The sequence below is a fragment of the Notolabrus celidotus genome, chromosome 7 (genome assembly GCF_009762535.1).
Source record: "Notolabrus celidotus isolate fNotCel1 chromosome 7, fNotCel1.pri, whole genome shotgun sequence".
NCBI lineage: Eukaryota > Metazoa > Chordata > Actinopteri > Labriformes > Labridae > Notolabrus > Notolabrus celidotus.
In genome coordinates, this window is record NC_048278.1 from 13,734,899 (window position 1) to 13,879,077 (window position 144,179).

The window sequence follows — 144,179 nt, forward strand, 5'->3', positions numbered from 1 at the left end:
TGACCTTCATTTCTGGGGGGCCTCATAAATAAATATAAGTATGTAGTACCAAAAGCCTCTAAAAGTAGTATGGGAAGTAGAACCTTCAGTTATCAGGCCCCTGTTCTTTGGAATCATCTACCAGTCAGGGTCCGGGAGGCAGACACCCTCTCTACTTTTAAGATTAGGCTTAAAACTTTCCTTTTTGATAAAGCTTTGGAGCTGACTCAGGCTTTGACCAGCTCTTAGCTTAATGCTGCTATAGGCTTAGATTGTAACTTAGAGGTGTAACTAGCACACTGACACACTGGGATCCTATATCTTATAATAATTTTATCCCAGACTTCTGAAAGTCTTTTCAAATTCTAGAGAGCAAAAATCAATCTGTCTGTCTAATTTCTGTTATCACTGTAACAATATTTAAAATTTCACAGTATGTCTTTTATTAAACTTCTTCCAAGTATTTTACAAAACATATAAATACAGCAGTGACAAAATTTGAACATTTGTGGCATGGTTTGGACTCTTGTGTTTATTTGTTAGGATGAGTATTTGTAATTGTTTCTTGTAGTTCTTTTGTCAGTAGTTTGTACAGGTTTTTTTGGGGTCTTCTGTGGGCAGCATTTGTGTTTGTTTCTATGCTGCAGTGGCTGGTAGAGATGTGGTGTGTGGAGGTGTTTACTCTAATATCGTGCAGCTGTCCCTCACCAGTGGCAATCAGCGGCTGCTCGTCAGCTCGAGCTCTGGCTCCTGCAAGCTGCCTGTTTATGCTAGCTTCACTGAGTGCCTGAACGCTACCCTCCACACCTCTACCACCACCTTACAACTACTGATGGCTTACCATTACTTACCAGCACTGTAACCAAACATGAATGCGGTGTGTCCTTTTTAAAAAACATTAATTTCCAAATGTTTGATATTGATTTTGGCATCTGGCCCCCACATTAACTCAAATAAAAGCTTACAGTGGAATAAAAGAGTCAAACCGACCTGGAGCGAGAGGCCTTTTCTTGTGTCTGTCCATGATGAGCCCATTCACAGGAGCAAAGAACACACTGCACAGCTGGGTGATAGCAAATGCATTGGTGTAGTGACTCACTGGAGAAGAGGGAAATACAGGGGGGGGGGGGGGGGGGTTAGGTATGATAAATTAATTCTGATAAACATTTACAAATAAACACAGATAAAATAATGTGTCTGAAGGCAGTGAAGCTCAATTTTTTTTTTTTAGTTCATATTTTTTGCCAATGAAGATTTACACCCAAAGATCTGAGAAATAGCTTAAATATGCAGGTAACGCTCCCTTCTGCTGCTTAATATTTGGAAAACATGCTTGCTAAGACTCTGTCACTTCTCTGTAGACCAGTGCTTATTGTTTTTGCTCAACTGAACTCAATATGTTCATTAATTTCCCTAAAAAGAGCTCATGCCCTGTATACCTGGTAGAATTTGGAGAGATTTCAAATCCATTATTCAATTTGACTCCTAATTTTAAGGTTATGATTTAATTTGATCTAAAATCACAGCTTTTTTGGGAGATAGTGAATACATCGAATTAGTTATTTTTGAATCTTTAAGAGGAATTTAAAAAATATTCTAAATTTCAGATGTGTGTATAATTCAGTTAAAATGTGATGGTCACATTAAACACAGTCAAAAAGCTGTGGCCCCATCCAGGTGTTGCAGCCTTCAGAGGATCCAGCCTTTGCAACAAGGTATGAAAGGTCAGCCCAAACTGAATTGAGACAGACTGGTCCACGAAGGATTCTCTTGACATCTCTAACAGTTCCTGTCTGTATGCCAGTGTCACCTAGTGCCAACCCTGTTGATAAGCAATGGGTAGTTGGCTAATGTGGTTAACTACCTGACACAGCTAGCATCACAAATACTATAATTTAGCAGTGTAGTACCACTATGTTTGAATTGGCGCCAAGCGGCAACCTCTGGACTAAAATATGAGTCCGGACTAAAATATGAGTCCGATGCAATGACAATTGGCCCCAAAACATACTACGTCCATATTTTATACAGTCTATGATTGGCACTCAAAGAATTATGGGATATGTTGGGCCATGATAGATGCTAACGTTGCATCCTCAGCAGCCAAGGAAAAGTAGAACACATTTGTTGGCTACATTTGGAGTTGCCTTCAAAATGGGACAGCCTTAAACAACCCGTAGTGACACATTCAGTCTACAAATGCAGCCTTCAAGGGCCCTTGAATTGAGACACGGCTATTAGCTTAATTCTTAGTACTGCTGCTATGCTTATATATGTCAGACCGTGCTTACTTTTCTAAACTTTCAAGATTCCTATTACTCAGTTTGTGTTAACATATTTTTTAGAAGGTAGTATTATACTCAAAGCCATTGCAGCATTACCATGCAACACTGGCCACACATAAGTCACCCTGCTATAATAAGTACAAGCAGTGAGCAACACAGAAAAAACTCTTAAATTCAATTATTTTAACCTCACCTATAGTTTGGTCGTTATTGGCCAGCCGGGAGAGCATGGCGTTGACATTGGATAAGAACATGAACTGACAAAAGAGGATAATGACCACCCACACCAGGTGCCACAGGAAGAGCCATGACATGACACAGCTCCAGAAAGTAGCCACTGTATATAGAAAGATGGAGAGCAAAAAAAGAGAGAATATAAATGAGAAAAGCTAGCTTTGGTTACTCCTAGACAATTACAAACTTTGGACATGTAAGATTTAAAACCTACTTTGAGGACTTTGTAACCTGCTGAAACAGTCTGTGGACATTCCATCACTAATATTGCTTCACATTGCACAGTCAGAATGATGTATAAAAATGCAAATGCTGTTGAATTCAACTCAATTTCAAAACCAATGCACATTCAGATCTTCATGACACAAGGCGTGCTGTTTCTGCCTTATGATCTCAAACGTTGTAAAAGAGTCTTTGGATGCCTGAATGTGTGACAGGTGTTTTGGAGGAGGGTGAAACTGTACTGCAATGACAAAAGGCTCCCGCACACTGTCTGGCTTTATGCTGACATATCTATTGAGTTTTACTACTACTACTACTACTACTACTACTATCAGCTATGGTTAGTCACCTGCATACCTGATGAAAGTCTGTTAGACCGTGATGCTGTATGACCCCATTATTATGTCAGCATAAGGTAAGAGTGTGCGGGAGCCTTTTCTCATTGCCTATCTATATTCTATGTATCTGCTTTAGCGCTCCCTTATCTCCAGGACGGTAATCATACTTTATAGCAGCAATCCAAAAAGCAGCGACAGCAATTTTGTGCTACTTATCCATTTTGATGTTGTAAAACACTTTTGGGATGCCAATTTTTTTTTTTTTTTTTCTTTTTTTTTTACAACCGACCCTTTAACCTGTTTCTCACTCTGCAGTCCAAATGAACAAAGTGATGAGGTGATAACTAGAGTTTTTATAGCTCCCCTGAGGCCTTTGTATGATCTTCAAAAGCAAATGAGACTTTCAGCAACAAGACTGACAATTTCTAAATTGTAATTTTTGATGCCTGTAACCACAGCCAGGCAGGTGTCAGACCAGATAACTGACATTCAGGTTGATTGATGGAACTGTCAGTCAAAAAGTTAAGATTTTCGTAACAGAAAACAACACTAACACATGCACAGGACAAGACCACAGGAGGCGTCAAAATGGACTCAAACATAAAGTTCCTCATAGGAGCTCTAAATCAAATGTATGCTTTGTAATTCATGTTAAGGAAATGATACAAATCACCACCTTCTTCTTGATTGGATTCATCCCCTGTTTTTTCCCCATCTCCTTGCTGGTCATTTTGATTCTTTTTCGTGTCTTCCTCTTTAATTTCCTCTGTCACCTTATTTCCCTCTTCTCCTCTTTGGCAGCATCTTACTCTGTCAAAGCAGAAAAGGGGAGTTAGAACAATTTCACTGCCCCAACAAGAAAACATATAAATGTGTCAATCAATCAATTATTCTTCAGTAAAATAACAAGACTCATCTCTTGGCACACATATCGAAAAGACATAGACTGAGCCCTTGCTGCTGTTATTATGTACAGACACCCACGTTTCCATTGTGAGTGAGCACTTGGCCACAGTGGCACAGGAAAAAAAAACGGGTCGAAACTTTGAGAAGTGACAGACTCTGGGCCATTCATCTGGATAATCTAGTTTGTTTTTACCCATATGTGTATGTTTCAGGCAGTGGGTATGGAATATGTCCCCTGGGCATTAGAAAGAAGGTGCGTAGAAGGGGCATGATGCTACATGAGGTAAGAATGAGAAAAATCAAATGAAGAGACACTCCTCTTTCATGCAGCAACTGGAGACAGAAAGACAAAAGGAGACAATGTTAAATTAAATTAATGATAGTGAATTGAAGAGCAATGATGTCTTGTTCTTTTTTTTTTCCAAATAAAATATCCATTACCTTTATGACAAGAAACACTACAGCAGAGGAGTCAAAGGCTCCGTTGTAGATGGTTATGATGGTGGAGCGATAGAAATGAAACAGGTTCCCCACCTTAACAGAAAATAGTTTAGTATAATCCTTCATCTAATGCATTGGTCTTCATTCTCAATTATTCTTAATTCTCATTTAAACACACAAACACTGTGTTTTTACCAATGAATGAAAAAGTACCTGAACATTAGTGTTGTGGAGGATCATACCAGAAATAATGATACATGACATCGCAGGGTACAGCAACAGTGCTGTTCCTGCATGAAAGACAGAACAGAGAAAGGTCAAAGGAGACACAGAGATAACACCTAACCCAATGTACAAGTGTACTTTATGCTTTGGTTACTTTGGTTAATGTTATTCACAATGTACTAAACTACATACCTTCTGTTAGCAGTGCGATAAACAGTGTTCCAGTGATGTATAAGGATCTGCAGGATGTACAAAATAAATACTTGTGACATTGTTCTGTTAGAGTAAAGATCAAATCCTACTACATGAAGTATCTACTTCAATGAGAATAAACTGAATACACAAGCCTTTGTCTGACCTGTCTGCTTTTATGTAATTTTGTACTTTAATGTTCTTGCTGTGTTTTGCTAGTTAGCCAGTCTGCATTTTTTCCCCACTTTTTTAACAAAATGTGTTTAGTTAGCTTAAAGTTGATAAGCAATCAAGCTAACATGATGGCAAATGAATCCTCCCACAAACATATTTTAGATTGGAGATTAGAAAAAATTAAGTTTGATGACTAGAGGTAAGAAGCATGCTATTGTGTACATGTGACCAAAATTGACAAACTGTAGTTTGAAACATTGGAAGAACTGTTGCAGGTAAATCTGCCAAATTATCACTCTGAGCAGCATTATGATTTCAAAGGATTATGTATGACTTTTTCAAATTTAGCACAAGGTTTAGAGACTTCAAGATGACTTAAAGCCTTAGCTAATGTACGAGAAGAGTTTCTGTTGGTTTTTCAGGTAGTAGCTGAATGCCTGAGAGTAATTTGGACTGAAGCCTTTTACATTTCTAAATTTTGAAAGCCAATGTTAGCTTGCTGGTTTGAAAAAATATAGCAACATGTTCACACATATTGACCTAACCAAGGTTTTTCTATACTACCCATAGATTCTATACAGCCTATAGTACTGCCTCATTGGAGTGAAAATGAGATCAAGAAGTGGCCAACAACATGCCACATAACAGTTTATCACTATGCACCAGCAGCATGTGGTGGAGGCTAGATTGGTGTACCCATTCCCCTCAGTGGTAAGCCACCAGTATGCCATTACAAATGTTTTGTCTTTGTTGACAATGTAAGTGCAATGTAGTGTTGCATAATCAGGAATGTATAAAATATGATGGTTGTTTGGTACCTCCCTGATGGTGTAAAAGTAATTAAGGCTTAGCTGGTGGATAGCCTCTTAGCTTAGCCACTGTAGAGTAATCAGATGAGACCCCACATTACATCATCACAACATCTTTGCCAGTCATAAATATGGCAGTAAAAACGTCTGACTGATAGCAACAGTTAAGACAATCTAGGATATATCACTGACAGGCCAACTATAGTCCACTTGTGTAAAGCGTGCTGCAGCGTAATAACGCTGACGAAGTGTATAAAAAGGCTGCTGCTTGTTAATGACAATGTATACGTTTTTGAAATTAGATGCACTTGCATTGGTGATTAAAAAACGTGTGTGTTATTAAAAACTCTACAGTCTCTCTTTGTAAGAACATGATGAGCAGTGGCGAGTCAGAGGAGGGAAACCAGCAGGAACACAGCCTCTGGTCGTTACAAGAAGTTACACTTATTGACTGCGCTTTCAAGAACGTAACATTTTGAACTTGATTTAATTCAGCAACAACAGCAGCTTTATCGTTGAACACCACCAGACTCTGACGTGCTGGCTTTAGCTTCTGTTTCAGTGGCTCTGCTGGTTGACACTGGGTGAGGGCTCCAAGGCTTCTCACACGCACACACACGCAGACACACAGCTCTACACGTGTGAACGTGTGTAAACGATCGCATAACTTTCCTACAACTTATGGCAGGCGTATGCCGGACGTATGATCCATACGTTGCATGAACTTAGTCACCGTACTACGACGTATACCAGCGTGCTTCAGCGTGCTCTTAACTTACACCAGCATACTCGCCAATTTTTTAAACGCCGGCATACGCTGGCTAAATCTTCAAGGTGTGACCGGGCCATTAGCCACTTTGTGTCATGTTGTTGTGCAACTTGGTTTGTGAACTGATGTGTTGATAGTTTAGAAATACAAACATATCTTTACAAAAATGTATATGATTGCACAGACTCTCAATGTACTCACATTGCTATTAGCCGTGTTGCTGTAGTTCCAAAGCGATCAAATATACATCCAATTGGGAAACGTATGATTGTGTTGGTGATAAAAGCAACACACATGACGAGAGAAAACTGCTCATCCTGACGTGTGCAATCTGTGACAGAATAAGAAAGACATATAAATTAGGCAATGAGTTACTGGAAACATGTCAACTGTGAATGATGTCAGTTGTGTATACTCTATAGTGTGAATCAGACTGAACCAGCTTTATAAAGCTCTCATTCAATCCAAGTAGTAGATGTTAAAGTATTTCACCACATATGTCTCACTGTTATTGCCACCTGTTTGATGCTATCTGGCCCAACAAAGAGATATTCTCAGAGATATTTTAAAGAGTGCTCTTTTCTGGAAATCACACAAATGTAAATAACTCAGGGGGCTGATTAAATCATTTCTGGAAGTTTTCGTTCTCCTCCCTTGACACGTGACCTAGTCTGTGAGTTTGCTGGCACTTGTGAGACTTCATGCAGTTGTGTAATTTAGAAGCTGAAAGGGATGCAACACCAAAAGCTGTAATCAATTTGTCTTTCTACATCCATGGTGTAGACCTAAATCAGCCCGATCAAACTGAAGTGCCCTGTAATACAGGGTTAATTGTAATGTTAGTTAGAGGAAGCAGAGCGGGAAAATGTATCCTCATGGAACGTTATTTGATTCATATATCAAAATGACAAGCACTTGTGCAACGTTTTCGTTTAGTTGACCTCTTAGTTGAACTTGACACATGATTACAGGGTTATTTTCTTTCCCACAACACCAAATTCGAATCGGTTACAAGCATGGGTTAAGCATAAGAACATAAGTCTAAATCTTGCTTCTGAGAGGAATGAACATTTTTGTACAGATTTAGCAAACGTGTGTGTGTGTGTGTGTGCATACACATACCAAGTACTTTACCTGTATACACAGCCTGGTCATTATCGCTGGTTGTGTTGACGCAGTGTCCAGAAAAGTATCCATCAACTTTCAGGACATACACCAGAGAAGCCCAGCCGTAGGCCATCCCTGAGAAGAACAAACTCTCTCCAAGTCCTGACAGGAGGGTTAAATAGAAGTGCAGTCTGTGTCTTTCTTGGAATGCAAACATGTTGTCAGTGCCTCTGCTCCTGCAGCTGAGTGAGGTGGGGTGATGGTAACCGCAGGATCCCAGAGGTTACTTGGAAATGAACAGATGTTATAGATTAATGTATGACGGAGCCCAGTCCACACACAATGACCTTTGTATGTATTCTCTAAAATGTGTGTACTGTGGGAACGGTTCATCATTACATCAGAAAGCACATCAACACAGCCTTTGTGTTATCTGCCCCTTTTGATCACACACACACACACACACACACACACACACACACACACACACACACACACACACAAACACACACACACACACACATGCGCACACACACACACGCGCACACACACACACACACACACACACACACACACACACACACACACACACACACACACACACACACACACAAACAAACAAACACACAGAGGCAATTCTATGTAACAATTCACACTTCTCTGATACATCATCTGAAAGAATTCAACATTACAAAGGAAGTCTGTACAACTTGCAGTATTGCCACCATCTAATCTTTAAAAGACTTACCCGTCCCACTGCTCGCTGTTGGAAGACTGATTGCTCTCTATCCCAAATTTTGCCACACCTTCCAATTCTGCTCATCAGCTGGCGTACTTTGAACTGAGATCTCTTGACATAACTACCTCGCATGTGGTGTCAAAAGTGGGAGGGAGAGTTTACCAAGAGTTACAGCCTGAAAGTCTGGATTATGCAAGGTTGTTCAGTTATGCTTATGACCTATAAACTGTCATGAGCAACAAGATGCATTACGGGGCTACATCAGGACAGAAAACTGTCCAAGCAGAATTACTTCCACACTTATTCAGATGATAAAAGTGTCCTGAAACTCAGTTAAGAGTAGGTAGACTGCGTCCGGACAACAACAGAACAGATACTTCAAAATGGGAGACAAATTCAAAACCATAAGCCAGTCACACTGACTTTGTCACAGTGGCCTAAACAACAACAATTACTTATTTCTTTCCATTAATAATGACTGATTAGGATTATATTTCTGCTAAATGATGCCCAAGAAGTCTTCTACCTACTGTTACAGTGGGGCATAGTTGGATAAATATAATAAAGTCTACCTTGTTATTTTGGAATAATAACCCAAAGTGAGTTCATCAAAATTTGCTCTGAGGATGGCACCAAAGGAGAGGTCCTGTTGTTTTTAATACCAAGAGGATATGCAACTTATATTGCGGCAATTTGATGTGTTTTTTTAGCTTTAAAGTGAACGCCTGTAAGGTACACGCAAATGTTTGATGCATCTGAATTGCGTAACAAGAGTTTCAAGGCAGCACAATTGGGTTTTTTTTTCAATCAAGGTAGAATAAGTTGGGCACCATGTATGGACCATGTGTAACAAGAGTTTCAACGCAGCACAATAGTTTTTTTTCGACAAGGTAATTTAGTTGTGTCACACAGGGTGGAATGTCTCAATAGCCTTCGGTACTTATTAGCCTGTTTTTCAGCCCCCTGACGTGAGATGACAAGCATCTTGTCTATGTGTTTCAAAAGGGTACATTTTGGCTTGTTGTGTGGTGGCACTACTTGCACTATAGTATAAGGAGATTTTGGGGGATTTGGCATCTAAAGACATTTTAAATAATTGAGTTGTGAGTTGTGTCACTGTGGATATAAGTAGACCAAAAGAATGACCAAACTAAGGCTGTGAAAAAATCATAAATCAACACGGCTATAATATTACTGTGTTCCCCTGATTCAGACCAGTACTGGGCACTTGAAATGCATCCTCTCATGCATCTATTTATGTATAACCTTATGTACCCCCAAGCATGTTCTTAAAGTAAATGCATACTGTTTATTAGTTGGGGAATGTATGGTTGGTTACCTATGAACACACACTGCTCATTCATCTTGTTGCATTCAGAAACATGAGGTTGAAAGCTCAGTTCTGAGTCATCCAACAATATAAAAGTTCTCAAAAGGCTTCCTGTTAGTGCTCTGAGTGTGTCTTTATAAACTTCAGAAAAACAGTCCAGGTCTGTATTGTCCAGGAAGAGATTAACTTTAGAGTATACCCATAAAAATATCATGACGGGGCTGGATCAGAACAGAAAAGCTATCCAGGCATGATTACTTCCGCACTTATTCAGATGATAAAAGTGTTCTGAAACGTGTCCAAACAGCGTTTGGACACACTGCACAAGAACAATACAGTGAAAAAGGAAATGATGTCATCACAGCGACAAAAATTAACTAACATTATTGCAGAACTAAAAGTCAACACATTGAGAGTGAGATAACATAAGGTGTCAAATAATGAAGTGCATGTGCATCTCAATAAATTAGAATATTGTAGTTAACATCTTCCACCAGTTATTTAAGAAGGTGAAAATGATATATATTCTAGACTCATTACAAAAACACATTGCAAATATACTTAGAGCTTGGGTAAATAACTTCATGCACAATAAATACCTTCAGGAGAGAGGCTACAACTGTCACATCTCCAGTATCAAGACACTCCTGAGCAAGATACAATATAAGAAGAGTCTCACCTGGGCTCAGGAGAAAAATAACTGAACTGTTGCTCAGTGGTCCAAAGTCCTATTTTTAGATGGAGTCAATTTTGCCATCTCACAGAAGATTTGAGAGCACTTCATGCTTCTATCTGCTGACAAGCTTTAGGGAGATGCTGATGTCCTTTTCCTTTAGAACAAATAGCACAACTGGCCTAACCTGATCCCCTTACCACTATCAAAGCAACCTGGGCGACTATATTTATTTTGTATTTTTTGTTTGTAATTTGAAATAGTGTGAACACATTATACATGTCAATTACCAGGTGAAAGATAGACATTTAGCTCACAAGACAAACAAGACAGAGATGGGAAAAAATATCAATTTTATGTAATTAATTATTAGAGTATTACCGTTATTACAGTATGCTCTTATAAACAGTATATAAGAAAGAACATAATAGAAAGAAGGAATACAATAGGATATAAATATGAATAAAACAAAATAGAATAGTAATAATAAATTACAGAAGCACAGAAAAGTTAGAATTATCTATGTACAAAAGCGCTGGGAATGAAGGTGATAGATACAAGGATCTTAAAGTGTTATTGATATTGCTCAGAGTATAGGTTATTGTTCAGTGATCAGAGGGAGGAGTTGTACAGTCTGATGGCCACAGGTACTGATTTCCTGTGGCATTCTGTGGTGCATTTAGGAGGAATGAGTCTCTCACTGAATGTGCTCCATCAAAAATAAGACAAAAAACAGCCTTGAAATAATTTGTTTTACATGTCAAGAATATAAAAAGATTCATATTCAGATTAAGATTCAGATTCAGATTCAGATTCAGAATACTGTATTGGTCCCAGAAGGGCAATTCAGTTTTACAGTCAACCCTTTCCATAGTATAAAATATATAGTAAAGGAAATAAATATCATGTCCTGACATCAGCAACTACCACAACCAGTGACCACACAGCAGAGCGGGATGCTTGGTAGTTCATGATTTATTCTGCCTTTTGTGCATTTAGCAGCCTTATGGCAGAAGGAATAAAATAATTTGCATAGCGGTTTGTTTGAAAATTCACTGCCAAGTATGTGTTCCAGTTGGGTCAAAATTCGGTTCGCTTTCTGGACCACCCGCACTGTCCAAAGGAGTCCAAAGCTGGACTCCAGTGATTTTGGAGCACAGCCTGATGAAGTCATTCAGACATTTCTTGTCTTTCACAGAAAGACAACCAAACCAGCATATAAAGGAATACGTTGGGAGACTTTCAATGATGCTTTGATAAAAGGAACATAAAATATTTTTGCTGACACCGAAAGACTTCAGTTTCCCCAGCAAGTAGATCCTCTGGTTTGCCCGCTTAACAATGCTGTCAGTATTTTCACTGAATTTCAGGTTGGAGTCAAACAAGGTGCCCAATACCATTGCACTATTTGTATCTCTTCGCCATGGATAGTGCTAGTTGTGGGGTCAACACTAGTTTTTCTAAAATCTATGATCATTTCCTTGGTTATTGACGTGTTTAGGTTGAGGAAACTATCATCACACCATTAAACAAATTCAGGGAGGGCACAGCCTTGGTTTGATTGGTGGCCCTGGAGAAGAGATGACTGTGTCATTTGAAAATGTAACAATATGGCTGTATTCTTGAGAGGATCTGCAGCTGTCTGTAAGAATAAAAAGCATGGGAGAAAGGACACAGCCCTTGGTAGAGCCTGTGTTTGCAGATATAACAAGAGTCTACTTATCTAAATCAAATTACAAAACAAAACTTTCCACCATATTCTAATTTTGAGCTGTACTTCTATATTTTGTAAGAGCTTTTTTTCATAAAGAAACTTTGAAGTCGCAATCAAACAAAGTCAAAGCTTTGAGTCCCTGGTGTTTGATTGGTTTACTGACCTTGCTCCTAATAGTTTGTTCTGTAGGTAGTATTTTATACACACAAAAAAGAGATGATGTTCCTTTTAAATGGTTCTCAACAAAATACATTACCTTAGTTTGACAAGTAACATCAGAAGTCAATCGAGTTACCACAGATCCCGAATCTCGAGGCATTGCAGTGCAGTCAACCCTGTCCTCCCTCCATCCTCTAAACCACCACTGGTCTCGTCTGTATTCCAAAACCGATTAAGACATCAATGTCACTCAGACACAAGATAACTATTGCAGAACAGAATGCACAATGCTTTGTTACTTAGGTTATAAGAATGGAAATGGCATGTCCCCACTTCCTCTCTGTCAGTCAGTCCAACCAACCCAGAATACATGGTTCAATGAACTGATGAATTCCTGCAACAAAACCCAGAGTCCACAAAACCCAGAGAAAAAAACAAACCCTTGGACTTTATCTATTGTTCTAAAAATCCCGTGACAACTCTTGCATTTGGAAACAAACTCTCGAACTTTTTCATCTACTGTATACCTGCTCTTCTTCGCTGTTTATAACAACAAGATCTGACCATTTGGCTTTGCAGTCACATCTGCTATCCTTCTGTCAAGAAGAAATTTGAAAAAGCTGGTGCTGAATGATTACATCCATCCCAACAGAAATGATCTATGTTTGTGGACAATTCAGAAAGTAAAACAGTCAATTGACAATTGTAAACACACACAGGAACAGGCTCATACACACACAAACCGAATGCCAAACTCACTAAGTTCAACCAAAGTCCAATGTCTCTTTTCAGCCCAGGTCTTGTTGTGGCCTGGCTGTTCAATGCAATACCTGCAAAGGACAAAGTGATAACACATTTGCTTTCTACCACTAGTGTTTAGTGCTTTCCTCTAGAAAAAATATTTACACTTCTTACAGTAGAGTCCAGAAGTTATAATGCCAGCCAGGGGGAGACCACATACCAGCATCAGACACACAGTCAGATCATATCCACTGTTTGTTCTCCAGAATTATTGTCATGAATGAACTCAGACATCTCTTTCTCTGTCTAGCTAATATCTTTAAATTGTTGTTTGCACACTGTGTTTTGTTACAGTAATGCGTCCAATAGGTACTGTACATTGATTCTCTGATAATCAGTTGTGTTATGTTGCTCAGTATCACAGTTAACTGTGTAATGTGGCACAGCTTCTTCTTCTTCTTAGAGAGAGTTGCAATTCAATTTACACTATTAAGAGCATCATTATTGGATTTTGGTGATGTGATTATGTGTTATTTTCATTCAGCTTTAAATGTACAGTATTGATTACAAAGAAAAAGTAAATTCCTTGCATCATGGTATAGTTGTTAGTTTTAATGAAAATTCTTGAAAACATAGCAAGTGTGCTGATAACAGCAGAACACTGTAGAATTAAGTTACAGCATAGCTCCACTTACTGGTCATTTGTGGTACTAGAAACATAATAAAACAATTTAATGCCCCCTCAGATTGTATATGTCATATAAAGTACAATGTGATGAGCTTAGATCATTTCATTAGATTTGTAGTATCTTAATAAAATATTCTTTGTGGTGCTGTGGATAAATGTAAAAATGAATAATGTTTAGTGGGAGAAGTACAACAATACTTTCCTATGTACATTTTACATTGTTGGCTAAAAAGAAAAAAAGTATGTTATTCTAAATTTAAATATAGGGGAAACTACAGAAGTTTATGTATTTTTGCACTCTACATAAACACAAGGATTCTGAAGTTCATGTTTCATTTTGTCTATTATAATGCGCTTCTACTCAAAAATACATGGTACATGTCTGCACAGGTAGAAAAGTGAAGGGTCAACACTTCCTTATCATATGCCGTGCTTAGACTTATTCAATTTAAAGTTGTCCACAGGATGTACTTCAGTAAATGCCGGTTAGCTAAAACGTTTCCTGATTATGTGAAACCATTGGAGTTACCCACAAGCAGGTTTACTACACTCAATTTTAGAATTTAGGTGTTGTTTTTTTTTTGTATATACTTTTCGAAAGTACTTCAGATCACTATAGCAGGGGTTCCCAAACTTTTCAGCCTGCGAGCCCCAAAGTATATATGCCAAAGACTCGCGACCCCAACTGTCCCTCAAAGTGATGTAATGTGTCTTCATTTAGCCAGTCTGCAGCAAATTACCCTGCCTATATGAGCATGTGTCTCTGTTTCCTGTGCCGTTATGAATTAACCCACTGCTACTGATGCTTTTGATAATCAACTGTTCACCAACCCTAAACTTAGGAGTCATCTGGCAAAAAGAAAGGCTGAAAACTCATTACACTTTCTATTTTCAAGGTTTTATTTAAAGTTCAGCTACTATTTTTGTCGATATTTTTACTATAATGGGTAAAATGTACTATTTTTAGATAGATAAAAGACATCTCTCGACCCCGTTTTTTTCTCTCACGACCCCCTGGGGGGTCTTTGGGAATCCCTGCACTATGCAACCAGGCCCTCTTCTGGTATTTTTGGGAGTTCTGGTCAAACCCAGTGTATATGGTGCGAAGGAAAAATATATCATTGCCTTTACCACCCTTTTGTCACGTCAAAGAATCCTTACTGACTGGAAATCATCAATCCCACCACCTTGGGCTATCTGGTTAAAAGATCTGATGTTTTTCTTGTGACTTGAAAAAAATCAAGTTTATCCTTCAAGGATGGAATGAAGAGTTTTAGCTGAAATGGCAATCTTTTATTTCTTTCTTTAAAAAATGGTCTGTTTTACCCCTGAATGAGACATGCCAAATGGACAAACTTTACTATTCAAATCATCCACATCCTCTCACATGTCTGTCCTACTGTTAATCCTTAATTACTTTACATTATGTGTGTTGTAACATAGAAATGTGTCTTGTTGATCATAAAGGCTACCTGGGTGAGTGGGTTTACTACATTTTGGGTAATATTATGTTTGTTTTATTGTCATATCATTGCCATTCCTCTTTTTTTCCCTACATTTTTGTAAGGTCACCAGGTTTTGCTTTGCCAATTTTTGTTATGCCTGACTGTCCATTTCTGTATGATACACTACAAACAGATAACAATTCAAAAAAAGAAAAAGTGAAGTTACATTCATTTAAAATGTATCATCATTTCTCTATATGAGTAATCATTGTAGTCATAAGTAGTACATTCTAGATTTACTCCTTGAAGCTCTTCTGCTGATGTATTCACAAGTTGGTGCCTTAAGATTGCAATAATCTTAAGCAGGGGTTCCCAGAGTGGGGGTCGCGAGAAGTCTCCCAGATTTTTTTTTTTTTTTAAGTAATCTAAAATTGCATATATTACTCATTGTTGTAAATATACAGTTGTGCTCATAAGTTTACATACCCTGGCAGTATTTGGGATTTTTTGGGCATTTTTCAGAGAATATGAATGATAAGAGAAAAACTTTTGGAACTCAGCCGGGATACGCTCCAGCCCCCAGTGACCCCTAATGGGATAAGCGGTCAAGATAATGGATGGATGATGTAAAGGGTATTGATGTGTTAAAGGTTTCATTTTGGAGCTGAACAGAAGATCAGTTGCGAATGAAAATGATCAGCAACAATTTTGATAATTCACTGTTAAGTAATTCTTTGACCAAAGATACCCAGTACTCATTTGTTTCAGTAACATAAATGTGAAGATTAAATAACAGAACTAAGTAAGACTTAGGTAGAAAATTAACAAAATCAGCAATGTGCATCATATGTTTCACAGTCCCATTGAAATAAAAACAAGTTCAGCTCAGTTGAATTGATGAACCTGCTCTGTAACCTGATCTGTGACCACATGAGGGCAATCTTGGAACTTTCTAATTTTACAGGGTATGTCTGTCACGAAAACTTAATGTGAGGCCTCTGGAGGTTGAGAAAATGTCATCCTTGATCCTTCAGAAGCAAATGAGAGACGGTTAGCTCAGTTTATTGAGCTGTAAATTGAGCCGTCTCAATCTTTGGTTGTTTTTTATATATTTTTTCTTAAGAATCTCCCTTTTTTTGTTGTCTGCTGGTTCACAATACAAGACACAAGCAGTCTGAATAGTAGTCCATAAAATATGTCCTAATATAGTTGTTGTGAAACAGAGAGATCCTCTTTCTTTTTACAGCTGGCAGATCAGATTCTCTGTGAAAAAAAAAAAAAGGCTGACGACATTTGAGCTTCATCTCCTGGAGATGTTCTTTACCTGCTTGTAAAACAAATAGCTTTTACAATCGCATCACTCAACATGGCTACTCTAGAGGTTTTAATACTTTCCATTGGACATTTAAATCCTTTACTAATACTGATCCTTGTATAATTTTATGAGGGAGATATTTAATTGTTTTGTTCAGTGTGTTTATTCTTCTATTTGCCTATAAGTATTATTTTATATTTTATGTTACTCTTAAGTAGGCCTTTAATTTGTCGATTTTTGTTTGTTTCTGCCTTTGTCGCCTATTTGTCTGGTTACAAGCTACTTTCAAACTATTGCCCCTAGTTGGATTGCGATTTGAATTGAATTGACAAGTTCATATAGCTTTAATCATACTGTTTCAAATATGTATGATTAACACATAGGTTGATATATGACAACTATTGAAGAGGATTAGGGCAACTGAAAAAAAAAAACGAAGGGCCAATATATATTTTTTATTATTATTGTTAAAAAGTCAGAATTCTGAGATTAAAGTCAGAAATCTGAGATTAAAGTCAGAAATCTGAGAAAAAGTCCGAATTCTGAGATTAAAGCCAGAATTCTGAGATTAAAGTCCAAATTCTGAGAAAAAAGTCAGAATTCTCAGGAAAAGTCAGAAATTTGAGATTTAAGCCAGAAAGTAAATTCACAGAAAAAAGTCAGAATTCCGAGATTAAAGTCAGAATTCTGTGACAAAGTCAGAATTCTGACTTATTTCTCAGAATAATAACAATACTACAAAAAATTTGACCTTTATTATTTTTTCGGTGGAAAAGTCAGAATCCTGTTTTCTGGAAACATATGTAACAATGTCAATAAATATAAAACAAGCAAGCAGACAGTCAGAGGCAGACAGAAAATAATCTTTATTCAATGTGGTTGCTCTGGTGTAACTGAAGTGAAAGAGAAATATAGTCGCTGGTAAAAGATAAATAATGCCTTCATGCGTTTGAAAACGCCCCCGTATTATTCAGCTATGCTCTCCTCGTATGCTGCTCGCCCCCTCCTCTTCCCCCCAGCGGAGAGGAAGAGCAGAGACAAGTGAACAACAAGCCAGGGCAAGGAAGATAGGAAATTGCATAGGTGGGTGTTTTCTCTTTCTTCATTGTGAGTACTCTCTCCCTGCGGTGGACAGTGTACTTGTCCAGCTGTGTTTTGTGGACCACACTGAGTTGTTGCTTTGTGTCTGTTCATCCCTGCTCTCTCCTTGTTAAACGATCTGCTGCGGGCTGAGCTTTGGATCGTGTCGGCGCAGCAGCAGTCGGCTAGGCTAGGCCCTGAAACCGCCTCACAAACACTTATGGACTTTTAGAGACACGCGTAACAGTTTGGAGAACCGGTAATGCTCTGCCTTTTTGTATCATTTCATCACTGTAGCTGGTTTGGAGTAGTTCCAGGTGTGCGGATGAGTGTGGGGAACTTGCCTTCAGTAGACGCAGCGTTAGCAAGCTAGCTACCAGTGCACGAGCTAACTTCGCTAGCATTACTTCATTCGTCGGCTTGATGATTTACTTGCTCAGATCAGGACTTGGGGGAAGTTTTATGAAACAAATATATACAATTAAAGCTTTTTGCTATTGGGACCTATACAACCATCACTCTGGTGTGGGGTTAATTGACAAACACTATAGTGTGTTACACAGGTCGACTTGTTTGTTGGTGACTTGGTGTGTATAACGTTTTAACATCACATCCTTATTTTCGGATCTCTTCCTTTTCACCGTCAAAGCTGCAATGTTCGACCACAGTTGTGCGACACTTTTCTGGAACTGAAGGCTTGAAGAGGACAGGTGAGGTTACACGGAAGTAGCTGGTTCGCCCCCCGCGTCCGTGCTAGTCTGAAGTTAAGAGCCAAAGTCCAGTCTCGGTTTACTCATCTATTATATTATACAGTGTACCTGCGACACCCACTCTCTGCGGACACTGGATCTGCGTGATGCTGTTCAGGTGACTGGCCTTGCATGGTGTGTGTCTTTTTTGGCAGATCGACTTTTGTTCATTTTTTCTGTGTTGAAAGTCTAGAGTAAAAACACACAGGGTTTAATGTTGCAGCAGCTGTCTATTGATGTGGTCTGCAAGGTAAGAGGAGGGAGACAGGGCTGGTGGAGCTGCAGCTACATAAGCTAAAACCTGTTATGTGGGTCTGGTTTGTGTGGGGTGTGGTAAGGTGGCAGGCGTGTTTGTTTCTTCATTATTCAGTCCCCTTGTGTGAAGGCTTGCAACTACAGACACCTTCTCACCTTACAGGTGTTTAGTATGAATTGATGCTGGATTACTGTGAGAAAGAAGACTTGTAGTGGATCACTTCTGGAGTGAGCTTTCTATTTACAATCTGTTATGGGCCTCTAAAGCTTCAAGCAAAATCTATCCCATAAAAACACAGAAACCAGCCTGAGTAATGTTTGATGATGTGTGTAAAATTACTGTGAGTTACTAGTTTGAGTGGATGCAGTCAGCTGATTGGGGAGTTTCAGTGCAGCATGGACATGCTTGTCATATTCCCTAAATACCCTGCAGGCATGTCTGCTTTGACCTGCTGAAACAGAGATGGAAATGATTGTGAACAAGCTGGGGCATGCTGTCTGTGAGATATGTTCTCTCCCTAAGATGTGAAGAAGAACTAAGTTGGACATTTCTTCTGCTGCCCAGATTTGACTCCTCGCCATGTTGTCTGTTGGGGCTTCAGTTTTGCTGCTCAGCCAGTTGTTTTAGCCAGGGCTATCATTTGAGAGCCTCAGTAATGACGGGCTTTCAGAGCGCACCACGGGTGTGTCCCTTTGACACACAGAAGCTGGGGTTTCTTACATTTGCTCCTCCCAGTCAGCTTACCCTCTCTCTCTCTGTCTCTCCCCCTCTCTTTTTATATCCCTGTGCTTCCAACAGTTACACCTGCGGTCTGTGTTTTTATTTGAATAGTGAGCATGTCAACTCCCTCTCCATGTAGGGGAGGACGCGTGAGCTGGTAGAAACGGAGTGAAATCAAAGTGCAGGTTCCAAAAGCTGTCTTAACTGTTGCACATTAACCTCGTAGTGCTGGTGCTTCATTTCACGGAAGTGTTGTTTGCCATTTTGCACTTTTATGGTGCTCACTGCGGCGAGTAAGCCACCTTCCTCGTTAAGTGGTTGAAACAGTGTTATTGAATTCACTTTACCAAATGCTGAATGTTGCTTTTTTTCTTGCTTTACCACTTTTAGAGCTTGATCGATAAGCCTGATATATGTCCTTGTTTATCTTTTGTATGTTCACAGAATATTCCTGAATTGTTCGACTGAAATTTTATAATTGCTATAACATTATTTACTGAAGTTGCATTGAAAATAATGACAGAGTCTTTGTCTATGTTTAGAGTTTATATTGAAGGTAAACAGCTGTATGAGAAAGAAGAATCATCTTGTAACAGGCACATGGCTAATATGATGAAAATATGACATTATTTTTCACTGAAATTTATTTTGAACCGTTTACTTTGATTTTTCAGAGCTGGATGCACAATTTCTAAATTACTTACCAACTATATAATTAATAAAGAAAATAAATACATAAAAAAGAAATAAATAAACATACATATATATATTAAAAAATAATAAAATAATAATAAAATAATAAAAATAATACAACCTAATGACAGATATTATCAGCAGAGGTCAGGGCTCGCCGTACAACCACGCTCTATGTCGAGCTCAGCTACGTCTAAAAAAGTCCATCTTCAGTTGTAGATTTGCAGTCATCTGTTCCGTTGTGTAGACCTGCTTTAGTCTCTGTTTCCACTGAGCAGTTGTTGGTGGCTTTGTGTCCTTCCAGTTAATAGTTATCATATTTTTGGCTATCAACAAAAGTATCTGCATTATGTACCTCTGATCTCTGTCATATAAACCTTTGGGTAAAACTCCCAACAAAAATATCAGGGGACAAGTCAAATATTATCAGTTTTTTACAGTCTGAAATTTGTTTTAAAAAGTATTAATTCACCAGGAGTATTGAGTTTTTATTGTAAATTTATGTGCACAGTGTATCCTATTTTATCACCTCCATGTGTTTGCTCATCAGAGTATTTTTTCAAAGCTGGTTGTTGGTAAACTGATGTACCAGTGTATTTATATGAAAAAATATCATGGTACTCACTGTACTGTTTTATAAATACAGGAAGCCTCTTTAGGTTTAGATAGCTTTGATAGCTAATGGTATGTTATTGCCAGGCAGGCAGCAGCAGTTTTAGCCACAAAATGCCCAACATTTGCTGGTTTTAGCTTCTCAAAGCCATGATTGGTTGCCTTAATTAATTTGTATCATTGTAGATCTGATGTTTTCAACTGTTTGTTGTGCAGAACAGGTCATCTATGCTTGAGGGAAATATGAATGTCATTTTTTTATTTATCAGTTACCATGAAAACTTTGTATGAGATAATTTTAATACATTTTTGGCTGTGTCTTCTATACGGGTGCTATCAATTTACCAGTTTGAAATCTAGAAATTGAGGGATTACATTGTGTTTTAGTATTTTATGCTGATAAAGACGCAAGTGACTGCTCCAAAGCACCAAGCATGCTGGGTACATAGTGAGGTGTACAAGTCTTGTAAGGATGGGCAATGATTTACGAATCTTCAAATATTTGTTCACATTGTAAAAATAGATGAGTTACTTTGAATATTTTCTCATTTTAAAAGTTCAATTTTTCATTGTTTTCCCCGATGCCTGGTTGTAATACGGTATTCCCACCAGAAGGTTGTACCTTGTACCAGGCTGTAAACATGTTTATTTCTGCTGCAAAGATCGTCTTTTCCCCATTCATGTGTATGTGACTTCCGGTACTTCCGGAGCCAGCCTCAAGCTGATCCTTGATGAACTGCAGCTTTTAACACCTCCGCATTGACTCATATTTTTGGACCGGAGGTTGCCGCTTGGGTGGCACAGAACTGGGGAAGTTTAATACGACTGACCTCAATGCGCATTGAAGCAGCATCACAGCATGAGAATTTTCGCAAGCTACCGCTGAGTCCACTATTGAACGTAAGAACAATCCTTTACATTACTGGTGAGCAGGCTGAGTTATTATCTGAGGGGCTCAGTGTTAGCTTGGTCCCTACCTGCAGCAGGTGTGCTTTATTAACCAGCTCTCCCCGCCTCCATGCCTATGCTCCATGCATGTCTCATCTTCATTGATGAATTTTACCCCCAGGGTGTGCGTTAGTGACAGAGACACAACCGGGGGACGTCTGTTTAATATTTGCTGTTTGCCGCTTTTGCCACTCTCACGGTAAAAAGCTCCGCATCTAAAGCTTGATTTAATCCAGTTTGGTGATACATCAGACACATTAAGTAAGTTTGAATCAACTCCTTGTTATCAAAGATACAGATGCATTTCAGAGTGCCGTGAACTGACTGTCCAGCGCCTCTGTCACTGCGAGGTGCATTTTATATTGTGTCCATGGCATTTTTATTTGAATCAAGAGAATCAAAATATCTTCATAGTGGTCACATTAAGAATGTTTTTAGAGTTACCAGCGCTGATGATGTAGTACACAAAGGGTATTTGTAGCCCGATAGAAGTGGGCTGAATAGATCTGCCCCATTGATCGGCCATCTGTCACAATATCCAATATAACTTTTTGAGTCAGTACCTGACCAACACAAGATATCACGATTACATCGGTGCATCCCTAGGTGCAACCTCTATTCCAGATTTTACAATAATATGCCGTTATTTCAGAAATAAAGTAGAGAGTAACGTCAGATTATAATATCAACACCTGTAGCTCTCATTAGAGCTGGGCCATATTGAAAATGTTATCCAATATAATATTTCATATCAGTCGATATTAATAATTTCCATGATAACATTTTATAATTAAATTTTTTTTTTATCAAACATTTGTTACTTAACACGATAATTATTGCCCAGCCCTAATCTGATGTCGTCATCACTTAACTGTAATGTTGCTTTATCCAGAAGACAGCCACAGTTTGATCTATATATTGTGCCAACACTAACCATAGTTAGTTTTACTGACATGAAATGGTTTGGTCTTTTGCTCCTTTCCTGCACCGAGTTACTGTTTCCTCCCTCACTGAGAACAGTCGGTTGGTGTCCTGTATAGTAGACAGCTGGCCTTGCACGGGTCCTGAAAAGTCTGGAGTGAGTGTGAGTGGGTGTGTGTTCATCTGCACACTACTCTACCACAGCATTGGAATCATGGGGGCAGGAGACTAGTTCATGGTTTCAGGTCAGGATGGCAAAGGCAGTAGTAGTTGGACGTGGGCCAGGGTTAACACGCAAAACACACACATATATATGCACACACATACACGCACACACACACACACACACACACACACACACACACACACACACACACACACACACACACACACACACACACACACACACACACACACACACAGTGGCCAAATCTCTGTGTGACCATTCAAATGAGGCTGAGTCAGCGAAGCACTTGGCCAAGCCACAACAGCATTTTACCATAGCTTCACCTCAATTTTTTGTGGGTGTGGGTGTGGGTATGTGTGCAGACTGGAGCAGAATGAATGTTGGCCTTCCACAGCCACCAGTGACTAAGTGGCTGAAATAGCAATGATAGCATATGAAAATGAGGGAATACTCTGCAGACACAATACTCAGTGCGAGCTGGGTGATAGACAAACAAACTGGCTGTGTGTGCTTCAGAGTCTGATATTGTGTGTGTTTCTTCAATAGACTTGTGTGGCTAAGTGTGCTAAGTGGCTTAGCACTGTAAATCCAAGGCTAGCCCATTAGCAGATAGATTTAGCGCTGCTGCTAATGGCCTTACAATAGATTAACAGCTAATGCTTGGGCTTTAAGTGGCTAAAACCATTTTAAAACTCTCACAAGCAATTGCTCACTGCCACAAGAATGCTAGTGGTGGGACTGGAACTGCTTTAGGGTCTGTGTGGGTCTGTGTGTGCGTTGCATTGAGGCACAGGGGACCGCCTCTCCCTACGCTCTCAAAAAGGTGTCGACGTTTTGACAGAGCTACAAACGACAAACGGCGGCATGTTGACTTGTCTGATGTATGATGTCAGTTTTGCATTGCTAAGTTGAAATCCTGGTCCCTAATGTAAAGCTTGACAGCTGCTATAGGCTCCCTTTAAGAGACAAACATTTATTTGTACCTTGGTGACACACTTTCTTTTCGTTGTTTGGATCCGTCAGTTTTAATTTTGATGCACTCTTAGCTTCGGTTACATATACCCACTTGAAATCGCTTCAAACCATCTTTCCATCTGAGCCTATCATCAACTGCAGAAGCACATTATCAGCGTGTGGTCCAAAGCCCTGATTGGATCAGAGAAAGTACCGACTCTTTCTTTCCAGGAATGAAGGATTTGGTTGGGAGAAGGCTGGTGTGAGTGACAGATGAGAGCAGCACAGTAAAAGAGTGAAGGGCTCCCTTATTAGGCGCCAGCTGAGACAGGATGTGACATGCACAATCTCCCTGTGGAATGTATAACAATAGTGGTGCGTGTGTTTTTGTGAGGCTCGTGTGTATTTGCTTCCACAAATGTATGTTTTTCTTTCCCCACATAGATGGAAAAAAACAAGGCGGCATTAACTTCACCAAAACTCACCACGGATCTGTTTGAGTGTTCAAGGATAAAACCAACGTCATGCACACTCATTTGCCATCTTTATTTAGTCTCTGACCCTCGTATAACCACTCGACCTCATGCAGATGTGCTTTCACACACGGCTGGCAAAAGTGCACACTCAAACCCGATACAGGAGCCTTTGTTCGCTCAGACAGTCCAGTGTACGCTGACACAGAGCAGATTCGAACTGCATGAGTCAGTGTACTTTGATGTAGAAAATGTTTTTTGCCTGGCTTTGGAGATGAGCCACACTCGTGTCATCCAGTTATTAGACAGACATGGTTCAAGGAATCTTCCCTAGATTCCTCATTCCTGTCTCACCAGCTTCCCTGTGGGGGAAGTCAGTGAAAAAGGGCTTTGTCATTGTCCTGATATGAATTCAGGAGTGATCATTGTGTATTTCTATGTGTTGGTTATTTAGATTTACCTCAAGGTGGGGTGTGTTTTAAGGTTGAACTATTATCCAAAGTCATTGTTTTCAGTGAAATAGCAAACAGCCTTTCTTCCTCCTCCTGTGTCTCTCAGAATTATAATTCCCTGAAAACCTCTTCCTCTTTGCTCCTTTTGTAAATCATTGGCATTTTTCACTGTTCTTTGATTTTCAGCTGTTAATTTGAAATGCACCTTCCACAATGCTACCTTGAAAGCTCTGGATGTTCTGAAGTGTAGTGAATGATTTCCTTGTTGTCTAAACCTCAATCTTAATTCTATCTAACAAACTAATCTATTGGTATGGAGGCACTCAGAATACACGCAAAATTGATCACAATTTATTTCACACAGCCGAACACTTGAATGCTGAGTTTGTGGCATAGACTGTAAATAATGGACAGTCACCCATCTATTTCTGAAGCGCTGTTTTGAAGCCAATAGTTGGCAGGAGCCATATTGGAAATGCTGCACATAACCTAATTTCTGTCAAGCTAGTGTGAGGTGAAGAGGCGGGCTTTGTGCCTCCTCACTAGGGTTGCAAAATTCCGGGAAATTCAAAGATGGAAACTTTCCATAAGAATTAATGGGAATTTATGGGAATTAACAGGAATTAACGGGAATAAACCAGAAATGTACTAAATTGAAGGTTGGCTCTTAATAGGGAACTTAAATATAGTTGGGGAAAATATATTTTAGCATAGTCCTGACTAAAACAACCAGATTTCATGCAAGTAAAGTTGAATATCTATGCTATTCCTCAATCACCTGCACATAGCACACTGCTTACTACAGGGCTATTTAGACCACGCCCCCTACATGCACTGTGCATTCCGCCATGCTCCATCAAATGCACATGATGATGATTTCTATTTTGGATGGATGTCTGCTTATAACAAAACAAATATTTATGCTTTGATATGATACCTTTCCATTAAATTACCCCCAATTCCCAGTTAATTCCCATAAATTCCCACAATTCCCATGGAAAGTTTCCAATTTGGAATATTCCCAACCCTACTCCTCACCAACAGCTACAGTGTTCCTGCCTGTCAATCAAGTCAGTCATGCCCTTATTTGGGCAAAACTTGTAATCTTAATATCTACTGAACTGTCGTGTTATAGAAAAATTCAACTCTGTACAGTGTGTGCAGAGAGAGAAATTAGCTCTTCAAACTGAAGCCATTTTTTGAAACCAGGCTGTAAACGTGTATTATTGCTGTAAAGATCGTCTTCCTTGAATGGGTGTGTTTTCGGTTTCCTGTGTTACTGCAGTCAACCTCAAGCGAGATAGACTGCAGTTTATAACGCTTCCGCATGGGCTTCATATTTTTGGTCTGCGGGGTAAACATGTCAAATGTAGCTAGCGTTATCAAGCTAGCACCACCAGCCTTTAACATAAACATACCTGTGTGGCTAATCTGCTCTGGTTCAGTGGTTGTATGAGTGTTTCAAAAGCACAGCCTACATACAACTTTATCTCCATATTTTTTAGATCGAGGTACTGCCAAACCGGCCCAACTATGAGATTCCATCTGTCATCTGTGCTTGTTTACATCAGGGTAGTAGAGCATTAAAGCATAATGGCATTCCCCACTTACGGAAGCTACAGCCTTGGCTCGTGTCAGGTGGTTGTGCAGTTAGAAAAATGTTAATAATTCACTGAACTGACTAGAAATTCTGGTGTTTGTTGACTAAACGCATTCATCCCTAGTCTAGTGTCAAGATAGTTAAATTATCCAAGAAACATTCAACTTAAGATGTTAGGGAGAAAAGCGTGCAGAAGTACTATTAGTTTGATCGTCTGAAATCACTGGAGTTTGATGTGTAGAAGAGTTGGAGGTATTACAATTTCAGGATATGATAACACATCAATAACAAATCCCTAGTATGAAATGTATTGTGATGTTTAAAAAAGAGGCAATTGAAGACATGGGGGAAAAAGGCCATTTATTCTTACTCTAGCTCCAGTGTTTACTAACCTTCTGAATCCTTCGTTGTTGACCACAGAAAAGGGCCATTGGTCTTTGGCGGTAAATTCAGCGATAAATCATGTAATCATTGTGCTGTTATTGGGAAATGAGGCTGTAAACACTTCCTTTAGTCTTCTGACCTGGCTGGATTTTGTTCTTAACATCGCCTCAACTGTTTTTACGATGCCGAATTGCTAAGTGGCTTCTTACATTACTCAGATTCCTGATGTGTAGGTCACTGCAGTCTGGCAGTATCTGCATATTCTCTGTGTTTGTCCGTCACCTTTTCTCCTCCTCTCATTTCTTGAAACCAAAATGCTTCCACAGGAGCAGCCGGAGCATCCACATTTTAAAAATCTCCCCTCTTTTCTCCTGCCCATGTCTGCCATTTTGACCAAACTCGATCTGAGGTAGCGAGCGCAGTGCAAAGAATGATGGGCATGCCTGGGATGATGGTCTCTGTAGTTCCCACTTCGCTCTGCTCTGCTCCAGCACTGTTTAAACAAAAATACGCTTATGTACTCTGTGTGGAAGATCAACAGTTTCTCACCCTCCCAGGTCCATGATGGTGTGGAGACACTTTTGTTCTTGGGATCACTGATGCTAATGACACTGTTACATCTCTGGTGTCTCACAGTAAAAAGTTGAGCTCATACTTCAGAGAGAATTGGAAACTAGTTTTCAAGAGTCACAGGAACACCAAACGTGTACACATTGCTGAAAATACAAAAATAGCTGCATGGGTGCAATTAAGGCTGGGTGATAATTCTGACCTGGGGGGGGGGGGATGTAAACTAATGTGCTTTAAATGCTAGTTGCCAACCAACATTAGACAGAAAAAGAAGATGGCATTGAACAGCCAATCATGTCGCAGGGTAAGAGGTAGGCAGGCTTAAAGGTGTTTGGAACAGAATGTAAACACATCTGAAACGAGCAACAGCGACACTGAGTAAAGCTCAAAACCTACCAGCTCAAAGCAGAGTCGTTAGTCTAACACTGTGCTGACTACCTTAACTATTAACTTAATACACTTCATTAAATATACTTTCAGGATGTGTGTTAAGGAAGAGCATGGAGACAACTTCTGCTGTGCATCTCATACACGTTTAATGTCCACTGCACTATGGGAAACAACATCACTCCGTCTGTAACCCTTAGTATAAACTGATACACAGTATACAATTTGATATATCTTTGTTTTAAATTTAAATGAAATCATGCAAATTACCTTAACCTGAGAAAAATAAGAATCCACAAACTAAAACTTAACAAAAATGTCACCACAAAAGACCTGCTTCCTGTTAGCATCGTCAGAAATGGGGTCTCAAGAAGTTAATCAGAAAACTAAATCCAGATACAAGCAAACACATTGTCTGGTTTCTTCCTCAGGACCAAAAATCTGCCTTTGAATTTAAATGAAATTGATTTGATATTTATCGTGATAATTATCAACTTTGACTGAAATGAAAAATGTTATCGTGATATCATCTTTTTCAATATCGCCCAGCTCTAGGTGCAATAATACAACTGTTTTATTTTATTACATGAAACTGAACCAGTTATAGTGATTGATACCTGTGATGATATCCTTCATCACTGAGCAGAGTTATGCAGCCTTAATACTCATACTCACTTATTACTGTAAGATATCATCCTAATTTAGAACAGCGTCTTATTGAATGTAAAATGTGATTCATATCACACATGACAGCAGTGAAAGGAGAGAGAGAACATAGACTCTGAGATGTTGAAGTTTAAAATAGTGAAAAAGAAATGGCAAATAAGTGCAAAGACATACAAAGACATTAGATTGTGTATGATATAGATAACTAATGTAAAAGAGGAAGATTTTTGGGGCACTGGAAGTAGGGATGGGTACCTTTCACATTTGAACCAATACGGTACTAATGCCCGGTACCTGGGAATCAGTATCGGTACTCAACGGTACCAATTTTCGGTACTTTTGTGTGTTTATGTGGTAATACATTTTAATTTGTTTATAACAAAATCTAAAAAAATGTAAAGTTAACATGTTTATTTCTCAATACATAAAAACAACATCCAACTGTTTGTATATATAAATTTCTTCAACATGAAATGAACAGAAACAGGATTATATAGGTGATTAGATATATTAGCTGACACGTGCTCGTGGCGTCTAATTACTCTTTCGGGAGTTTATCAATGAACACACGTGAATGCATGCGGACGTGAAAAAGTCAGTTCTCCGTCTCTTTATAATAACAGGACACACAACTTACTTGTTGGGCATTCACGCACACAGGAACGGTTATAAACAGGGCAGGTAGTCGGAGCGAGAGAGTCCGTCTCAACCATGGCTTCAACTTAATCATCCTGCAGCTCTGCCTCGCGGTGAGTGCACGCGCCTGTCAGCTGCAGGCTCCGTTTGGCGCGCTCCCGCGCATATGCAGAGAGCAGAGAGCAGAGAGCAGAGAGCAGAGAGCAGAGAGCAGAGAGCAGAGAGCAGAGACATCCACCCGATCAGTCTCAAACTTTATTACAGGGTGAAAGTACGGAAAATCGCCTACTCTTCCACTCCCTCACAGTCACAAGGATGCGTTCAGGTACCGAAACATGGTACCATTTGATTTTACATGAATCGGTACTCAGTGGTACTGACGGCTTTCGGTCGGTACCTATAAAAGTACCAAATTCGGTACCCATCCCTAACTGGAAGGATGCCAGTCAGTGCTTTGGCCTCTGCGCATATGCTGTGTTAAGTGGTTAGTAGCTTTCCACAGCTGAAAAACCAGCCTCATTTGACACAGTGAACAAGCTCTGGGCTTTATCAGTACAGCATGAGGTCTCGGCTTAATCCCAGGGAATGTAATGCATTTCCTTCATATTAGGAAAAGCTTGTTGTAATGTTTTGCTAAACTCTTGTCAAACTGAGCCCTTAGTCTGAAAGCACATTGTCATATCTGGCATGCAAATATCAAAATGTTATATCTTAGAAAGGGTATAAAGTAGAGCTGGGCGATATAAAAAAAAACAACTGTTATCACGATAACATTTTTCAAATAAGTCAATATAGATAATTATCACGATAATTATCCAATCATTATTTCATGGCAGATTATTGAAGAAACCAGATGGTTTGTTAGCTTGTACCGTGCTCTTCCTGTACCCACAATCTGAAAGTATATTTAATGAAATGTATTAGGTTAATAGTTAACGCTGAGTCGACACAATGTTAGACTAACGGCTCTGCTTTGAGCTAGTAGGTTTTGAGTTTTTTTCAGTGTCCATGTCGCTTGTTTCAGCTGTGTTTACATTTCGCTCCAAACATCTTTAAGCCTGCCTACCTCTCACCCTGCGACATGATTGGCTGTTCAGTGCAGTCTTCTTCTCCTGTTTAATGTTCGGCGGCAACAAGTGTTAAAGGCACATTATCAGCCTCTCCCTTTTTAGTGGGTATAATTACAGGTTTCAATATATCAAATTTGTATTTGACATTTGTTATATTTAATTTGAGAAAAATTATATCACAATACTAATCATTATTGATTTCTCGCCCAGCCCTAATATAGAGTATAGTAATCAGAAGAGAAAGCATCGCCAGCTACCTCTGCTCAGGAGAGAACAGCCTCTTAATTCCAAACACCTCCTGCTTTCTAACTTTAGTGTGACCTGATGAAGTGATGCTGTCGCTCAGTAGCACCTCTGAATACTCTCACACTTTCCTGCATCCTCTGAGCAAGGATGTGCTAACAAGCTCGACACACTGCAGCTGAAAACTTGCTGAAATCATCTCCTGTCACAAATCTCACTTTCTATTTTTAACACTGCAAAGCAGAAGGTGAAATGCAATAGAAAAGTGCATCCTGGCTCTCCTAATGCTGGTCCCACCTTTTATTCTAACAGAATAATATTTTTTTCTGTCTGAGTTCTTGAGTTTTTGTGTCCTTTTTTAACACTACTCTTCTTTCTGCTAGCTCTAGTTTGGCCTGTTCTCACGGTGTACCTGCTTCTTCTTCACTCTCGATGTTCTCTCTTTATCATCACTTCCTGCCCCTGCTACTGCCTAACCTTAAAATATCAACTTCATTAGCACTTCAGTGTACGTGTGTTCCCGAATGTGACACTGTGCCACATCCCCCTCCGACTTTATATCTGTATTCCGGGTGATTCAGCACGGCTCTATGTCTCTTCTTTAAGCAAATCTGGGTGTTGGTTGAATCTCTGCTCTCTGGTGTTGACCCTGTCCTGTCCTGTCCTGTCCTGTGCTCTGCTCTCAGCGTGTGAATGGAGCAGTGTGCGAGTACGGCCTCTCTGCTGGCCTCGGTGCGGGAGCAGGAGAGGCAGTTTGAGATGCTGAGCCGAGCTCTGGAGGAGGAGCGGAGGTCATGTGCCGGCACCCTGCCCCGCCCCCTCCCCAACATGCAGGTAACATGGAATGATCCCAGCCCAATCCACCACTTTCAACCCACCTCTGCACTTTTTCCATCATACAATCCCTTGGATTCTCCCTTGATCTGAGGAAGTTCATCCACTGTCGTGTCTACGGTCACCCTCATCCCATCTGTATGGACATGCATGATGGCTGCAAAGCTAAAGCACACTTGGGGAGTGGGTGGGGTGGGTGGATTCCTCCCATGTTAAGGTGAGGTTGGGCTTTTCCGGAGTGCTTGAATTAGCCTTAAAAAAGCTACCAAAAAGTTGATTCAAATTAAGCAACTCAGGCAAACAAAGTTGCTAAAGCGATGTTCGTTTTATATTAAAATTAAAATATCTATGCAGTCGATCATGGTATTGACTTTTTATTAGATTTTGAAATGAATGCGATACGACATGTTTGTCTGCAGCAAACACCAGACATCTCCCACCTAAGTCACACTCTCACTTTTCTAAGATCTTGATCCTTTTAAAGTTTATAACTTAATTGGATGAAGGACTTTAGTCGGCTAGTTAGCTAAAGGTAGCTAAGCAGCTTGGCTTACAGCCCCTTGGAGCTGTCACAAGAACTTCAAAGAGGAACCAATTAGAACCTGGCCGGACATCAGTTCAACTGCAGATCATCTGAGAGACATTGATCTTTGACATCAAACAGCTGTTTGTTGCATTTTATCGCTCTAAATCCCACGGCTCAGTTGTTTTGGCGAGAAGGAGACCCCCTGCTGATGATGTCACTCCTGGTAGAAACTTTGTGAACATTGATCAGAAAGGAATCCCAACCACTAAACAGAACTAATTATGCCAGTGGCCGCTCGTCTTGCAGCCCCTCCCTCTGGCTGATTTGATACTTGTTGTTAATTAACTGATTTGAATGAGCTTTGCTTTCAAGAAAGAATAAAAAGCCTTTGAAATGTGTGAGAGACACCCTGAGCACATGCTAATGAACCATGTTTAAAACTATAACCATAATCAGGAAACTCTACAATCGGATTCTAACAGATTAAAAATCGATTTAATATATTAATATTGATTATTGATAAAAAAGAATCATATAGATGTTTCTTTTGCCACATTGCCCAGACTGAAGCACCTTCATGTAAAGTCTTCCTGACAAGTTATTCAACTCTCTGTTGCAGCCCACAGCTTTCCACCATGCATTTTTGTTCATCCTTCATTGATTCAGTAACAGTCAAACAAAAATCCCCCCATCTCCATCTTCATTTCCCTCCACTAATGAAGCTTATTAACCCACTGTAAGCCATCATCATTTGTCCTGACTTGCCCACAGGAGTTTGCATGCAGTGATGTCGTGCTTGACGTTTTGTTTCTGATAATATGTACCTTTTTGTGGAACATCGTCACAAGTTGAACATTGAAGCTACAGAAGACCAGCCAGCTCTTTAATCTCTTACTGTGTTTATCTCTGGTGTAAAGAAGAGACACTCCTCAGATGATGATTTTTCGACTGATCAAAGATTTCAAATATCAAGAAGCACTGTCCCGCCAGACTTGTTTTTATCTGCTGCAAATTCTTGGACAACATCCTTGATGCAGACTCCGATCACAGCTCAAGTTTGCTTATGCGTCCTCTCTATCACGCGTGAATCAGTAACCAGGTTCAGAGACTGAAGAGGGACTTCATGGTCTGAATCTACCTCACAGACAGGCTTGCTGGCAGTCACACCCACATTCAGTCATTCTTTCGCTTCCGCACAGACACTCAATAATGGGCTTGCAAGGATAATACCAGCACACATGTGTGCACACACACACACACTGACTCATACACATCGGGCCCTCAGGCAACCTTTGAAACGCACACTCATAAACAACTAAGATGTTCTGCGTGATTACTTTCCCTCTCTTATTTCCCGCTCTTGCATGTAGGCAGCACTTACCAGGACACGTCCAAGTCCCAGGTAATACCAGTGACCGATACCAAGCAGAAATGTAGGTGGAGTGTGTGTTACAGTGAGCGCAGGACAGAAGTGTAGCCTGTACTGCCTCTTATCTGTTCTGTGTGTTTACATAGCCCAAAGGCTTCAGCATGCCTCTGCCACTCTCCCAGGCAGCACAACACGACCTCACTTCTTCCTGACAGGTTCCCACACGCTCGCATCTCCCAGGCACTTTACACTATTCTCTCTAGCTGAGTCCTTAACTGAACCAAAGAGTCCGTTCTTTTGCAGAGTCTATATGTTGCTTATTTGCTCCGGGCAGACTGGCACTTTTAATAGCTAGTCACTGCTTCTCACTCTGGTGTCATCTCCAGATTTTTCAGCAAGATGTTTCTGTTTTCAAGATTCAAAAGAACAACATATCTGCCTTTCCAACACTAGCTCTGATTCAATGTTGAGCATTTTCCCCTCCTGGCAGTTCCCTTTCACCTCCGTAGCAATGGAGATGAAACTGCAGGGCTTCAGTAGAGTTGTGTAAAGCTCCCCCTGTGGCTGGAATGGAAATTGCACCACACCCATCACAACTCCTGGGCAAGCACTGCTGGTTTTGTTGACTTTGTGTTTGTTTCTCTCATTTGGCAATTCATCACTGACTAATTGCTTAATCCATTACCTCCATTATCAAAGTCATTCATACATTTGTTGGATTAATGTGATGAAAGTGCATGAAAGCCTCTTTGTGTTTGTGCTGATGTTCATGATGTTCAAGACTCACTTACCCTGACTTGATTTTTAGAAAACACCTTTTGTCTGTTGTGGCTGTAGTAAGTGTAAAACAATGTATACAAGAAGTAAGTGTTCTTTTTTTCAGCTGCAATGTAACTTGAACAGCTCTAGTTTCACAGTTGTGTCAGATTATGATGATGATGTTTGCTCCTTTCACTTTTTTTGGCTCATTGCCATTAATTATTTACTATTGATCAGGGTGGCTTGAGTCTGGTGCTCTTTGGGCAAGGTTTGGATATATCCTTAAATGCATGCTTATAGTTTTATCCCACGTAGTCAGTGTAAGTGTGTGTGTTACATCACCTCATGTGTGTTTCTTCCTCACTGCAGAACGGCCGCCTTCCTTGTGATGCAGACATAGAGAGGCTGACTCTGAACGAGGGCTACATCAACGGGACACATCACGTAAGCATGTTTCAGAGCCCCTCAGCATTCAATGTTTGAGTCTGGACATTATTATGAAGTGAAACTACATTTGAGTGCTACTCTGAAACGTGTTTGTACACCTCTTGTGCTTGTAGTTCAGGATGGAGCCTGGTCAGATGGTGCAGGAGACATACACGGTGGAGGAGGACCCACAGGAGTTGCCTCCTGTTGTCTCTGTGGAGACCAGTGATGATGGAACCACAAAACGTACAGAAACCACAGTGAGTGGAATGACAGTAGAATTCTACTTGTTAAAGTGTGCTGTTTGCACTTACATGATCATGGAAAAAAATAATTGTTTTGTTATACAGAAGTTCCTACCTGGTGGCAATAAAGATTATTTGAAAGATGTCCATTCTGGTCACAAACACTCACATGCTTTTATTTTGAAATTAATTTCTTATCCTACATTCACGCCCAGTGTTCACATTTTTTGTCATTGGTAGACCCCTTGCATTTCGCATTTAAGTATGGAATTACAAGACTACAAAGAGGAGTCCTGAAACAGTTTCAATTTGTATGACATACACAATAAACCCTCCAAACCCTCAAGTCCTATCCGCTCATCCTCCCAGTCCAAATCCCACCCCATGATCCTACACTCAGTCCCACCCAAGCGGCAACCTCCGGTAGTGAGAATTGAAGCCAATGCGGAAGTGTTAAAAACTGCAGTTCGCTTAAGGCTGGCTCTGCCGGAAACCACATACACACAAATTCAAAACAGCTGATCTTTACAGCAGAACATGTTTAAGGCCTGGAACAAAAAAAAGAGTATAGTCTGGAAAGCTCATTTGTCGATCGGCACACACTGTACGGGGGTTGAATTTTTACATAACGCAGCAATTTTGAAGATTTTAACATTACCAGTTTTCCTTTATGAGAGGCACAGCTGACTTGATTGACAGGCGGGAACACTGCAGCTGTTGGCTAGGAGGCTCAAAGCCCGCCTCTTTACCTCACACTATCTCAACAGAAGTTAGGTTGACTTCAGAATTTCCAATATGGTTCCTGTTGACAATTGGCTTCAAAACAGCGCTTCAAACACAGATTGGTGACGTCACGGATACTATGTCCATTATTTATACAGTCTATGGTCCCACCCCAACAAGCTATTACTGTCTACAACTGACAAGCAATAATATACAGAATACATCAGTCAAGATCAAACAACTATCCCTGTTAAACCACTCAGTCATATGAGTGCTATGAGTTTGTTATCCCAGTTAAATGCAACATTTCAAGTTGTAAACTCTTAATTTCCTCTTGAAGGTAAAGAAAGTTATAAAGACTACGACCACCCGCACAGTCATCCCCTCCGTGTCGGACACACTTTCCCTGGATGGTGGCGGTTCAATGACCGGGATGGGGGGCTACACAACACCCATGGACCGGGTCTATAGGCAGGCACCTGCAGCTGGTGTGCCCATGGACTACCCCACCCACACTGTGCCACGCAACTACCAATACGGACCTCCAGGGGGCTATGAAGACTACCGCACGGGACCCCCATCTGAGGCCTACACAAGCCTCAGCAGGGGAACTCGCATGGATGATCGCTACAGGTATCAGTCTGTTGAAATAAATCTCAGGAGAGATCAGTTGGATAAACTTAGTGCCAACAATTGCATACTCAGGTTGCTTGTCTTTCTCTCCTACCAAGACCGGTCCATCCTGATGGTTACAGAACTCTGGATCAAAACTACAGAGCCCAAAGCAGGAACCAGCTGGATCCCTATGCTGCTCAGCCACAGGTATGTTCAACAACCTCTGGATCATTTGTTATAATACATCCCTTTTCCTAGTATTTCTTTCATGTAGTCTTCGGACTCTTAAAGATTATCTTGGTGATTTTTTTCTTTTGCTTCATGCTGTTTACAAAAACAAAGGAGCATTTCAAAGTAATTAGACACTTAAGTTTCTCCCTGCACTGATGCATGCTTTCACTTAGTTTTGACCATATCCCCTGTGCAGGTTGGGCGTATGGGAAGTGCCATGGAGCTCTCCTCCATCCCAAGATTTGTACCAGAGCCGTATGGGCTGGAGGATGATCAGCGCAGCATGGGTTATGATGACCCAGACTATGGCATGGGACCCGCAATGCACTACAGCACTGTGCCACGCAACTATCAAGGGTTTCCCCATGGACCCCCACGCAGGACAGGGTAGGTTGTGTGTTATTGTAGTGATCCCAACTTTAAAAGAAGAACATGGGGAATAGTTTTCAGATTTTTCTGAAGCTGGTATGTCATTCATGTACGCTGTTCCTCTCTTTCTTACCCAGGAGTTACGAAGGTACCTTGGATGGAGACATGAGTGGTCCAGGGGACATGTACTATTGGGGAGGAGGAGCACCCCTGGCTCAGGGTGAAAGAGGTAGTATGGCGTCATTGGACAGCACTCTAAGGAAAGGTCCCGGCCCTGGGGGCTGGCGTCAGCCGGAGCTGCCAGAGGTCATCGCCATGCTAAACTACAGACTGGACCCGGTTAAGAGCAACGCAGCTGCATACTTACAGCATCTCACTTATAAGAATGATAAAGTAAGAGCTCCACCTGTCCAAGTGTTTGACTTCATGTCACTAACCTGTTACTTGATTGAACTTTAAATTAAGGCAATTAGTTGAGGTGTGCAAATGTTAAAGCTGCATCTGTAAGGTCTGAAGGTAATTAGTCATACATGTTTTCTATGAATGTGACCAAGACAAACCCTAACAAGAGAGGATGTTATGTTTCCCACAGCTTGGGGAGTGAGATAAGGATGAGTCAGATAGGTTTAAAAGTTTTAAATTCCCGTTTTCACAGCCAGAATATGCTGTTTTGATCATCTTGCGGTATGGGTAATTTGATCAAATAGGATGTGCTTGCTCCAATAGGATGAAATCAACTGCAGGTTCCTTGCCTATGTTCAGTGATAATAAAAATCAAGTAAAGTCAAACAGGCTTTTTCCTTGAATCAAACATAGCTCTTCAAACTGCAAGTCAAACAACCAGTGATCTGGCAGGGAATCAGCTGGAACTCATCCGTGCCTAAAAATGATTGGCTTAAGATTGCAAATTATCAACGTTCAACCGTTCTTGATTTGACGTTATGAGAAAAGAAGAACGACTAACTCTTCATGTGAAAAGCAGATTTGTGTTTTTGTTTGATGATACCTTAAGCACACTTGGCCCACATGGTGTGACTTCTGGTATGAGTTTGCACAGCCCAGGAATGTTTTCTTTTTCAGTGATTATCATTAAATAACTTATGTGGCCAGAATATCTCTTTTAACATCTTCTTCATTTTCTTAACCTGACGTGTCCTTTTTCTCTTCAGGTGAAGTCTGATGTGCGCCGTCTGAAAGGCATCCCTGCGCTGGTCTCTATGCTGGACAACCCAAACAAAGAGGTCTGTTTGATGGTGTCTGTTAATTGTTTTACTTTGAAAGTGTGTTTTGATTGACCTGGGGAGGGTAAAAGTCAGGCTTAAAGGGATGTAGTGTATTTCTTATGTAATACTGATACACTTCATCTGCCTGTGAAGAGGTGAACTTGAGACTCTCCTCTAATACCAACTGAAAGGGAAATAGAAATAAGCATGACGTACTTGCCTTCTTCTCAAATCCTGTAGGTCAACATTTGTGCTAAATACGGCTTATGCCACAATATTCAGCGGTTTTCTGTGATTCCTTTTCATTTAGCACAAGCAGTTGCAACGTTTTGCTGATGTTTGTATGGGATTTACCAGACAAACCACATCATGCATTCATCCCTCGAGGCAGACAGTTTCACATTTCATGCTCTACGGCCAATGACAGGTCTGAAATCTTGGTGGCTGGAGAAATGGGTCAAACAGAGTCTGAGCCTTCAAAGTTTTTTTAAGTGGAGACTCAGCACACTTGATTTTTTTGTGTGTGCAAAAAGTGCTATCATGAAACCAGGACTAATAGTTAAATATGCTGTTATTGTGTCTTTGTTGTAGGTTCATTATGCAGCCTGTGGAGCACTGAAGAACATCTCATTCGGCAAAGATCATGACAACAAGATCGCCATAAAGAACTGTGATGGAGTGCCAGCTCTTGTCAGGCTGCTGAGAAAGACCCGCGACCAGGACCTCACTGACACCATCACAGGTTAGAACACGCCAAACAAACAGGAAGCATCTGTGCTCTGACTGCGGTCTGAGTGTTTGGTTGAACTTTTGGTTAAAAGATAAAAGTGACGATCATCTAAAACAGAAGATGGCTTTGATGTTCAGATGTAACATTTTTACCTACTTTCATCTCCCAGGAACGCTATGGAACCTGTCATCCCATGACTCTGTGAAAATGGAGATTGTTGACCATGCACTGCACGCCCTTTCCGATGAAGTGATGGTGCCTCATTCGGGCTGGGAGCGAGGGAGCAACGGAGCAGGAGGAGGGGAGGAGAACTGCAAGCCTAGACATCTTGAGTGGGAGACGGCCCTCACCAACACAGCAGGCTGCTTGAGGTATGGAAGGAAGGACGGAACTGTTGAACTGTTGCTGATGATGTAGAAGAGACGGACAGATTGAGGGAGGGTTGATGAAGACTAGGGAAGGAAATGAAACTAATGCCAGCTTAACAGACTGACAGAGCAGGAGTAGGAAAAAGCATCATGGGGCTGCATCATTCAGATGTAGAGAGGCTGTGTTCATATTTAACCCTTTAATACAACAAAGATCATAATGAGAGTACAATCAAACAATAATATTTCTCATTCAGAATATTAAATATGATATTGGAATTAAACTCTTCGGATAACTTATAATGGGTAACATGTCAATCAATCAATCTTTATTTGTAGAGCGCCAAATCACAACAAACGTTATCTCAACACGCTTTTACAAACATAGCAGGTCTAGGTCTAGAGCATTGCACCTAGCAGTATTTAGATAGTTACAGCGGTAAGGAAAAACGTCCTTTAACAGGCAGAAACCTCGAGCAGAACCAGACTCGTTCTAGACAGCCATCTGCCTCAAGTTGTGGTTGGAAAGAGGGAAAGAGTAGACTAAGGGAGAGAGCAATTAAAGTTATGATAAGGAAGTAGTAGTAGTAGTAGTAGTAGTAGTAGTAGCTGTTGACACTCCAGTCCAGCACATCCGACGACTCAGAGGAACCTACGAGAGACACGAGACAATGGAGCATAGGGATATGTGTGATGGTCTTTGGTCTGGTTACTCTTCTGTCTTGTGCACATTAGACGCCTTTATTCTAAAACTAACTTACATTGATAGGATACTCTGTTTTTAATCAGTTTAAACATGTAAGTAAGAGATACGACTTTCGGTTTAAGTGTTGGATAATGGTGAATGAAACCACAGTCTGTCACACGGTAAACTTTTGGAGATCAGGTGACGATGAGAAGAGAATTTCAGAGTGCACAGGGAGAGGGCAAACAGGACACTGGGGGCTTTGACCTACACAGTGTAAACAGTATATTCAAGACTGCGGTCTGTTATCTATGCATTCTCCTTGACCACATGGTTAATTACAGTGTTCATTCCCGGGTCTGCAGGCATTCGTGTGAATAACTGAAAGGTTTGGGATTTACTGAAATGGTCTGTGTAATGTCATCTGTGCACAACAGAGGTATCAACACAGGAAAATCCTTACAATGAATTACACAACATGCTACTTGTGAGTAACTGGCCACTCTTAGCAGTTTAACATACAGATGTTATTACTCATATGTCAAACTAATGTAGATATAATTAACTGTTGCAGTTTTTTTTTCCCCTTTCAATATTTTTCGAACTGCTATAAATGATTTCAAAGCTGATATGGTCTCAGATGAACTTTCAGTTGAGGCTTTTGCCTGGATCTCAATGTAACACTACATCCTTTCTGTACTGCGTTATTGTAAACACTGAGACACTGCTCAACAGTCACACCTTCAGCTTGTGCCATTGCAAGTTTGTGCATTATAGTATAAATATAGTGGGAAATACATTTATATAATGCACATTTGCCAAAGACAGAACATGAAAAACAGATGGCCATGTGATCTGCACGTCCACCAGCTGCTTTTGTGGTTCCTATTAATATAAATTATCATAAACTACTTGTTTATCACTTGTTCTACTTGTGCCCTTACCTCCTACTCTTCCCTCGTCAGTAGGGGAGTGTGCAAAAATGTAAAAATCAGAAGTAGCCGTATTACTGATAGACACTAGATATCAATCAACCAATCAACCAACCAATCCATCAATCTTTATTTGTATAGCGACAAATCACAACAAACATTATCTCAAGACGCTTTTACAAACATAGCAGGTCTAGACCGTACTCTATGTAAAATATTAACAGAGACCAAACACCATTTGCATTGCACCCTGCAGTATTTAGCAAGTTACAAAGGCGAGGGAAAACTTACTTTTAACAGGCAGAAATCTCGAGCAGAACCAGACTCATGTTAGACAGCAATCTGCCTTGACCGAATTGGGGTTGGAAAGAGGGATAGAGGAGAATGACAGAGAGCGAGAGAGCTATGATAGTGATGAGACGAGTAGTAGTAGTAGTGGTAGCTGTTGCAGCTGTTGCAGCTGTTGCAGCTGGAGTCCAGCACTGTGGAACGTCCACAGCAGATATCTGTATTATAATTTTTATTTTTTAAGTAATTTTTTTAGGCATTTTCACCTTAATGGATAGGACAGCTGAAGAGAAACAGGGAATGTTGGGAGCAGAGAGCGGGGGAGAACGTGCAGCTGGAATCGAACCTGCGGCCTCTGCGATGAGGGCTATAACCTCTGTATATGGGGCGCGCACTTAAACTGCTAGGCCAACGGCGCCCTGAGAAGTCTGTATTTTTTGTGTACACCTGGGTTGCATGCATGAAGTATGTGTTCACTTGTGGGAATGATGCAAGAAAAAGAAAAAAAAGATTTTCTGAACCAGGTGAAAGTGTTGACAGACACTCTTCTTGCCCTGCATGCGACTTTGATTCTCTTACACAGATGTGACAGAGGGTGTATCAGAAAGTTTCTGTATTTTCTCCTTAAAGAATCCTAAGCAGCTCTGTATGAAAGTCAACAGGCTCTGTGACACATCAGGTGTTTCAAATATTACACACCCTTGTTGATTTTTTGAGGACTGAAACTGATTAATCCATCTTCCACATCTGATCTGAAGTGTTCATGTTCTGTGTAGAAGTTCAGCTTTTATTTCACTTTCTTCCCCTGAGAGGATTTGCACCCGTTGACCACACCTGACTCAAGAATCTCACGAATACAATGAGCTTAACTTAAAGCTTATCTGTTGTGAGATCTTCGTCCTGTTCTGCAGCCTCAATCTGATGTAGTTAGCATTTTACATTCCGAGAGTTTAGCTGCTGCAGAGAATAAATAAAGTCCCTGAACCGTGTTGTGAGGGGAGATCAGTGCCCCCTGCTGAGAGAGGGAATGTCCTGCTATTGTGTCAGAGGGCGTGTCCTGTCACTGGGAAAAACAGGCCAGCACAAAAGGCTGAATATCATTCCACAGAGTTTTCTCCCTCTTGTTTTTTGTCTTTAAAAGCTTTCTACATCAATGGGCGAAGAACTAAGTGGGTCTCAGTTTCCACTTGTTTCCATCCATCAAGTCCTGTTGGATCTCTAAGTAGGACTGAGTCAGAGAGCGGTTGAAAGAATTGGTCCAGAGCAGTAACTTGATCTCATCGAACTGTACTCTCTTTGTAATCCAGAAGTTTTAACAGAAGTTTCATTCAAACAACTCATGGGGGTGTTTAAGCTTTGTGCGCTGGAATCCTTTTCTCTACTCCCTTAAATTGACTCTTTTCTTTCTTCGTTCTCCTTCAACTGCTGAACTCACACGTTTATTCTTATACCTATTCATGGTGCTAATCCTCTGTTTTGTTGTGCATTCTTTTTTCTCTTCTTCTCCACTTTGTGAAAGAAATGTGAGTTCAGAGAGGAGCGAAGCAAGGAGGAAGCTAAGGGAGTGCACAGGATTGGTTGATTCCCTCATGTACATTGTCCAATCCCAGATCGACTGTAAAGATGTCGACAACAAGGTACGTGGACCTTTGACAGACAGAACACAAGAGCAGCGCAATGCTAAAATGTTTGAATACTTCAAGTAAATTTGGCGCATCAGTTCGCATTCTTTCATTCTAACTTGTATCCCCTTGCATCTCCTCTCTCCACCCCCCCTGCTGTTCCTCTACCTCATCCTCAGTTGATAGAGAACAGCGTGTGTCTGCTGAGGAACTTGTCCTATCAGGTGCATAGAGAAATCCCAGGCTGCGAGCGCTACCAGGAGGCTGCACCCCTCAACCAGGGCCCTGCCCCTTCCAGCCAGAAGGGTGGCTGCTTCAGCTCTCGCAAAGGCAAAGGTCTGTGTCGTAGAGAGAGAGAGAGAGAAAGAGAGACGTGCTGTATCTGATCAGTCAGTAGGAGGATCATTGGTTATGATGTCACTGTTGACAGCAGTGTCTCACTAGACTGATACACAGACACACACTTGCACAAACAAAACCACTCGCTTGCACAGGAATGTGAACAATTTGCCCATCCTCCCTCCTACAGCTCCGTGTTTCACTGAGAGTATTGATCTGTGTGTCTCATCTAAAGAACCCCTCTTCATTGTTCAGTAGTTTTGTCTGTGCTATAAATATATTTAGCTTTATTTGAACAAATCAGACATTTGTTTACCTCACTGCTAGTTTTTTCTATATCTTCTTTTTACTCTCAAAGCTGTGGTTGGTAGTCCTGGAATAAACATCAGTTCAGGGAGAGATTTCGAATGTCACCACTACCCCTCCACATCAGATTTCCCTCGCACTACACCCTTCTCCACCCTCTCACTACACCCCTCTCCACCCAGATCGTATTGCTCGCTCAATCAGGACGATGTGGGAGGACCAATCAGGAGCATGGCTCTTATTTGACAGAGCTGACGGGAGCGATTGGAATTTGTAGATTGCTGGACTTAGAAGCACAGGAAAACACAGAGATCTCAACATAATCTCAAATTACCTCATTTATTGATGGCTGTTGATGGGTGTTATGACTTTTTTGCCAAACACGGCACAACATAAGTACAGCTTTATTACCCAAATACTACCAACTGCAGCTTTAATTTAAAAAGTGAGAAACAATGCAATGTTTCAAGAAACAACTTGACTCCATTAATGATGATCACATTAAAGCACAGCTATGTCATAATGTTATCTAAAATTAAAACTCTATGTATGATTTCTACTTTGAACACGTTCTGCGCCCTCAGAAAACTGCTCTGGTTATGAATAATAGAATGATACCAGATCAAATTTGAAACTGACTGCACTTCAGATAATGTTTGAAACAGAGGACTCAAGACTAGAATGTGACACACATTGGGGGAGTTTTTCTCAGTACTTATCAAACGCTGCTCACTGCTCAGGTTAACACTTTCCTGTGGATTCATAATGTTGTGGGCTGTTCAGAGGTGAATATTAAAGTAACGCTCAGATAAATGACAGTGTGTGTGTATAACGGTTATATGAGCTGCTCTGTGCTTTCATTATCTTTATGAAGCCTTTTATACTTGGCATGTCACATTGCTGATTCCTACGTGGTGGCAGTGCTGTTGGGATAAAGGCAGGTGTTAACTGGGTGGCTCAAACCTGGCTGCTTTCCTTTTTACTCACTGTACATACTCTCTCTTCCCCCTTGCTCTTGTTTTCCCTTCTTGCCCATTCCTTCCTTCTCTCCTCGCTGGGCTACAGATGAGTGGTTTTCCAAAGGTAAGCTCTGAAACTCTGGTATGACTATGCTTCTGCTGCCTGTCGTTGTTTTAATAGTCATAGATTAGCAAAGCAAAGATGTCCATGTGACTGTCTGTGTACTAACATGCACGCCTTCTTGTCAACTTTAAAATAGGGAATAACCGATGTGCACCTCAGACTTTGGTCATAGAATATGTCTAACAAAGCTAGAACAAATGCACTAACATTAGAACTAATTCTCTGAAATAGCATTAAGTTATATTTAGATTCTGCTGCTAAGGCTTTTTCTTCATGTTTGATTTCAGGGAAGAAAGATGAGGATGCAGCTGCAGATATAATAGACATTCCAAAGAGGACCACACCTGCTAAAGGTAACCAAAGTTTACTAAAGTCAAATTCCTTGTGTGTTCAAGCATACTTGGCGAATAAAGCTGATTCTGATTCTGATTCTGATTCAAAGGCTCAGGTGATACTGTTTAAAATAAGAATAGAATGATGGGGTGACTCCGAGAAAATGTGCATCTCTTAATGACCTTTTTTTTGTCCTCCTAAAATAATTTGTAACCTCCTTTTGTCCCCCCTCCCCTTTTCCATTTCCCATTAATCATGTCATATCTCTCCCTCTCTCCTGTAGGCTATGAGCTTTTGTTCCAACCAGAAGTTGTCCGCATCTACACCTCTCTGCTAAAGGAGTCCAAGAACCCCACTGTGCTGGAAGCCTCAGCTGGAGCTGTTCAGAACCTGTGTGCTGGACGTTGGACTGTAAGACCTGCTAGTCATTAATTAAGTCTTAGATATCGCTGCATCAACTTAGGTTATCAAAAGTAATTATATTATTTTAAATACTACGGGTCAGATGATAAAATATTGCATTTTACATTTGATAGAATGAATAGAATGGAATAAAAAAAAGATAATTCGATTTTCGTCTCATCCCTTTCATCGCTCTCTCTCCCTCTTATTCTCCTCTATCCCTCTTTCCAACCCCAACTCGCTCGAGGCAGACGGCTGTCTAACATCAGTCTAGTTCTGCTCGAGGTTTCTGCCTGTTAAAAGGAAGTTTTTCCTTGCCGCTGTAACTAACTAAATACTGCGAGGTGCAATGCTCATGGTGGATTAAGACAGGATAAGACTGAGTCTTATGATTTGCTTGTGATTTGGCGTGATACAAATAAAGATTTATTGATTGTTGGATTGATTGATTGATTGATTGATTGATAGATTTTCATCTAACAGCTGATTCGCACTCTTTGCAGATGTCATGATTAGCATTACACAGTGTATGTTTTCAGGCTGGGCTTTTACACTGCCTGTGTAAGCAGAGCGAAACTTGAGAAAAGGAGGCCCTATAGACTCTGAGAATGAGTCTATAGTCATTTTGACAAGATTTTAAATGTGCCACTTTAATCATGCGTTGTCGGATGCACAGTAGCAAGACCCCCTCATTAATGGATCGAACTGTTGTCTTTTTTTAGTATGGGCGGTACATCCGTGCCTTGCTGCGACAGGAGAAGGGTTTACCAATGATGACAGAGCTGCTGGCTCACGGCAACGACCGCGTAGTCCGCGCTATGTCAGGCGCCCTTCGTAACCTGGCCATTGATGCACGCAACAGAGATCTACTAGGTGAGACTCGGAGGGGTTTGCAACAGGGCTGCTCAATCTGTGCTCCAGCATTACCGACATTCCATTCACCATTCTGTCTTCATGTTCAGCACTTCTCTCAATGCCTTTCTCCTGTCAGGTAAACATGCGGTGCCTCACCTGGTGGCCAACCTTCCCGGTGGAGGTCAGAGTCAGCCCGTGCGAGCGCTGTCAGAAGAGACAGTAGTGTCGGTATTGAGCACGCTCCATGAGGTGCTGGGCTCAAGCCTGGAGGCAGCCAAGACCCTCAGGGCCTCACAGGGAATCGAGAGACTGGTGCTCATTAACAAGGATGGGTGAGGGTTTAAGTTTTCTCTCTTTAATTCTGAAGACTGCTGACACTTTATACCTTTCTTTCAAACTCTTAATTCTCTCTCTCTGTCTTGGTGTCATCAGAAATCGATCTGAGCGGGAGGTGCGTGGGGCCGGCTTGGTACTCCAAACAGTGTGGGGCTACAAGGAGCTGCGGCGCACTTTGGAAAAAGATGGCTGGAAGAAGACGGACTTCATGGTCAACCTCAACCCTCCGAGCAACAACACCAGGGCCAACGGAGGATACGAGGACAGCACTCTGCCACTCATAGACAAAGGTCATAACACTTAACATGATCTAATGAAGGTCAAATGTGTAATGAAAGTTGGTGCCAAATAGTTTTCCTGTATGAAATATGGAGTGTGCCTTGCAACAACTTCTCATGTTGGACTTACAGAAGCTCTAATTTGAGTGTTTTCAGCAACACAAGTGGTGTGTTTGACTTAAGCTCCACAGAGCTTACAGACATAACTGTGGCAGTGTTTCGTAGAATCAGCACTTCCCACACATTCTTTGTGTGTTATGATAAGTTGTTGGCTGTTTGTGGACTTGTAGTATAAAATCAGGGCTGCAGTTAATTCCATGTTTATATTGTGCTTTCGTTTTAAAACCTTACGCTGATGTTGAAGTTTCAAAAGTACATCTGTTACAGAGCAAAGAAACCTAAAATATATAGTCACAGAAACGAGCTGGCTCATGTCTCACACTTGAAACGCTTACAAAATACTCAAACACCTACACACAGTTCTATCTTTAGCAGAAGATTGCACGGCCAAACACTGCCTCTGTGAGGGAACAGAAATATTTGCCTGTACACGTTGATGCTCATTGTTTTTGTGCTGTTAATCCACAGGAGGAAAGGGGGGGCGTGAAATGATTCCAATGAATGACATGGGACCAGGTAAGTGTGACGACAGAAAAATCACGCACAACTTGATTTTTGATTCTTGATTTTTTTGTTGTTGTTGTAAGATTGTTGCGTAATGTACACCTTGAGTACCTGAGTTAACGCTGGTTCCTCCCTCTCAGATGCCTACTCCACACTGGACCAGAGAGGGAGAAGGAACACTCTGGATAACACTTTAGAACCTGCTGACAAAGATCCAGTACAGGTAAACCACATGCACACCTCATCTTTTCCTATACACATTATCCGGCATGACTGAACTCAATGAGCAATACTAAACATCTCAATGTTTAAAAAATACCCTGTTACAAACTCCCTGCATCCCTGAGTATAACTTCAAATGCAGACAAATGAAGACTTCATTATTTAGAAGACATCAGCCGGGATTGAAACAGAATGATATTGTTGAGTAATGGTTGATGTCTAGATTACAAACTAAAAACTGCAGACTTACTTGTTGTTGTGGTGTTGAAATCATCATTTCAATATTTATTATAAACCTACATGAAATAAGTAACTCCTCCCATCCCAGCTGTCTTTTATTTCTCATACAAGATGACACTTTGCCATCATCGCCTGTCTGGAAAAGATGGAAATCTTAGGACAAAATCAAACTGCTTGATCATAAGCAACACCCACAGACCTTTTCAGGTTCCCGTTTCAGGATGAAACATAGACTGACATCCTCACTTCCTCCGAAAAATGTTACCGTGTGAACGGACATGGTTTCACACACGCCCACAGACAGCATGTTGGTGCATGTCTTGGTGCACTACAGTTGATGTGTCTTGCACAGAATTTCTCACAGGTGTTCTTTTTTTCCCCTGAAACATGACCTAACATTAAACTAACCTCTGTAACACCTTCTCTCCTCTCATCTAAGTATTTATTTGACTAAACTTTTCTCTCTCGCTCTTCCTTTTTTCCTTCTTTCCAATGGCTTGTGTCCTCTCACCTTCTCTTTGGATTTTTAACCCTCTTGTTTCTTTATTAACGCTTCCTCATGTCTCTAAATACCTACTTTCCTCTCTATCTCTCCCTTACTTTCCTCTATTGCTGTCTCTTCTTCTATGAACTCCACTCTCTCTATGTCTCTCACTCTTTCTCTCTCTCAGGGAGGGATGTATGGGGAGAGGCAGGCCTCTTTGCCTCTAATGGATTCTTACGATGGTTAGGCTACACCCACTGTCACACTGCATGTCAGCGCATGGTATGTGTGTCCCACCGGCTGCTTTCCACTCACCGCATGGCCTTCTATCTGACTTGTGTATAGAGAAGTGTTACTTTGTGTGTCCTTGAGTCCCAGTGCTGTCAGTGAGCATCCATTGTGATGAATTTGAATTGTTTTTTGCTCCCCCTGCTGGTGAAAAGTGTCACTTATTTTTGCTCTTCGTAAATGTGATTGTTTTCTGTCTCTGCACAGTTTGTGAACTTTGTGTCTAATGTGTGGGGACTGTTGCCAGCAGCCACTGTTTTGAATTGTATTTTCGATTTGATTTTGTTCAAGCCTCTGCTGTGAATCAGACTTTTTAAATGTGCGATTATTCCCACCCAGGCATGAGCGTCTCACATCAGCTGGTCTGCATGATCAATTCCCACACTTCTTCTTCTCTTGCAGAAAAACTGATCGTGTGCATCACAAGACGACAGCCTCCTCCCACCTACTGCCCCTGCTGAACTGACAATGAGGGACCACTACACTACAGATGGGACTATCCCTGACACTCACCCCCTCTGTCCCTCTTTACCCTTTTGCAGCTTCTCTCTTTTTGTCTCTCTTTGTGACATTCCTTCATTGCAGCTGACAAACTAATGAAACCCCATGGAAAAACTGAGGCGGATCCTCTCCTCCCGTGGACAAACCAGACAAGACACTATGACCACTTTGTGATCTGCGAGTCCCTGAACTCCGAAACACTAACCACTCAACCAGATACCACAGCTACACCACTACGACTCCATGTAGCAACACTACGACTCTTCTGAACACTACTCCTTTCTTCGACAAAAAGCAGAGACTGTGGACTCATCCGAGGACTTTTCTATATCTTGGAGATCTGAGCATAGACTGATGAAGCGAATTAGAAAGACCTGTTGGGATCAGAACAGGACACTTTTTGGTGAAATTTTACATAACTGGATTGACACTTTGGGAGAAATCGAGGGAATGTGTAATTTTCTTTCTCTCTCTTTGATTGTTATATACTACAAAAAAAAATTGTACCAACGAGAACCAATGTTAAATGATCTAATCAGATATGTGTAGAGCTTCTGCTTCTGTTTTGGTAGTGGTTGTTCTTCTTGCTTTGCTTTGTACCACAGTAATGCACATGTGCCAAATGACACTGCTACTGCTGCAACTGCCAATACTGAATGCAAGAACTTCATACACTCAGACTTTTTACAACAGCTACCATCATCTGCTTTGTTTTGTGCTCAGTCTGTGTTGGTGACAGTCCTTTGCCAAGATGCATGGGGATGCTGCATTTTCTGTATATGATTGTGATCTATGGATATAAGAGTTGAGATAATGGTATGGGTATTCCTACAGACAGAAATACAGGGACAATAAATGATTGTACATCTTGTTGAAATAGACAGTGTAGTCTGTTTCTGTCAAACGTAAGCCCCTTGACTCTGCTCTGTGATCTTATGAATGTGTACAAACGAGAGTGTCTCTGAAAGTATCTGCTTGAGCAAACTGGAGTGCCTCATTGGAGTGGGTCCAACATGACAAGGGTAACCAGTAGGATGTCTTTTTTTCCTAGTAGGTTGCTCTTGTTGGGATAACTGTTTATAGAACTCAGCAGTTTTCTATTCTGTCAGGTTATGGAACATGTGAACTTGTAAGTATGTAAGAGTTGATTCTTGTCATTTGGATTGTTTTTTATAAGATATAAAACTATTGAGTTCTGTATAAATTACTGCTCCACAACCCCATGGCCTACCTGGCTTAAAACAAACAGAAAAGTAAATGGGAGAAGACACAGTATTGTCAATTTTTGCCCACACAAGTACAGTGCTTGTTTTGTAGGAGAACGCATATTCTTAGTGCAGAGTGAGATGTAGATACTTAATGAGTGGATGATTAAAAAAGCACTAGGGGGGTATAATGTGTTTTTCCTTTTTCTCATTTTTAAAACCTTTTTCATGCTAATTAAAACACGACAGAGGATGCCTCATTTTCTCATAGAAACATGTTGCCTTTAAGAATGGACTGACTAAAAGAGGAGAAAACAGAGAGAGCAAGGGTTTGTTTGAAAATCTGTGTAAGGAGGCATAGACCAGAATTTGCTGTTAGATAAGCGGTGGAAAAATTAAAGCACATTTAAACTATATATACAAGAAAATATTTGTTAATTTGAATGGTTTTATGTATTTCTTTTTTTAATATGGATTTGGGTTTAATTGTTTTGGGTGCTCTGGGTGAACGCATATGCAATCAGTTTTTATGTTGATTAAAAACATTCAGTTTATGTCTTAATTAAATGCAAACAAGTTAGCTAAACAAAATCCTCCATCAGTCATCAGATACTGGAACACAAATGGAAAAATCTGATTATTGACTACACCATAATCTCTTTGCCTTGGCTCTTAAAGTTGCACATTCTCATTTATGAATGAATTATGTAACTAGCAATACTGTTTTTAATAAAAAAGAAAATGATTTCTAAAAGGTCTTTTTTTGTTGTTGTTTATGAAACTATTTAATAAGTAAATATCCAGGAGCAGCTCATTGTAAAGATAGTTGAAGATCCAAGTAGAAAGGCACTTAGTCGTATGTACGTACATTTCCTCATTGTCATGTGACATAGCGGCCAGTAGCTGACGCTGTCCGTGTGCTAATCCGTCCAATTGATTCAACAACAGAGGGAGACAGGCGATTAAATGATTCTTGGAGTTAAAGTTCAGGGTTGACACTTGTGTCACTGTTTGAAATCCACCTCAAGCATCCAAAACCTCTGCGCTCGTGCAATAGAAATACAGGTAAGTGCATATCGTCATGCTAATGCTCAATCACTTTGCTTTTGTGTAATGAAGTCCACTGTAGGGATAGCGGACTGCCTTAGCTTTTACCGTGGCTGGACCCTTCAAACAGCACTTTGCATACTTTTTAATGTCATTTTTTTGTTGATGCTTCATGGACTTTTAGCCACATGGCCATAAATTATTAATACAACACTTTTGTTCCTTGAAATCTTGGATGAACATTTTTGTCAACCAGTTCCCTGCTTAAGGTTGAATAGAATAGAAAACACACAAAGCTGTAAATTGCAAATAACCAGGTTCTGCTCCTCCACGTGCTGCCTGACCTGTGAGCTCGCTGCTACACGGTCACAACACAAGGCGCTATCTGAAGCTAGCAAGCACAGCAAGGTTATGAATTCATGTTGGCTGTGCTCACGTGGCCAAATACTTTGAGTTCGCAGTGCCGCACTACGATTTTTTTAACACGGACAAAATACACTTTTTAACAAATGTTTTTCAAGAATACAATAAACTTTAAAAATCTTGTAATTAACCAAAGACTAAAGACTAAATAGGCATTTCTTTTAGTGGCAGTTCACTGTTTAATTTAGAGTAAAAAAAAAAAAAATCATTAAAGCTCCTATGAGAGACTTTAGGTTGATTGGCACCCTGAGGACAGAAGGGTACCTCTGCCGATTTTATTTGATGTGTTTGTATCCTTTTTGAAAAAAATAATCTCTACCTGCTTTATTTTTGATCACTCATACCTCTTTTCGACCAACGCGAGCCGTGTACGGAGCTGGATGAACTTGCGAACCAGCGTAGCACCAGTTTGTTTTTTCGCCCGCTCGAGCCCGGGGAAGAGGCTCGTTATGATGTCAGATTTACGTGACCGCTTTTCCCAGCAGCACTAGCGCAAACTTTTCCCTCACAACAACAACGATGGCTGACAACGGCAAACACATTTGGTTTGTGTTTTTGAGCAACCCCGGCCTCGCCCCCGCCCCCACCCCTTGCCCCTGAAGTTCGCGATTAGTGGTTCTAGAACAGCAAAGAGTTGGAGCCACTCTGGAGCCGGTTTTCCCGGCCTGGAGCCTGTTCACTCGCACTCGAAACATGAAAAAACGGTTCTGAATTGAGCGCCGGCTCTGAACCGGCCCTGAAACTGCCTCGGTCGAAAAGGGGTATCAATGGACATCACTACCATGGGAAATGTAAAACAAGGGCTGTTTCAGTAGTTTAAAGTTACTTAATTTGCCCCACCTTAGGATTTAGACATCAAAAATAACTATATGATATAATCAATCTTGTTGCTGATTGTCTGGTTTGCACCTGTATGATCAATGTCAGTCTGTGCCGCAAACGGCTTAAAACCCAGCGGAAACCTCTGGCCGCGAGAATTGAAGCAAAGTGGAAGTGTTAAAAACTGCAGTTCATCAAGCATCCGCTTGAGGCTGGCTCCAGAATTACTGGAAATGTATTGTAACCATGATCAGTATCCCACTCTCTCCTTCCCTGCTCTCAGTGCCCGTATGGACATGCCGAGGTATCGGTGGCCAGGTTTCAAGATGCAGCTTCTGGCAGAACTGCAAAGACAACAAAATGAAACCCAGTTCTGTGATACATTTTTGCAAACTGAAGGTATATATAATAAGTATAACTTATAACTAATATACAAGTAAGCTGATCATAGTATTGATGTCAGTGTAGCACACTTAAATAAGAAATTGAAAAGGGATAAAATGTTAACCTGTTTTTTTTACCCTTCTACAATTTGTAAAGGTATCTCAGTCCCAGCCCACAGTTGCATCCTTGCAGCTCTCAGTCCCTACCTGTCGCGGAAACTGTTGTCATCCCCATCTCCTCCGTCAGGCCAGAAGCAGCAGCTCCAGCTGCAAGCTGTGAAGGCCCAGACCCTGCTGAAGCTCGTTGGTCTTCTCTACTCTGGAGAGCTAGAAGTAACAGGGAGCATGGAGCAGAATGATGTGCTATCTGCAGCCCGCCAGTTTGGGATCACAGAGCTTGTTGAAGGACAATTGAAGGAGATGAAGGGGGGAGACCCTCAGCAGAGGGTTTGTCAGAGTTGCAAAGATAAAGAAGTAGAAGGCAGAGAGAGAAATGAAAGGTGGGAAATGCAGAATGCAGGAGTACAGTCAGACATTGCTGAAGCGAGCGCTGCAGATTCTCTCACTGAAAAGAGAACCTCTGTATCTACAGGCACACAAACTGTTCTAACCTGTAAAAAGGCTGTGAGCAGTTCTTTTAATCACTCCAACCAAACCACAGCTTCAGATCAAGAGCCTACATCTTCTCTACCCCAGAGTACAATGCAAACTCAAAACACAACACCTGACCAACATTTTGGCTCGTCTTCTGTCCCACCCATCTCCAGCATACCTGGTGGGAGGTCAAGTGATGAAACATTTGCGTTGGATGGATCGTCTGACAGTCTAACAAACGCCATTTCGACCTCAGCTCTGTGTAGTGATGTCATAACTTTCCCGTTTTCACTTACCAGTGACTCAGATTCACTGACACTTCAGGAATACAGCTTACATCAGCATTCTTCTGAGGGAGAAACAACCGGCAATATGACTGACAGTAGAGACAATGAAGAGAACCAGAGCCCCCACACCCTAAGAGATGTGATGCTAGGAGTTGGAGGTGGACAAAGGCAAGATCGTGCAAATGCCAAGATGCGAGGAATGGCTCAGATGAAGCAGATGCGTCAGATGGTGGAGGCTACACAGATTTCTATCAAGGTGAAAATAAGTTAATTTACAAAGAGCATGGCCTTGATTTAGTTTTGCATTGTTATACGTTTAAAATCCAAGTAGATTTATTAACCAATGTTGACAGGATTGGCCCATACCCTTTCAGATGTTGAGACCTCAGGGTGGACATTTGGCATTGAAATAAGCAGAACTGAAGCAACCCCCTGGCTTGGTTGAAAAGATACCAAGCCGTGGTTATGAACCTTACCACGAGCACAGCTAAAGCTTTAAAAACTATCTTCCCTACTATCTATTATATAAACTATCACGGATATATTTCACAAAAAAATAGAAGAAAGGAAACAAAAACATAAAGGGTTTAGTTTCTTGACTTAAAGGTCCCATGATGTGCTTTTGATGTTTACAAACTGTCATAACAAATGTGTGTGAAACGAACTGATTGTTTTTACATGTGATTCATTCACTCTGTGCAGGTGAAGCTGAGGAGGAGGACCAAAGAAGAAGTGTGGGAGGTTGTAGACCGGCAAGGCAAAGATGAGACGTTGGCGACTCTTAGTTCTCTGCAACAGGTAAAAAAGCACAGCGGTTCCATAAAAGACAAGCTTGTAATCCAGTTAATTCACGAGTGTCTTATTGGATGTTTTTATGTGCATAGAAAATAGATGAGTTAGAATCAATTCATCTTCCAAGTTCAAATAAATACTGAATACTCGTTCTTGATAATTTCAAAGTAACTAACTACATATTCAGTAAAATACATCACTTTAGGACAGTATTTCATAAAAGGTGCTATTCGACCGCAGGAACATTCCCCAAGAACTAGAGACCTTTTTGAGGAACTCTGCACATTTTGTCAGCAGGAACCAGGGTCTAAATGTAGTTCTGGGGTAAAAAAAAAAACCCTTGCTTGGCCGGTAGTACTTTCCGAACTTTGGGTTTCTGAACATTTTGGATTGATTCTCACTTGGTTTGAAAACTCCTGAACACAGTACGTTCTCTCTAAAGGCTGATTTATACTTCTGCGTCGAATCAACGGTGTAGGCTATGCCGGTGGTCTGCGTAGCTCCCGTACCTACGCAGAGGCCTACCCACGTAGCTGACGTGCACCTCCTCCAAAATGTGACTACACGTCAAATCTATGCAGACCACAAGCCCTGTGATTGGTCCGCTCTGCGGCATTGTGTTTTAACAGCACTTCTGGGATCCCAGGCATCGGCTGCACATCGGCCGTGTATTTCATCTCCTCCTCTCTATTCTTCATGTAGTCATGTCTGTATGATAAACAGCAACATGTATCAGCTGTAGATTAACATAACGCGCTCTGAATCGATGTGGAAAAGTAAACAGAGATCGTAGCGGGGCCGCAAGGAGGCGACCGGCTACCAGAGAGGCCACACTGCCCTCAAGTGTTTTGGCAGAGAGTTGCTGCATGACACGGACACATCGACGCACAAGTATGTGGTGCTCATGTCCGCATCAGCCCCTGTTGCTAAGGGGCGAGGCAGAAGTATAAATCAGCCTTAAGCCTGATAGCAGTAATGCATCTCCATCAGCTCCCACTGTTCCAGTTTTAAGAGTGACCCTGTAAATTGGGGACCTTCAGCTGAATAACAAAACCTGTTTATAGTGCAAACAAAGGGTGAAATTCTATGTTGTAACTTTAGAGTATCAGTGGTACTAAAGCTGAGCTGGTGATTTTTTGATTTCATCACTATCAAACTAAACTGGATAAAACCATGTGACCTCTTCTGTCTTTCTGAAGGATGACTCCAACCAGAAACAGCAACAGACCACCCCTTCAAATGATGGGTCTCCACCCTCGTCTACTCAGCCAGGTTCAATTTCTACACTGAAAACCCAAGGTCTTCAACGTGCCTCCACTGAACCACGATCACCTCACTCCAGCACCACCTCTTACACGCAGCTTCTGTCCAGTGACTGCTTCACACCAAACCAAAATGATAGACTCGAGTCGATCCCATTTCCTCTGCCTCCAGGGCCTGTCGAGGAAAATGATGAGCAGATTGAGAAGCTGTTGGAGGACATCATGATGGGTCTGAATATACTACCTGATTTGGAAACAGAAACCAAGAAGTCCCATCACCCTCAACCAAGCAAACACCAAGCACCTACACCCTACTGGATCCAACATACAGAGAATGACGGAGTGCAGGGTCAGGTGCATGCTGGTGTTGGAGCAGCAGGGTATGGGTGCTACCAGGATTTTGGTACCCAACTGTGTCTTTCTTCAACAGATACAGGTATCGAGATTCTACTATTTTCTTCTTTAAAAAAAAGTATCATCCAACAAGATATGTAGATTTGGGTGCAGTCAGGCTACCACTAGATAGTTCCTTCTACTGAAACAAGCTGATAATAGGGGTAGGAATTAAAGTATCAATTAAAGCAGTTAAAGTGAAGCTGTTCTAAAATAAACATTTGCATTTTAGCAGTGATGATAATGGTGAGACTGATATTAATAGTTGTAGTAGCTGGAGTCAGGCAGGCTCATAGTAGCAGGCCATTTACAGCTATGATCAAGAGGAACCTATGGGACAAGGAGCTAGGGGACTCCCAGAAAGATCTATGGTTAATGACTTTTGTGGGACATGAATTTAGAATTAGTGACAGGCAGACAGATTCAGGAAGGAGAGGGAGAGACAGGATCCCAGTGTGCCAGTTCCTTCAACAGTCTAAGCCTATAGCAGCATAGCTAGGAGCTGGTCCAAGCCTTAGCCAGCTGTGCCTATAACGTTATCTAATGGAAAGTTTTTAGCTTACTCTTAAAAGTAGAGAGGGTGTCTGACTCCAGGACCCTGACTGGCAGATGATAATGAGGCTTTTTTTTAAGCAGTCTCCTGCTAGTTTATATTCAAGCTGGCCTCATTTGCCAGCCTCGGCTTCTGTTTCAAAAGAATGGCTTTGGAACATTTACTACGGTTGCAGACCTTGGTTTAAATGTTTAATTCCCAAACCCTCTGCTTTTCTATGTCTCATATAGGGTTGTATTGATTTTGGTGTTTCCACCTGTTCAGTTATTTGTTATTGCTTTTCAGATCAGAGCTTGCCAAGCTGCTCAAGCCTTTCATCTGTGCAGCCAGATGCAGTGTCAGTGCAGCAGCAGCAGCAGCAGTACTCTCCTCAGTGTCAATTATCCCTCACATCCATGGGGAAAAGTGGTGACCTGAGCCACCAGGGCATGATGACCTTGTCCACAAGTCAAATTCCGAATCATGAAGGAGCCACAACATCAGTCATTCCCCCGGCTTTCAACTCCAGTGTGCATAGACTACAAGACCCAGAGTGCAAGGACCAGTCCTCACAAGAGGATCAGAACATCCTCAAGTTTTTACCCCTGGCAAATGGAAATCAAGCAAAGCCCTCACATTCTTTTTCTCTACCTTGCATGGGTGATTTGCGGCTGCCTCGATGCCTCTCTCCATTGGAGTCACCTGGCTCAACATCAAAACATCAGCCTTTCTGTAGCGACTCAACAGACCATAATACTGAAATCCAGCCCCAGCCATCTCTCCATGGGCCACCATGGCTCACTGAAACCCCCACGTCACTACAATTTCCTTTCAGTGCCATCACTCACAAAGAAAGTACAAGTGGACCTACATCACAAGATACTAGCATCAATTGTTGGGCAAAGCGGCAGAAGAAAGACCTGAAGCTGATTTCACAAAGTGAAAAAACCTGGGGGGACTTATGTGATGTGAACAAGAAAGGAACAACATTGGCAAGTCCTCACAATGTGACCGACAGAAAGTCTGAAGCACCTAAAAAGAGGAACAGAAAGCGCACAAGACATCCACCAGAGGACAATGGTTCCCTTCCCTGTAAAGAATTGAAAGTCAGTGATGGAAAGGAAAGTCGGTTTAACCTAAGTGTTTGTTCTGTCAGTTTGTCAAGCAACAATGTGCTGGCCAAGGAAAGACAAATGGCGAATGGGTCAACATGCAAACCAGTCACATCTGCGGAAAAACCCAATGAACCATCGACTGTCAAAGAAGGTCAGCAGGAGAAAATCAGAGGACCTCTGGGTCGGATCAGAACTAGGAGCTCTCTGAAAGGGGCCCAAGAGACTCCAAATAACCCAAGCCCAGAATGCACTTCAGCATTGAGATCCCTGTCAATTCCCAAACGGAAGCGTGGAAGGCCGCCTAAAAGAAAGTATACAAAGAGGTCAGAGAGCTCTGCTGCAGTTACTGAGCAGAATAGTGACACTGTTGAAAGAGAGCCACAAACCAACAAGGATTTGTCAAAGGTCAAAGAGGATGAGGATAAAACACAGAGAATGTTTAAAAAACGGAAAAGGAATAGAGGTGAAGTGGAAGTAGATCCTCCTAAGATGACTTTAAATGCCAAGAGCGCTGGAACTACGGAGACAGACATTAACCAAAACATGAACCCAGCAGGGAGGAAACCCAAACCGCCTCGGACGGTCACTCTGAAGGAGTTTCAGAAGCTTATCAAACGACAGCACATCAAAGCAAAGATGTCAAAAGAAAGCCAGGACAAAGACACAAATGTAACTTCAAAAAAAGGTGAAGGTGAAGAAAAAGCACCTGGTAGTGAACGTGAGGGGTTAACCAGAGAGACAGAAATAGATAATATCCTACCTCACATCACTGAAGGGATTAAAGAGTCTCACAGCATGAACAATGGTACAGTCGACATAAATGATAATCAGATTTTTAACAAATCAGCAACTGAGCTGAGCGAGTCTCAGCGGGATGACCCGAGAAGCTCTACAGCTGAAGAGGCCAGCTGGTTTGATGAAGAGCAATGTTCAGTGTTTACCTTCGGTGACTTGGGAGAAGAGGTGGAAAAGTTAGCAGCCAAGAGGGAGCAGCCACTGAAGGATCTGTGTGGAGGTAAAGTGTTTGTTCCTGTAACTGATTTTTCAGCCATGTTTAAACTGTGACAATTTTTTTTATACGAAGGGAACAACAATGTACTCTTGCGCCATCTTGTGGCAATATATGTGACAGATGACAGTTGTTGTCATTGAAAATATATCAGTATAAAGGCTAGGCAAGGCAGGTTTTTTTTTATAAATCACCATTCATACAAAGAGCAATTCAGAGTGTTTTACAGAGTTTAAAACATAACAAAGACCAGAACAGTAACGGTCAACAAAAACACTTTTTTTATGCACATTTTATATGCATTAAACAAATTTTATACAGCCAGTAATGTTTGATCTACTCTCTCTCTCTCTCTTCCTGTGTACTTATGTAACTTAACGTAAATAGTAAATAGCGTTTGGTCTTATTATTTATTTAAATTAGGAGGGATTATTCTAAATGATCAGCCCACTTCACTGCTCTAAGGTCCTTAACTTGCAGAGTCTTACTGTCCCGCCGGACACAGAACCACAACTGATCTTGTCTTAACCGAAATGAACCCTTAAATTATTTGATTCTTCTCAAAACTGCACAGAAAAGACTCACAGATTGAATCTTTTCTGTGTCGAGTCGCTGTCCGAAGGAGGCTCAGACCTCTTGACACCCCTATATGCCCAACATCTAATAGATCGAATATCAGCTTAATTCCATAAGGCCATACCTTGTCAGAAAATAACCAAATCAAAATATGACATGAAACAAACACGAGCATTAAAACATACATTTTTTTATGTAAGATCAAGAAAGAAAGAAAGTAAAATTAATTAAAATATTTCATTAAAAATAAATTAAAAGAAAACACTTAAAGTTTATCAAAATTGTTAAAAGTTTGAGGTCAAAGAGATAAAAACTAAGGTTGAAAAATGGGTTTGCATCCATCAGTGAGTAGTGTAAGCAGAGTCAGGGCTTGTCTAATATTATCTGGTAGGTTATTCCTGGTCTGTGCTGGATAATATAAAGGGGGTATTTACTGTGCTGTATTTGCTAATGGTTCAGCGAATTTATACTGTTTGTGAATTTAACTACTTCATATATTGCAACTGCTACAACTACCACTACTACTCTTCTCGACACTATCATCGCTCTCTCTCTCTCTCTCTCTCTCTCTCTCTCTCTCTCTCTCTCTCTCTCTCTCTCTCTCTCTCTCTCTCTCTCTCTCTCTCTCTCTCTCTCTCTCTCTCTCTCTCTCTCATTCTCCTCTATCCCTCTTTCCAACCCCAACTCGGTCGAGGCAGATGGCTGTCTAACATGAGTCTGACTCTGCCCGAGGTTTCTGCCTGTTAAAAGGACGTTTTTCCTTGCCGCTGTAACTAGCTAAATACTGCAAGGTGCAATGCTCATGGTGGATTAAGATGTGGTAAGACTGAGTCTTATCCTGCCTTGATGTTGGGTCTTTGTTAATAATTTAACAAAGAGTATGGTCTAGACCTCCTATGTTTGTAAAAGCGTTATGAGATAACATTTGTTGTGATTTGGCGCTATACAAATAAAGATTGATTGATTGATTGATTTAGTATTAGGTGGATAAACAATATGTTTTCATTCATGGTCTCTCCAGGTATTTGCTTTTTGATAAAAAACAGTAATTTGAACAGTGTGGATTAAAAATGTAACTTGAAATGAGACCACCCAAATACTTTAGAAAGCAAATGTATATCCTATTTTGAAGAACTCACAACAACTTAACATGACAAGTACTGAAAACTACACACACTGCTTTTTTGTTAGGCCCCAGAAGCAAAAACAAACACTATTTATTTACTTGTATTTTTTTCTTAAAGGTAAAACCGACTTGATTATGTATACCTTACTTCTTTCTTGTGTGTGTTTTATTTTTTTAGCACAAGCCTGTGCTACAGCAGAGTCAGACGCAACACAGTGGATCAACGGTGATGGCTCTTCTCTAAATGATCCCAACCAGTGCAGCGAAGACACCATGCATTCAGACCACAGTCTGAACCCTCAGACCCCTCAGAGAACTGTACTGCCTCTGATGGATGCAGATGGCTGTAACAGGATATCCGGCTGTGCTCAAGTAGGGAAGGATGAAGAAGAGGATGAGGAAGCAGAGGTGGACATTCTGCTTTGCTCCCCTGACAAAGTGCCTCAGACCAGAGATCGTGAGAATGGACTGGAAAATGTGGACACAAGTCCAGAGGAGGATGAAGAGGAAGATGTGAAGGAGATTGATGTGACTGGAGATGAAACAGAGTAACCTTTTGGCCCATGGGTATTGTTTTTACTCTGACAAGTTCAGTATTTAGAGTGTGTAACATAACGCTCTGTTCTAGTTCATGGTTGTTCACAGAGATTCAATGGAGATGATTATGTCCCATCTCTGTTTTTTGACATCAGTCAGTGTCCGGTGATGAAAGGCTATTTACATGGAGAAATCACTAGCTGTGGGCTGGTTATGACCTTCATTTAGTTTTATTGAAAAGTTCAAATTGATGTTAGTTTGCCATTAATAATATAAAAAAAGAAACCTTATTTTGAGCTTATATTCATAAAGTTAATGTGTTTTGTCTAAAAAAAATAAATAATGTTAATTTTCACGACATTTGCCTTTACTTGCATGTCACCCATACATTTAATTTTGTCAACACGCACCTTTGTACTGGACAGTGCGGTGTCGGGGATATATATCAGGCCAGGAGGGGGCGCACTGCCTCTGCAATCGTTTTGAATCCAACTTTATTAGCACCGGAAGTCTAAGCGGAAATGCTACACACGTTTTTCTTGCAGGCTTGAAGGTTAAAGACTAAGCAACCGGTAGGTTTTTGGCAGACTGTCTGCAGGAGAGGGTCACCAGGACGGCGTGTTTGTTGTAAAAGTCTGGAGTGAGCAGCACTGAAGCGCAGACATGGATCCCATGAAGGCACAGCAACTGGCGGCGGAGCTGGAAGTGGAGATGATGGCTGACATGTATAACCGGTAAAGCCAAAATAAGCTAACCCTTAAGCTAGCTGTCTCTATGTCATGCTGCCTCTGTCATTAGTAATCTCGTGGCCTTAAACGTGGTATTGATTTGTAATTGTTTTCGTGCAGTGTTAAAGGGTAACGAACAGGTTAGCTACACTCATTGACGTTATGGTGTCATCTCTTAATCCCAGTTACACCTTATGACCGGTTATTACATTAGCGACATGTGACACTACAGCATTGATGCTCAGACTGTGCAGCTACCTTTACAGCAATACACAAACATCAAATGAGAGTGCGACATTATCAACTGTAGATTGTCTAATAGTCATACAGCTTATTTATTCGTAATTGTAACACGTAAAAACATGATACTGAGTCAGTTAAACTCACGTCAGCTAGCTAAATGTTGCATTGATGTCTTCCAATGACAGGCTGAGGGGCCGTGAAAGCTTGAATAAATATTGATGATAACTAGGGTTGCAAGTTCAAAGTTGGAACCTTTCCATGGAAATTAACGGGAATAAACCAAGAATGTACTAAATTGAAGGTTGGCTCTAAATAGGGAACTTAAATATAGTTATGGAATATATATTTTAGCATAATTCTTCTAAAACAACCAGATTTCATGCATGTACAGTTGAAATTTATGCTATCCCTCAATCACATGCACATAGCACACTGCTTACTGCAGGGCTATTGGGACCACGCCCCCTACATGCACTGTGCGTTCCTCCATCACATGCACAGGTGATTTCTATTTTGGATGGATGTCTGCTTATAACAAAACAAATATTTATGCTTGGATATGATACCTTTCCATTAAATTACCCTCAATTCCCAGTTAGTTCTCATTAATTCTCATAAATTCCCATAATTCCCATGGAAAGTTTCCAATTTGGAATATTTCCAAATATTTCCCCAGCTTAACTTCCCATGAACTTTTACTGGAAACCTTCCCAGAAATGTACCGGAAATATTTCACCCCTTTGCAACCCAAATAATAATATTTAAAAAAAAATGAAAAACACAGTGATGTTTCGATGTATTTTTCACAGATTATGTTACTAGGGATGTACGATAGGGTTTTTAACCAATTTCAAAAGGACACTAGGGAAAATATTCTAATACATATCCCCTTTTAGCTAGCTTTGATAATGCCATACATTACAAATACGTTGGTTATGCATTTAAAACAGAAAAATAAGATTCACTTTTTAAGCTTATTACCAGGGAGAAAATATGAATAAAACAGCCGAGCATTAAGTCATAGAAGGCTTTTAAACGTCTTCATTGTAAGTTGTTTTAACTTAGTGCCAGCCTCTTCTCGATATAATGCCATTTTTTGTGACATGTCATAATGTCTATAGTGGTCGTTGTGTATCTTGATAAAGACTCCAACTGAAACACTCATCTCTTCTGGGACCTGGCTGTGCTCCAAAATTCACAAATAACTACTGAGTACATTTTAATTTAGGTACCCAGATAAATGGTTTGTGCACACACGTTAGTCCATAGCTCAAAGTGGATATTTAGACTTAAAGAACACAGATATTATAATAATATTAAAAATGTCCATAATCTCTGTGGTTTGTCTTGTTCCAGGGCCCTAGTTCCTGTGATATGATTTGGCATGCAACAGAAAAAACCTAATTTAAAAATTAAAGATCGCTGAATTCCATTTAGCTGCATTACTTTCAGGTTCTCAGTATTATGCATGCTATCCGACTGTCAACTTGTCATTGCTTCCTGTGACAATTGAATGCAACAAAGCTTCTCCTCTATGACATGCTAGCAAGTCTACTGTCATAAGGGGTCTGTAATGAAGGTCAAAAAACACACTGAGAACACTGACAATAAATGGGTTCATAGAAACACATTTATTTTATTGGTTTCTCTCTTATGTCCTCTTTTTTTCCCTTTTCTTAACAGACCAAAAATAATGTTGGATGTAAGCTGCAATCAATTATTTATAACATAGTACTACAGCCACCTCATAGCAAATATTATTGCAGTTTTGAGATTTAAGTCATAAAATTATGAGAAAAATAATCATAATTAGCAAAAATGAGGGCTGTGGAGCATCTTGTGAAGTTATACTTCAATAATAAAAAGCAAATACTCAATCTTTTATCACACCACCCCCACCACAGTGTCATAAGAATCAGGATTCTCAATCAATTGAGTCTGTAATAAAGAAGGACAGCCTGTGGATGCTTCTGCAGCTGCTGTTTTCCTCAGAAATTTAGTTTAACTCACAGGCTGGTTATACAACTTCACAAGATGAATCATGCTCCTCATTTAAGTACAGGTGACTGGCTGCTCCCCTGCCCCTATATGTTATTTTAGCCTACCAAAGCCTGTAGCTAAGACTTCTTTGATGAAATTACAGCCCAAATCTCCTGAATGTATGAGTTTACACAAGTACATGTACAACTTTATTCCCCTATATTTAAGGCTTTATTCTTGAAATCTCAGCATTTTTTTAATTCCTTGATGCTGTTAACACAGAGAGAGATGCTGACGTCTATCTGAGTTTTAAAATCTAACTGTCTGCCATCCTCTCTCCCAGAATGACCAACGCTTGTCACAGGAAGTGTGTACCGCCTCATTATAAGGAAGCAGAGCTGACAAAGGGCGAGTCGGTGTGCCTGGACCGCTGTGTAGCCAAATACCTGGACCTCCACGAGAAGCTGGGACGCAAGCTGACGGAGCTCTCTGTCCAGGATGAGGAGATGATGAGGAAGGCAGCTGTTGGCAGCGGATAGAAACACTGATGAATTGAACAAAGTGAAGCACTGTGGGGATTTCAAGGTTAAGGGGTGGGTTATGTTTTTGGTCTCTCCCAGATGAGAGAGAGAGAGAGAGGGAGGGGTTTTTTTTTGGAATTGAAAAAAAATTCAAAGTAATGTTGAGGGTCACCTGAGACTAGAACCACTTCTACAGGAGAGGGCGAGACAGTGGATTCTGCTGGAGCAGCATGAGGACATGGATAAACTGTTCACAGAGGTCCACAGGCCACCCTGGATGTGTCAGATTACTCAACATTCATCATGGCCTGGTCCTCAAGAAGTAACAAGGACTGAACAGAGAGGAGAAAGGCCTGGGACTCATGATATCATATTAGAGTCATACTTTGTGCTTGTTTTTAGGTGCTCAACTACCTTATGGGGATATATCAACCATTTGGTACTTACAGCAGATGAAAATGAAACACTTTTGAATCATTGTCACCTAGTCTCTGTTCCTAAATCATTATTTGAACTCAAGTATTTTTTTAAAGGTTGCAACAGAGTATGACAATAATATAGAAATACCTAACTCATAATTACGCACAGTTTTAGCCTCAGTTTTGTACAAAACCATGAAATGCAGTGAATCAGATAAACAGACTGGGGCGAGGCCATGCACGGAGGGAAATAGTGTATGGCTGATGCCGAAATGTCTTTCTGTTGAAGACACTATGCAGAGTTTACACTCTTACAGACCCTGGAGGGTGCTGTATTGGCTCAGATTCAGACTGTAAATTATGCTGTTCTGGTTACATGGATGTGTATTGAAGAAGACCTGCTCATTTGTCATGCCTCTCTTGACTGTTATGTGATGTATGTCAGTGGACCATGTTTTTGACTGTGATTTTTTTTCTGTAACTACTCTTAGTGATGCAGCTTTTCATCTCCATATTGTTTGTATAAGCTGCATTTCGCTAATAAAACATGCCATCCTTTATCTCATCGAAACGTGTGGTGTTAATTATTATGTCAATAGGCTACTTTAAGTGCTGTCAGCTCTTTCAATGTTTACCTGAACTACAGACAGAGGGAGGAGTTTAAAGTGTGTCTGTACCTTTAAGACGAACAGTGAAGCAGATTGGAGGGAGGAAGTGAAAACAACTGACTTTCGTTTCCTTCGTGAAACATATTTATACCTGCAAGTTATACGTCGGAAAGGGGAAGTAAATATAGAGAGCAGGAGTGACAGAGGTGGGCTGAGAGTTTCTGTCTCACAGGTGGACGACTAGTCCAGTCTGGTGTCCACGAGGAGCAACGCGCGAGAAACATGGTAAGTGACATTGAAGTTTGTTGTACACAAAATGAGGTTTAAGTAGGTGTGTGTGTGAAAATGTAACTAATATTTGAATATTTGGTGTGACTCTCTATAACAGCAATAGAAAGTAGGAGTTCGTAAAGGTAGATCGTGTTAGTGACAGATTATACGATAATGTCAGTATTGTTTGGCCTAATGGGGACATTAAAGAGACTTTGAAAAGCACGCGAAAGACATATAAAGCACTTTAAGTGGCAACGACCTCATAATAAAGGGAATATGTAATGCCCCTATAAAAACGTGCATATATAAACATGCTTGGCATTTACCTTGGTAGAAATGTAGCTAAAGTGAACAGAGGCGAACGACTCGGTACAGTGCTGAAAGTGTGATCGTGTTGGGGCTCACATCCTCTTTTCATACTCTTGTAAGCTGAGATAAAAAGAAAGGGAACAAACTTTTCAGAAAGCCAGTAGGCCTATGAAAATCGTATAGATAAGTTGCTAGAAGGCTCAAAGCTTGCTGTTACATTGATGCAAAACAATACAAAGATCCAGTTTTGAAACGTATGAAGGACAATAGTTATTTTTCAGAAGACAGGAACATATCTTGTATCCCTCAGAGAACAGTATATGATATTTCAATTCATTGTAAGACTGTTTTTCATTTTATTTAAAAAATGTTAAAACAAGAATCAGACATGCAGGGGCGGACCCAGACTTTTTTTTTCTGGAGTGGTCCAACTGGAGCGTGGATTTATGCATGGATTTGATGATGTGTATGCACATACACAGGAATGAGGAGTTTTTCCTCAACCCTACTGTATACACTTATCACATCTACTTTAATTACTAACATGAAAGTATCATACAGATGTTTGCTCCTGTTTGACTTTGAAAACAAACAAAGGAAATTCTGCTTCTGACAAGGCAAATAGCCAATCCAAGCGGCATCTTCTGGCCAGGAGAATTGAAGCCAATGTGGAAGTGTTAAAAACTGCAGTTTCTTGAATGTCTGCTTGAGGCTGGCTCCAGAAGTACTGGAAACCACATACAGACCCATTCAAAAAGAGGATCTTTACAGCAGAAATAAACATGTTTACAGCCTGGTACAAAAAATGATTGTAGTCTAGCTCATTTCCCGATCAGCACACACTTAATTTTTTCATGACACTGCAGTTTCGAAGATATTAAGATCACAAGTTTTACATCATGAGAGGCACAGCTGACTGGTTGGAACACCGTAGATGTTGGCTAGGAGGCTCAAAGCCCGCCTCTTTACCTCCCACTAACTCGACAGAAGTTTGATTGATCTCAACATTTCCAATATGGCTCGTGCCGGCGATTGGTTTCAAAATAGCGCTTCAGAAACAGATGGGTGAAGTTATGGATAGTACTTCCATTAATTATACAGTCTATGTGCCAATCCTATATTGCATTCATGTGAAGTCTGACAAATCAGAAAAAACAAGTTCCTGAATTGGAAAATGCATATGAACGCCTGCTCAAGTCAGAACAACTGCTCAGAAATTCAGGCAAGAATTTGGTGCTCGACTCACCGACTTGATGTCATATTCGTCATCAACATGGTGGGTAAACAATATTTGGTCAGTATTAAGAAACTTTTTATTGTTTCACGTATTGCATCATCAATTTTTTTGTTTAAATATAATTTGTTATATGTTATCACCATTAGTTGTTGTGTGACCTAGAATCATTAAGAAAGTTATTTTTTAACATTAATATAATATTTAACCCTTGCAATAGATCGTTATTTCTTAGCATCCCACCTCCATTTAACTGTCAGATAACATTAAACCTGACTTTCTGAATTCAAAGCACATGAACGCACCGCAGTCAGAAAAACGACCTCTCAACTCTTAAACTGGGACCATGTGAGGAGCACATGAATGCAGCACTAGTTGGGGGTTTTGGGTTGGGTTCAGAGTCAATATAAATAACTCTAGCTTCTCTTAAGAATAGAGGCCTGTATAATATTTAACAACACTTGTCATCCTTTACATTTTGTACACTCAGCTACTAGGAAATGTATGTTCAAATATTATCATGTTATCCTGCAAATGCTCTTATGTTTTTAGCAATGCATAAAAATACTGATCATTTTACAACTATTTCATGCTAAAGGGTAAATTAACCAACTTGTAATCCAATTTTCTCTGTTTTGAACACTAGATGGAGGCAGATGATGATGAATTGTTGCTCACAGATGCAGAACAGCCAGCTGCACCCCCTAATGGGGGCCTGAATGAACTGCTGAATGTGGGGCAGGATGCTGACATGCAGGGCCAGGTGAGCTGCCTACTGTGCTGTGAAAAACCTTGCTGCTCAAGTGTCAGTGGTACAATTAACCTCTTTTGCTCTAATGAGCTGGTTGTCAATCTGACTCACATTTTTTCCACCTTAGGTAGAAGAGTTTCTGGCAGCCCCCCAGGCAGAGTACAATGAAGAGGAAGAGGAGAGGAAATACTACAGGAGGAAGAGACTGGGAGTGATTAAAAATGTTCTTGCAGCTAGTTTTGGAGCCATGATTGTGTACAGTGTGTACATTGGTGAGTCTTACAGGAGAAAAGTATCTGAATGGACAGAGAATAAAATGCTGTCACAGATGCTGTGATTTGTTCTTTAAGATGAATCTCTTAATGTGTGTAAAGTATGTGTTTTAACATCCTGCAGGCCTCCTACAGATGCAGCTGATCCTTCATTATGATATGACTTACCGGGAGGTGAAGTACAGCAATCTTGGGTTGGAGGACATCGATCGCAAGATGCTTATGGGCATCAACGTCACACCCATCATAGGCCTGCTATATACCCCCATACTTATCAGGTGGACACATGACTCAACACTGACTATTGAATGAAATAGTTATTTTTAATATAAGCATCCTTGGTCGATCTATTTACTCTTTATATGTGATGCTTCATGTTTTTCTCTCTGCCAGGTTTCTGGGTACAAAGTGGATGATGTTCCTCGCTTCAGGAATCTACGCACTCTTCGTCTCAACCAATTACTGGGAGCGTTACTATACATTGGTTCCATCAGCTGTAGCTATTGGTGTGGCCATTGTGCCCTTCTGGGCATCCTTGGGGAATTATATCACAAGGTAAGAAAGAAGGGTGGGGGCCTGGAGATGTTTCACCGAGAACGGAAGTTTGACCTTTCTTATGTCACAGCACACAGGTCAAACTGAAAGTGGAGCAGCGTAGTGAGCCGAGATCTCACAGGAAAACTATCCTACATCTTTGTAGTACCCTCACAGCATTAAAACATAATAATATATATATTTTTTAACATACACATACAAAATGCAGAAAAAGTTCTACTGTTACATTTGAAATATGTCTATCAGTGCTTATCAGAAACACAAAAATGGTGAGTTGTAATAGAGTTTGAAGCAGATTGGGGGTTGTAGAAAGTAGGAGAGATATAGTGAATAGGGAAGTGCTGAGGTGTAGGATGGGGAAACAGGAGCATGTCCCCCTGCTTTTGGTCATGAGTCATACAGACAAACAACAGTTGCTAACCAGAACTAACCTGTTCTTTTTCTCTCTTCTTCTTTAATTTCAATCGTTAATTTCTTCAACTGTACTCTTCATTGTCTCATTCTTCAGCTTTGTTTTTACCTTACTCTTCATTTACCCGTGCTCTGTCTTTTTTACTCTTCCTTACAGTCTTTTCTTTTTAATCTTTTATGCTCTTTTTTGGACCCCCCCCCCTTAATTTTCTCCATCTCCTCCTTTTTTTTCTCTTCCCAACTATTTGTTTCTCTTTCTATTATCCTTGCTCTTCATATGTTATTCTTTTTTTCTCTTCCTTATATTCTTCCTTTCTGTACTTTCCTTTTATTTTATCCAGGTGCTCCATGGCCTTCATGTTGTTGGTGAGCATCTGAAAAGAGCATACTATACGCTATACTGCACATTATAATACCTGTTCTGAAACAGTTTCAGAGCAGCTGTTAACATGTGACATGACGTTAACACTGAACTGACACAGCGTACATGCAGCTGGTTAGACTTACCAATGAGGCTTTTCTGCAGAGTATCAAATCCTCCTTATACCACTGCTCCCACTGCTCTTCAGCTCCTTCTCCTCCTCGGCCAGCAGGTCCAGATGGTCCACATGGCCCTGGTTCTGGCCTACATCTTTTCTACTTACCTTCTAAAGGAGGTTAGCTTTTTCTCTGACCTCCTATTGGAGCGGGCTCTCCTCCACCTGTTCGTGCTCTTGCAAAATAAAGGTGCCAGAGACTCATGCTAAAAGCCATGGGCAAACACTAACAGGCTAATCCAAAAAACAGACATTAGAGCAACACTATAAAACCCAACAGCCTAGAAACCACAGTATAATGATATATTAATAAAAGGCTTGAAAGGAATACAGGTAATCTTTCTGTTAGGCAGTGACAAGATTATTTGTTATGCACAAGCACAGGTGAGTCTGTGTGCGCATGTGTGTGCTTCATATTAGCTCAAAGATACTATTGATTTAGGTTGTCTGCAGAAAATTAGCTTTGTGCACATGTCACTGTGTTTTCTCTGCTGCTTTGAACTAAACTTCTTCTAATGATGCTTGTGTTAATTTGTGCTAATCACCCAAGGAGTCATCTGGCAACAAATAAAAGCAGAAAACTAATTAAATATTTTTTGCAAGGTTTTATTTCAAATGTAACTACTGTCAGTATCTGTATTTTTAAAGTAATGGAAAAAATATGTAATTTTAGATGATTTAAAAAATGGTTCTGAAAGGTCCCCCACAAACCCTCATTAGTGTCCTACGACCCCCCAGGGTGTCCCAACTCCCACTGTGCTGCTCTAGTAGACCAAATTTGTCCTTTAGAGTTTGTTTTTCTTTTCCAGAGATTTTAAGATAAGATATTACTTCAATTGATCCCCGGGAGGAAATTCGGTTGTTGCAGCAACCCAGACATAAGTACAATCAAAAAAACGTTTCAATAAGTAAAAAAAAAAAAAAAAAAAAAGATAAATAAATATAGAATACAAATTTAAGATATATACAAACTGTATTATTAGGGTGTATGTGGGGCCTCTAGTCTGTTTGGCAACACATCTATTTTCCAGTGCAGTTTCCATTTTCACACTCAGTGCTCATATTGTGTTTTTATGACCAGAGTACAGGTCATAAAAATGATTTGGTCAATGTTCGAGGCTACTTACAAAATGTTTCACTTTCAGTTTATGCTGCTTGGGATATTACTGCAACCAGGGTATCACAATATCTTCTATAGCCTATGTGTGCTTTGTGCTCTGCATACATGTGGGCACAAAAGACGCACAGATGTTAAATGTGCAAGCCTGAGCCCAGTCTATTTTTATTGAAAAGTGTTACAGTCTTATATGAGCAATACTCAGGGTGTGAGCAAACCTGATTGAAGCAGGAAATTAAAGGTTGTCTGCTTCATTCATATGTGGTTCAAGTAACACTTCTTCTTAGAGCCCTGCACCTCTCTTTGCACCTACAACAGAGGCCTCGGTACAAGAATAAACACAGCGAGGTTTGAGCACAGACAGACAGTGTATTCCTGCAGACGATTTAGATGGTAGTTTCACATTTAGAAAGCAATCATGGGAAGGATGCAATTACTTCAGTATGCTAAATTAAAATCCTTGAGTGAAATGAGAATCAGACGGTACTGATGAGACTCTATCGTCAAGGGTTATTACGCCTGTACAAAAATAGGTGTACAATGAAATAGTGTGACATTGTTCTGTTCAATGGAAGGCTCAGAGGACAGTTTATCATGCTCTTTTTTTGTGTAGCTGCCCGAGCTGTACAATGAAAGGCTTTTCAATCTGTGATGTTTCTCCTTGGCACAGTTTATATTTTTAAATCATGCAGAAACACCTCCCAGGAAACATTTTTTATCACTAAAACTACATGAATAAGTTACTGAATCCCAAATTGCTCTTAGGAGCACATACTGAGGGTTGGTGGTCGGGTGTCCAGCTCCTGCAGTCTGCATGCTGAAGTGTCCTTGGGCAAGACGCTGAACCCAGAATTGCAAAACCATAGCATGTGAATGTGTGAAATTGGGAATAAAAACAGCCTCTGTTAACAATGTGTGAATGTGTGTGTGTGTTGAACACAAACAGGATGGCCCAGCAATACTACGAATATGTCAACTACAGGGACGAGCACGTTCAGGAGCAGAGGAAGCTTCCTAAGGGAGTTTGCCACAGCTACATCATCATCTTCCATTCCATCTTCAACATCATCTTCCATGTGAGTCTTCGGCTGTCCTGTCTCCACGAATGCTTCAATTTATTTGATGTTGTGTGCAAATTGTGTGCAAACAAATAAGCATCAGTCCCTGTCTTTTCTCTCTTAATCATCAGCTGAGTTTCGTCTTTGCGGAGTTCCCCATGGTTTTTGTCCTGAACAGATATTTGCAGGAGGATGACCACATTCTCTCCCAGGTCACTACCTGCGGTAAAGTCACATGTCAATTTATCTCCACATACTAATCATACTGACACTGCATGCGTTAAGAATATGTCTGTTATATCCAGATCTTTACCTGACTATTAAATACTTAAAATGCCTCATGTCTAGTGACTGTGAAAATAGAAAAGTGGTTGCTGTCACTTTAAAAGGTGATAATTTGTCAGTTTGTTCTAAAGCTGCCAGCAAGCATCTAAAAAGCTTTAAAAGTTTGATTATTTTGATTTCAAAACATCAAACATTCTTACAAACTAGTCAAGTTATATCAGTATTTTATTTTCATAATACTAGTTTGATCAAAATCAAAAAATAGAAACAAGGTCTCTCATTCTTTTTACTGTCTTCCTCATGTCTTAAAGTTGTGGTTTCTCAGAAAACCGGACCATTCATAGGTTTGCATTAAGTAGAAGTACGTTTTTTGGCTTCTATACTTTAGTGGGCAGCAAGTTGCTACTGTGAAACTAGTGAGTGCAACACTCCTGCTAAAGCCGAAAATGTGTTTCCTGGCAATACTTCCTTTTAATATTAAACAAGAACAGTAGTAAACAAAGAAGGTTCACACCACCCCATGACCACAGACTGCTTCTTCAAAACACAAAACCACTCGTACAGTTTTATTTCAGCTCTGTTCATTATCCATTCAGCTTTTTTCTCTGTAAAATGTAGCCTCAAGCACAAAGATGCAGTCTCAGTGAGTCAATCAAACCGAATTGAACATGTTTTTTCTCCTGTCATCACACTCTTCCCTCATGGCTGAACCCTCTTCTTCCCTTTTCAGGAGCAAATATCAGCGGAGTGATCCCCGGCTTCAACACCACCGTGCTGAAAAACCTGCCTAGCTCCATGTTGCTTATCAAGGTGGAGAGTGTGCTTATGGGCTTTGCCTTCCTGGCAATGATCATCGTAAGACCACACACACACGCACAGACACAGACAAGAGTTAGCCCTTGAGCAACATTTAGACATCAATTTTAACCCTGCCCAAAAGTAGAACTTAACTGAAATTGTTATTTTCTTCATGTTTAAATCCTTCAACGTTCTGTTTCATATTTAAAAAATAGATGACAAAATGTTAGGAGCCACACACACAGAGGGGCAGTGGCTCATTCTTTAGCTTGAGAACTGAAAGGTCATTGGTTAAAGTGATGGTGATGATGTGATGATGATGATGTTACTTTATTGTCAGATAGAGTCAGCAGCTCAATTTACAAGAAGAGAAGATAAGAAGATACACATCATATTTAATTATTTAATTAATTATTTATTTAAAGGGACAGTGCATATTTATGAACATTTCAGCGTAGCTTCCCTATAAATATGCCAGAGTTAGCCAAACATCAAACAGCTTATTCAGAGGTTTTTAGTGTACTATCGATCTGGGAATCTGTTACATATTCTGTTAAACTAAAGATTGTTGCAGGAATTGCTACAAAATTGAGGGGTAGTGGTGTAGGTGAAATGAGTGATCGCTTATAAGAAATCCCTACTACAAAAAATATTTAAAAAACAACCAACTTTCAGATCATAAGAATGCCAGGGGGCAACTGTGGCTCAGTGGGTAGTTGTCTATCAATTGGAATGTTGGCGGTTCGATCCCAGCACCGGCAGTCACATGCTAAGTATCCCTTAGCAAGACACTGAACCCCAAATTGATCCCGTTGTTGTTCAGCTGTGAATGTGAACGAATGAAATTAGCTAATACTGATGGCCCCTTACTATAGCCACTACCATCAGTGAGTTAATGTGGTCTGAATGTGACATGAAGTGTAAAGGCGCTTTGAGTGGTCAGAAAGACTAGAAAAACTCTAAATATGTACAAGTCCATTTAACCCCCCAAACAATTCAGCCATTTTAGGTAAAAAAAGGAAGATATTTACACACAACTTGGACTCCATTAGGGACAGCTGTTAAACTGTTATGAAAATGAACTACTTCCACACAACCTACCTATGAATAATTGTTAAGACTGAAACGTTTTAAAGCAGCTTTGGAAAAATATATCAATAGACTGATAGAATGAGAACATTTTTTATGGCACAAGAAAGAAGCAGAGAAGAAGAAACACTCTGGGATCCACACCTTTGTGCATTTCAGAACAATTTAGAGGGCGCACTCGAGAAAAACATTGTTTGAATTGCATTTCTAAATTGACCTGAGTGTTCACCCAAGCTCTTTTTCAGCATTGTGTTTACAGCTGCTTATTTTTCCCACAGTGATATGAACACCTCACTGTTCTCACCAAAGCGCTCACAAACACCAGATTCATTCAAAATTGTTCACACTATATTGACTATGTTTTTTTCTCCTACCCACAGTTCCTTTTGCTGTGCAGTGCTGCGTACCGGCCAACAGAAGAGATTGATCTCCGCAGTATTGGCTGGGGAAACATCTTCCAGCTCCCTTTCAAACACCTGAGAGACTATCGGCTGAGACTGCTCTTCCCCTTTTTTGTCTACAGTGGATTTGAAGTGCTGTTCGCTATAACCGGATTCTCCTTGGTACTGTTCTGTCAATCAAATAAATAGAATAGGAAAGTAGCTTTTACTTGCATTGCTTCTTTCTGTAAGTGTTTTGTTAGTGATATGAAAAGCTTTTTTTCCATGTGATTTCTGTCTTCTCCCTACAGTCATATGGAGTGTGCGCTTTGGGCCTGAAAAAACTGTGGCTACTCGTACTCGTCTACGGCCTCTCCTGCTCCATATTCTCCTCCCTCTCCCTTTGCCTCCTCCGTCTGCCGCGCTGGGTATGCCTGGTGGGGGGCGCTGCAGTACATGGAGTCCTGCTGGTGGTTCTGATGGCGTTTTCTCTGAAACCGAACGAATCAAGTTATCAAGGCCCACTGCTGGTGATCTCTGTGCTGTGGGGACTAGGCACTGCCCTGAACAAGACAGGTGTCAACAGTGAGTCACAGCCGTGATCAAGTATCTGTGTTGGCTCATTAACTTTGTCCGCACATGACATGTTGTAACATGAACCTCTCTGTGTTTGTGTCAGCCCTGGTTGGTATGCTGTACGCTGAGGAAAAAGAACGCCTGGACGTTGTCTACACCATCTATCACTGGTGGCAGGCCATCGCCATATTCATAGTCTACCTCTGGTCCAACCTGCCGATGAGGGTATGCTTGTTTGTGTCACGACAAAATACAATGTGTTTAATTTCTTAAAGAGGAGACAGCTCATATTGTTTACCATTCATTCACACATTATGCCCCTCTTCCTCAGGCAAAGCTCTCCATCCTGCTGGCTACTTTACTGCTGGCCTGTTATTGTTACTGGGTGATGGAGCGGCGGCTGGCTAGAAAAGAGCCTTACAGACTGCCTCGTATTCCTCGCCCACGACACAAGGTAAAGAAGTAGAAGGATGTCAACCAAAGTGGTACTAACTGATGCTCAGAGGGAAAGCATGTGAAGAATGAATGCAGCCACGGTTGTTTGTGGGGGGTGACAGCAATGCACTTTGGTGTTTCAGATCAATGCAGGAGCAGCAGTTTAATGGCCTGTTTGCTTTTAAAATCCTACACCATAAAGCTAACTGTGACAGAAGCATAGAAGAAAAGTAGAGACTTGGCAAAATAGGCTCTTATGGTGCGTTCACACCAAATGCGAACGATCGCGCTAGATGCGCGAATATAGACGCGCGAATGATTTGTGTTTACTCGCGCTACTCGCGCGAATGACTCGCTCAATTCGCGCGTAAAAATCGCGTGTAAACGAGTGCCAAGACGTGAATATACGCGAATTTACGCGAGAGGGAGGGAGGCTCCCACGCCACAGCTGTCTGTTGTCATCAAACAGAATACAGTGGAGGCTGGCTTGACTTTCGTTTCAGAAGTGGAGGCTGGCTTGACCGCAGTAACAAGGTTGAGCTGGCAGACATTGAATGGGGAAGCCGGTTATACTAAAGTGGGCAGAGATAACTTCCTACTACTACAAGCTGACAGACAAAGTTTTTCACAACTCACCACATAATCCTGCTCCCTCTTGTTGCCTTGTCGTTAGAGGAGATGAAAACACGTATAAATAAGGTTTTGTGTCATTAACTTCACACTTCTTTCTATAGGATGTGGGTGAAGGGGAAAAAATACATAACAAGAGGGATGTATAAAAATACAGTTAAAAGAGCACCTTTTTTCACCATAGTTGTGCTACCTTTTTTGTTTAGCACAGCAGAGGACCCTGCTAATGTGTGCTTGCGTGTGGGGTCAAGTAGACAGGAGATGAATAGACAAATTACAGGCCTGTGTCGACACAGACAATTTTTCTATCCTCTATCTTTCTGAGCTTATTTTTTGAGGGACTTGAAAGTAATAATGACAAGAATAAATTGACAAGAATAAAAAAAAAACAGCTGAATTTGAAGTCCACCTTCTTTGAAATACAGATCGGTGTATTTCGTATGTCCTCCATTGAGGTTGTCATGTGGGTATTAGGCAAACCTGAATGCCTTCAAAGCCTTCAACCCCCCCCCATCAATAAAGTGTGCTTTGCCTATTGTTTCATCATTTGGATGTTTGACCTTCTTCTTTGTTTGCAAAGAGTCACTTTTTCAGCTGGGTGGAGGGGGGGTCTTTGAGCTCACCTTGTATCTCAGCTGTCTGTTTTACTTGAGGGATTTTGTGATGTTACAACTCGTCTGAAAGTCCATCAAGGTCAAATGAGACAATCAGACTTGAATCGAAACCTTAATCCTCTGGCACATACAAAATATACTGAGATTAATTCAAGAAATGGATGTAATGTGAAGAATACTTGCAGGATGCTGATTCAAAAGGATTCTTGTGTATGTATCACCAAACATTTCTTTCAGCCCCATCCATTGTGTCATTGTGTCAAACCTATGAAAAAAGGAGAGAACATAGAGCCAAGTAAAGTCTGATATTCTTACAAAATGTATCAGTAGCTTCAATATCATATTTACTTCTATGGCTTCCTGACAGAGACAAAAATAGAAGCCGTGTTTGATTAATCATCCCTTTTTAATGCTGTTGGTGTAATGTCGAACCTTTGCTTCAGTCCTATAAAGAAGCACAAATTAGAAATACTGTTTCTATGGCTACCTGTTTTTCTCATATAAGTCTTTTACAGAGATTTAAAACAGGTTGTGAACGCTCTGCGATTACTGATCAGAACAGCACACAGATCAAAGTGTTGTGTTGCTAAATTCACTTCTATCTGCTAACGAATTTCAAGCAAGTAGTTTCATGGACTTTTTTCACTGTCTTATGATAGTGTAGCATGTCATGTGTTTATGTCTTGAGTAGCCTCTACTTCAGTATGCTTTCTTTGGATGACTTTTGTGTGTGTGTGTGTGTGTGTGTGTGTGTGTGTGTGTGTGTGTGTGTGTGTGTGTGTGTGTGTGTGTGTGTGTGTGAGTGTGTGTGTGTGAGAGAGAGAGAGAGAGAGAGAGAGAGAGAGAGAGAGAGAGAGAGAGAGAGAGAGAGAGAGGAGAGAGAGAGAGAGAGAGAGAGAGAGAGAGAGAGAGAGAGAGAGAGAGAGAGCTTGGTGGATTTATTTTTGAGCAGCTTTCATACTCTGAAGTTTTTATACAGAATCAAGCCTTATAAAACAACCGGCATTTGTGCCAGCTGCACCGTGAGCTGTATAGCAGGTAAAAGAGGGGAAGTGATTTACCACTGAGATTGCAGTCAGTCTCAAGGGTCAAAGAATATCACCTCACCTGTGGAGCCATGCATTCAGCATTGAATTGGATTAGTTTATGTTTGGCTCAACCTCAACAACAAATAAACCTAGCATATTTTAGATGTGACAAATACAATGTTTCATTGGCATGCTCACTCAAAACTACTCAAAAACTACTCGGTGCTGACTCAAAGTGGATAACATAATTGATAAATGTCAGCACTGGCAGTTAAGTTGACAAACACTTAATGTCAATAATCTGAAAGCAGGAAAAAGAAAAGAAACAAACACGTTTTAGCCCTAGGCTTTCTTCAGCGTCTCACCAACTGGGTAGGTGTTTAATTTATCACAATTCTCGCCAGGTGACAAATGAAAAAACGCCTGTTACAAAATAATACAAAATGATAGTAAGTAACGCAAACACAAGAATCACAGACAAAATAGAAATAAACTTATTTTAAATAAATACAAATAATAAAAAAATACACAAAAACAAAAATTTAAATACACAAAAAAAATACTAGAAACACTTTGACAACCTCTCCACAGTGCGATCAGAAATTGATTACCAAGATACGACATTACAAGTATTGCAGAAAACAGGAGAAAGAAAGTTCTTCATTTAAGCCTCCAGGAAACTCCGTCTGTAGATGATGGATCCAATGTGCCTCTCTCTGGAGGAGTCTCCTATCTCTATCACCTCCCTCGACAGTAGCCCACGGGACTCAATCCACATGAATCTCAGCATGCAATGACATACAAGGAACTCTGAGGCCCTAGGAAGTCAGATGGACCGCAGCCTCTAGAGTAGAAACCAGAATGTTGTGGAAGTTTGGAGAGAAGTATCTGTGAGGGAAAGCAGGGCTTGGCTCAGGCTATGAAATCGAGGTTGTCCTGCTATCTCCCTGGCCAAACTTAATATATGACGTTTTTTTTGTTTGACCTTTAACTGGTAGCTAAAACGTGACTGCAAAACACATATCTACCTTTGAGATCCCTCCCTTATTCACAACTTGTCACTTACATTTTGTATATTATATCACTTCGCAAGTGTACTCATTATAATATTGTGATTCCTTTACCACACGTATCTTGTGTTTTTCTTCAGCTCACCTTAGGGGCTCATTTAATTAAGCATATCTTAATGGTGTTGGTGATGTCATCATTGATGTCACTGTGATGTGGGCCTAACTTTTGTTGACTTTTCTGCTCTTTCTCGTCTCAGTGGCTCTTTTCTTTTCTCAGTGGCTCTTTGGTACGCTCTGCTGCAGATAATGTGCTAATTTAACGGCCTATAAAGGAAGCTCATATTAATTTGGGGTTGAGGGAGTGATGATGCAGGGCTGCCTTAAACAAATGCCTCAGTTTGATTTAATTATGAGTTCATTGGCCTTACTTTCCTTGTTTTTCTGCTGAGTCTGCTGAGTTGCCCTCAACACTTCACTCCTTGTCTCTCTAGCTTAACTTCATTACACCCTCTTTCTCTCCCATGCCAACAGTGTAATGCATTACTTGTTTCTGCAGGTCAAAGGCTATCGCTACCTAGAAGAGGACAACTCGGACGAGTCAGACTCTGAGAACAGTGAAGAGGAAGACAAAGATGAAGAACACATGGGGCATCTGGCGGATGAGATGGGAGCAGAAGAGAGGGAGGAAGGAGGAGAAGAAGTGGGGCTCCTGGGGTCTGACTCACCAAGAGCCAGAAGGAGAGTGGTCGGGGGTCAACGCCCCAGAGGGGAAAATGCCAGTGTGAAGGAGGGAGAGGGAGAGGAGCGTCAGGAAGGGTAAAGGAGGAGAAAGAGGAGGTGAATGAGGGGAGATTGGTTGCCAGATGACTGCTAAAAAGAATAGAAAGAGTGAGAGAAGTGCAGAATGGGGTTGTTCATAATATAGTATTGATACATTATGAACATGACTCCTTAATTGTTAACATAAGTGAGCTTTTTTTGCCTCTTTAACAATCATCATAAAAGGGATCTAGAGTAAAGGGTACAAAAACTGTAAATAAAAGGATACATACATTTTCACCAAGAGGTACGACACACACATTGCACACATTGGTTAGAGCAAGCCTGAAACGTGCAATACAACAAAAAAGATTGTTTTTCTCTTGCTGCACAGTTTGTGTCTCAGTTATTGAATGTGCAATTCTTACATGTTGTGGTTGCTTTTGTGCTCTGTCAAGAAGAGAGCATTTTGTACATTTTATTATTGATTTTTAAAAAGGAGAACTTATCTGACAATAAGAACTCAAAAGAAAGAAAATAAATTAGAAATTGATTTTCTAGATCCTCCTCAGGGTGAATTGTTTTTTTATGAAGTTCTTTTCAGAGTGTCTGGTGCTGCTGAATGTGAGCAGGCTCATTTGATTTTCTGTCCTTGTTTACTGCAAAACCTACGCATGTGCATATTTTATCTCTGGTTTTATTATACCCTTATCAAACCGGATGGTTTCTGATGAGATTAAGATATTCTCCTGGAAAAGATAAAGGGAGTTACGTTTTTTCAAAACAACACACAGCCACAGTAAAAGCAGAAACCCAAAATTAAACATCCACTCAAAAAGTACAAGAAAAACAAACACATCTATGTCCTGATGCGTCTCATGGGAGGAATAAAGTCACAGAACTTAGATTATATATTTGAATATGGCTCAATTTGCGAGAGGTATGAGCAATTATGACCAATGCTAGTGAGGTACTGGGAAACAGTGGCAACAGAGATGCTGCTAATTTGAATTGCTTGAATTGTAAACATGCTGAAGTCAGCATGCTAACATGCCAACATAAACAATGTTATGGTGTCTATTTTGAATCTAAAGTATTTGGCATCTCAATGTTACATGTTAGCATGCTAAAATTTGCAAAAATGCACAATATGCAAACAGAGCTGAAGCTGATAGGGTTGATGTTACTTTTGCAGATATTGACTCAGAAACCAAAGGTCTGGATGAATAAAGATTGAAACCCTAATCAGAAAGAAAATATGGCTTGAAAGTCAGAGGATCACTGATGTCATACAATTCATTTTGGCAGATGAAGGTTTGTACAGAATATCATGGGAATATAGTTGTTTTATTCCATTATATTTCACTTCAAACGACCAATTGGGGTGACTGTGGCTTAGTGGGTAGAGTCGGTCATCTATCAATCTGAAGGTTTGCTGTTCGACCAGTGTGGTGGACTGATTTATGTTGTCACCACACTGGTCCATTAAAATAATTATTAGTGTGTTACTTTTTAATCAGAAAGATGGTACTGCGAACAACATATCACAAAAACAAGGTCCTCACACTGCACACATAGGTGTTGACATACTTCAGTCCACCTTCTTCCATGGTGTCCACAATTAAAATGTGTTTTAATCATTCAATGTGACATGACTTTGAAGTGCTTTGAGTGGTCTGAAGGCTATAAAAGCAGAGGTACACCTCATTTCCATTCAAATTGGCTTTTTTTTTTTACTGAGAACACCTTGAGCCGTCATGATAGAAAAATTACTGCTGTAATTATTGAAATCTATTATTTTAAAATTCCATGTAGCGGTTCTCTTGCTTCAATGTGTGCTGGATTACCGTCACACTTTCATGGCTGACTGGGACAATTGTACAGAACAAAGTCATGGTGATGCCATTTGTCGCAGTGCTGTGAAAAGTCAAACTGTCAATTGTGATAGGTATACAGGGTTTTTGAACCATGACAAGTTCCGAGTTTTGAGACCAGGTTTTGGGTAATTATTAAGAGTTATTTCATGTTTTTTGGAAATAACCTGGCCTCACCAATATTTTAATCTTTGTTAGATATGATCCAGGCTGTCATACATTCTACTGCTGGTTAGACTAATGATCACATGTACACTTAAGTAGGTACTGTACCCTGAAATTGCCATTGGGTTAGTTCACATGTTTATTCTGTCAAAGTGAAGTTAGGACACTGTAAAATGTTCATAAAAACAGATTTTGATGGTTAATAAATAATTTAAAGCTTGCATGTGACTGAAAACAGTACAAATACACCAGATTAAATGTTGAAACTGATAAGTCGTATTGTTTAATGTTATTAATATGAGTTGTGATCTCCTTTTTCATGACTTCTTTTTCGCAAAGGCCAAATTTTTTCTATGAGTGACAAGCCATTGTGGTTGGCCAAACATTTAGCTAGAGTCATGCTATGGTAATATGTGGCGGATATTGTTTGACATTTCCTGGCTGAAATATACAAGGCATATAGAAAAAGAGATAAAAAAAAAAAACAGGTGGTCCCTCTCCTCTTTAGAGCAGAGCATGCAGTATTCCATGATCACCAAAGAGAATGTCAAACTGTGATTTGTCAGACCACTGGACGGTTTCATTCGTCTATTTTAAATGGGCTTTGGTCCTGAGAAGTTTCAAGCATTTCCAGATCAGGTTTATATATGGTTTCCTCTTTGCATGGTACAGTTTTAACCAGAATTTTTGAATGCAGCAACTAATGTGTTTACAGAAATAGTTTATGATTTGAGTCCATGCAGTGATTCCCACAACAGAGTCATGTCTGGTTTTAATACAGTGCTGCCTGAGGGCCAGAGGAACACCACCATCCAGCATCAACTTTGGGTGTTGTCCCTTTTATACAGAGATATTTACAGATTCTCAGAATCTTTTTATGATATTATGATATGATGATTGAAAGTATTGGTTGTCTGTGAAATCACTTTGTAAACCCTTGTTTTTAAAGATGCTATATAGATAAAGTTATTAGAATGTACTATAGATGATGAATTCCCTGAATTCTTAGAAATTTTACGCTGAGGAACATTATTCTGAAATTGCCAAACTATTTCCTCACTCAGTCTTTCATAGAGTGGTGAACCTTTTCCCATCTTTACCTCTGAGACTCAACCTCTCTGGAGTGCCCTTATTATACCTAGTCATGTTATTAAACTGTTTCAAATTTACCTCATGAGTTGAGACTTCCTCTAGGCATTTCTTTAGCATTAAAAAACTTGCTCTGTTTTTTTGTCCATTTCCAAATTTTAAGATAGTTTAAAAATCCTAATTTCTCAGTTTCATCATTTGATTTGTTCTCTTTTCACTGTTGTCAAATAAATATAGGCTTCAAATGATTTGCAAATCAACAAACTCTTATTTTATGAATATTTTACACAACACCCCAACTTTTCGGAATTGGGGTTGAATGGTTTTTTAGAGTTCACTGATGTGAAAGTGCCTGGATGTTGCACTGATCCTTACACAGTTGATCTGATTAATAACATGAAGCTGAAGTTAACTTTGTTCTTCTCTCTTGATTAAACCTCCACATAAAACCAAGAGGTTATGTTGAAGTTTGCTTCTGCAGTCTGTGATTTTTGTTTCTATCACAAGTGGGTGGTGAAATCTCAGTCATTTTAAAGTTCAGTCAACAGTGACAGCCAAACATTAATCTCCATGGAAACTCTGAAGTACTTATGAGATAAAACATAATGTTTTCTTAAAGTTGTCATTGTTTTAATTACATTCACAGGCCCACACATAAAAAAACAAAGACCAAGTATTTCCAATGCCTTTTGCTAATGTTATAGAAATTATTGAATTAGAACCATTTTCAGAATTTAGGTTCTGTGTTAAAGCTGTAACAGAACAAAGGCATCATGCAATTTGGTCTAGTATCATATCTTCTCATTGTGCTTGCACTAACCAATCAAAAGAGGAAATACAATGAAACAGAATAATTATTATACACCGATAGGTCACAACATTATGGCCATCTGCCTGATAGTGAGTAGGTCTCCTTCTCATCAGTTCAGGGCTAAAACAGATGGGACCCGACCACTAAAGGTGTGATGTGGTATCTGGCACCAAGACATTTGCAGCAGATCCTTAAAGTCCTGTAAATTGTAAAGTGGGGCCTATATGGATTGCATAGGGGACAGCCTAGTTGTCCAGTGTATCTCAAAGATGCTTGATAGGATTGAGATCTGGGGAATATGGAGGCCGAGTCAACACCTTAATGTTTTTGTGTTACTCCAGGCCACCTTCTTCCAGCTATGAGCAAGGCACTTTCAGTGGCATACAGGGGTTAACGTAGGCCTCCTGATTGGTCTGCAGCTTTGAAGCGCCATATGCACCAAGATGAGCCTTTTAAACCAACTTGTTTGTGCTTATAGTAACTTAGTTGCTGTTTTTTCTAAAAAAAAAAAAAAAAGCATAACGTGACTGCACTCGTGCATTGTGAATAAATGTTTTGAGATATTCTAAAAAGTACCTTGGTAAATGGACTTGTACTGATACAGCGCTTTTCGAGTCTTTCTGACCATTCAAAGTGCTTTTACACTACTTGTCGCATTCACCCATTCACAAAACATTCACTCACTGATGGTAGAGGTTGCTATATAGTAAAGGGACCATCAGTATTAGCTAATCTCATTCATACACATACCACTGAAGAACAGTGGGAGCAATTTGGGGTTCATTGTCTGTCCAAGAACACTTTGGTATGCTACTGCAGGAGCTGGGATCATACCGCCAACCTTCCGACAGATAGACGACAGACTCTACCCACTGAGCCACAGTTTCCCAATTTTGAACATTTAAGTACTGTATTTTTAAAGCAAGTACTCCTGTAATTTAACCCAAGTAACAATTTGACAGAACAACTTTCACTGTGTTGGAGTACCGTTTGACTAGGAGGATCTATACTTTGACTGGGTTAATGAAGCTGTGTACTTTGTCCTCCACTGAGTATAAGACAGAACTTAAATAGCTCTAGCTCTCTGTGCCATGTGAAGTCTGTATATGCTGCTTGTAAATAAGAGGTTTGTAGTGGTTGGAGGTTGGAGCTGGGTAAGATGGGTTAATCCCTACATTTCTATATTCACATAGAAAATGTGTGTTTGTTGTGTAACTGGTTTGTGCCACCCCTGTAGGTTTTGACACCACACACTCTTTAGAAATGTTACTCTGGTGTTTTGTATTTCTTACTTTAACTGAGAGCGGTGGACAGTTAGGCCTTTTTTGTTTGATTTCTTTCATTTGTCACAATCCACCTTGCTTAATCCTCCCCCACACTTTGAAACCTTTGTGCTTTTGTTTATCAGATGTTTTTGTGGTTGTACAATAAACCCTTGAATTTAGATTGCACTGCTACTTTTGATTCCATCAATTTCTTTGGTTGTCCAGTTATATCTCTGCATTTAACAGGATCGTTACAGCACAAAATACTGTACATAAATCAAATAGAAATAGAATGGACAGCCTTACTGTCACACAAAGTACATTGTAATTAAGAAATGCACAACATCTAGTAACAGAGCAAACACTCATTCCAGTAACAAAATGCTGCACAGTGAAGACAAGAGTTGTGTAATACACTTACTGTAAAAGGAAAGCTATGAATCATGACTGATTTGTTGTTGGGGCTCTATTCAGGGCCCTTAAAAGTGAACCATATTAACAGTAGTGTTAATTTGAGGCCTAGTATACTGCAATAATATCTAAGGATACATGATGAGGGGAAGTGTCAAAATACACACACAGGCTGGTGACTCTGCAAGTTGATATTTAGCAGCTAATTACCATGTGCAGTGCTAGAAAATGCTATCAGTTGTGTAATCTCTAAACACAAAATACAGAATGTTATAAGTTGTGCAGGTATTAGGTTAGAAAAAACAATTGAATTTAAAAATAAAACGTTATTAAGAATAATTGCCTTGAATCAAATCAATCTGATATTTTTATGGTGCTAAAATGATGCTATTCATACATGTGGATATCATAGAAAACGTAAGTCCTTTGAAATTGTTGCTCTTAGCTGGGTTAAGACCTTCAGTATTTCCATTCATACATTTTCACATCATTCATACATTTATTCCACTCATTATAGTGAATCTAGAGCTAGTTACTATTACCATAAATAATAAATGAACACACTGGAGGTGGGTGGAGAGACCCAGCAGTTCATTTTGCCCCTGGTGGACTGACAGGCCATTTATACTGGTGAAAAAGTATTTTTGTAGTGGAGTTTAAACCTTTACAGACCATCTTTAACCTGAAGTGTTCACTGTATTTGTTAAGCCATGCTCTAACGTGTGTCTGTATTGTTGGAGTGGGATTTTCCCCCATCACCTGAAGGACCATAAATACTGTCAGACAAGCCTCAGCACGCCGGGCAGGGAGAAAGCTGCAAGAAATCAGCAGGTGTCTTTGCTGAAGGAATGACCAGGTAGCACATAGGATACATATGTTCCAACTGTGCAGAGTGTCTCTCAACAACTAGATAACTGAACGTGTTATGAAACTGAAACATAAAGTGGACTGTGGACTATATACATTTTTAAGTGGAGGTTTCGAAAAGGCTGTACAATTCTTTCATTCTTTTATTCCCTAGATTCATCAACATTTTAGCTCCAAAGTTAGAAATAAATAATTCATAACTCTGTCTCTGAGGTTTGATTTTACATTAATAATAATTTAATCAATTACAGCAAAAAATAAGGCTATTTGTACATCTTTGAACTCCTGTGGGGGCAGCTACATGTGTGCCATGTATCATACTGTATTGAACTGTATCGTGTCGTGTTGTGTCGAGTCATATCGCATCGTTTCCTGTTGTGTCAGTTTGGGTCGTTTCGTATGGTATGGTATGGTATGGTATGGTATGATATGGTATCATATTGTACTGTATCCTATCTAATTGTATAGTTTTTTTATTGTATTGTATAGTTTCATATTGTATTTTAACTTATTTTTTTCAGATTTTGGAAGAATGGCCATCAATATCCCTACAGCCTCAAGCCAAGATGCCATCTGTTGGAGGATATGCATCGTCCACAGTTCACTGAACTGGTAATGAGAGAGGACTCGTTCATGTGAGTGTTTGGTACGGGTTGGAGTTTTGTCCACTCCTTAATGATGTGGACAAAACTCCTGGGAACCACAGTCTGAGACTCCATATAAAAAGAGAGTGAAGACATTGAAGTTTTCAATCTTTACTTCGTCAGTCAAGACTTTTAAATATTGTAGTTTTAACTTTTAGTTAAAACTTGTGAATATTGTAAATATTTCAGTTATTAGTTTAAGTGATGTGGGCTACCAGCTGCAGCTTCAGTCACTGTAGGAAACATCAGACTCTACCTCTAACTGCAGTGTATGCCGAAGAAAACTGTCAAAATTGTCTACAACTCAAGTCTCTTCAAGACCCTTCCAGCAATCTGCTGTGGCTTCCACCTGTATTGTAGCTATGAGCTGTTCAAAAGCCACAGCCACCATACTCAACAGGAACCATCTCCAACTTCAGCCTCTGCAGGAACCATCAGCCATTTTAAACAGCAGAGGGGCATTACAGCTGCAAACCATGCTTCCAGTTGACTTCTGCCACAACCTTCAACCTCCATGTGGAATTATCAGCATCTAACAACACCTAAGAACAGTAACAGACAGCTGCTTTCAACTCAAGACTCTACCAGCAACCTGTACCTCCAACTGAAGCCCCTGCTAAACACCAGCAGACAATACCTTCCATAAAATCCTCTGAAAGTGACCTTTTTTTGCAACATGTGCCTCCACCAGCACAATATGAGAGACAGCTGCCATCAATGCCATCAACTGAAGCCTTGGCCAGCAACCTGAAACTGCTTCCACTTGCAGTTTGTGGCTGAGAGCTGCAGTCCATACCTCCAACTTTAATCTCTGTCTTCAGCAGCCAATGTTTCTATGTATAATCTCCAACTTGAAGGCCATTACCACTAACCCTGCAGTTGCTTTGCCCAGAGCCGGGCCTGACCTACTTGGTGCCTTAGGCAAGATTTTAACTGGTGCCCCTATTGTAACCAACTCCAACAATCACATCACATATACACTTAAAGACAACTGACATCAGCTTTATGGTTTACAGGTTTCCTTTGTTTTAAAATTAAAATTACCTCTAAAGAACATTATTTAAATTGTAAAAAAACTGATATTTAGCAGGAAAATAATTATACAATTTCAAAATGCATAATTAATAGTAGTAGAATTGATTCATTCATATAAAACACTATAATTTTCACTGTGCAAGTAACAGTAATGTATTAAGTGATGACTGAAAAGGTAGAAGCAAAATGCTTATTTAAGCCTAGCCTACATTTTATGTCTAATTAAGCTAACAGCTTCCTAGGTGTAAAGAAAACAACAACAACAAAACAAAAAACAAGTAAATCATGAACACTTAAAGACTTAAAAAACTTCTATGCATACCATTATTTTTAAAAGTGATTCACAAGCTTTTCAATGTTTTACGGCATCATTCTGCAATTTAATCCAAAATTAAATAGATAAAAAAATAAAGTTTCCTATTATCTTCAAATTTTCTTTCTTACTCATTTAGCGGCGCCCCCTATGGATGCCGGCGCCCCTAGCATTTGCCTATACTGCTTATGCCACGGGCCGGCCCTGGCTTTGCCCTACAGCCTCCACCAGCAAATGAACCTGTTGACTCCACCTGCTGTTACTGCCTCCAACTTAGGCTGCTCACTGCAACTCCAGCCTCTGACAGAAGACCAGCAGCTCCTACTTCCAACACGTAATTTGAAAGACAGCTTCTCCGAATACCTTAAGCTTACCAACCTATGGTTTGTGACTGACAACCCTCAGCCTACCCTCCAACTCCAACCTGTATTTAAAATCAGCAGCCAACATCCTAACTGCAGCAATCTGCCAGAAAACCATCACCTGTATTCCACCTAGTATGAAAGAAAGTAACTCCCTATTCTTCCACACTAAAGTCCCTGCCAGCAGCTTCAAACCTCCCTTCACCTCAATGATCAAACAAGTTGTGCCTATAAAATACATTTGTTTTCATCAAATTTGAAGGAAGTTTGTCTTTTCCTGCTTGTGTCTCATGTTTATCTCTACATGTAAGTGTAATTAAATAAATTGGAAATATATTGAAAGCTCTGATTTGTCCAATAAAGCCACACTACCACTTTTTTCTTTTTTGTGTGATTAAACCCAACGCTGCAGTCAATACATGGGATATCTTTTAACCTTTTCATTATGGTACCATATTACATAATGAAATAATGAGGGTAACAATTGAGAGGCATCACAGAAAATGTAGAATCCCTTTTTGTTGGAGTTTCAAAACAAAAGATTTATGTTCACAATATTAAACCACTGCTGGTTTGATACTGTTGGAAAAAGAGGGTTCTTGTTTTTAGAAAAACAATCTAAAACACTGAAACACCTAACCAGTGTAAATATTCATAGACATATCCTGCTTTTTTACCATATAATATAGATAAATATTAAGACTTTCATGTGGTAAGACTTCCAGGCAACACATTTCCGCAAATATGGTTGGAAAAAGACAGGTCACTCGATAAAAGTAAATATAGAATATATTAGGCAACATTCACAAACAGCATTGATATATGAAAAGCACTGACTATTTCTACAGTGCTTATCCAGTGCACACAGTGCTATTAGCTATAGATATTATCCCGTCCTCTTCAGGTGGTTCAGTCCTCTGCCTCCCTTGGTAACGTTACTTATGACTTGTAATAATGTAGCATCCTGTGAAGTATTGACAGATAAATCTCAGAGCTGCGGGGATCTTATGACAGGAGTGTGTGGGCTGAAATTCTACAACCACAGTATAACATTTACTAGGATGGTAGAAACTATTTGGCATTATTAAAGGAATATTTTTGACTCAAAATATCATTGAGTTGCTAAACTTTACTCAAAATGATATCTAGCTAGTATTTATTAGGAGTGCTCAGATGATATTAGGGTCTTTCAGTAGATGCTTGACTTGAGTAATAGTATAGTTGTTCCTGACATCATCTCATAGGAAAGTCTTTTTTAAACTTTCATGTCACTTCTTGCCCATTAGGTCATTAATATTACTGTAGCCAAAAGTTTTAAGTTTTAATAACTTATAAAGCAAAGATTGTGGCATTAATGGATTGTTGAAGAAGATACCAAAAGTAATAAAGGTATACCAAGAGTTCCCAGGGGAGTTTAGTGTGATTTCTCTTTCATCAAAGGTAGTTTTATATCTGTTCTGTCACACTTTTAGAAAAACAAATTTGCCACATCATTTTATCAAAGGGATAAAATCCCACACGCGACCTTCAATTAACCACAGATCACTGCCATCCACGGACAAGGCACGTGCCAGCTTTGAATAACCTGCTCTAATGGAAAGTCCTGTGGTGTAACTGGCTTTCAGATTAGTTAAAACCCTGAGCACCTCAGGTGATTGTGATGAGGTATTTTATTTGAAAATGGAGGCTGTGGCAGAGAATAGATGAACTCCTCACCCCTGTGTATGCTGAGTGCACCTTACATATGGTGCAGCGTGACCTTAAAAGGTCACAGGCATTAGAGTGAGCCTGGTGGCTACTTCTCCTCTCAGTATCTCTCAAACCCTATCTCACTGTACACACTTAAAACACACACACACACACACACACACACACACACACACACACACACACACACACACACACACACACCACACACACACACACACACACACACACACAAAGGGTCAGTCCACTGTCCATAGAGACTTACAGGCGTACAGGTGGTGTGACTCACGCTCCACTCTCCACTGGGATGGAGCAGATGATGTCCAGGCCACAGTTGTGAATGTTTCAGCACTCAGATGTGAACTCCTGACACTTTCCCTGGAAATAGTTCTGCTCAAACAGTCACCTGCACACAGAGGAGGACAGAGGATAGTACGATAGTGTGTATTGAATGTGTGTTCATATCTATGTTATAAAGAGTGTGAGTGTGAGTGAGAACTCACCCAGAAGAAAGGAGCTGAGCCTAATAGGTTTTGTTTTTTTCAAATTCATGGAACAGGGAAGGAGAAAAGCGGAAAAATGTGGGAGTAGCCTGTGAGAAACAAAAAAGGTTTTCTAAGATTTGAACTAAGTCCCAAATACCAATTTTCCATTCAAATCTAATGAAGTAAAAATAATTGTCTGAAACCCCCCCCCCAAAAAAATTGAGTTCTTAGACTAATCAGCACCAGGTAAGGTTACCTGGTGCTACTACTGTTCATTTGAAAATCTCATGCACGCACTTGTGCCACTCTGTGACACTGATGTGAAGGCAAGTGTATTAAATGTACAGCCAGTGAATATAGGTACAACTTCCCATGTTTAAGATCAAGCTCTGTTGAACAATTTATGATGATTTATTGACATGATTTTTTAAAAGTAAAACAAGAAAGAAATAACACTTCATAAAATAAATGAATTGATTATTTTTTTTTGGCTTTGAGGTAAATTAATTTAATTTTGAGCTTTTATACTAAGAGACTAAAAAATTTACATATTGATGCAGAAAAAAGACTAACTGGTAGACACCCAAAACATGTGTGAATTGTTTTACAAGAGGGGTGAGCATTCCTTTATAGCATTCCTCCATGTGTGGCCAGTAGATAATACGTAATGCAAATAACAATCACACAAAGTCAAATTTTACAGCCAACTTATTAACTTTCAGGAATCTTATTTTGAAAGGAGGAGGTGTATAAGTTCTGGAGTTTCCTTCGCTAATTATAGTTTATTTGTGCATCTTGTCTGTGTGCAAGTGAGCCTGCCATGTATGGGTAGCTCTTCTCCCCTGTCTCACGCGCTCTCTCTTTGTGGCTCTGTGCGGCCTGTCGACTCAGCAGATCATAAACAGCGCAGGCACAGAGATGATGGAGGTGGTGGTGGTGGTAGGGGGTGTGTTGGGGTCGGGGAGGGGGGCCTGTTGGTCTATTCGTATAGGTCAGCAGTGCCATCGTATAGAACAACAATGGCTAGGGCTATAGGTACAGAATGAGGTGGATTTGGAAAGCCAGTGGAGTCTGTTTCAATAGTTACAACCAAAAATACAGGAAATAAAGATTATACTTTATAAAAAAATATATGAAAAGACTCACTGTTGATTGAAAATGATTTGCAAAATAAATGATCAGATTTTTAAAATGTAAGGAAAAGAAATATTAAACAGGACATCACAAGTTACTGACTATGACAACAATACGTACAGCTATACAACAAAACAGTGATGGACAACACAACAACAGGATAACAGTAAACAGCTGGGCCATCCTATTGTTTATGATAAGTACTTTGTGCATGGTAACAGTAGTATGGATGAGAGCCAATGATGTATAAAGCCTGCAGTGTACTAGTATTCAGTCAACTAACAGGGTCATGCGTATTTATAAATTAGTAAATAGACTTAGATAATAAAAAGCTCTCACTGCTTATATATGGTATGATGTGTCTATGTCAAACCCAACAAACTGCTACTTGCTTTAATGTTTTAATTATGAAAAGTCTCCTATAGCTCATCACTTTGGCTAAAGAGCCATCGTTGCTATAGAAACATCCTCCATAACCTCACCCCACCTCGTCCTTGGCCCTTGACATTAATCAATAGAGAGATTCAGGCAAGCACACACACACTTGTACAAAAAAATAGTGAAGTAGTTGCGTCAGACAATACAAAATTGACCCCAACAGTATCTGCCAGTTGACTGCTCTGTGACTGCTCTGCACTGACATAATGTATTTATCAAAGAGAAAGTTTGCAGTTTATCATGAAACTTTCAAACCCTGAGTTTTTACAGGTTGTGAATGCAGATGTCTTCTCACTCTCTGTATTGAGCTCACAAACTCTGCAAGACATTGCACCAGAGAATTGACTACCTTTTACTTAATAACATACATAAATGTAACAAGGGTATGCGTATACACCTGCACAGACACACAGTGCAATCAATAATGTAAACAGTGCAATTAATTTGATCTATTTATTTATTTTTTGACTTATTTTATCATTTTACTGTGCCTTGTTCTTATTTCATTGTCAAATTTCATTCTTTAGATGTTAAATTCTGTGCTGCCATTTTGAAGAGGTGCTAAACTCCTTTCATTGTTTCACAACAATGACAATAAAGATCTATTATGTTGTAGTCTATAACTAACAGGCAATTATCTGAAGACCCTCAGTATTAATAAACCAAATGTGTCTCTCAGTGAGTGTGATACCGAGAGCTGATCGCAATTCAACACTCCATTCATTTTCAGCAGAAGATTGCAGGTGATATGAAGGACTATATGATATATGAAATGTTGAGTCAGGAGCAATGAACTGCTGTCTATTTCTGGACTTTAGGAGGAGGATTAATAAATGTATATTAAATCTGAAGGTGTGTATCAACACTTGGACATACATTGAATGTGTCTCATATATTCATAAAGGAGCTTTGTTAAGTGCATGTTTTTTTTAAACAGATGAACAAATGAATGAGTCTTTTTATTATCAGCTTAGCTGTGGTATCTTTTAACAGCTGAACATGTGCAGTCTATACAGTCTAATATTATATATAGGGCTGATACTGATTTTCTTAACACCTAAAGTTCTTTACCATGAATTCCACAATCATTTGTGCAGGATAAAAACACATTTTCCCATTGCGGCAGCAGAACATTGTTTGTGTCTGGCGACCAAGGCTTTGACCGAATCACTTCTCACACATTTTTTTGCATGCAGAAAGCAAGGAGTGATGAGCTACTATCTTAAAGCTCTGATTGAAGCCTGCAGGTGTATGCAGGGAGATGATGGGGCTGAAATTTTGAACCCAGCACTGACACAGGGCTGCGATGGCAGAGCAGAGGCATTGACTGGAATACTTGCATCTTAAATTGATTGCCAAATTGAAAGGGGAGGGTATGTTTGTCAGGTGATTATGAGACAGATGATGTCAAATCAGCTGATCTGTGGTTGACTGTTTGATCTAACTTGAAAGAAGCACCATTAAGGAGGGGTCCATTTTATTTCCTCTCTTGTCAATGTTTAATATATCTGTCAGTATTTCCATGTTACAGTGAGGATTTCAGTTAAAACAACTGTATCCTGCCATTAAAAAAATATCTGTTCAGGTTGGAACAGGAATTAATCCAGTCCAAAGTGAAGATCTCAATCAGTCACCTCGCTGTGAAGGAAATGAGGATGCTTAAATCAGAGATGTGCCCAAGAGGTGTCCTTCTTCTCACTGTTGGAAACTGTTTCCACCTTTCTATGACTCACTGCTGTGACCGGAGACTGTCCGGCAGCCAGTAGGAGGAAGGTGTGTGATTCATTTATCTCACACTGATGCTCACTCAGGGTCTTGGGGCGATTCATATGGTGTGAATTTTGAAGCTGACCACTATTTCCAATAAATGTATATCCGGAATCTCTGATGTGAACATCTCCCACCGTCCCTCCTGTCATATTTCACATGTTAAGCCTAATAACGGACTAAGAACATGTGGCCTCGCCTGAGCAACCGCAGTTCGAGCTTCATCAGACTACAGTTACTGTGTTCCCTCCTGTGCTTTAGAGGAAGAATGTAATGGACTTCCTCTTGCAGAAGACGCCCCCAATATTTAACGCACCTACACAAGAAAAAAGGCAGAGGGGTTTTAAATAGCTTTCTCCCTCCATGATGAGCAGAGACCTAGATTATTGTCCATACACACTCCTAACTCTTTGCACACCCAGAGGTGGAACAGCAAGGTTATTGCTTCTTACAGTTTATTGCTTTGCTTGTTATTGTTTGTCTTGCTGCCGGCTGATTACAGCACTGTAGGGAAGAGGTGGGAATTATTCTGTGACAGGCTGTTAAATCTTCACCTGGTCAGCCTAGCTGCCCTTATTAAGACCCCTCTATTGGGGTAAGAGAAAAAGACTGTAGCTAACTGCAGTCTAATTTAACAAAGGCTGCACTCCCTCTGAAGCTCATGAACTCTGATGTTATCACCAAATTATTTTACAGTTATTCTGTCTTTTACTGGGTTTTCAGAGGCCAATAGTAAAGTATATTGATTTTCACCTTTGCTCACATTCTTCTAATTTTTCGACCAGTATCAGCCTCTCTTTCTGCCCCACTGTCTCTCTCTTTCTCTCTCTCTCTTTGATGATGGGGTATTTCTATTCAGTGGGGGCTGTGAGCTCAGCGAGTTTGTTTCTGTGTATATAATCCCCTCTCTCTGGGCGCCAGCATATAAAAGCTTCAATGGGCCCGGTGCACTCTTACACAGAGCTCCAGCCCTGAGTCTACTCCTTTACGCACACACTACCACAGGTAAGACAGTGGACAAACTCTTTCAGAGTGAGGAAGAATAGAAAGAAGAAACCTGATGTAATGCATAGCAATATGAATCGTCATGCTAATACTTATATCTGAATCTTCACTGGTGAGCCATGAAATTCTTGTTTGTTGGTTCAAACACAACACTTAATTTGAGTGAGTGCTGAGCTTTAATTTCACTTCTGAAAACGGAAACTTTGATCTTTAAAAAAATGTATGATCGTTATCTGAGGAGTTCTCTTTTGATTTGAAAGGAACAAAGTCTGTAAGTAGGATTTTCTTCTTCTCCATGTGTACCAAGAACTTGTATATTTGATGATTATTAGTATAAAATGTTTAACATTTGAAACTACAGTAAAAGTGGCAAGATAGAATTTGTTTTTATTGAATATTCCTGTTTTTTTTGTATGAGACAGACACAATATGAATAGACAATCTGAATCAGTGTTTATAGCAGATGATACTTTGCAACACCTGTCACTAGAAGGGCTTTTGTGAGAGTAAAAGATCAAAAGGGTAAATTAAAAGGAAGAGCTACAGCACGATACAATTAAACCCATTTAGCAGTGCCAAAGCTCCAGAAGTCTGACATGAGTGCAGCTTTGTTGCTGGATTAAATTGGGTTTAGTGGCTCTCCAAAAAGTTTTCAATAAGTTTCAAATGACTGGGATGTGAGTTCCAGGATTTTACTTCCATGCCAGAAAAAGCTGTGTGAAAGAATGATGTTTTGCAGAATGAAAATTGATGCAGCGTTGCAGTCTCTTATGCATTTGCAGAAAGCTGAGGAGTAAGTCAATGCAAACATTTTAAAACAAACTCTACATAATAGAGATCAATAGAATCACTCAAACTTAAGATTTTGAATTAACTTAAAATGTGGCAGTTGTGATGTCTAATTTTGTTTCTATCCAGGATTCCAGGCCTGATTGTTGAGGCACAGGATTTGATTAGTGAATGGTTTTGGAGACCAGGCAGTTAAACCGGTGTGGTCACGCTTTAACTGAATTCAGCTTTGAAAGAGGAAAACCATTTGTTATTTTATCTTGGTGACACTTTCAACAACTTTTAGGCAACTTCTAGTATCTTGGATGATTTGTACTAATTGAGCATTACCTAAAGATAGTATTTTACCATCCTGAAGTTACTACCATTGTATTATTCTTTGTTTAAGCAGAACCTGCACTGAATGAAATGTTAAAAGCGTAAACATAATTCATAAAAAAACTTTGAATTTTGGTCAAATTAAGTTCAAAATCTGAGTCTACAAGTATTTTGTGACTGTTGTTAGTAATGCACAAGGTATTGTGTTGTTTTAATTTGATGCATCAAGCTGTCACAATGATTTCTTTACTTAAACTTTAGAGTAAAAAGAAAATATTTTCATAGCCAATAACTTATTTTTCTTTTTTAATTAACTGAAACACACTGTGCAATTCCCCAATCCATCCAAATAACTTTAAAGTCCCTCAATGTGACAGTAATAATAGGCTGCAATTAAAGACTCAGTCTTCTTTCTTCTCAGTCATCATGTCTGCAGGAGGAGAGAAATCCAAGTCTGCTTCCCAGACTGATGGGAAGGCGGCTCAGAACAAGATGTCTGAGACTGGCATGATGTCCCACAAGGTACACTACACCCACACACAAATGCACACCTCATGAAACATGTACCACAGGTAATAATTACCTAAAAATATACTGTGCAATCCTTTTCACACCATGAGAAGCAGCTGGCATCACACTAACAGTTACCTTCTGGACTGATGTCTATAACCATGACCTGTTGCTTCTTATCTGACAGTGAGGGGAGGTCGATAACCATAACTGATAGAAAAATACCACTTTAGACTCGGAGAGAGCTGTTGAAAATTCACACTCATTTAATTCACCTCTTTCTTGTAGAGTTACTTTTTCCTCGATCAAGGCCTTTCAGGTTATACTCTCCACCTGTACCAATTCTTTCTCTCTCTCATTCACTTCGCTAGATGAGTGTGTTTGACCAGGAGAACTTCCAAGGCCGCTGCATTGAGATCACCGGGGTGTATGAGTGTGTGAGATGGGGATGGACAAGGTGCGCTCCCTGCGTGTTCACAGTGGTCCGTAAGTAGCCTGTGCATTCGCAGCTGCACTCACACACCCACCTAGATCCATATAATGTACGAAACACACCCACTCTTTAGAGCAGAGAGGTTATTTAGCAATTGTACCCCCTCATTATGTGACATTTCACACTTTGCATTTTAAGCATGTAGCTGATGCTTTATATCCTGGCTGTTTTACTGGAGAGAACAGTAGGAGAATGAACTTTAAAAATCAAACTAATGCGATTAAGCAACATAACTTTTGGAATGAAGTGTAGCGCAATAATCAAGAAACAATGTGGAACACTAAATATGAAAATTATGATTAGAAGGAGATCATTTGTTGGTTAAGGACAGAACTTATAATTACAAGTATACAATTTTACCCAATGATTCTCATTATGTAACAGTCTCTTATATCAGGCTTCATAGTGCTGGAAGCTTACAAGAGGCATAAAATAAATTAATGGTCAACACGGAGGCAGAGGAAGCTCATTTATTGTACATTTTTCTACTCCATCATGTGTAAAAATCATTGGAGTGCTCACTTTAAAATGTTAATCAAACTTGTAGCTCTTCACCTTCCTCCCCTCTTATCCTTGTAACCTTTCCTCTCCTCTCAGCTTCGTGGGCTTTGAGCAGATGAACCTCTGTGGAGAGATGTTCATCCTGGAGAAGGGTGAGTATCCTCGCTGGGACTCCTGGAGCAACTGCCAGTAAGAACGACTACCTGCTGTCTTTCAGACCTGTCCGCATGGTAACCTTGTACTTCACAGACTATTGCAAATGATATCCATGCATGAAGAGCACTCAGCATTGCTTCATCTTCCGTCTCACCTCTTTAAACTTTCCCCCTCTTTTTCTGTCACCCCCGGTTCCCTAGGACCCCGAGAAGCACAAGGATCTCCCTGTTCGAGATTGGAGAGTTTAAGGGTCGCAAGATGGAGATCATGGACGATGATGTCCCCAGCCTCCCCTCCTACGTTTTCACTGATAGAGTTGGCAGCATTTTGGTCAGCTGTGGAACGTGAGTGTTTATGCAAAATATAGAAGACAGACTTTGCATTTTTCTGGGAAAAAGCCATTGTTTTTTTTTCCCAAGACTTGGATTAGATAATTTATATAATTTTCATGTCCTGCTGCTCAGGAAGATTGAGTCAAGGCTTGCATCTTAGGACTGTAAAAGTTAGTCTGACTACCAGCACCTTTAAGCTCACAAACAATAATTAATGGAGGTTATACTCTGCTTGCAGGGTGATCACAGCTATTTCTGTTCTAAAGGTGCCGTTGGTAAGCATCCTGTAAACCACGACTTTTGGGTTTTTATCCTGATTTAGAGATACTGTGAGGAACTGTCATGATTGTGTTGATTCCTGGTGACCACTTGGACAAAATCAGGAGTGTTCTCCTTGGATGAAGACTACATTTCCCATGAACTCCCATCCCCACTGCCATAAAGATGTGGCTCTATAGCGAGCATGGGCATTTTTTTGTGGAGGCTAATGAATAGGTTACAGATCTTCTTTATTATACTACCTTTCTTTGATCAAGACAATTTTTTGTAGGAAGCAGAGTGACAAGGTGATGTAGCTGCATAAAATTATTAACAGTTGTGTTTGTGATTGTGATTAAGATTTTTTACCATTAGTTAGCTTACATAAGGTGATCAGAGGTGCTTGTCCAGTCACAGCCCTGTTGCCATGATGTGTGCTTGTAGAGTTGTCATGTCTGAAACAATACTTCTACAGAAAACGTTGTCTCTTTGCTAATCCTGCTTCAATATCAGCCATGAGTGCGGAATATCAACTTGGCTTTCTTTGTAGAAAGGTTGGAGGAAAAACCTGCGCAAAATTTCACTTTAGGAATATCCAAACGTGTCCCTGACATTATCATTTTGCAACTGCAATCATGAGGAGGCATCACTTAAGAGTTAGTGAGTGCTTTCATTAAACCAAAAAACATGCTACCAAGTGAACTTTATAGGTCAATCAATCAATCAATCAATCAATCAATCAATCAATCAATCAATCAATCAATCAATCAATCAATCAATCAATCAATCAATCAATCTTTATTGCATAAAGCCAAATCACAACAAACGGTTATCTCAAGACGCTTTTACAAACATAGCAGTTCTCGACTATCCTCTATGTTTAATTATTAACAAAGACCCAACATCAAGTCAGGATAAGACTCAGTCTTATCTCATCTTAATCCACCATGTGCATTGCACCTTGCAGTATTTAGTTACAGCAGCAAGGAAAAACTTCCTTTTAAGAAGCAGAAACCGCGAGCAGAACCAGACTCATGTTAGACAGCCATCTGCCTCGACCAAGTTGGGTTTGCAAAGAGGGATAGAGGAGAATAGAGAGAGAGAGAGAGAGAGAGAGAGAGAGAGAGAGAGAGAGAGAGAGAGAGAGAGAGGAGAGAGAGAGAGAGAGAGAGAGAGAGAGAGAGTGATGAGATGAATAGTAGTAGAAGTAGTAGTAGTAGCTGTTGCCGCTTGAGTCCAGGTGATGTTGGCTAACCTGATAAAGCCCGAAAAAAGGTTTCCATGTTTCTAGTCTCATGCTAAGCTAATCGAACTGCTGTGGATAAGTAGCTTGATGTTTAGCAAACAGAACTGATCTTCTCTTCCAAGTCTCTACATGGACATGGAGGCATTATTCTCAAAACTGTTCCTTCCATTTAATTTTTCCATTCAGACTATAGAGCTATAACTCAGTTGTCTCCACTGTTTTCTGCATTTTCAAACATTGAGACAATTTTCCCACAGTGTCAGCAACAACCAGAAACCCTGCTTTTGTGGAAAAAAAAAAATCATCTTAGTGTGTTGCTACATGTGTCAGACAGTTACCATATCTATGTCGTCATTCTCAAACAGGGCAAGATAATCACTGACACTGAGTGTTTTTTCTGTGAGCGAGTTCAGGAATAGAGGCTTTTCATCAGCAGCTAACAGAGGGTGTCATGAACGTCAGCAGCTCTCAGTCTCTGTTTGTGCACGGAGGTGTGGAAGACAGCAGACAGTTTTATTAAATACTGTGATTACTTCATTTGTTGTGCCGTAGTGTGCCTGTAACAAACAGCTGGAGGGCCGTCTGCCCCGTGGTTTCACACCTGACAGCATGACGAAGCAGCTGATGTCTTCATTTGATGGATGTTTATCCTCTCTGATTGGTCAACAGCTGTTTGTCAAGCAGCTTTTTCTCACTTTTCACTCGTCACTTCCTTTGACCTTGTTGGTTTTTGCTCCTTGAGTCTTTACAGCACTCTCTTTGCTGGAACTTTCTGTCTTCAACCCTACAGCTTATCTCCATTATGACAATGGAACCTGTTCTCTTTCTGTTTTTCACTCCAGTTTTGTGGGCTACCAGTTCCCCGGATACCGTGGCAGCCAGTACCTGCTGGAGAAGGTGAATTCAGACATTTCAATGAGTTTGGTGCCCGCAGCCCCAAGATGCAGTCTATTAGGCGCATTCGCGACATGCAGTGGCACCCACATGGCTGCTACACTGTGTGAAACTCAGCGAGGGCGAGGAAGAGAGGGATAGGAGGAGAGATGGAGCACATAGACAGAGGAGGAGGGAGAGCAAAGAAGGAGAGAAGAAAGGAGAGGGTGTAATGCTTCTATTTTCCAACTATCTCTGGGCTGTCAAGGTACAGGACAGAGGGAATACAGCAGGTTGATATTTTCGATGTTGCAACAGTGTAAGCTAATGACAAAGGATGGTTCATTCTAAAGAAGGAGATAGTTACATGAACTACTGACACTGTTTCTAGTCACACACCCTTTTTGTCCTCCCTCACACATCATCTGTTTGTCAGCTCACTTCTCCCCTCTCTCCTCTCCTCCCTCACTTCCTCTGTCCCCCTCAAACTACTATTCCGCATCTCACCATGTCAGCTGTAACTCAGCCCATTACAGACTGAATGATGTGTGCCAGTTTGGATCTTTGTGTGCTCTTGTGTTAAGGAGCTGAGACAGTAAAAAAGCTACAAAAAGATACGTGGCCAAAATCCTCTGTGCTCAGACCCTTTAACCACATCAACTTTGAACCCAAATAAAGCATTTCACACCCTGCTCCAGTTGAAGTCGTATCTTCTTTCACAAATGTACATCACACATGCATGGACGAACAATGAGACCCCTTAACTAGATTTGCAGTGCTGGTTGATAACAGATTCTTGTCTTATAGCCGCCAAAATGCGAATATCTTTTGTCCTCCCATAGATATTCTTTCAGTGACAAACTCCCAATAAACAATTATCAACAGTGTTTTCCCTCTTTAACATCAACTTTTGCTCCCCACATTTCCTGTCTCTCTTCAGCTATCCTGTCCATAAAAGGCGAAAATGCCCAAAAATATAACTTAAAAAAGAAGAAGCAATACCTGTATTGGTTTTAAGCAGACATTTTTCAATCATGGAAGGGCAGTGACTCTCGTGTTAGTGTTCATACTCTTGCCCTTCCTCCTCTATTCTGCTAATAAGGTACAGAATGCTGCTGGAGCCACATCTGTCAACCAAACTATCTATCTATCTATCTATCTATCTATCTATCTATCTATCTATCTATCTATCTATCTATCTATCTATCTATCTATCTATCTATCTATCTATCTATCTATCTATCTATCTATCTATCTATCTATCTATCTATCTATCTATCTATCTATCTATCCATCTAAAATAAGAGAGGAAATAAGATAGTGAACTGAAGAATCAGCTGCTTCCTGGATTTGTTTTTGTTAGTTCACCACGCATCCTCTCGCAGTCTGATTTCTCAACATAATGATGCTGCCAGACACAGATTTGATTTGTGCTAATGGATTAACATTGGTAATGAGTGAAAGACGGTGCTCCAGCTCCTCTAGAACTCTCTCTTCAACAGTGAATTATTAATTCATCTTTCTCACTAAAGAGAATATTAATGCTGTGTTTGGTCTGCCAACGTCAGCACCAAAATGGAATTTTCCAGCATTTGCAAATTTAATGAAATATTATTGATTTTGGCTGTGTATTCCTCTCCCCCTTAGGCTCATCAAATATTAAAAAGGTCCAGACTTCATTCTTCATGATGTTTCCTGCACATGCTTTCTGTGTGGTGCAGTTTTTCCTTCATCAGTGATGATTAGACTTTTGGAGAAGTTGGCTTTTAAGTAGCTGATGGGGCTTCAATTTCAGAAAATACAATTAGGCAAGTTTCAGTGAATCATATCAGGATGTTATTCAATCATTGCTGAGCAAGAAGTGACTGATCTCAAATATGATTCAGTATTTCCTTTCATCTTGAACTTGATTACTTTAGTATTATGATAACAGGACCAAAGTTTCTATGAAAAACAGGATCAAGGTTTCTATGACAGGTGAATGCACACATGTCTGTGCTATTGCCTTCACTAGGACTCCCTCGTAAAAGAGATTGTGTTTCTCAAAGGGACTATTCCAATGTTAAATACAAATTATAGTTACAAATAAAGACGAAAAAGCAAAGAGAAAAAAATGCTGTGATAAATGGAGCACAATACTGACTCCCATGCACCAACTGACACAAAGAAATAAATGCATGAGAAACACTTAGTGGGCTAACAAAACAGGTGTAGTCACTAAAGGCAGATTACTGCTGATAAGTGCTGTAAACATGTTTATTATTGCTGCAAAGTTGGGCATTTAACGCAGGGTCTTTTGGGAAACATCTTGCTTGTGGGAACAAAACTCAAAAATGTATTTGCAGGAACTAGAGTTTTTGCAAAGTATCAGATCAGTTTGAACTTTACTTAGGCAGATCAGTGTGCCTAAGCAAAGTTTTGCCTCAGAAAATGTACATTATGAATTCTGCAGCATATCATCTTTCATTCCGTGCATTACCTGGTGTGCTTCATTTTGTGTAAACCTTTCAATCTTATATAGTTGGACTAAAACTATGAGAACAGTATAGAACAGATAGCGACAGTACTGTGCCATACTCAACAGGGCAAGGTATCCTATATTCATCTTTTGATTTTAATAAAACTGCTTGGAATATCCTTCTTTACAAAAACATGTTTACTGGTGTTAACTTGATTTTTCTTCATCTGGAAGATCCTAACCCCCCCCCCCCTCCGTCATTAGCATTCTATTGTAGGTGCCCATGGTTCTCAACTCACACCCTCAGTAGTTCTTCTTCTGCACAGTTGGAGCAGTCAAAGCACTTCTAATTTTCAGATGAAGATGCAACATTCCTGGGTTAATAATTCACACAAAGATACCTGCAACTGCCTTGAAGAAGTGGAGTTATCAATTGATCTGTGGTATGGGTCTTTTTTATGAAAACTGCAAGAGGGATGATGACTGCAACTCCCATGTAGCATTGCAGTAAAGAAATGCAATTCCTGAACTTGATATGCTGTTTGCAAGTTGAAGCATGAGTTTCTGTTTGGTAGACTTGATTAATTATTAAATCAGTCTGCATTATACATCACTTCACTCTCTTATTCTAGGTCATTAATAACAAAATCTCCAGTGATTCTGGGTTTTTTATATCAGTTGAAAAGACAAACCCTTTGAATTTAAAACACTTCTAACATCATCTCCATGACTTGTAAGTGGGATTCGTAGAAACTCTTTCAAAGCTGAACAAATGTAATAATGTATTACTATGCTTGTGTGAAATGAATCCTTGCTGTCATGATAAGGGACCTGAGATCACAAATGGCTCCACTAGCTTTGTAACTCTCCTGAGGCAGCTAATTGAGTGACAGAATAGGGTCATTCCATTAAAATAGATAACTTAAAACACTCTACTGTCACATAAATGAATGCTTAACAATATAATACTTTATATGCAGTGCATAGCTGAAGGAAGTGGTTTCACTGGTGGAAAAAGTAACAGAGATAGCAGAATCAATTGGAAGAGGCTTTTCAGGTGAGGACATGTGAACTTTATTATTGAACTCAGAGTAAAAAAAAACATTTTTTTTCATTTATCAAATTTCGCATTCAGTTTGACAAGTGAAACAAACTTTTGATGTCCTGCTGTTATTAAGTAAAGATTTTACGTTTTATTTGGTTACATCATTTGACTCAACTCCAAACTACTTCTAAGTTGTAGAGCCATATTAAATATGCAATGATGCAGCATTTCATCACTTCCCTCATTATTTTTTCATGCCCCTTACCTCACATATTTCTGTATCTGGCCTTTTACTGCGGTGAAAACCCAGTTCTATCAAAACAGATTCCCATGCAGTCTCGCTCCAGAAATAAACTCTCTCTATTTAGCTCAGCCCCTTTTCTTCCCTCCAGGCCAGCAAGAAAATGGCACAATTCACCTGTCACATCAACATTCGTTTTACTTCAGTCTATTAATAGTATGAGATAAGACACCTACAAGGATTCTTGTGCCCTCCCCCTGATGTGGTTAAATATGGATCGGAGGAGTATTGACGTCAGACTGACCCGCACACACATGAAGAAATACGCACAAGTTAACACACATAGACAAACATTTATGAGTGTGTAGGACCTGGCACACTCACATACACACAAACAGCAACTCTTATTTCCAGCCCTGCCTCTGATGTCACTCTGTGAATTGGGACCATCTCAGCAGCAGGGCATTATGGGATAGCTTATAAGAGCTTAATGACTCCTTGTGGTACAATACTGATAAATAATGGGAGAGAGAGAGAGAGAGAGAGAGAGAGAGAGAGAGAGAGAGAGAGAGAGAGAGAGAGAGAGAGAGAGGGAGCGGAATGAGGACAAACACTCCCTCACACACATACACACCCTCACAAGCTTACACATATCCACCCTCTTTCCCATTTACCATTCCAATGCTGCACTCCTCATTCCATCTAGTAATGTAGCAGATCGCATTGCTTATAGGCTGCTCAGACAGGGGGTTATTCACCACCATCCATAAAGGCTTGACATTTATTAGAAAATGTCAAAGATGATGAAGTGTGCACTTGCCTTTTTTTTTATACTGATGGGTTCTCCTTATGGGGGTTCACACAAGTTTCTGGAGTTTTGTAAGTGAAATGTTGTCCCATTCTTGGTTGATATAAGATTTTAGCAGCACGAGAATTCAGGGTCTCCATTTCATGTATCTTTTATCCATGATATCCCAGATGTTTTCAATAAGTGACAATTAAGGACTGCAGGCAGCCCAGTTTAGCACCTGGGCTCTTCCACTACGGAGCCATGCTGTTGTAATATGCTCAGAATGTGGTTTAATATTGGTATGCCAAAATTTGCACCAATTTCCCTTAAAAAAAGCAAAGTCCGGATGGCAGCACATGTTGCTCCAAAACCTGTATATGTTTTGCAACATTAATGATACCATGGGCACTTATGCATCGCTATACCACAACTTTTATGGTGGTATAGGTACAGGCTTTTAACCTGTACCCTGATAACAAGCCAGGTGGTGCCTCTCATACATGTACTTCTGTGGTTGCATTTGTGTTTCATTTATCTAGCTGAAGTCATTATCCTCCCTCTTTATGCACTTAAACTGTTTCTTAGGAAGCTTAATGCCTTTGATCAGAATCCCGGCAGATAATCGACAACCACTGAGCAGATCATTCCATAAAGTGTGTATCTCCATCAAAGCCACAGATTTTCCTTGAATCTGTGTGTCATCAGTTCTAATTTTACTGTGATCTTTTAATAACATTGTCCCACATGAAGCCTTATTCATCATTACAACCGGCTGCAATTCGAAATCTGCCATTGTTACATGCTGGGACTGTGATGTGTAAGTTTGGAAGCAGATTGTGAACGTAGGTTGAGTAGGCGTGGACGGACATTTTTAGTCTCATTGTCCAGTTATGAGTAATGTTAACTCGTTATTACAAGTTGGAAGGAAAATTAGAAGTTGTGGCACAATGTCGAGGAAAACTTCCTCTATCTTCTGCAGTGCATGCCTCTGAGGATCTACTTAATGTCAAAATGTACTATGCAGCTTCACAAAAGGTTAAGTACAAATTCATTAGCAGACTGTTGCACTCCACCTGCATGTGCAGACAAGCCAGACAGTGTCAAACATCTCATCATGCATGCTGGGTTGATTCTTATTCAGTGCCTCTATGAAAAGTCTCAGGCTGACTGCTGAATGATGTAAGATTGATATGTAACTCCTCTTCCCTCTGCTCAGACAAATGAGTGGGCGTGTTGGGCTTTCAGGAAGCTAGATAGGCTTAGAAGGAAGAGGGAAGAAACGGGAATAAGGCAACTGATTATGTTTTTTTTTTTTTACAAGATTTACACCAGCAGAGATTAGAAATGATGCTGGCAGATATAACAGTGTTGGTTACAGGTGACAAGTTTTAGGAAGCGAACAGTTTGGCTCTGAGTTTTTTGTGAAATAAAATATGATTTTCTTTATAACTTGCTCTCAGTTTGTCTCCCCTCCTATCATCTCTCTCAGCCTTTAACTCAGTCTTTTTTTCCCTTGTTCATCTCCAAACTGTCTGCCTCTGACTGCAGCCCCGGCCTTTTCCCTCTTTAGTTTGCCGCGTCCGTATTACGTACCCATCTGCGTCACACATGAGGCATGCCTGCGGGTTAAAAATAAAAGATGAAAGGGAGGCAGACGGATGCAGGGAGTGAGGAGAAGGGTCTGATGACTAGGGGGTGAGGGTATGGATGGTAAACGAGGGAGGGCTGGCATTATGGGCAGCAGAATGCAGGAGAAAAGTAATAAATCCATCCATTAATAGGTGTTGGTTTATGTATTCATGCTCAGTCCATCGCTTCTGAATGTGGTGCAAGATTGGTGACACAGAGCCTGAATGTGCTCAGTCTCTCTGACATAGGAGCTAATGGAAGTGTCTGAATGCTAATTGATGAGATATAATGGGCTGCACTCGTAATAAACCCAGATAGGTTGTAAGGTTTGGTTTACAGGAAAAGTGTGTCTCTGCAGTTAAGTATTTCTGCACTATGAACAAAAGATGACAAGTTTATTCAACCTCCTTTCTTTTTGTGTGTGTAACCAAGTGCAATGTCATATGAGCCTTTTAGGAGAGACCACCAGAAAATGCTGAACGTATCTCACTCATCACTGGTAGTCGGCTCCCTGCCGAGCAAACTGTGGCTGTTTGAAGCAGCTCCACAAATTTGATTCAGAACAAATTAAACAAAATATTCAACATTTGAGCAAAATCTGAATATATGATGGTGTAAAAACTATATTTTGACCACTAGCTAAATTGACAAACTTTTAAAGGAACCCCGGCTACCAAAACGTATTTTCCTATATGATAAATGTTTGTATCAGCTATATAAAAACGATAATAAAATCTCTCAAAATATCTTAGTTTGTATAAAACTGGAAAAAATGTTTTCACTCGTAGATCGCCATTGTTCGTTGTGTCGCAATGATGTTTGGGTAGTGACGTCATTTGGTTGCAACCGGTTGCAACAGACTGTTTTCTTCATGCGTGTCAGCTGAAGCATGTGATTCCTGGGTGCTCTGTGAAGGCTCTGATGAACTTATGTTATATTTCGGATCAGACTGTCTGTACAGTGGCTGACTGCCCTCGCTGAAAAAGTCATCATCTGAGAGGAAAAGATCCAGAGACTCACTGTCCTCCTGAAACTGTTTTTTCAGCTAATTTTCGCAATTAGCAGCATAAACATGGTCTTGAATAATAAGTTGGTGCGCATCAGCTGGTCACTGTACCGCTGCATTAGATGTGTGTTTTTCCATCTGAGTTGCGACATCACTCTTATTTGGACAACACTGTACACTTACGGACTGCTGTGTTGACTGATCGGGGGACTCGTCGTCAGCTTCCTCCGTGATCGTGATCGTGATCGTGGTAGTGGTCGTGGTCGTGGTCGTGATCGTGCCCGATGGTTCGCCATCAGAAGCTACATCTGCAGGTGTGGGTTGTTGACATCCCCGCAGGAACACATCCAGCATCTCCTGCCTATGGCGTTTTCTTGAGCGGACTTCACTCTTTTCCCAAGGGCGTTTTGTCTGTTTATGAACGAAAACTGACGGCAGAGCATTTGGCTTCAGTCTCCGTTTATAACTAGCAGCACCTGTGAGCTCTTTCACTAGCGTGGGTCGGCTAAATGCATCAAATGCATCTGGAGTGAAGTGGCGAGAACATAGCCGCGGGTCCTTCGGAAGTTGTGTACGTCCACAAGCAATTTCCCACTCCTTTCTTCTCTTTTTGTCTATTGGAAAGCTGTGCAGACTTACACCAGTCCCCTTGTTTCCCTTCGACTGGAAATTACACCAGAGCAGCACAGCGTGGCATTATTATGGTTTTCACGCTCCTGAAAGCCAGCGAGTAAACACAGCAAAAACCAGAGGCTTGGCAAGACGCAACCATTACACGTCATCAACCCAGCTTGCATTGCGCTAGTAAAACAATGGCTGCGCTCATAAGGTTAGAATATGTGTAATAAATTTCGCTCTTTAAAGAAATAACAATTAGTCATGTCTTTTTAACAAAGCATTCTAGTATGAGACAAATATTAAAGCAGATTTATGCCTATTAGTCCCCACAGTCGGGTTTCCTTTTTAGAACTTTGTAGTGTTGAAAATGTAATCTTCAACATGATAGATCCCCCCAAAACTTCAAAATGCTGCCACAGTTTTGGCAGTGTTCTTATTTGGAGGAGGGGTCCCCTGTGCTCTTGTGTGGTGTATCTTCTTCCACTCACTGTAAGTCCTGTTTTTACAAAAGTTTATGTTAACACAAAATTTTAATGTTTACTTGTAGTCTTTACACTTAGTGTTGGGATCTTGTCCACCCTAAAGGGAATATGTCACATATGCGTATATTTTCCACAGATACAGAAAATAGAAGCAGCCCCTGTATATGGTCCTCTTGCCCCTGACATTTCTGTTGGCATTTTCTTCTCACTTCACCAGCTTGCTTCTTGTCTGTTTTCTACAATTTGACTCAGCTCCTTGTGCATTGCTAACCCTGAACTGTTCTCCCACTCCTTGTCTTCTTTTCTCTGCTGGTGAAAGTTTTATGCTTTTAAGAGAATTAAGATTCATGTGGTTTGATGTGTGTGACGTGTGTCATCAGGTTCTCCCTAGTGTTGCCTCAAATTTAATAACTGTTGTCAAGGGGTTTTGACCAATCAGAATCAAGTATTTAATACAGTCAGTGACTAGTAAGAAAGTCAGCTAACGAATCACCTTAACTTAGTAGCTGGAGCTGTAAAGTAAATGTGTTTTTTGACCAGAGGAACTTTACCCCGGAACTAGGGACTTTACCCCGGAACTACGTGCGTTTCAACCGGTGGACCCAGGGGCTAAATTTAGTTAAGGGGTAGATATTCTCCCCCCTAAAAAGCCCCTGCTAGGGGGATAGTACTTTTCAAAGGCCCCGGGGCTTTTGGGGGGCAGGGCCTGCAATACTGAACGAGTCTGATTGGTAGATTAACCGCAGTGTTTTTATTCCGCTCACCGTCCACAATAACATCACACACATATCTGTGAGTCACTTGATTTCTCTTTCTTTCATGTGTTCTATCTTTTTTGTATGTGTGTGTACTTTTCAAAAGAAGAAGCTGTGATTCCCTTGATTAATCAGCTTGTATCAGTCGTCTTCTCTCAGCCCACTGCACATGCATCTCTCCCGGTGTTACGGTTTTAAAAGTGTAGACCTTCAGTTGAACGTGTCAGTGTTTGTGAAGTTTACACAGCTGTTGAAACACAGAGGGAGTTTTAAGATTCAATATCCTCATCAGATAAGTATTTAATGATCATCTAAAGGCGTTTCTCAGGGATGCATCCGACTGAAAGTCGGCAGTTAACAGGGTTGGTGTTTAAACCAAAACACCGGCCGATCTCTGCCACGGCTTTTTGAGTTAAAAACGATTTTAAAGCTGTGTTGAAACGTCTTTGCTACTCGCGCTTATCTCCTCTCGCCTGTTGATTCAGTGAATCCATCTGTGATGAAATATAGCACAATCTAAAACAGTGCGAGCTGAGTCTCTTACATGATAACAGGTTAACTGGTGTGATACCTGCCTGCCCGTCTACTTTTGTGGTGTCATCTGTGATGAATGGCATTCGTCTTTGTTTTACTGCCCTCTACTGGTCTGGTAGTGTAGTGCATTTACTTTTTTTTTTTCTCCATACGTCACTGGCCTGATTTGCACAATCTACCCGGGTCTTCGGCCCCGCGGTCGAAAAGCAGACAACAATGGGGGGCACAGAAGCTTTTAGTTCAGGGTAAAGTAGTTCTGGGGCTGAGAGACCTAGGAACTCTTGGTCGAATGCACCTTAAGCTTTTATCAAAAGACTTTAATGACTCCTGAGCTCTATTCACACAGTAAAAACACTTTCGAGCTGCATGTGTGTACGCAAACAGCCAAGAATTTCACCCAGATCATACACAGAACTTTCCCTGCCAGCCACTTCATTACATTTCAATATTAAGTGAGGGTGAGCCGATGTAAGGATGCAGTGGGTGGGGGTGATGATGTTTATATCATGTGACTGTTGTGGTCACTTCAGAAGATGAATAAAAACATCTTAAGTTAAGGAAATAGAATCGTCCTCACCAGATTAAATTGTACATGACCCATAAAGGTGATTCTGATCTGATTGTAGTTAATCTATTTTTTTTAACTATACGTGCAACATTTGTATCCATAAATAAACATTCTGTAATTCAGACCAAACATTGCACGACTGAAATTAAAGATGACTAGTTATAAATCATGTATTTATAATCTCTTTAATGATGTAAAGGTGCTTAAAGGTGACATATTACGCTTTTTTCATCAATATATATTGGTCTAAGAGGTCCCCAAAACATGTCTTTAAAGTTTATGCTCAAAAAAACACTTTGAAATCAGATTTTGGTCTGCCTGAAAAACCCTCTTCTTCAGCCCTCCTCAGAACAGTCTGTTCTGAGCCACTCTGACCCTCTGACCTCTGACCACGCCCCCTCAGGAAGTGGATGTGCCCTCGGCTCTCCAGCACATTGATCTAATGTTTACATGTTGGCTGAATATACACAGCTGATCACAGATAGCGTTCCTTCAACCCTCTGAATCTGATCCAGAATCTGATCCTGGCTGAGAGGCGCCTGCAGCAGGGCCTTTCTGAACTATTGGTCACAGATTTAGTGTTTCTTGTTGTTTTATTTGTCAGTATGTCGACGTGTGTCTTGGTACACAGCTACGGCTACGACATGAAGCTATGTGGCTATGCTAACTAGTGCTAGCACTTATCCATGATAATTAAAAATCATGCACTAGATCTTCAAATCTGCAGACGTGGAGAGTAAAACCGACCTCTGCCAGAAAGGCAGCAGGACCTTTCTGAAGGATTGGTCACAGATTCTGTGTTACTTGTTGTTTTATTTGTCAGTATGTAGACGCGTGTCTTGGTACACAGCTACAGCTACAGCTACAGCTACAGCTACAGCTACAGCTACAGCTACAGCTACAGCTACAGCTACAGCTACAGCTACAGCTACACCTACACCTACACCTACACCTACACCTACGACATGTAGCTATGTAGCTATGCTAACTAGCACTTTTCCATGGAAAATAAAAATCATCCACTATATCTTCAAATCTGCAGACGTGGGGAGTAAAACAGACCTTTGTGTTTATTAAGACAGCCTACAACTAGCATGCCTCCCTCCTAAGCTCCTTGTTAGCACACATGTGTGCAGGTAATGAAAAACAGAGGAAGGATTCAGTATTATTTTACACAGTCTATGGGCTGACCGGATATTGTTGTGACGTAACAAAAACACAGCAGTCTGAAACGGCTCGTTTCAGCACACATTTACAGAAAGGTGGAGAAATCAAAACAGGGGCAGAATGGATTTTTTTCATTCTCGGGGGGTTTGTAGACATGCCAGGGAAACATATTTCAGGTAGAGAACCATTAAAAAGTCGATTTTTTTTTTGTATGTCACCATTAATGATGGAAAAACACAGACAGACAGACAGACAGACAGACAGACAGACAGACAGACAAACAGACAAACAGACAAACAGACAGGAAATTCTATCCCTCCATGCTATTCTATGAAACAATATTTCAAGCAGTGGGACATTATTGTCACAGCAGAAGATCAACAGTTTTCTTATCAGTGATCACCCAATAATTTCAGTCAGTCTCTCTCTCTCTCTCTCTCTCTCTCTCTCTCTCTCTCTCTCTCTCTCTCTCTCTCTCTCTCTCTCTCTCTTTAATTTCTATCCACAGGGAGACAAAGATCACTCATCCTTTGTAATATCAGCATGTTGCATAGAAGGGTGAGAAGCTGTCAGCTCATATTTTCTTTATTTTGAATCCATTAAATTTGTTGCTCTTTATTTTAACAGCATTTGATCTGCTCATCTAAACTCTCCGTCTCCATCTATCTCTAGGGTCAGTTTGATTCGGGCCTCTTAGGCTTTCTTGGCATGATTATAGCAGCGCTGGGATCAACTTCAGTTCACAGATTAATTTTTCTCCCAACTTCTTTTCACACCTCTACCACATAAACTTGCTCCTGTCATCATCCCCTCTCAATGTTCCCCTCTGCATGTGTATGTGTCTGCGTCTACTTTTTATCATTAACAACTCATATCAGGTGTTAAGACTTGTTTTTTGGTTCTCCTTTATGACGTGTTGTCTTCTTTCACTCCATCTCATTTATTTACATTTATTTGAATAAGTAGTTTATGATGAATGTTCTTCAATACTATTACTAGACCATTTATGTGCTTTGTGAAAACAAAAGCACACTAAGGCAGTATTACAATGAAGAGAGCAGTAAAAGAACCAAGTTTAATACCCAAACTGCCACTTTGGAACAAAATGACTGAGTGTGGAGAGATTAAGGGATGTGAGTGGGTTGATGAGGCATTGAAATGCTTCCATTTGAAATAAGAATCAAGGGTAACAAGTTTTAATAGCGGAAAATAGTGTAGGAATGTAAGGAACTTTTGAGAGGAAACCAGGGACTTTGTAAGAATGTGATGGTAGGTAGTTTATATACTGAGCTATATTCAGACAGGCATTGGTGATGTGACGCAGAAAAGACCAAGAAGATTCCTTCTATTCAGCTCCGAACAAAACAGCAGATTACATTAATCAAGGGTTGACAAAGCTCAGTGATACATATGTTCTTTAACAAAGACTTATTTGCATCACTAAGGTTAAATACATTTCCTATTTGATTGGTATGAATGAAATAAGAGGTCAAGTGTCTCCGTGGGTTCTTATGAACGATTCTGACTAATCAAAAAGTCTGTCTGTCTGTCTGTATACATACATACATACATATTTACAGTGGGGCAAAAAAGTATTTAGTCAGCCACTGATTTTGCAAATTCTCCCACTTAAAAAGATGAGAGAGGTCTGTAATTTTCATCAGAGGTACACTTCAACTATGAGAGACAAAATGAAAAAAAAAAATCCAGAAAATCACATTGTAGGATTTTTAAAGAATTTATTTGTAAATTATGGTGGAAAATAAGCATTTGGTCAATAACAAAAGTTCAACTCAATACTTTATAACATAACCTTTGTTGGCCATGACAGAGGCCAAACGTTTCCTGTAAGTCTTCACCAGGATTGCACACACTGTAGCTGGTATTTTGGCCCATTCCTCCATGCAGATCTCCTCTAGAGCAGTGATGTTTTGGGGCTGTCGCTGGGCAACATGAACTTTCAACTCCCTCCCTTAACATGGATCAGTCGTCCTGTCCCCTTTGCAGAAAAACAGCCCCAAAGCATGGAGGTTTCCACCCCCATGTTCACAGTAGGTGGTGTTCTTGGGATGCAACTTAGCATTCTTCTTCCTCCAAACACAACGAGTTGAGTTTTTACCAAAAAGTTCTATTTTGGTTTCATCTGACCACATGGTATTCTCCCAATCCTCTTCTGGATCATCCATATGCTCTCTGGCAAATTCAGACGGGCCTGGACATGTACGGGCTTAAGCAGGGGGACACGCCTGGCGCTGCAGGATTTGAGTCCCTCTCGGCGTTGTGTGTTACTGATGGTAGCCTTTGTTACTTTGGTCCCAGCTCTCTGCAGGTCATTCATCAGGTCCCTCCGTGTAGTTCTGGGATTTTTGCTCACCGTTCTCATGATCATTTTGACCCCACAGGATGAGATCTTGCGTGGGGCCCAAGATCGAGGGAGATTAACAATGGCCTTGTATGTCTTCGATTTTCTTACAATTGCTCCCACAGTTGATTTATTCACACCAACCTCCTTGCCTATTGTAGATTCACTCTTCCCAGCCTGGTGCAGGTCAGCAATTTTCTTCCTGGTGTCCCTCGACAGCTCTTTGGTCTTGGCCATGGTTGAGTTTGGAGTCTGACTGTTTGAGGCTGTGGACAGGTGTCTTTTATACAGATAACGAGTTCAAACAGGTGCCATTAATACAGGTAACGAGTGGAGGACAGAAGAGCTTCTTAAAGAAGAAGTTACAGGTCTGTGAGAGCCAGAAATCTTGCTTGTTTGTGGGTGACCAAATGCTTATTTTCCGCCATAATTTACAAATAAATTATTCAAAAATCCTACTATGTGATTTCCTGGATTTTTTTTCTCATTTTGTCTCTCATAGTTGAAGTGTACCTCTGATGAAAATTACAGACCTCTCTCATCTTTCTAAGTGGGACAACTTGCAAAATCAGTGGCTGCATACATACAGACCTGCCTGTCTGCCTGCCTCTCTATCGCTCAATCTGTCCATTCATCCGTCTGCCCACCCACCCACCTACTCACCTATATATACTTACCTACCTACCTACCTACCTACCTACCTACCTACCTACCTACCTACCTACCTACCTACCTACCTACCTACCTACCTACCTACCTACCTACCTACCTACCTACACAATACTGTCAGCCATCTGCAGCCTCATTTTCATCTCCCTCTCCGTCTCCACACTCTGTTGAGGAAAACCTCCCTGTCTCTACATGAGTCCTTTTTTCCCTTTTGAATATATTTATATCTGGATAAACCAAGGGGGGCATCAATGCTTACATTCATTGCGAGCCGTAATCAGTTTAGTGAGAGTGAAGAAGTCAAAGGTTCTGAATAAAAAGAAAGAATCATGTACAAGGTCATCAAACATGGTGTCTGCCCAGTGTAACAGAGAATTTCATTCTTCTCCTTTCATTTTCCCTTCATTATTTTTTCTTGCACATCCCTATGTTTCTTTGAATGTTGCTGCCACTATCCGTCAATAAGATATTGTGAAACTTGTGGAAAAAATGCACAGTCATTTTTCATCTTGCCGGAGTGCACACTTTTGTTCAAGAGTAGAAATGTCTGCAGTCCCCCAAAGATTAGATTTCAGCACACTGGAGTAGCATCTTTTATATGATGAGATATTTTTTGGCTTTGATAAAGAAAATCAGATGGTAAAGGTCCACGATGGACTCAAGCCGGGGATGCGGCTCTGTTATCGCCAGTTACTTAACAACAGGAATACTACTGCAACAGACTCCTTGATACACTCACACTGAGAAGAACATGGCCAATCAAAAACCGATTCAACCACTGTTAACAACCCCCCATTCACCCAGAGCAGCACTGTTAGTGTGAACAGGGTACAACAATACACAGCAGACAGTAACAACTGCAACACAATGAGACAAATCAATCTAGACTTGCTGCATGTTTCATATTTTCTGGTGCCTCCTGGAGGGCTTTATCATATCATTTAAACAGCTGTACTGTACATTTGTGTGATGTTTACTTCATTCGATACCCTAAGAGTGTTGCTAAACTGAAATAAGACTTTAAATTGCTATTTGCCTGTGTAGACATTGTGTGAGAGCTCTGTGGAGTTTACTCCCCCCCCCCTCATAACATAATCAGATTTACACCCTTATTGCTTTTCTTTAATCTACTATAATTCAGAAAAGAGAATGTGTACAAGAGAGAGAAACAGAGAGACAGAGACACAGACAGAGTAGGACAGAAAGAGAGAGACAAAGAGAAACAGAGACGGATAGAGAGATATGCACAGACAGAGACAGAAAGAGAAAAAGACAGAGATGAGCAAATGTTGTCATGTTTTTGGAGACAAGGAAATGGAGGGAATGAGTGAGCAAGGGAGTTAGTGAGGCAGCGATGGAAGAGGAGGCGTGAGAGTGGACGGTATTGATCTGAACACATGCAACACATATGGTTGAGTGTTATACAATTGTTCTGTTGGTGATGAAAGAGAAGAACAGGAAGTAGCATTGACCAAAAAAGCAGAGCGGGCTGAAATGATCTTGAAAAAAAAGGCTAATCAGATATTTTTTACTTTCACAAGATAAATGGCGATTACTTTTTTATTTTTGCCTAATATTGAGACCTTGTTGTAGAGATAATATTGAATTATTTCAATACCTTTATATTTTCAGTTTGTACATGATTGTATACAGGGGTGGATCTAGAAAAATATTTATGGGGTGGCATATGGGGTGTTCTGTTTTCTGGATGTCTTTTTGAGTTGATTTGTACCGTGCCCAGTTGCTCAGACTTTATTTTTTTCACCTTTGTCTTTGGTGAGAAAAAACTACTAATGTCTTTCCTCTTCATTCCTGTAAGATTTAAAGTAACTTCACAATGTTTTCATTCAACATAAAAAAGTAGGTTGTGTGAATAACAGTGGTTAACTGACAAAAAAAATGTGAGTGAAAGTGTGTTGTTTTTCCTCTTACTGCCTGTTTCAACCACCAGCCTGCAGCGTGTCACCTTTTAACTCAAAGCTTATTTCTGAAATACGATTCACAGTTTTTAGTAACTGTATCAACGAAGGTGTTTTTAATCTTCAAAAAGTTCGTTTTTAGATCCTGCTTGATGACTGATAATATGAGGAGCATTCTTGACGCACTTTTAATCAATACTAGTCTACAGACCTAATATTCTGGTTCTGTTTGCTTGAGTTGGTTCTGGTTCAGTTTGCTTGAGTTGGTTCTGGTTCTGTTTCCTTGAGTTGGTTCTGTTTCTGTTTGCTTGAGTTTGGTTCTGGTTCCGGTTGCTTGAGTTGGTTTTGGTTCTGGTTGCTTGAGTTGGTTCTGGTTCTTTTTGCTTGAGTTGGTTCTGGTTCTGTTTCCTTGAGTTGGTTCTGTTTCTGTTTGCTTGAGTTTGGTTCTGGTTCCGGTTGCTTGAGTTGGTTTTGGTTCTGGTTGCTTGAGTTGATTCTTCAAGGAACTTTCCAAAACTTTCCAGCATATGAAGATGCTTTACAGTTAAACATGTGTAACAGTGGCTTTATGTAACACAGCCAAGGGTTTTCCTCTATGACTATCAAGTCTGCTTATATATATATTAGCAGCACTAATGTGAAATGAGTGAGCAGGCATGCAGTCACACATAGCTACCAGATGCCCAATGCTGAATAAATTGTAAGTTCCTTTTTAAAAAAAGCTAACAAAAACAATTTAACAGTCTCAATCAATAAATCAATCCAAATCCCCTCGCCATATTCCGAGTCCTTGTGAGGCAAACACTGGAGTCAAAGTCCAAGTATGAGTCATCAGTGCTCAAGTCCAAGTCAAGTCATGAATCTTGAAAATTAGGATTCAAGTCGAACTATACGAGTCCGAGTTCTGGACTCAAGTTCTACAACTGTAATTTCCTTCACTTTGTCAACTTCTCTCTTGTCTTCAAGCAAGCTCTTACAGCTTTGTTACTGTGTGAAACAGCTCACCAGCCAATGGGAAAAATAATCCCGAGAGTGACAGGGTGATGTTTTCTCAGCAAAAACTTTGGTCAGATGAGGGGATTAGTGTAATTTCCCAGGCATGTGTGAATGGAGACAGAAGTAATTGATCTCAGATCGTCTATTCTGCTGTTTCAGTTGAACAATAAAGAATTGAGAAGACGATGAAAAGTTTTATTGTAAGCATTGTAAAGCATGTTAAGGTATTAATACATTTTTCCGGTTTCCATGATTTAATCCATTTTCAGGAATGTATACCTCGTCACAGATTTTTAACAACATAATGAACCACAAATTAAATCTGCTTTTAGTTTGCCAACCGAATGTTATTTATTAACACTTGTTGCTAAAGGATGAGGATTTTGTCATTTAACACAAAATCCTCAAGGGCAGGAATTTCCAGCAAATTATTAATTCTTCTAAATGCAATAACAGTGCCATGAGTAGTCGACTTGCTGAGTAACCCCTTAATACACTGAGTATAATTTTCCATGATTTGAGAAAGCTCCACCCAGAGCCACTGAAGATACATAAAAAAATCTAACTATCCCTCCCAGACCACTTCTGTTTGTGGACTGAGGATCAGTTCCCAGCGTTACATTTAAGGTTTGTCACTTGTGGTCTGTGTCATATTTGACATTGACGCTAGGTGTAAACAGGGTCTAAGGTTACTCTGTGCAGTAGAGTCCTCTTCAGAGACAACTTAGTACTCACTCATCAATGTCATCGCACTCATGTCATCCAAGCATCCACAGACCCCAAGCTTCCCTCCTGCACCGGTCTGCTCACATAGTCCAAAAACATGTTTGTTTGATCAACCAGTCTCTCTAAATTGTCCATATGCGAGTGTGTCTGATTGTCTGTGTACGTATACGTTTGCCCTGTATAGGCTAGCGGCCTGCCCAGATTGGACCCCACCTCTCGCCCAAAGATTACTTGGATGTGCTCTCCTTTCAACCACAAATGGGATCTCTCGGTATAAAAAATGGATGGTTGTGTATGTATTTATTTACTGATGTTAATAATGTTTCTCATCCAGAATAAGCGAAGTTCAATGCATTTTAAGTGTTTATAATAAAACTTTAAAATGTGTGAAAATTAGGAAAATTATACTCCCAATCAAATGTCTGGTATTTTCCAACCTCAAACACTTGCTGCCTTATGAGAGAAGAAAATAATAACATGGCACTCCACTAATCATTGTGCTGCAGACTGTGTGACAGTGTCTGAAAAGAGAGAAGCAGTATATGGTTAAGCGGAAACAGTGACGCCAGGGGACAGAACAAATGAAAGACACTGGCAAAAAAAGGGAGGGAGCATTGGAAGACAAAGGGAAAAATCATTGTAGGAGAGGGGAGGAGATAGAAACACTGAAGAGCGGTTTGAACGTCTTTGTCTGTGACAAATGGGCAGAGGCTGAAAGACTGTTTTGCTGCTCTGTGTGTGTGTGCGCGCGTGTGTGTGTACCTGAGTGAGTGTGAGAGTTAGATGGACCAGTCCAACGAACAATGTGTTTGAGAGTTTCTTACAAAACAATGAAATGTTGAGTCACGTTTCAGAAGTACGTGTCCTGTTAATCTTTTGTCTCACTGTTTATGTTTATATTTGTAATATTGTGTGAGTGTGCATCTTAAAATGTCTATAAATGTGTCAGTCTTTCACAGTCTTCTGCAACTACTGGGGGAGAGCGTGTGTTCTATGATGACGACATAGTTTGATAGAAATGAATAACATACAAAATGAAAGATTAGTTCTGCTTGATTTATTTCATATTAACGTATGTATGAATACATGAAAGAGACCCTGCAAATATTGTGGTAACTTCTGTCTTGATTTGGTGCCATACATATCAACATATGATTGATTGAGATGTTGAAAATCATACACAGCATACATGCCTATTTATAAAAAACAACAAAGTTCCCCTGACTCCTCACTCATCCTTGTGACTTCTGCGTACCTCCTCATTAGTGCTGCCCAAATGGGATACCAAAACCCTCAGTGTACAAGTAGTGCATGTAAACAGTCTTTTAATTAAGTTCACTCATAGAAAAAAAAACATGCAAAATTCATCCTCCTTCACTTCACCATCCTTACCACATCAATAGCACTGCAGAATGCTAATGAGCTCCGGCAAATCAAGTGTTGTCAAGCCCCTGTGAGTTGTCCCAATGCGTGCTGCAGTTCAGTAACAGGAACCTGTGCTTGATATCTCCATCTCATGCAGGAAAAGAAGGGCAAGTGTTGTTACCTTGGTAACAGACACACCTTTGCTTCAGTATCAGAACACCCTACTAACATCTACTGAACCTTTTATCAATGTTGCCATGCTGTTATCTAAAATAGGATGCCAAACCTGTAGTAATGAATCCAGGAGGCTTAATTGGAACAGCTGATGGATTAAGTGATCAGTTAATTTCAGGAGCTCTCTTACAACAGAGAACGAGATAATCAAAGGCTGTGATGGTCATTGTAGTGACGCACTATTCGGTGGGTGGCTAACAGTGGATCTGTAGACATAGAGTGAATAAAGAGAGGTGCGGCAGGATGCAGACAGAGGGACCGATAAAGACAGACATGCAGATGGACAGAGAGGCAGGCTGGCAGTGCTGGAGTGGGTGTGGGCCGGGAAAGCCTCAGTTTGTTTCTGTGCGGGGAACATAACGTAGCATTCGGCATACTCATTAAGTAGACAGTGCCTACACAGTACCACAATCCTGCTGTGTGGGTGCCTGGCACAACACAGATTGACTGACACTGAGGTGGCATTTAGACAAAGTTGTGCTTCAATAGGCAGGCATGCAAACACACATGCATAGACACAGTGACACACAGGCTCACACACTTGCACAGCTGGTACTGTGGGTGTGTGTGAAGGAGAGGCCTGTGAGGTGCTGGACCCGGATGGCCAGTGGGCACTGAAGCTGGTTTACAAGTCCTGATAAGGACAAAGCAGGAGGTGTGAGTAAACAACAACACACACCATGTCATGGATACCCTCACTTACTCATTTGTTTATCGTTGCCTGTGGCTCAGTTGGCTTTTTGCGGGGAGATACTTGTGTCATACACACTATGTGTGAGCGCTCTGCTGTAGGCATGTTGATGTGTGGACGGCCATGAATACGCCCTTATGTGTGACTATTTCTTAAATCATAGTCTCATCTGTAGAGCCGCCTGTGGAGTACTACGAATGCATGCTTTTCAGTTGTCTACCTCCTCTTGACTTTTGATCGGAGCGTATAACTTTTTATTTTCAAAGTCAGATAATCAAAAACGTAAATATATTAATAATCATGTATGGATAATTAACAATAATCACTATATAGCTTTTTGCCAAGCTATATAGTGCCAATTTGAATGTGCTGCTTGTCACACTATCAAAATAATAAGAACCTTTGCTGCATGACTTCATCATTTCACAGCACTACAGGCAGGAAAGGATTTAAAAGAGACAGCTAAATGAAGCTAGTCAATGGCTGCTCACTTACAAAGCAAAGTTGACTTCATAATCAAAAACAAACAAGAGAAACAGAAAAAAGTTCAATTGAGGAGACCCTAAATACTGAACTTTGTTTTGGAAGCCTGAATGAGATATTTGAAGCTGCACAGACAACAAGTTCTGCTGTTATGTGCCAACTCAACATTTTTCTTGTGTTCACCTGCATTATAAATCTTTGAGGATATTGTGTCCACCAATGTTACTGTAATGCAGTAGAAAAGCTCTTAAAAATGTCAAACGTAGCACCACAAACTAGGTCTCCAGTCAAATTAAGTCTAGGTTAAAATAAACACAATTACACATGACATGAGACAGATACATTACATCTACATTAAGATGTTGCCGTGTTGGGTTGTAGCAAACTTTGAATGGATATTCATTTTGCTCAAAATGCGGAGCAAGTATCAAAACATGTTAGTAAACAACTTTGGGTTTGATCAATGAAAAGGAAAATTACTGTTCATTTATCACACTGATAGATGATAGACACAATTGATGCTATCTTTCTGTCATATAGCTGGCGTTAAAACACAAGCAGTGACAGCTTGCTGCACAGACGAACAGCAAAATGTGGCATGCATATTAAAGGCATGACTGCTGTGTTTTGCTATATTTGTAGCCACATTACTAAACCCTCTCCCCACATAAATGTACCTCATTAACAATGTGTAACAAAAGAGAGGAACGAATTAATGAACTGCTAGGAATTTTAAATGTTGCACTAACTTTTAAAAATCGTCCTCAAAGGGATTTAAAGTTGGATTAGAAAAGGCAACTGGACTTGGTGGAATTTCTCAAAGATGTAAGGCAGGTAACCTCTTCAAGAAGTTCTACCAAGTCCATTTGCCTTTTTCTGATCAAACTTTGAATTACAATGACCTGGGTGACTGAGAACCTTCACAGACATCATATAACTCTCGCCTCATTAAGCACATTGATTTAATTTCATATCATCATAATCATCATCATCACCATCATCATCAAAATAATTATGTCAGGAGCTATAAATACTCTGCAGTCTGACTGGACGGTGTCGTAGTTAACCTTTACAACACATAGGCTACTTCTCAATCAGGGTTTTTTGAGTGGATCTATCCTGGCACCAAATTCTCTCTTGTGGCTGAATCATAATTCGGGGGCATCCTCCTTTTCTAAGAAAGAACCCTCTAAGCTTTCTCTGGACTCTGTCTGGCGGCAGCGCGCCGGAAACGGACCATAACGGTCTCTAAGAGAGAAAGCCAGGAAACGAGCTGTGCGCTCTTCTCCTACCCGTCCTCCGCTCCTCCACATAGCCCAGTCATCATTAACGGGCACCATGCCTTGCCCTCCCTCCACTGTTTCTACTTTCACTCCATCTCACCCTCCCTTCCTCTGGTGCCTATGTGCGTCGAGAAAGTCTCCTCCTCTCACAGACCCTGAACGCGCGTATCCAACCAGTCTTTACGCGCGTAACAAACTCTCCAAGAGAATCCCCCTGTGGTCGGGCCCGCCCCTTTCCGTTTCTTGCCGCCCTCACTCATTCATGACCCTGGTTTGGTGACGTAGGAGATTCCACGGTGCCCACTGCCGTAGGCAATAACGGGATGCTTGAGTATATATGGGACAGTGGTAGCCATCAAACGGCACACTCTCAGTCGCTCCGACTCGAGAACCAGAGCATCAGCGGAGATAGCAGGCTTTACTTTGTCCTCTTAGGCTAACTCGCTTTGGGCTTTGGTTCAGGATGGAAACCTCAACGATTTCTCGGAGCCGACGATGCTCCATCATGCGCAACTGCAAAAGTAAGTTTTTCTTCATTATCCCGGTATTGGATACCACATGGACACTACAGGAACATAGACCTCATGCTTATTTCTTACATGTGCAACTTAAACTAAGTTTGTAATCTAAGACTGCTAGTTACTACTCCAATGTTGAATGTAAAATCCAATTTGGGTATACTATTGCACAAAATGAAAAGAAGAAATTCAAGTTTTCTTATGAAAATAGATTATTATATGCTTACCATTAGTGAAATCACAGGATTTTAGATGAGTTGGAAGCACTTTTTAAAAGTTGTATTTGCTGTTGCTTGAATATTTGTTAGATTTTGCTGTGCGTAATGGGTGGTCCACATGTATGTAGTGCTGACGCTTAAACTTAATTTATATTGTTATTCAAGAGCTATTCTCAGCTTAAATATCATGGACAATAATTCAATTCCAGCTCATTTAAAAAATACTTTAAAATGTGCACTTTAACTCATCCGTTTGAACTGTGCAAAGCTGAAAATGGATGCTTTAGTGTTGGATGATTTCAGCACCTCCGACAGCTCCCCCTTACCTGCCTCTCTCCCCGCTATCCTACAGGCGGTCTCTCCCTCTGGTTGGTGGTGTGGCTGGTCCTCGGCAAACCAAGTCCGGCATCGGCGTGCCCGCAACTGTGCGTGTGCTACCCGACGCCGATGACTGTGAGCTGCCAGGCGCAGAATTTCACTGCCGTCCCGGTCGGAGTGCCCTATGAGTCGCAGCGTGTATTCCTCCAAAACAACCGGATTACGGAGCTTAGGGTTGGCTCTTTTGGCTTCGGGACTCAGGTATGAAAGGCTTTGGAGAAAAAGGCAACGTTGTCTCTTAATTTCTGAGCAATAAAAGTTCTTAATTCATATATCTTTCTTTTCTTTTCAAATGTAAAGTTCAGTCATATTCGCTGAGAGAAATAAACACAGATATTTTCATGTCTCTTCTTGCATCAGGTTCTGTGGCTGTTCTCCAACAATATCACGTGGATTGAGGCAGGGGCCTTCAGTGAACTGAGGGACTTGGAGGAGTTGGATCTGGGGGACAACCCCGGGCTCCACCGGCTTGAAGGGGGAGCCTTCCGTGGCCTAGAGAAGCTCCAGAGCCTCCACATGCACCGCTGCCGGCTCACTGCCCTGCCCCATGACATCTTCCACAAGCTGTACAGTCTGCAGTACCTCTATCTGCAGGTAGGGGCGCTGAAGAGACACACAAAACACAGCGAGAACTCTAAATGCTTTCACTCATGTACAGACTCATGCAGCCACCCACTCATGTACGTCACATAGTATCATCAATTTATAGCTACAAACATAACAAATCCCGATTATGTCTGTTATTCTCATGCTTAACTACTGCTCTTCTGTTCCTTTGTTCTACAGGAAAATAATCTCCACTTCTTGCAAGATGATATCTTTTCTGACCTCATCAACCTGAGCCAGCTTTTCCTGCATGGCAACCGTATCCGCACCCTTTCAGAGAATGTGTTCCGTGGCTTGGTCAACCTCGACCGCCTACTCCTCCATGACAACCGCATCAGGCAGGTAAACCGCCGTGCCTTCCGTGACCTCGGCCGTCTGACCATGCTTTTCCTATTCAACAATTCCTTGGCTGAGCTGCCCAGTCAGACCCTGAGGGACACGCAAGGGATCGAGTTCCTCCGCCTCAATGCTAACCCCTGGTCCTGTGGCTGTGAGTCCCGCCCCCTGTGGGAGTGGTTCCGTGAGGCCCGTGTCTCTTCCTCTGAGGTGATGTGTGCTTCCCCTTCCAACCGCCGTGGCCAGGATCTCCGCTTCCTTCGTGAGATGGACTTCGCCCTTTGCCCCCTGCCCGACCCAGGCTCCATCGCTGGCTCTACAACCACCACCTTCAGCACCAAAACTCGCTGGTGGTTCCACAAGAACAAGCCCCAATCATCCATGAAAGGTGTCTTCGAGAAAGCTTCAGAGACTGTTAAAGCTGGTTTGTACGGGAAAGGCCCGTCTACAACCACATCAGTAGTCAAGTATGAGTTAGGTGAGGAGGAGCTGGCGCTGCCCAAACTCGACCCAGAAGAGTACTGGGCAAACTACGGCAATGAGGACTCAGGTGTTACCCTGCGATGCTTCGAGCTTGAATGTCCACCTGAGTTTGACCTGCCTCCATCTTCCTCCTCTCCCTTATCCTCCTCGCCATCTTTCCTTTCACTACTAGCCCTTTCTGTTTTCAGCCTCTGCCTCAACCTGAACCTACTATTCGGCTGAATCTGACTCTTAGTTTCTAACCCTTTCCCCTTTGAGCCTGTTTTATAGGCTGTGGGGATCCCTGTTAGACTCTACACACCCCCTTTGCCCGCTTTGCTGTTTGCCAATCCTCAAGGCCACAGCAAGGGAGATGGGGGGGACGGTCAGATTTTGAATCTACCACCTACAGGGCTTAACACTTTTCAGGGCTGCAAAGAGTTCTTCAGTTGAGATCATATTTATCTACAGGTATGGCTTTCTGTGTCTTACCTGTATGATGTCATGATTCCCTGCAATCAGGGCTACGAGGGCTGAGTCCATCTCTAATATCAACACAATTTGATAGCAGTTGTGAACAATGTTTTCAATTCTGTCACCTCGACTTAGTTTGAACTACTAGTGCTAATAGTACATCTGATTAACTGGCTGCTACCAGTACTACAATTACTGTTAGAATCATGCACAGTAATGACAATACTGTAACCACTTAAAGTGTCATGTAAATAGCAATGTGTTTTTGTGAGTGTTCAAACTGATATCTGTGATCCCGCACTCTCATTTCCATCTTAAACCAGGGTATACTTTAAAGGTTAGTAGTCTTACAGGACAGAGCATGCTACATGGCTCTACAAAGAAAGAGAGAGAGAGGGGGCCGCAGGGACATTAGAAGAAAGGAATTGGAGAAAACTGAGAAGAAGTGAGAATATTTTGTCAGAGAAACAGGACTAGAAAGAGGAACTGAGGGAACGAGGGAGGGTGGGGTCAGTGTTATTGCAGCAATAAGGAAAGAAGCAGCAAGACTACAGAAAAGCACTCTGAAGGACAGTGCTGTCAGTAGATGCAGCATCTACGGAGGAGAAAAGTAATAAATCCACTCATCGGTTGTCGTTCCATCCATCCTTCTCATCCACTATTCTCTGTATGGTGTCGCTTGCGACGACCGCAGGGAAAGATTGCTTCCTGTCAGGAAGCCAGAGATTTTGCTTTTGGATGTCTTTCTGTGACATATGATATAATTTGTAAAAATGTTTGATGAAGATGAATTTCTTGATATAAAGGTACACTGAATATTTCCTGAATCATGCTGTCTATTACACTTTTTTGCAGAATTTATTCAAAAAAGGAAATAAGGATGATACACATGATCCTTTTGTGTGGAGGGCGACATTTGCAAATCATAAATGTGGAGCAAAAGACAAAAAAAGCTGTCAAAGAAGTAGACAGAATGCAACCAGTTAACTAATTGTGACTAAATCTGACTATAGAGGGGACAACAAGAACTGATGTCACAGGTAGAAGGCGCTCAGCCTATACTGTGACGGACATCTGTCTCTGTGTGTGCACATACAAGAGGATGAATGGATTCACAAGCTGGCATCAAAACAAAAGTCAAATACGTCATTGAGTTTGTCACTCCATTGACTCATCGGTGGGCGATGCCAGATGGATAGAAGAGGCGCAAATTGGCCGATTTGTAAACACACCAAGAGAGCAGTGATAGTCTGGTGACTGTCTGAGAATGAGAAAAGTAGGGGACAAAAAAAGAACCATATACCAACATAGAGACAGACTGGTGGACATAATGAGAAGTGATTGAGAACTGGTCTCACATTAATCATCTATGCTGCAAAAAGGAAATATCCTTAGCATGCAGAACAAGTCATCCTTGTTCTCCTGCTGCAGTGTTGATCCATTCCTCCCCTTCAAAACTAGTATCCACACGGCTCTGTAGGAGCAAGTCTTTGTAGGTGTGCTTAAGTATGGTGACTTCTTTTCCACCTTCTTTCTGTTTGCCCGCCTTTCTCCTAAAGCTTTCCACATCTCCCAAGGGCAGACAGAGTATGGAAGGAGATGGCCTCTAGCTCCAATTGAGGTGATCAGGGCAAGGCCATGATGCAGTAGGTGTGAATGAGTGGGAGGCATTGTCAGCAAGGCACACACACACACAAACAAACCCACTCACAAAGCCAGTTAGCCTTGCCTCAACACAAACAATGTAATATGATTTTCTCTCTGTGGTTTTCAGATTTACAGAAACATGCTCACTGATTGGTGAGGAATTAAAAATGGAGGTCGTCATAATTAGAAGAATGACTTTGGGAAATATTCAGTGTTTTGCTGCTGTTAAGTATCTTATCAAGTCTGGTGGAGGTCAAACTGGGCCAGGGTGCTCTCCAGTGACCATGACAGTGAGGTCACTTTCAGATGACCAAAGTGCCAGTTATACCACGTTCCCCTTGTTCCCTTTGTCATTGTACATGTTCTGTGTTTTGTATTTGAGAAAGAAAAACTATAATTCTTAATGAAAGATTGGAAAATTTGTTATTTATTTTTACTGTAAAGGAAAAATGTTGTTAAATGATGCAGCATAAATAAAGAATACATTCATACTTGTTTAACAAAATGTGTTTCATTTTATGTCTTGGCAATTGTCCAGTCAAAGAACCAAAGCAATCAGAGCACTGATATGCACACACCCCCACACAAATTCATGGACACACGGACACACTTGCAATTGTGTAACTCTTCCAGGCAGTAGTCCATCTTTCTCTACTGAGCAAGAAAATCAGCCGAGAAAGATGGAAAACAGGAAATGTGGAGAAGAAAACAGAACAAGGAGTGTAAACTTGATTACAATTCACAGACAAACCAAGCAGAGTGATCCTAAATGACACAATGCTCAAGTGACACAATAAACAACAACTGTTACTTCATTATGATAACAAGACATCATGAATGAAGAGACGACAGTAACAATAGCAGTGAATCATGGCACACTGCAGGGAAAATGGAACAGTTTTGCCACATATATGGAAATGCCCTTAACAAATGTAAAAATGTACATATTATTTCAGATAAAGGGGCGTTTTTTTCTGAGTTTTCTTGCACCAAATGTGATTCCTTTTAACAAAGAAATTAGAATAATATTACCTGCTATTCCAATGGGTTTCCAGACAACAATTTTCATTTGGCAAAATTTGAAGTAAATGCTTAAACAATGCAAATTCAAAAACTCATGCAAAAAGCTGCCAAATGATTGACAACTGTGATTTTCAGGAAATTATATCTGCATAGGGGTAAAGACAGACTTTAAAGGATAAAATCAATCTCTGTACAAGTCAAAGTTATTTCAGAGATTGTTGGTTCCAACAATAATCCCTTCTGCTCATAATGCTGTACCTAAATAATTGGGTTCCAATTTAAGTGAAGGCAGAAATAAACCAGCATCTTCTGTGCAAAAATGTTAAATATTTCACCTTTATTTAACCAGGTTGGTCCCATTGAGATTAAAAGTGTTTCAAGGGAGACCTGGCAGCTGCATGAAATCACAAAGTTATAGACACAGACACAAAGGGAACCTAAGTACTCTTCCCAAGCACTCAGATTTTTCAATAAAAGAGAAACTATCTAGAGGTCAGTTGTGCATCTAAGTGAGCTTAAAATAATGAAATCCTATAGAGTCTGCTTCAAAGTCTTTCATTTTGGACTTAAAAACATTTACGACACCAGCTCCCTGAGATTCAAGTTATTCTGCAATACATTACAGACTGAGGGTGCAGTTGTGCTTTATGGACACAGAGCATAAAGAAGTCATTGGGGCACAATAAACATAGTCCAGCAATTTTCTGTGTGATAATAACAGATAGTGTGGTAGAAGGCCAAGAATACCTTACAAATGAAGGTGTACCAATGTTACAGCCTATACGTGTTACAAGATGAGAGATGGCCATCCAACCCAGGGGTACAACTCACAACGGTGAGTCATCAGAGCTTTACAATTAGTAATTAGCCTCAAGGACACATGATAAGCTGTATCAATTATAAATAGACATTGAGCAGAGGTGTGCATATACAAGAGATCACCATAATCATAATCCACAACAGGTAAAGAAGTTGCAGCAACAAGACACCTTTTTACATTAAAAGAGAAACATGATTTGTTATGAAAATAAAAACTCAATATTAGCCTCAGCTTTTTAACCAAGTACAGCACATGTTGTTTAAAATGAAAGGACTCGTTGAGTTGAAGAGAGTTATGAATTAGTACAATAAACGTCTGTATCACTGAAAGACAGCCACTTGTTAAAGATAATTACCTCTGGCAATTCTGCCATTCAAAATCAGAAAGAAAAGTTATCCTCAGGCATTAAAAATTGTAGCTAATGCTGGCATATCTTTTAGGTTGCACTAAGGAGACATGCTCACTTTGAAAATGCTGTGATTGTGATGCTTAGCTGTAATAGCGTTAAATGGCTAAATGTTAATGTTCACTATCTTCCAGAATACATGATAGCTGCGCAAAATTAGAAAAAAAAAAAGAATACCATAAGGCTGACAAAGAGGACGATACAGTCTGGCATATAAACCAAAGTATTGGATGAATTAACAGTAGATCACCAAAGAACAATTTTGATAGATCAAGAATATTTGTGCTTAGTTCCATGGCAATCCATCCAGTGGATGTTGATTTATTTCTGTCTGCTCTGTTGCAAAGTTGCAGGCAGACAAACAGCAGAGCCAGGCTACTATAGAAACAATGACAGATTTAATTTCCAGATAGTTTCACTTGATAAAATAACCAAACCTCAGTTTGGACCATTTTTTATTGTGACTTGTTCTTGTTCTAAGAATGTCCACTGGTAGCTGTTAACAGATGGTTGTCATAACCAGATTGAACAATATGCCATACAAATTTAGTTTTCAAATGAAAATTCTTAATTCAAGGCGCAAGAATGAAATGAAATTATCACTTTACTTCTAGAGGTAGACATCACTAAATCCTACCACAACAAAACAAAACTATCTGTTTGGACACATTTGGGATTAGAATGAATAATTTGCACTCTTGTGAAAAAGTAGTTTTTGATCTTTTTTTAAGGGGATAACTTTTTTCTTTTTCTTTGGGAAGTGATATTGTATGTGGTACTGGTCTCACTGGTCAACAGTAAGTGTATTACCCACATTGAAGCTAGGCTATCAATCGCCATAGACAGGTTCTTATAAGAAAGTCTCAACAAAACAATGATGCCCATGTGAATGTACACAGAATACATAGAAAACAGTCTTAGTGCTTTCCTTTTCAGTTAGAGAGACACTTTGTTTAAGCTGTATTTGTGAACACAGGACAGATGTGTTCCACCATCTGCAGCACAGTGATCAGCTGTTCATGTCAGCAGGCTTTGAAAGAGACTTAAAATACAACCAAACACAAAAAAATGAGTGACTCAGACAGCAACAATAACATGTTTACTGAAGACACAATACATGTTTTGAACTGGGGTACAGGGAGGAAGAACGAGACAGAATGGATCAAAAGAGAGAGTGGAGCAACTTCAGTGCTGACTGGAGAGAGGTGAGATTCTAAGTTACCTGGTTTTACAGATGTGTAAACTGTGATCTCACGCCCATGGCATGAGAAAAATACTTGCTACCAGCTCAAATGGCTGGCATCTGGCATCTCTTACCAGCCAGCATTTCCTGCCTCACTGAACGCTTCTGTTTTATTAACTTTCTATAATTTAAAGCAAGGTTGGTAGTCACAGAAAACTAGCATGAATTTGAATGTAGCATTTCCTTGGGACTCCGTCTAAGTGGAAATATCTTAACATGTTATATAGATACTATTAATACCAAATAGATACTGTTAGGCGTGATTGGTATCTCACGCCTCCTCTTCTTTTCCTTTCTTTATTGTGTACTTTCACTGGTTCACATGTGGGAAATGGGGATTGGGTAAAGTCTTGTCACTGGTTTGTCCGACACTTTCAAACTCACCCTTTTCCCGAGGTGCGCCCAAGAAGGTGCTTGGTCAACTTTAAAAGACGTCACGTGACTGATGTGATCAGCCGCAGCCTGAGATGTGAGGAGGACGCCGACAGATATAACCACAAAAAACTCAACCCCAGAGAGACCCACAAACTTTGGAGAACAAGTACAGCTTTTAAAACTTAACTCAAGAACAAACAAAAACTTGAACTCACAGAAGAAGAAGCTTGGGCTTGCCACTCACCGCCACTCCAGCTAGTGCACTCCAACAGACTGACGTGAAGGTGAGCTGACCCAGTCAATTTCTATTACTGAGAACCAGTCCTTTCCTTTCACACTTGTTTTTGTGTCACTATTCGTGTTAGGAGTGGGTACGAAATTAGTTCATACCTCTACTCGGGGCAGTCTGTAACAATACAATATAAATACTTAGTAAGATGACTTGCTCAGTATAGACCCTGACAGCCGACCCTACACACATACAGTATGTGATGCCCCTGTAATAAAGCTTAAACATTGCTGCAAAGTAAAATGCAAAGTATGTTTTGTATATAGCATAAACTTACACCAAGGATAGTGTTTGGTTCAGACTTTCTGTGGTATAAATGGCCCTCTCTGCAGCAGTTGGTAGCCTAGCTCTAGTGCAGGTTCTTTGACTGGATTCTCAACACAAGATGAGCCGACTGGGATCTCCTGAGGGTATTGATCTCACTATTGACTATTACCTTCCCAGAGCAACCCCAGCAAACAAAACAAAACAAAACAAAACAAACAAACAAACAAACAAACAAACAAACAAACAAACAAGCTATCCATTCAACATGACTGCTCAAAGTTGTTATGGAAACACTGCACAGATCTTTGATAAAGAAACATTTTTGTACTTCTACTTCACTGAATTATTTCACTTTGTTCAACACTTTGTCTCTTCCGGAACTCATTCTGTGAAGAGTGACAAAACAACACAACCAAAAACTGTTTCATTCAAAAGTCACAGACTAACACTGCCATAACACCAATGCACACACACCAATGCACACACACACACACACACACACACACACACACACACACACACACACACACACACACACACACACGCACACGCACACGCACACGCACACGCACACACACACACACTGGAAGAGTCACAGCTTGTCATGCCTATATAAGGATGAAACAGACCGCTCATCCCTCACATTCCCATCGGCCTCCAAGCTTTTGTGTGGTAGAAAAATTCCATGACGTGTCTTCTTCGTGAAGTACATATGAACTGTGTGGGGTACGATTGGACTACAGCGGTGTCACTCATCCAGCAGACACGGTCAGAGGCAGGATGGGAGTGAGTCTGTGGAAGCTACAGTTTGATGAATATTAATGGCTGCTGGTTTATTTATGAGAGAAGAGGGAGCTGAGCAGAGAGAGAGGGTGGTTGGTTCTTCTGAGCTTGATCAAGTGCGTCACTACTTTGTCACAATTTGCCTCCACCTGCTGGGCCCCCATCCTTCTCTTTTCATTTTCTCACTCACACAAACATGCATACAATATCTCACCTTGCCAGGCACATACGTGGTTTGCACATTTTCACCTTTTCATGTGTTCTGGAGGAGAATTTTGCAGGCTTTCAGGCTACTATGTAACACATCTGATCTCGTTTCATGTTTCATTAATGTTTTTACACATCTGCTCTGTTGGCAACTTTGACATTTGAGAATTTTCTACTTGTATCTGCACTCTTTGTGTGCCCAGTTCCTTCCCAAACATGTAACCTCCAACATGAGCTGTTGTGACTTATTTTTTCTCTGTTGCCTGTGAGTCTGTCCAATCTTTGGTCTGTGTCTTCATTTGTTCTAACTTGTTTTTGCCTTTTCTGAAATTATTTGCAACTATTGGAAAAAGCAAATGAGTACACACCCCTTTGTTTTTGCGTTCTTTTGATGGCCACTGGGAATCTATATGTTTTCAGTATCAAAGACTGCTTGCTGCAATGAGCCAACATAGGAGAAGGATCTTTGATCTGGTGTGCAGCACTGGAAAGCTGTTACTGTTGTTGGTGATGCTTGTTATTCTGAAGTTATGTTTAGAAATATGCAAATATCCAGAAACACATATACCAGTACACATACAAGAGGTGCATACATTGAACATGCAAAACAGAATGCAATGCTAAAAAACAAAATGCACCTTACTGTAGGTAATGATGTTAATGTTTCACTACACAATACGTAAGTGGTTCTGTTGGAGGCTGAGGTGGGCTCAGCTCTGTAATGACACACATGCATGAACATGACAGATATAACAGAGAAGAGATCCTGTGGTGATAGATAAAGAGCACAAGCTGTTGATTGTGGCGTGTGCGTATGTAACAAAAAGACAGAAAGTCACTGACGCCAATACGCGTGGAAAAAGAAGCACACGGTTGATGGAATGAAAAGAATTGGAGAATATGTATCAAAGAGAGTGAGACAGAAAGATAGCAACGAAAGAGGTGTGACGTTTGAGTCATGTACTTGGATCTCTTTGCAGCCAAGAACATTTGGAAGGCTTAAGTGTGCATACACACACACACACACGTGCGAACGCACCCTCATTGGCAGTGCATGGCGTTGCTGATACGCCACGAGAGAGGCCTACTGGGAGACAGACGTTCCTCATCGCGTCACTCAAGCAGAATCCACGCTCACATGCATGAGCACATGCACACCCACGAATATGGCTTGTTGAAAAAATGTGCACAAGTACAGTTTTTCAACAAGGTTACCCAAAAAGTCTGCATGCTTCTAAGTCAGAAGCACATGCTTTCAGTCTGTTTTATAATGCTTCAGAGGAAAGGAGTGCATTGTGAACTCTGCTGTGATCCTCTTCTACTGGCACTTATATTTGTACAAAATTATATCCATTCACAGAAATATTGACGCATGCAAGTCAAAAGAAAAATGAAAAGAGGGCTGAGTGAACCAAAATATGCAAATCCAAACATGCACCAGCACAGACACAGCTAACAGATGGAGATGCTCACATGCAGATGTCTCCACTGGATTCTGACATCATCTGTCACGTTGGTATTGAGCTGACAGCCAGAGAATAGAGGAGAGGGTGACGGAAGAAGTTTAAGAAGAGAGGTGAAAAAAAAGAACAGAAGGGAGGGCAAGACAAAAAGTGAACAATGACAAAGGGAGTGGGAGGGAGTGATAAGAAGAACAGGATGTAAAAACAATAGAGATAGGGGTGAAAGAAAACCCCAGTGGTACTGTGGTTTAAGACACATCAGTTACCATAAGTGACAATTAGCATATTTAACTGTCTGCAGTTAACGCCTGCTCTAAACTTTGTGCCTCTGTAGCTTTTCTCTCTGCAAAGCTCTCTTCACACATTACTGATTCTTCCTGAGTCATTATCGCCTCATAATAAACTAATAGTTACTGAACTCATGTTGTGAGTACGATCTACATATGTTCCTCTACCAGCTTCAAAAAGACTCCTCAAAGTAAATTACCTACCTTGCTCATGGGTTTGTATAAGGTACTTGAGAATAGCAAGTGCATTACCAACAAGGGATCCTGTCCAGCTGAGCCCCTTTGTGAAGAAATAGACTGGAGAACCAGAACAGACGCTAAGCAACCGCTAAAGATGGGGTCAACTCCACATAATTCAGCTAATTTTAAGTTAATGCTATACAAAAATCACCTGGTAATGTCTTCGGCTCTCCAGTTAGCACTAAAGTTACTACCCCTCCCTCTTTCCATCCTTTGAGTATCATTCCTCTTCTGTAAATGAAGTAGGACCTGAACAGCTGACCAGTGCGGTGCAGGCGGAGGAGCACACATGTATTGCATCCATGAATACAGAAAAATCAAAGCTTTCTCATAGCAAAGTAAAGTGCTTACACTTACACTGACATTAGCGTTTTTGGTTGCAGATTCCTCAAATTAGCTTAATTACATATAGAGTTGACCTCGTCAGCAGCTGATGATAGCCTAGTTTCTGTTTTGGTTCTCCGGCCTGTTTCTCAATAGAGGGGCCAAGCTAAATCAAAATGTTTCAGGGCCTTTAAGCTATTAAACCTCCACTTGAATAAACAGCAGTTTGCTACAAAATTGTTTGCATTTGTTCTATTGAGATAAGACTGATTCTTACCCTGTCTTTGTGTTGGGTCTCTGTTAATAATTTGACAGAGTACGGTCTAGACCTGCTCTGTTTGTAAAAGCGTCTTGAGATAACGTTTGTTGTGAATTGGCGCTATACAAATAAAGTTTGATTGATTGATTGATCTTACTTGGCATGTGAAACCTGTTGTGATAACTTCACTTATTATCTAACATCACAAGCTACAACCAAATGACGCCACAAGGTTAGCAGATCACTGTCTGTGTTTTTCTTTGTCTTTGTCTTTGACTCATGTTTTATGTTTTTCACCTCTTCATTTCCTGTAATTACATCTCTTGCTTGTAATCTGCAGCATTGAATGAAACTTTGTAATCATCCTTACATCTTCACACCTCTTCATGTCTTTCTGTTCAACTCCTCCTTTGTCACCCAGTTCTCCCTCCTCTTTTCTCCACTTTCTCTGCGTTCTTCTCTGTCATCCTCGGGAACACTCTGTACTGATTTACCGGTGATGACTGGCCTTGTCACGTAGGTGTCATCTCAGAAAACAGTCACTCATTTTTCTTTTGTACTGTTGTTTCTTCCTTTTTTCTACTGCAGTGCTTACTTAGGAATCTTGGTGTTATTCTTGTGTATCTTTAGTCATCTACTGTACCCAGTTGAATATGAGTTATTGTTCTCTTTACACTGACTAAATGCTTAGTATTGACACATTTTGAACATAAACCATGATATTTTCTTAAAGTTAACCACGTAGGGCTTTTTGCACTCTAACACAAACCTACATCCCCCACAGTTTTGTGGGGCCAACTCAACCGTAAGCCTGATTTATACTTCTACGTCGAATCAACGGCGTAGCCTATGTGTAGGTCCGCGTAGAACCTGTGCAGAGGCCTATGTACAAAGCCGATGCGCACCTCGTCCAAAATGTAACTATGCGTTGAATTGCCTCGGACCGCAAGCCCTGTGATTGGTCCACTCGGCAGCATTTCATTTTCTGGATTTACATCACTACCGGGATCCCCACACATCAGCAGTAAATCTGCCGTGTATCTAATCTCCTCAGGCATCTCGTCTCTATTACTGTATAGTAAGATTACAATTATCTTTAATTTAGTCATTGCTGTATGATAAACAGCAATATGTATCAGCTGTAAATTAATACAATATGTTTGGAATTGCTGTTAAAAAGTAAACAGATAAGATAGCCGGGCTGGAAACAGGCAACCAGACTATCGTAGAGCCCACACTGCCCCCAAACGTTTTGGGTGGAGTAATACAGCGTGACACTGACATATGTAGTGCTCACGTCCGTGTCGACCACTGCTGCGTAGGGTCGACGCATAAGTATAAACCAGCCTTCAGACTCACAGAATAGTTAAAATTCCCTGCAATCTTTCAATCACACACCCTAATATTGAAGCATCATCAGTTAAATGGTTTGCTGGAGATTAACCAAGAATGAATAACAAGAATGTCTGTTTGTCTGAACATTAGTATGTGGGTGGGATTCTTGTTATGTTATCTAACAAAACCTGAAGGGAATATCATCTAGCTCCAACAATTAAGTGACCACTACAAATGTTTTCTTTTTTCCCCTCTAATCATGTTTTTGAATTGGCAGTGCCTTCAACCTCAATGTCCATGAGCCCTTGTCACAGACGGTTACGGTTGCAAGGTCACAAATTTGTCTAGCGGCACTTCTGCGATCCTTTGATAGTGACAGTTAAGTTTGTTCTAAATTGGTCTGTGCACTTCATATTTGCTTTTATTCAGAGGAATCCTATTTCCTGTAGTTATCAGCTGTTCTCATCACCTGGTCATATATCAGATAGCGCAACAACACCCCAATTGTTAGCATATCATTTTGCAGCTGCCCATCATAAATATGTCTCTCTCTTCTTTCAGTTAATTCATTCATTCGATGTGTACGACCCTCCACCTCCCCATCACTGCCCAGTTTTGCAGCTTCATCAGCCCTAGATGACGTCTTCAGTGACCTCGCCATCGCTGCCCAGTCTTTGCAGTCCTTCAGCTTCATCAACCCAGTACAACTTTATCAAACACCTAGTCATTGCAGTTTTGATCAGCTCTCCCAGTCTTAACTTAGTCAAGTAACACCTGGTCCCTGGACAATGAATTACCTCACATATTCAGATAGACCTGCGTTATCTTCTGCTGTTGTCAAAACAAGCTAAAACAACTTGCTAGCTAAGGTTAACGTACTTCGAGGATTGTTTTTTCTTTATCCTAACCCTGCCCAGCAAAGAACATCATACTCTTTACCATCACTAAAAGGGTTTATAGAAACCAAGCCCTGTTGTTATATTTTAGATATTTTCTTTTAAATCAATATCTTATACCTGCCATGGATACACTGTTATTATTTGCAAAACTCTGATTGGTTCTAGCTGCAGCTCATGTCTAGCTCTGTAATTATCTAGTTCAAATCCAATAAACTGTGGTTCAAAATCAAAGAAAAAAATAATCACTGTGTATGACTCCAATTCAGCTGTAGACAACCGTAGCTGCATGACTAATGCTCACCAGTAAGCAGAAAAAGCAGCGGTAAACACAACTTGACCAGAGGCATGGCGGGGGAATAAGGAAGTGACGGAGCAGGACAGAAGCCTCCACACTTCAGCCCACTCGGCATAAACTGAACATCCTGGGCCAACTGGGATTTGACTCAGTGCAACAATCACTAGCAAACATAGCAAGGACAGCTGTTTCCCTGTAGTGTATGTTAGACAACTGCTACTGTCTTCTGTTCTCTTGGCTTCTATCCAGATTTTTTTTCTCTTTTTTGATCAGAGCAGATACCAAAGCATAAATGAATAGTCTTAGAATGAAGTAGGGTACACTGCCCCCCTGAGTTACTTTGGGATAAGGATTCACTTAGAATATTGTATGAAGAATTAGACAAACAGATTAAGAAGAGTCATACAGACTAACAACAATCATACAAATTTGGCTAACTTTAATAATGCCAGTTCATTCAAAGAGATAACAGTTATCACAATACCAGATTTTGAGCTTTGATATGATACTTATAAAAATCAAACAATTTCAAACAACTAATTTAGCCTTTGTAATGTAGCAAGAGCACAGCTGGATTATTCAGTGTTTCGGACCCGCAAGATGAGGCAGAGTTGAAAAACACAGAAAAAGAAACCCTTCAGAAAACAAAGTTAGTAACACACATAACCGGGGCATGAATTAATAAAAACAACAACAACAACAATAATAATAACAATAACAATAATAATAACAATAACAATAACAATAACAATAATAATAATAATAATAATACATTTTCAGGACATGCAAGGTCACCTTACAAATGTAACAATAATAAAAACAATATGAAAAAAAAAGCACTTCATAAAACAAACAATATATAATATGAAAAGAACACAATGAATGGAAGGGTGAAATGCAATACAAAAGGTACATTCGAGGAGGTTACAGAGAATATGCTGTTCTAAAAAGGTGGCTTTTGAGGCGGGATTTGAAATTTGGAAGAGAGTGAGTTACGGATGGTTAGTGGTAAGGAGTTCCAGAGATTAGGGGCTGCACGGCTGAAAGCTTGAGATCCCATGGCGGTAAGGCAAGCATAGGGTACAGTGAGGAGCATGGAGGAAAAGGATCTGAGAGTGTGGGTAGGTGTGTTTGTTTGAAGGAGGTTAGAGGGGTATGGAGATGAAAGGTTATGGAGAGCTTTGAATGTGAGCAGAAGTATCTTAAAGTCTATGCGGTATTTGACAGGCAGCCAGTGAAGTTGTTGTTGCTCACCTTACAGCAGCAAAACTCAAAACAGGAAGGTCAAGGGCAATCCTGAACCTCCTCTTACTATAATCTTTATTTAAGAGAATTTTTTAAGACACATTTTAAAAGACAAAAGGATGTCTGACACTCTTGTAATGCTGCTGTACAGAAGTGCTGCCTGTTGTGTTTTTTTGTAGTCTCATAGATGTAAGCATGTTTCACACATATCTTTCCAGCCTACATGTCTCCCAGTATTTGATTATGCTGAGGCCTGTTAGGTCAAGCTTCAGGGTTGCATGCTAATTAGGAGCAGAGTAACCTTCTCTCTGTTAAGTCATACTTTCATTCTCTGTGTCATTAGACACAGCGTAATAATAAGTGAGACAGGGGTACTTTGGAAATCATGTCCTTCTTCCAGCTTCTGTTCATATCTGTATGTTTTGACAGACTTAGTGTCTCCAGGCTAGAACATTGTTGCCTCTATAAATTGTTGTATTAATCATCGTCTAGGGATGAGTATCTAACTTTAGCTTTATCTTTAGGGATAAATACCACGCCAGAGGGATAGTCTGATAGAACTGACTTGGCATTGCACTCTCCTGCCTGTGTATTGTTAATGTCACTTCTCACGTAAGCCATCAGAGTCTCCCGAGTCTTCTGTGTCCTGAGTCAAGTTTATTGATGAATTCCACCACACTGCCAAACAAAGTTTTGTTGCAAGTCTTTGTTCAATAACAATAAAGTGCCCATAGAGTACTCATTTAGCATAGAGTACTGGTTAAAAATATTAATACCTAATGCGTAGCTTAGCAAACATCTATTAATGCTTCATCTTTGGCTGTTTCCAATCATTTTGTGTCATTACTGTGCCAATACACCTCTGTTTTCATGCTTGCCCACATCATGTGGCTGTGGAGACCAATCACACATTAGGAATTAGTGGCCAGAGGCACCAGTTGAGCACGAAACCCTCCTCAGTCCTCTTTAAGTTTTGTGACCAAGGCAGAGCAAAAGCGTAGCTTGGTGTGGTGCTGTAAGTATAAAAACACATACTTTGTGAAAAGACAATTGCTGCAACTCTCCTAACTTGTTAAAAGCCCTAAAACAACTCACCCTGGAAGCTACACTCAGACTAAATACGGACAAAAAGAAGTGGTCTGAACTATCCGCTGCACCACCCATTGCACATCAGAAATCACTGCAGGAGAGCCTTCAGGAAGGCGGAGTAACAGGTAAGACTAGTTTTACTTCTAGTGGGTGAGATAAGGACTGTATGTCCCAACCATAGACTCTTCGCTAACAGCTATGGTGTGCCTGCCTATAAGTCAAGTCATTCATGCTCTACATTGTGCAAAATTCTTCATCTTAATATCTTCTAAACTACTGCCTTTTTGAAAAATTCTCCTCCATACAGTGCGTGCCAATAGAGAAATGAACCAATAAGACCAAAACCATTTTTTGTACCAGGCTGTGAACATGTTGCTGTACTTTCGGACTCAGCCTCCAGTTGACACCCTAGGAACTGCAGTTCTTAGCATTTTCGCATTGTCCTCATTTCTCACTGCCAGAGGTTTCAGCTTGGTCCTAACAAGTACTGCAGTGGCGATTCTGGGGAGGGGCCAACAGGGGCCAGTGCCACTGAAGTACTGACATCAGATTCCGGTGATTTAATTAAGACTTTTCTCAAAATACCACTTTCTACACCTAAGCTCAGCACGTCAGTGTTAAATAACCTGTCTTGCAAAACATCAATCAAACTGCCAGGAGGGTTCAACCGAAATTGCAACTGCAATAGGTTCACTAGGTAGCGAAGCAGCTAGCGACATTCACCTTGACAACCACTCTGTTGTTCATCATGTTTGTTTTCTCTAAAATGACACTTTACCTTGAGAGATTTAGAAGATTGACACTTTTAAAATCAGGACTCTGGTTGCTGGTGATTGGAATCTCTTTTTGTGCGGTGTTTTAACATCTGCCTCTTTTTGAAATCTTGTGTCATATTTCTGCTTGTGCCATTCAAAAATTATATCTCCTCTTCACCCCTCCAGAAAAAGGTTTCTTTTAGAAATTGCAAAAAATGTCTCTCTAAAGGAGACAGTGCTGTTATTCATTAGCACGGGAAGGAGACAGAAACCTGTCTTTTTAACTTTTGATATGAAGTTCCTTTCAGACTGCAGAAGTTAGCACCATCATTCAGATAACAATGAAGTACTGTAGCTTCCGGAGGTAATGATTCTGGAAACACAAATTTTGTGTCTTGCTCTTGATTTTATAGTCTTAAATTTTCTCCATTCCACAGTTTGTTTCGGTGTCATTTCACATGCCTCACACCCATGTTGCGTCATCTGCGTTAAATATAGAATCCCCCTGATCCCGCCCTCTTGTCACATTTTGTGTACTTGATCTTGTCTGATGTACACAGATTATTTTTTATCTCTACAGACCTTTTGAGAGTTCTTGGACTAGAAGTGAGTCATTCAGCCAGTTTCCCTGCCGCCTTCCAACCCCCTGCCTTGTGCCGTCACTGATCTATTTTCTTTCAATGGAGTAAAAAAAAAAAAGAGACTGCAATGAATTAGTCCTCATCACCATTATCTCATCTCTCTGCAGTGCTTGAAGATGAACAGTGTGTTCTCTGTCTTGAGCCTTGAGCAAACAACACTTGATGAAAGTGCTATTCCAGGGTATGCATCTGTCTTCTTGATTGTGTAAGGCTTTATCAATTAAAAGTGCAACAGTGGATTAAAAACTGCCTTCCTATCCACTCAAACCCACTTTATTTGTAGAGCACATTTTAATAGACAGAAATGTTTACCAAAGCATTGCACAGCAAGATAAAACAGTACAAATAACAGTAAAATATTTAACAAGGAAGTACACAAGAACTCTGTAATCTAGATCAAAACATAAGACTAATAAATAAAAACACAAAAGCTAGTGAAACACATAAAAAACAGCTAAAAGAATAAAATAAAATCAATGTAAAATCACAGAGACCACACAACCGCTGAACCCCTTGTTTTCCAACCGATTTCAGGTATCACAAGAAGTAGCTGATCGGCTGACCTGAAGGACCTCGAGGGGATTATAGGTTTGAAGGAGGTCAGAGATGTGGTGCTTATCAATTTAATGATTATAAAACAAAGAATGAAATCTTAAATTGAATCCTTAAATGAACAGGGAGCCCAGGGAGGGAGGCAAAGATACAGGTAATGTGCCAGTTTAAATGTGAGTAACTAGGTGGGACAGGGAGGCCCAGTTAACACAATAAGTGCATTACAATTAGTCCAAGTAGAAATGACAGCATGCATCACTCTTTCAAAATTATTGAGACATACAACAAATTGAATATTGGGTAAAAACTAGGTGTGACAATAGAGTTTATCCATTTATCTAGTAAGAAATCACTGTCCATTTTAACATCAACATTATAACTGTGGGTTTGACATAAGTTGTCAGGGAGCCTTGGGCAATCTAAGAGCTGTCACAGGAACAACTGGGTTTGTACATAACAACTGCAGTGTTGATTTCATTTAAAAAACTTTACAGATATAGAAATATAATGAATTGCAATGTTACTGCTGGACAAAGTTATTGTTTTGACTTAACCAATTACTTTACAGCAAAATAGCATGTCCCACTACAACCAAGCTTCAATTAAGGTGCCTCAAACACCTCTAGAGCCACGACACATGCATACCACAACTTTTTAAATTGATAATGATGTGAAATAATATATTAAAATAAATATAAACAAAGTAAATGTAAACTAACCAAGCAGCTGGTTCTCAGTTCTGAGTTATTTCCTGACCACATTACTGATGTGGTGACGGATGATGGTAGGTGTAGGCTGCAGTGAGACATCCAACACCTAATTACTCCTTCATATGATCAGTATAGTTAGCAGAGAGTGAAAGTGTTGAATTGGATTTTTCTTGATCTGAAAAGGCAACTGGACTTCTGTAAATAATACTTTGTTTTTACAATAATAATTGAACATAATGACCAAATCATACATCTGTGTTACTGTCTGGCAGACATTAAATCATGGATGTTGGACAAGTTTTTAAAGTTATTTGGCCTCCTAGCAAAAATAGATCAAATCATGTCAAATTTAGGTAAACTGACAAATTATGTTAAGCCCTCAGCCTGAAAAAGTAGTCCAGTCTTTTTTTATTAGCCCAGACATATATCAAAAGTCAGGTCTTAATGTCAGCCAAAAAACTTCAGAAACTCATTCATGCTTTTAAATCCTCTCATCTTGGTTATTGTGATTCTCTGTACATGTATGTCTCAGTCAGAAATCAATCCACCTTCTTCAAGTAGTTAATAATGTAGCAGCTTGCCTTTAAACAACAACTAAAATATGTGCCCACATCATCCCCAATTTAGCTCATCTACATAAGCTGCCTGTTGATTGTAGGATTGATTTTAAGATTATTTAATGAACTTTTAAAGCACAACATGGACTTGCCCCTCTCTGTATTTCTGAGGACAAGGAGACAGAGCTTTTTCAGTCAGAGCTCCTACACTTGGGAAAAGCCTACCAGTGGAGATCAGACTAGCAGTCAGTCCCTTGTTTTATTTCATTACTCAAGACACATTTTTACAGGAAAGCGTTTATTGTGTAATTTTATTTAATTATAAGTTTGATTTTATGAGTCTGTTTTATAAGTTTGCGTGCTTTTAAGTTTTTATCGCTTAATTTTGCTTTGTGGCTCTACTTTTTTTTATTGCCGAATGTGAAGCACTTTGTCACCTGTATTGAAAACTACTATATAAATACAGTATTGTTATTATGTGTAAATTGGTTTATATCAAAAAGTACTTATACATTCTCTACAATCAGTGAATGAATATTAGTAGGTAAATGCAATATGTTTTGCAACAGCAATTTGAGTGGACAGAACACCAGAAAAGTACCATATAAATACAGTTCTTGTACCATTTCCTTAATCACAGCTCGCTTAGGTTCCTGACCACCAAGCCCAACACTGTGTAAACCCAGTTGATTTATTGATGTTCACTAACTAGTGTTAAACATTTGTGCAATGGCAAATGGGGATGTCTAACTACAACTATTTTATCTTTTATCTTTAGTTAGCTTTTTTTTAATTCCTCACCCAACTAAACAAAAAGACATGCATTTTCTTCCTTTCACAAAGAAGGGTGTTTCTCTCCCCATAGCCAGTGAGAACTGATAAGAAGGCGTGTGTCCCACAGCGGAAGAAAATAACACATTTTAAGTGGATTTGGTTTTATCATGCATGGTTTTAATTTGTTTTTATCTATTTGTTTTTAGTTGAGAAAGAAAAGGAAAAAAGAGAGCAACGAAAAGCCAAGTTACAAAAACTGGACACATATTTTGTTGGCAGCGATTGAGGCCTGCCCGAGCTCATTCTCCAAGTTAAAACTTACTAAAAACCACTTGAGGAGTACGGTGGGACAGGAGAGACTGAGTGGACTTGCCATGTTGTCCATAGAGAATGACAGCAAAAAAAATGGACATACAGTGCATCGTTGACAAGTTTGCGAAGGGCAAGGCTTGTTGTAGGGCCCTCAAACAATGGTGAATAGGCCTAGTACTTCATACTGATTTTGTGTTTGTAAGTAAACATGTGGGCCGCTGTGCCAATTTTACTAAACTATCTATTGATACAGTGGCCTACTGTGATCTCACTAGTTGAAATAATTAAAGTGGGTGTCAGAACGATGCCGTCGCTATCCGTGGTGCTGAAGTGCTTTGAATTTGTGTTGTTTTATTATTGGGCCAGGTAGCCTAATGTTTTGGTGTTCTCTTGGTTTGTTAGACTTCATGTCTGTTTGATTGGTTTCAAAATTACATTACCGTTGTAAAAAATACAGAAATGCTTGTAAGCCCCGCTGTT

General features: G+C 40.3%; 7 protein-coding genes across 21 annotated transcripts in view; 6 read left to right on the plus strand and 1 right to left on the minus strand.

The window, feature by feature from the left end:
- The window catches only part of LOC117816236 (solute carrier family 43 member 3-like), a 6,442-nt gene extending 1,390 nt beyond the window's left edge, over window positions 1-5,052 (minus strand). The window contains exons 1-7 of the mRNA XM_034688420.1: window positions 4,823-5,052; window positions 4,619-4,695; window positions 4,406-4,498; window positions 4,158-4,297; window positions 3,735-3,868; window positions 2,458-2,601; window positions 970-1,077 (exon numbers count right to left, since the gene is read on the minus strand). Coding sequence (XP_034544311.1) covers window positions 970-1,077; window positions 2,458-2,601; window positions 3,735-3,868; window positions 4,158-4,297; window positions 4,406-4,498; window positions 4,619-4,669 — 670 coding nt within the window. The 5' untranslated portion in view covers window positions 4,670-4,695; window positions 4,823-5,052. The remainder of the gene's footprint in view (window positions 1-969; window positions 1,078-2,457; window positions 2,602-3,734; window positions 3,869-4,157; window positions 4,298-4,405; window positions 4,499-4,618; window positions 4,696-4,822) is intronic.
- Window positions 5,053-17,293: 12,241 nt separating this feature from the next.
- ctnnd1 (catenin (cadherin-associated protein), delta 1) lies at window positions 17,294-49,885 on the plus strand. 13 transcript variants are annotated; one of them, XM_034687483.1, is made up of 23 exons: window positions 17,421-17,568; window positions 30,773-30,920; window positions 33,944-34,018; window positions 34,135-34,260; window positions 35,309-35,601; window positions 35,700-35,790; window positions 36,011-36,201; window positions 36,321-36,576; window positions 37,353-37,424; window positions 37,998-38,148; window positions 38,306-38,507; window positions 41,929-42,046; window positions 42,211-42,367; window positions 43,742-43,759; window positions 44,047-44,112; window positions 44,376-44,503; window positions 45,217-45,367; window positions 45,486-45,681; window positions 45,782-45,975; window positions 46,552-46,599; window positions 46,728-46,810; window positions 47,721-47,815; window positions 48,224-49,885. In XM_034687483.1, exons 2-22 carry the CDS (start codon window positions 30,780-30,782, stop codon window positions 47,778-47,780), a joined length of 2,817 nt encoding a protein of 938 aa, XP_034543374.1. In that variant the 5' UTR covers window positions 17,421-17,568; window positions 30,773-30,779; the 3' UTR covers window positions 47,781-47,815; window positions 48,224-49,885. The 13 variants fall into 13 exon arrangements, with proteins under 13 accessions (XP_034543383.1, XP_034543374.1, XP_034543378.1 ...); XM_034687484.1 differs by lacking the exon at window positions 17,421-17,568 and adding an exon at window positions 17,595-17,824; XM_034687487.1 differs by lacking the exon at window positions 47,721-47,815.
- Window positions 49,886-50,405: 520 nt separating this feature from the next.
- Window positions 50,406-60,712, plus strand: LOC117815491. Of its 3 annotated transcripts, none has more exons than XM_034687241.1 (8): window positions 50,406-50,592; window positions 52,100-52,215; window positions 52,357-53,336; window positions 53,783-53,878; window positions 55,072-55,171; window positions 55,307-55,570; window positions 56,366-58,189; window positions 60,064-60,712. In XM_034687241.1, the coding sequence occupies exons 2-8, from the start codon at window positions 52,107-52,109 to the stop codon at window positions 60,435-60,437; spliced, it is 3,747 nt and encodes a 1,248-aa protein (XP_034543132.1). In that variant the 5' UTR covers window positions 50,406-50,592; window positions 52,100-52,106; the 3' UTR covers window positions 60,438-60,712. The 3 variants fall into 3 exon arrangements, with proteins under 3 accessions (XP_034543132.1, XP_034543133.1, XP_034543131.1); XM_034687242.1 differs by having other exon boundaries at window positions 55,072-55,144; XM_034687240.1 differs by having other exon boundaries at window positions 55,072-55,570.
- A 196-nt stretch (window positions 60,713-60,908) lies between these two features.
- timm10 (translocase of inner mitochondrial membrane 10 homolog (yeast)) lies at window positions 60,909-64,884 on the plus strand. Its single transcript, XM_034687243.1, has 2 exons — window positions 60,909-61,156; window positions 63,717-64,884. Exons 1-2 carry the CDS (start codon window positions 61,086-61,088, stop codon window positions 63,910-63,912), a joined length of 267 nt encoding a protein of 88 aa, XP_034543134.1. The 5' UTR covers window positions 60,909-61,085; the 3' UTR covers window positions 63,913-64,884.
- Window positions 64,885-65,000: 116 nt separating this feature from the next.
- Window positions 65,001-84,437, plus strand: unc93b1 (unc-93 homolog B1, TLR signaling regulator). The gene is made up of 13 exons (XM_034688366.1): window positions 65,001-65,206; window positions 67,384-67,500; window positions 67,616-67,760; window positions 67,885-68,038; window positions 68,154-68,315; window positions 71,326-71,455; window positions 71,569-71,662; window positions 72,453-72,577; window positions 73,990-74,172; window positions 74,301-74,574; window positions 74,669-74,790; window positions 74,897-75,019; window positions 78,839-84,437. The coding sequence occupies exons 1-13, from the start codon at window positions 65,204-65,206 to the stop codon at window positions 79,100-79,102; spliced, it is 1,896 nt and encodes a 631-aa protein (XP_034544257.1). The 5' UTR covers window positions 65,001-65,203; the 3' UTR covers window positions 79,103-84,437.
- Window positions 84,438-95,946: 11,509 nt separating this feature from the next.
- crybb1l2 (crystallin, beta B1, like 2) lies at window positions 95,947-100,581 on the plus strand. The gene is given in 9 exon segments (XM_034688440.1): window positions 95,947-96,042; window positions 96,402-96,453; window positions 96,456-96,516; window positions 97,121-97,214; window positions 97,216-97,254; window positions 97,381-97,398; window positions 97,400-97,524; window positions 99,859-99,908; window positions 99,911-100,581. Coding segments are annotated over 9 exon segments (645 nt in total). The 3' UTR covers window positions 100,021-100,581.
- A 21,693-nt stretch (window positions 100,582-122,274) lies between these two features.
- Window positions 122,275-125,729, plus strand: rtn4rl2a (reticulon 4 receptor-like 2 a). The gene is made up of 4 exons (XM_034687934.1): window positions 122,275-122,431; window positions 122,999-123,225; window positions 123,385-123,618; window positions 123,811-125,729. Exons 1-4 carry the CDS (start codon window positions 122,374-122,376, stop codon window positions 124,669-124,671), a joined length of 1,380 nt encoding a protein of 459 aa, XP_034543825.1. The 5' UTR covers window positions 122,275-122,373; the 3' UTR covers window positions 124,672-125,729.
- The last annotated feature ends 18,450 nt before the right edge of the window (window positions 125,730-144,179 follow it).

What these genes read in the sequence shown, in the direction of transcription:
- ctnnd1 (XM_034687483.1), top strand. Translation starts at nt 30,780, where the DNA reads ATGGAGCAGTGTGCGAGTACGGCCTCTCTGCTGGCCTCGGTGCGGGAG. An exon ending in CAAAACGTACAGAAACCACA is followed by an intron (nt 34,261 to 35,308) that starts GTGAGTGGAATG and finishes TTCCTCTTGAAG; the next exon opens with GTAAAGAAAGTTATAAAGAC. An exon ending in TGGACAACCCAAACAAAGAG is followed by an intron (nt 37,425 to 37,997) that starts GTCTGTTTGATG and finishes TCTTTGTTGTAG; the next exon opens with GTTCATTATGCAGCCTGTGG.
- LOC117815491 (XM_034687240.1), top strand. Translation starts at nt 52,107, where the DNA reads ATGGACATGCCGAGGTATCGGTGGCCAGGTTTCAAGATGCAGCTTCTG. An exon ending in TACATTTTTGCAAACTGAAG is followed by an intron (nt 52,216 to 52,356) that starts GTATATATAATA and finishes CAATTTGTAAAG; the next exon opens with GTATCTCAGTCCCAGCCCAC. An exon ending in ACTGAAGGATCTGTGTGGAG is followed by an intron (nt 58,190 to 60,063) that starts GTAAAGTGTTTG and finishes TTATTTTTTTAG; the next exon opens with CACAAGCCTGTGCTACAGCA.
- timm10 (XM_034687243.1), top strand. Translation starts at nt 61,086, where the DNA reads ATGGATCCCATGAAGGCACAGCAACTGGCGGCGGAGCTGGAAGTGGAG. An exon ending in ATGGCTGACATGTATAACCG is followed by an intron (nt 61,157 to 63,716) that starts GTAAAGCCAAAA and finishes CCTCTCTCCCAG; the next exon opens with AATGACCAACGCTTGTCACA.
- unc93b1 (XM_034688366.1), top strand. An exon ending in TGTGTACAGTGTGTACATTG is followed by an intron (nt 67,761 to 67,884) that starts GTGAGTCTTACA and finishes AACATCCTGCAG; the next exon opens with GCCTCCTACAGATGCAGCTG. An exon ending in GGTCCAACCTGCCGATGAGG is followed by an intron (nt 74,791 to 74,896) that starts GTATGCTTGTTT and finishes CCTCTTCCTCAG; the next exon opens with GCAAAGCTCTCCATCCTGCT.
- rtn4rl2a (XM_034687934.1), top strand. Translation starts at nt 122,374, where the DNA reads ATGGAAACCTCAACGATTTCTCGGAGCCGACGATGCTCCATCATGCGC. An exon ending in CTTTTGGCTTCGGGACTCAG is followed by an intron (nt 123,226 to 123,384) that starts GTATGAAAGGCT and finishes TTCTTGCATCAG; the next exon opens with GTTCTGTGGCTGTTCTCCAA. An exon ending in TGCAGTACCTCTATCTGCAG is followed by an intron (nt 123,619 to 123,810) that starts GTAGGGGCGCTG and finishes TTTGTTCTACAG; the next exon opens with GAAAATAATCTCCACTTCTT.